Source organism: Pithys albifrons, chromosome 19, assembly GCF_047495875.1.
Source record: "Pithys albifrons albifrons isolate INPA30051 chromosome 19, PitAlb_v1, whole genome shotgun sequence".
Lineage (NCBI taxonomy): Eukaryota > Metazoa > Chordata > Aves > Passeriformes > Thamnophilidae > Pithys > Pithys albifrons.
The window spans coordinates 10,815,421-10,936,211 of NC_092476.1; the positions used below are offsets into that span (position 1 = coordinate 10,815,421).

At 50.2% G+C, this 120,791-nt stretch overlaps 1 protein-coding gene and 1 pseudogene across 5 annotated transcripts; one reads left to right on the forward strand and one right to left on the reverse strand.

Moving 5' to 3' along the window:
• The first annotated feature begins 2,443 nt into the window (after positions 1–2,443).
• MYH10 (myosin heavy chain 10) lies at positions 2,444–119,766 on the forward strand. Of its 5 annotated transcripts, none has more exons than XM_071573893.1 (43): positions 2,444–2,501; positions 5,755–6,131; positions 23,602–23,758; positions 45,339–45,366; positions 57,929–58,031; positions 64,086–64,115; positions 68,714–68,806; positions 73,726–73,789; positions 76,103–76,201; positions 77,146–77,289; positions 78,898–78,993; positions 83,425–83,543; positions 84,112–84,264; positions 84,639–84,812; positions 87,483–87,656; positions 89,757–89,871; positions 90,884–90,946; positions 93,258–93,451; positions 95,985–96,106; positions 96,415–96,484; positions 96,585–96,745; positions 97,330–97,438; positions 97,520–97,651; positions 98,359–98,565; positions 99,531–99,668; positions 100,140–100,263; positions 102,508–102,679; positions 104,413–104,625; positions 104,730–104,874; positions 105,870–106,076; positions 107,065–107,169; positions 108,253–108,405; positions 108,704–108,952; positions 109,469–109,681; positions 110,644–110,856; positions 111,806–111,967; positions 112,534–112,662; positions 113,870–113,958; positions 114,473–114,596; positions 114,678–114,886; positions 115,877–115,985; positions 116,245–116,417; positions 117,948–119,766. In XM_071573893.1, the coding sequence occupies exons 2-43, from the start codon at positions 5,787–5,789 to the stop codon at positions 118,090–118,092; spliced, it is 6,024 nt and encodes a 2,007-aa protein (XP_071429994.1). In that variant the 5' UTR covers positions 2,444–2,501; positions 5,755–5,786; the 3' UTR covers positions 118,093–119,766. The 5 variants fall into 5 exon arrangements, with proteins under 5 accessions (XP_071429994.1, XP_071429997.1, XP_071429996.1 ...); XM_071573894.1 differs by lacking the exon at positions 2,444–2,501 and adding an exon at positions 2,873–2,985; XM_071573896.1 differs by lacking the exon at positions 90,884–90,946.
• Positions 95,001–95,921, reverse strand: LOC139680806 (beta-1,3-galactosyltransferase 2-like; annotated as a pseudogene).
• Positions 119,767–120,791: the final 1,025 nt, after the last annotated feature.

Here is a 120,791-nt window from a genome sequence, read left to right on the forward strand (position 1 = left end):
TGGCCGTGGCACTGAGTGCCATGATCTGGTAAAGGGACTGGAGTTGGCCCAAGGGTTGGACTTGATGATCTCAGAGGTTTTTTCCAACCCAATCCATTCTATGGTTCTATGCACCACACTGGGTGTGTGTATGTAGGTGACCCACGTGGTGCTGCCCTGGCTCTGCCACTCAGGGCAGCGGCCACAGGAGTGGCACAGCCCTTGCACAGCCAAGCAGGGCAGGAACCAGTTCAGCCTTTGGGCTTTCATCTGCCTGCGAGTCAACACCCTGATTTTTCGGAGAAACAGGATGTGCGAGACCTCCCACTGAAATGGTAATTAAGAGGGAGCCTTCCACAGAAACACCAGTGCCAGGAGCTGCTCCTGAGCTGATCTGTGTGCAGGATGAGCAGAGCTGACCCAGCGAATCCCAGCTCGGTGCCAGGAGCCTGATTCCCCAAGACTTCTCTTATTGCCCCATTTGGAACCGAGCAACTGATGCTAATTAATACTGGCATGGCAGGTGATGCTTTGAACCACTTCTGTGTGTGCAAGCTGACCATAGGAAGCACAGGGAAAACGGGAGACATCCTTATCCCTGCCCCCAGCCTTTTCTTCCCGCTCCTGGTTTGCCCCATGGCAGGTTTGATGCTCCCTCCTGCCCCTTCCCTCTGCTCCTCGATCACAAGGATCTGACACAACCTCCTTCCACCAGCCCAGCTCTGATTCCTGAGCCATTCCAGTGCGGTTGGTCCGGGTGGGAAAGGCAGTGCCCGCAGCTCCGGGACGGGAGCCCCGAGCTCTCTGGGGGTGCGGGACAGGCTGTAACTCCTTCCCGGCAGGTGGAACGCACCACGTGCGGTCCCTGGGAAGCTCAGCCCGGCAGGGAACACGGGGAAGGCTCTGCAAGAAGCAGCGAAGGCCATGGCGGTGTCCCAGCTCTGCATCCCAACCCCGCGGCCGCAGCAGCTCCTGCTCCGGGAGCCCCCGAGGGGTCACCCCCAAACCCCACCCGGCACCAGAGCCCAGCGAGCCCGCCGGAGGGGCAGCAGCGGCCCTTCTGCGGTGCTGCAGCCCCGAGCCTGCCCCCGGGACGGCTCAGGATCAGGGCTCCAACCCCCTCGGGTGGTGTTTGGGGTGGGGAAGAACCGGGGCTGGGCCGGGCCCCCGCGCGTGTCCGACCGTGCGGGAGCGACCTGGGAGCGGTGCCCGAGGGATGGGGCAGGGCGGGAGCGGCCGGTGTGGCAGTGCTGGTGTGCCCGTGTGGTTGTGCCCGTGTGGCAGTGTCGGGGTGGCTGTGCCAGTGTGGCTGTGCCGGTGTGCCCGTGTGGGTGTGCCCGTGTGCCCGTGTGGGTGTGCCAGTATGTCTGTGTGGTCGTGCCGTTGTGGCAATGCCGGTGTGCCCGTGTGGCAGTGCCGGTGTGGCTGTGCCAGTGTGGCTGTGCCGGTGTGCCCGTGTGGTTGTGCCCGTGTGGCAGTGCCGGGGTGGCTGTGCCAGTGTGGCTGTCCCGGTGTGGCTGTGCCGGTGTGCCCGTGTGGCAGTGCCGGTGTGGCTGTGCCTGTGTAGCAGTGCCGGCAGTGCCATTGTGCCCGTGTGGCAATGTCGGTGTGCCCATTCCGGCTGTGCCGCTGTGCCGGTTCGGCAGTGCCGCTGTGCCGCTGTGGCAGTGCCGATGTGCCGGGTTGGCAGTGCCGATGTGCCGGTTCGGCAGTGCCGGTGTGTCGGTTCGGCAGTGCCGCTGTGCCGCTGTGGCAGTGCCGGTGTGCCGGTGTGGCAGTGCCGGTGTCCCGCTGTGGCAGTGCCGCTGTGCCGGTTCGGCAGTGCCGCTGTGCCGGTGTGGCAGTGCCGATGTGCCGGTGTGGCAGTGCCGGTGTGGCAGTGCCGATGTGCCGGTGTGGCAGTGCCGGTGTGCCGGTGTGGCAGTGCCGGTGTCCCGCTGTGGCAGTGCCGCTGTGCCGGTGTGGCAGTGCCGGTGTCCCGCTGTGGCAGTGCCGCTGTGCCGGTTCGGCAGTGCCGATGTCCCGCTGTGGTTCCCGTGCCCGCTCAGCCCCGCGGGGGCGCGCACGTGGGTGGGGGGTGTGTTGTGTGCCGGGGGCGCGCCCTCCCCGCGCGCCGCAGCGCCGTGCACGCGCCCCCCTCCCTCGCGCCGGCCGTGCTGCAGCGGGGGGCGGGGCCCGGCGCCTGACGGGCGTGCCGATCGTCCAATCAGCGCGGCGCTGCGGGTGACGACAGCCAATGGGAAGGCGCGGGGGCGGGGCGCGGCGCGGGGGCGGGCACGGCGCGCGGCGTGCGCGCGTTGCTATGGCGGTGGCCGCGGAGCGGCCGCGCCGGCAGCCAATGGGAGCGCGGCGCGCGGCGGACGGGCGGGCCCGTGGGCCAATGGGCGCGCGGCGCGCGGGGGCGGGGGCGGGGCCGGCGGGGGGCGCGGGTCCCGAGCGGCGCTAAAGGCGCGCGCGGGGCGGGGCGGGGCGGGTCGCGCGCGCAGCCGGAGCGCGGGGCCGGCGCGGCTCACTCGGCTCAGGTGAGGGGAGCGCGGCGGGGCCGGGCGCGGGGACCGGGCCGGGGGGATCGGCCGGGCCTCCGCCCGCCGCACGGGGGGGGGCCGGCCCCGCACACAAAGACCCCCTTGTTCGCCGGGCCGTCCTCCCGGCCGTGCCGGCCCCGGCGCTGAGGGGAGGGGGCCGCGCGGCCATTTTCTGCCGGCCCCGCGGGGCTGCGGCCGCTGCGGGCCGGGATGGGCCGGGCCGGGTCGAGCTGAGCTCGCGGCCGCCTCTTTGTCCTTCTGGCCCGGCCGCGGCGCTCCTCGGGCCCGGCCGGCCCTGCCCTGCCCCGGGGCTGCCCCGCCGCGCCCCCCGCCCCGCTTTGTTCGCGGCGTGTCGGGGGCTCGGGGGATGTTTCTGCCTTTATTCGCACGTCGGTGTCGGAGCGCTGGATTCCTGCATGGGAAATGCGCTCATTTGGGTGCTGCATTTGAATGCCATTGTTAGCGGAGCAGCCTGGGCAGGGTGAGCGCGGCTCGCTCTGCTGCAGAGGGGCTTCGGTGGGGTCTCGGGGGGCTGGAGCGGCAGAGGCAGAACGGCCCCGGAGCTGCCCCGATGTTCGGGTGTGTTCCCAGGGGCTGGTGCGGAGCCAGTTCCACCATTCACACCCCACTGGTATATGCAGTTATATGTGAGCGCATTCATTTCACTCCTCAGCCTTTAATTCCGCTGGGGAACGGTAATGATTAATTTTGTCGTGTGAGCTTTATTTGACCTTCAGGTTTCGCTGCCTCTCGCTGTGTAAAAACGGAGCCTGAGCTTATGTTCGGTGCCTTTGGCTGTGTCGCACCTGCCCTGGCACGGAGGGCTGTGGCACACGAGGGTGGCACTGGTGTGCCAGGGCTTTGTTGGAACTGGGGCTGGGCTCTGGCACAGTCGCCTTTCTCCTTTGGGGCTGGGGGCTCTCTTGTTGGATCCGTGGGGTTTCTGAGCCAGATGCAGCATTCCCTGACTAATATCTTCGTTTTCGTGGTGGAGGAGTCCAGCTATCACTTAAAAGTGCCCCCTCAGCGATTCCCTCTTTCTTCATGGAAATTTTCTCTCGGGCTCTTCTGAAATACTTTCAATGTTGAGTCATCACCTCTTGATTTGAATGAAGCTGTCTGTGGTAACCAGGCTGCTCCTCACACCTCACGGGGGCTGGGTGGCTTCCTGCTTGCTTGACATCAAAGTTGGACAATGCAATGAATCTCTAACGTAGATGAAAACGCAATTAGTGAGTTTAATTAAATGGTCTCCCAAGGAAGGGTTGCAAAACTTCCATCAGGGTGCGTGCCATAGTAGGAGAGGTGGCAAATGCAGGTTGGGAAAGCTCCCTGGCTTTCTTCCCAGGCTGACCTGTGGGTTACCTGCTGGAAAAGGCTCCCATGGCTAATGTAACATTCTTCAGAAGAGCTGTGTGTGACAAACCAAGATATTTAGTGTGTTACCAACCAAGATGTTTAATAGCCTGAGTGTGAGGGGTCAGGCTTGACCTTTCTGCTCCTCAGGGAGTTCCAGATGGACCCTCCATCTCCAGGAATTGTGGCTGCAGAGCCCACGGACTGTGTAGGGGCCTCTCTTGGACAGAGGCTGGAGGTAAAATGAGTGTGCAGGGGCTCTTGTCAGTCAGCAGTTTTTCTTTCCCCTTCAAATTACCCGTGGAGCTGTTGGAAAATCCAGCATCAGCCCTTGCAGTGTCTTGAGCCTCGAGGTAAACTTGAGATCTGGAGACATTTTTTTGGCATATGGTGATGTCAGCGCTCAGGACTGAGAACAGGAGCAGGCTGGAGAAATGCAGAGTCTCATGTTTTTCAGGAAGAATATGACCAAGGTTCAGTTGCTTAATGTCTTGCAGAACCTCCAAGTGTCCCAAGTTCTTGTCTGTAGTTGAGAATCCACATTTTAAAGCACGTTCTCACTGCCTTCTGATTTCTGCAGCCAGCCATGCACTGAGCAGAAATATGGGTTGTGTCTGTCTCTGTGTGTTTCATTTTCACTGTTTCATTGCAGCTGAATTTACTAACAAAATTCTGCTTAGTTTGCTCTTGTTGCTTATCTAAGCCCAGGACACAGGGGTGTGTTTTTCCTGCTTTAAGCTCTCACATGTGCTGCTGGTGCACAGTTAGAACCAGTTCTCACTGGGTTTGGATGATACTTGACAGGTCATTTAACTGTTGTCTGGCAGTTGGTTTGTGCAGAGGCCTCTGTGTGAACAGGGGCTCTCAGCTGTGCAGCAGCTTCTCCAGGCTGTGATGCTGCTCCTTCCAGAGAAGATCCAGCTCCTGGTGATGGATCCTTTCACTGCTGTGCCACAGCTCTGTTTGTGTGTCAGAGCGTGGTTGTAACGTGCTCTTTGCCTTGGAGATCAGAAAAAACTTCTTTGCAGAGAGAGTGCTCAGGCATTGGAATGGGCTGCCCAGAGAGGGGGTGGATTCCCCATCCCTGGAGGTTTTTCAGCTGAGCTTGGCCGTGGCACTGAGTGTCATGATCTGGTAAAGGGACTGGAGTTGGCCCAAGGGTTGGACTTGATGATCTCGGAGATCTTTTCCAACCCAATCCCTTCTGTGAGTCTCTGGATGTGGCACTGAGTGAGAATCCATGTCTTGATCCAACCCCACTGTGATCACCAGCCCAGGGCCCTCTGTGCCCTGTCCAGCCTGGCCTTGGACATTCCCAGGGCTGGGGCAGCCACAGCTTCTCTGGGCACCTGTGCCAGGCCCTGCCCACCCTCCCAGCCAGGAATTCCTTCCCAATATCCCATCTGTCCCTGCCCTCTGGCAGCGGGAAGCCATTCCCTGTGTCCTGTCCCTCCATCCCTTGTCCCTCTCCAGCTCTCCTGGAGCCCCTTTGGGCACTGGAAGGGACTCTGAGATCTCTGGCTCTAAACCCAGCCTAGAACATCCTCCAACTCCATGGAATCACAGGATTCCAGAATGGTTTGGGATGGAGGGAAACTTAAGGATCCCACTCCCTGCCATGGGCAGGGACGCCTGGGCTGGTGATCACAGTAGGGTTGGATCAAGGGTTGGACTTGATGATCTCGGAGGGCTTTTCCAACCCAATCCATTCTGTGAGTCTCTGGATGTGGCACTGAGTGAGAATCCATGTCTTGATCCAACCCTACTGTGATCACCAGCCCAGGGCACTGAGTGCCCTGGGCTGGTGATCACAGTGGGGTTGGATCAAGGGTTGGACTTGATGATCTCGGTGGTCTTTTCCAACCCAACTGATTGTGTGATTCTGTGATTCCAGGTGACTGAGAGAGGACACCTTCGCTTCCCACCATGGCACAGAGGCTGGGGCAGGAGGATCCTGAGAGGTACCTGTTTGTGGACAGGGCTGTGATCTACAACCCTGCCACCCAGGCTGACTGGACTGCCAAGAAGCTGGTGTGGATCCCCTCGGAGCGACACGGCTTCGAGGCCGCCAGCATCAAGGAGGAGAAGGGGGATGAGGTGCTGGTGGAACTGGCAGAGAATGGCAAGAAAGCACTAGTCAATAAAGATGATGTTCAGAAGATGAACCCTCCCAAGTTCTCTAAAGTGGAAGACATGGCAGAGTTAACCTGTTTAAATGAAGCCTCTGTATTGCATAATTTAAAGGATCGTTATTACTCTGGGCTCATCTACGTAAGTACTAATTATTAGAGTCATTCTGGGCACTAATTCACCTGAACTTCCCTGGTTCCCATCCCTTTACTGTGTGAAACAGAGGGAGTGGGTCATACCTGTGACTTGGACAGCCTAAACACTCGTGTCCCTGCCACTGACATTAGTCCAAAGCCTTTTTCTGTGGTGTGTATGTCAAGAACTCTGTCACAAAATCAATGATATAAATCTGTGAGTGTCTTTTAGCAGCAGAATGTGAAATGGCAGCTCCAGGGGCTCCACTTGTGCCTCTCCTTGGGGCACTTGTGTCCTGTGCTGAGGTGCCCCAGTGAGCAGTGGCAGGTTTGAGCTGAGGGAGGTGACAAACCCTCCCTTTGCTGCATTGCTGCCTTTAATGCTTGTGTGAATGAGCACACACAGTGTTTTAACTTGCTGCATATTAAAAATGGCAATAACAGGCTCTTCTGTTATTTAAAAGCTGAAGTTGGAGAGTGCTGGGAGTGCAAAATGTCTTTTTGGAACTGAATATCAGCATAGTGGCCAGGAAAGAATGTGTTCTAGTGCTTAAAATAAACCAATTAGATAAAGCTGTTTTTTTTCCAGTGGTTTTGAAGCACTAATTGAACATCTGGCTTATCAGCATCTTGCCCTGGAGTTGGGAATCAGAGCAGTGCTGGTGCTGTCTGACCCTGCTCCTCCCTTGGACTCTGTCCCAGCCCTTTCCTGTGCAGTTCAGAGCAGCCCCTGATCTCTTGGCAAACCAATGGCACAGTGACTTGTTGGGGCAGAGAGTCATGAAGGGCTACAAGGGGACTTTCTGTCCTAAAACAGGCTGGACCATCTGCTAAATGCTTGGTTCCCTTTGAAAACACTTGTCTGAAGCTTAAATCCATTTTATTTACTGCTGCTGGTTGGCTCATTTTCCCCTCCATCTAGGTATTAATGGATGTATTACTTAATTTTTTGCTTGGTGATATTTAGACTTACTAAAAATTATATGCAACTTCAAAATTTTTTTTTATATTTGTGTTTCTTTGTCAGCTTCCTCTGTGGGTTTTTGGTTTTTACCCTTCCAAGGCCTTACACCAAAGTGTTTACAGCAGAGCTCTGTGAAAAATGCTTCTGGAATGATTCCTGCATTAGGAAACTAATTGGATAATGAGTAGGGACTGGATTGAAAACTAAAAGTAAACAAGGTTGATAGGTCAAAAGTTTTCAGTCTGTGTATCAATCCAATGATGGCTGTTAGGAAATTCATTACAACCATTATAACCCTATTTCATTGGGAGGGTTAAAAGCTGAGGGCCTTAAATGTCACAGCAGCTCCAGTCCAAGGGTGGCACAGTGGGCACAGCCAGCAATGCCTCTGCAGGCTGGGTGAGACCTGTCCCTGTGGGCACAGGGCACCCAGGGCTGTGTCACTGGGGACCTCCCTCTGGGGGGGACTGGCTGGTCATACATGTGGAGTTTGTGATTTGCCTTCTCTCTCTTCCCCCACCACTTCCCAAAAGGTGCTCTCTGGTTCATTCTTTCACTGTTGAGGCAGAATCTAAAACTTGGTTCCTTGGCCTTGTGGTGCTGCTGCCACCACACAGGAGGGTCAGTGCCTCCCTGCCCTCCAGCTGGCAGGAGTTGGTTGGGGTTGGGAAGCCCGTGGGTCTCTGGCCTTCCCTGGAAGCCTGGATTGCAGGGCCATTGCTGGGGGATGCTGCTGGTACCAGGAATAAGGGTCAGTGCAGCTGCAGCAGTGGCTGCTTGGCTGAAATTGAAACTGCTTGTTTTTTGGAGGTGGGGCAAAGAGCAGTGATGAGAAGTGTTGGAGTAAGGGCTGAACGCTGCAAAGATCACAGGCCATAGAGAAACTGCATCAAGAACTTGAGCTAGTGGGGCCTTTGGTGCAGCTCTGGCAGAGATCTCTGTCAGGGTTCCCTGAACTCCACGACTGTGGCACAGCCCAGAGCCATTGCCTGCAGTTCCTGGTGTGAGGGAAAGAGCCAAGGTTAACTGAGCTGAAGTAACTTCTGCTGCTCACGACACGCGTTGGTTAAAGGTATGTTTTGATTTCCACAGAGTACTCCTGTAATAACCAACCTGAAATCCTGTCTTTTGGTGCTGCCCTCAAGCAGGTGAGGTGGAGGTGCTGAATCTGCTGTGGTGTCCTTGGATCTGACAATAGGCAGGATGCAGTGTTGCCTTTCTAGGAAGTGGAAGATGAAAGAGTGTCAACTGCAGTGGACACGTTTCCTTTCAATCCCTAGAAGGGAAACAGCCAGCTGAGGGCTCTGGGCAGTGGCTCCAGTCATCTGTGTGTGATGTGCCTGTCCAGGCTGACCAAAGCTGGCTGCTGACCTGGGCTCTGATGCCCATTTCCCCAGGAGGTTCATGTGACATCCAAGTGGGGATGGCCAGGAGCTTCTGGAACTTCTGCCATCTCAGTGCCTGCCAAGTGATGTGATCTGGGGCTCTGAGTGGCCTCATTACTGTGCTGTGGGAGAATCTGGAGAATCAAAGGCTTGTAAAGCCAGTGCTTGGTCCTGTCTTCCTGTGCTCTGTTCCTGGCAGCACAGAGGGTGGAAATGTGGCAGGACTTGTACAGGGACTGCTGGGAAGGATGGTTGGATGTAAACTATAGTGATCCCAGTTTTGCTTTGGAGATGAAATCACTGAATTTCTTGCTCCACTTTTAATACCACCTATTCCATTTCTTGCCACGAGGTTTATTTTGAATGAAAAATCTTTCCCAGAGAAGCTCTACTACCTTTGCAGCAAATCCTTTTGTGTATATATATTTGCTCTCTATATATTTTCACCCCTGAAAATGGGTAAATCTGTCACTGTGTCTGAGTGCACTTGGACTTTTCTCCTTAGGCTGTGACTAAACATGGTACTGCAGAGCCTTGGAGCCCTTGAGATCTCTGCTCATGTTTGAGGCTTAGTTTCCATCAAGCCCAAGTGCTGGTTGTGTGCAGGTGCAGCCACCTCCAGCAGGTGTTTCATTTATTTTCTCCTCACCTTGGCTGAGAGTGTTCCCTCTTCCTTGTGTTTCAGAGTTGAACTCTTCCAAATCTTGAGCTTTTCTAGGGGCATCAGCATTTCTTTTGTATCATATGAGTTACTAATGCTCTAAGTTGGTCTCATGTCTTGCTGCAGTGGCAGTTTCTCATGTATTCTGCTAACAGTAAATGCTTGTTAGTTGTAGATTCTTCAGCCTCATATAAAGCTGGACTATTCTTCCTGCTCTGATTTGGAGTGGCCAACTTTAATCCTGTGTTGGGGATGTCCTTTGGCTGTAGATGAGGAACTGGGGGTGGTTCATTGGAAGGGCACCCAGGAGGAATACCCAGAGGCTTAGGAGGCCCTTTGAAGGTTTGGAATAAACATGACTTTGCTCAGACTGGTTTTGTGGTAGTTCTTGAATATACCATGATGAACTGAGTTGCAGATGACCTTTCTGGGGATGTTGCTCTGAGAGAGGAGTCTGGCTCTAGTCAGAGGTTTTGGGTCAGCAAGGTCTGTAGCCTGAGCAGGGAAACATCTTTATTTTTACAAGATCTGTGTGCAAAATGCCTCCACTGTGGAGGCTTCTGGGTATCAGCCCTAGACTTTGGTTTCTGCTTGAGTCATGTTAGCAAAATATGATTTCATGGCTGGGGAATAATCTTTGAATCAGACCGTGAAGTGGAGGAATGAAATCCAGTGGAAGGAGTGGATGTTAAGGGTTCCTCAGCCTTGATGCTGCTAAATGTTCAACATCACACTTGACCTAATGCTTGGTCACAAGATTACTGCTCCAATGATTCTCCCTGTCACTGCTTCAGCAGGTTCGGGGGTTTCCTGCACCAGCTTCCAAGCTCTGCATGGTGCAGTGTGGCATTTGAACGTGGGCCCTCCCTGATGGTGTTTCCAGCTGCTGTGCTGTGAGGGGAGGGCAGGGCAGGGCAGCGGGGCTGGGGGGGGCTCGGTGGGGCTGGGGGGGGGAGGGGGGCTCGGTGGGACTGTGGTGGGGGGCTCGGTCAGCTGGGCTGTGGGTCAGGGGGCTGTTTGGGGGGGGGGGTCGGCAGGGGCTGTGGGTCAGGGGACTGTTTGGGGGGGGGGTCGGCGGGGGCTGTGGGTCAGGGGACTGTTTGGGGGGGGGTCGGCAGAGGCTGTGGGTCAGGGGACTGTTTGGGGGGGCCGGCGGGGCTGCGGGTCAGGGGGCCTGTGGGTCGGGGACTGTTTGGGGGGGGGGTCGGCGGGGGCTGCGGGTCAGGGGGCTGGGGGGGGGGGTCGGCGGGGCTGCGGGTCAGGGGGCTGTTTGGGGGGGGGGGGGTCGGCGGGGGCTGTGGGTCAGGGGGCTGTGGGGGGGCCGGCAGGGCTGCGGGTCAGGGGGCCTGTGGGTCGGGGGCTGTTTGGGGGGGGGGGTCGGCGGGGGCTGTGGGTCAGGGGGCTGCGGGTCAGGGGGCTGTTTGGGGGGGGGTCGGCGGGGGCTGTGGGTCAGGGGGCTGTTTGGGGGGGGGCTGGCGGGGCTGTGGGTCAGGGGGCTGTGGGTCAGGGGGCTGTTTGGGGGGGGTCGGTGGGGGCTGCGGGTCAGGGGGCTGTGTGGGGGGGGGGGTCGGTGGGGGCTGCGGGTCAGGGGGCTGTGTGGGGGGGGGGGTCGGCGGGGGCTGTGGGTCAGGGGGCTGCGGGTCAGGGGGCTGTGTGGGGGGGGGAGGTCGGTGGGGGCTGTGGGTCAGGGGGCTGTTTGGGGGGGGTCGGCGGGGGCTGCGGGTCAGGGGGCTGTGTGGGGGGGGGGGGGTGTCGGCGGGGCTGCGGGTCAGGGGGCTGTTTGGGGGGGGTCGGTGGGGGCTGTGGGTCAGGGGGCTGTGGGGCCCAGCTGGAGAGGTGGCTTTGGGCTGTCTCAGCCTCAGCTGCAGTCCTGGAGAAGGGAGGGGCTTCAGCTGTGTCTGTGGTGCTGGTGGGCAGGGGTGCAGAGGGGCAGGGGAGATGGTGATCACACTGCCAGGTGCAGCATCTGCCCTTCTGGCACTGGAGGAGAGAGATCCTTGGGTGCTTTGGGGAGCTACAAATGAAGTGTGAGAGCTGCAGAGGAGTTCTTGCTTTGGGAAGAGGCGTTTTCTCCACCCCGATGCCTCTGCACTTCACTATTAACAATGTATTTATTAGCTCAGTCTGTTCAGAGGGCTCATGTAGAGGCATGTCAGTGATGTTCAAAATGAGGTTTCTGCTCAAAGTTTACTACTTCATTTGACTCGTGGCTGATCTGAAGGAAAGAACAGTGCATAATATTTTTAAGAAGTATTTGAGTAGTTTTTTACCATTATGCCTGTGGAGACTGTCTGGTTGGTGTGCACCTTCAGAGTCCTTTTCTTTCACTTCAGAGCAAGATGATTCTTTGTCCTTTTGAACTCTCAGTGTAAACTTTGACATTGCTTTTTGCAGCTCTAGAAGAGCTATAGCCTAAGTGGTTCCTAACCACTCTAAAGATGCTTCAGTGCTTTATTAGGCAGCATTTTGAGGGAAAAGTTTCATAGTATTTTGAGTTTTTAAGTCCTAAGACACTAGACTGGTTTGGTTTCAAAGGGACCTTTAAGCCTCATCTCATTCCAACCCCTGCCATGCTCAGGGACCTTCCTCTGGCCCAGGTGCCTCAGAGGCCCCATCCAACCTGGCTGGTAAAAAAGTCCATGAAAAGCATTTCCTTTAATCAAAATACAGGTAGTTTCATGGACCAGGAATGTAAATACCTCATTTCTACTGAGATGAAGAGCAGCTTGTTCCTTGCATTGCAGCCCTGTCTGGGCTGGGAATGAGTGAGCTGATGACTGTTAATACACAAAACTCAGGGCTGGGGGACACTTTTCCCAACAATTTAAAGCTCTACTTGTGGTCAGCACCTCTTTTGATGGCAAGAAAGACCCTTCCATTTCACTTTTAAAGCAGATTTTAAGTTTCAGAGAGTAACCTTGTTAAGAGGATCTTGTTAACAGCAGTATTTTGGCAAGCCCAGGTGGGTGCTGTGGCACAGCCTGGCAGGAGGGACCCTGTGCAGTTGGACACAGGGACTGATTTGCCAGAACAGTCCAAGATCCAAGTGCAGGTGGGTGCATTTTAGTGGTGTGGGTGGTGAGTGCAGGTGGATACCTGAGAAGTTGTGGGAAGTGGAGTGTTCCCCACTCACTGGCTCTGTCAGCATTTGAGTGTCTTTTCTGGTTGAAAGATGATCAGGCAGAACCAGAAGTCTGTCTGGTGCAGTCAGAAGTTCCCACTCCTGTAGCCAGTGCAGCAGGGTGGGATGAAGGAATTGCTCCCTCAAATATGGAGTGAATTCAGTAAAAATGAAGGTATCCAAAATCCAGGGGGCTTTATAAAAACTTATTTTAAAAACTGTTGCTGTTGCCACATCTGTGGTAGGCCCAGCTTTCCTGGAGGAGGTCCCTTGCCCACAGTTGATGGTGTGGCCTTCTGATACCTCCATAAATCACTGCAACTGCTGCTCAAACTGCTTCCTGACCCCATTCAGTCAGAAGGATTAAAATGAGTAGAATTTCTCAAACGTTTGACTTGTGGTAACCTGTGTCAGTCTCCACGTGGCCTCTGGCACGTGTGAGGGGTGTGGGGGAGCCCCTGGCCTGAGTCCTGGGGCTCAGGGACAGAGTTGCAGGTGGGGACATGGCCCTGAGATGTGTGGCTGTGGGGGAAGTCCAGTTCGAGCTGACTGGGTTTGCTGGTCCTTGAGGAAGGGTTAAAGCTGGTGAAGCACCTTGAGGAAAGGGTTAAATTCATCTCCAGAGTCCTCCAAACTCCAGTGAGCTGTGCACTATCCTTCCTGCCCACTCCTCCACCTTTTTTTTTTCCTGAAAACCTTTAGGAAGAGGATTGGAGGCTGTTTCTGTGAGGCTGAGAGCTCCTGGAACCCTCCTGCTGGTTCCTGCTCTCCTTGCAGGTGACTGCTGGTTTCCTTTCTCCCAGGAAAGAGCAAAACCTGCTCACCATTGTGCAAGTGAAAGCACTTCAGCAGGTTTTCTTCTGAAAATTGCAAGTGTTGCCTCTATAATTGGCCTGCACCCCTTGTTTAATTTATTAATGTGCTTTCCATTTTATTGGAACAGAAGAGGGGAAGAAAAGGGAGCTGTGCTTCAGTCCCCCCTGCAGAGCCTGCTGTGGGTGGGAGCTCTGGTGACTCTGCACCTGAGGAGCTGTCTGTGAGCTGTTCCTTCTGCTGAGCTGCTGCCTCCTGTCAGGCCAGAGTCTAACCTAGACCAATCTGTGGTGCTGTATAAGCTTCTGTGTTCTAATTGCTTTAGTTTTCCTGCTGGTCCAGTTGGGAATGTTTCACATTACTGAGTGTCAAGGATTGGTGGTAAAAGAAACCTGCAAGAAGTGGAGTTTGTTGCTCGATTGCATCTTTTCCTTGACACAAACCAGTCAGTGGGTGTCACACCCAGTACAGGGCAGAAGAAGTGCTGGGGTTCACACTGGAGGTGTTGCTTTGACACAAGAATTTGTTTTTGTATTGACTCTAATCTTTGGAAGACTCATAAATGTGTTTAAAATGAGGGAGCTCTGAGCAGGGTTTTACTTTGTTAGAAGTGTCTGAGGGACTGAAGGGAAATCAGTCAATTCCCTCCTTGCACTGAGGCAAGCAGAGTATGAGAAAGTGCATGTTCCTGTCAAGTATTCTGTTTCTGTAAAACCAAGTGGCTTTACAGCCTGAGAAGGAGCAGCAGGTTGGATTTTGGGCTCCTGTTGAAGTGCCATGGAATGCTTTGTGCTGCAGGACAGGCTGTGCCTGCCCCAGAACTGCTGGTGGCCTGTTGTAGAGGTGTCTGTGGGGCAGTCAGGCTTCAACATGCAGGAGCCTTGGGCTGGGATATTAATACTCCTCTGGCCCGGGTGCAGCCTCAGATCATGTTCTGGCTCTGAGCAGTTGCTGTGGCTGAGGCAGCTCTGTGAGAGTGAGTGGCTGTGACCCTGAGTCTGCCTGAGAGCTGGAGAGCTCAGGGTGTAACTGCACTGCTGGCCCAGTCTGGGGGTTTCTCTCTTTAAATCACAGAATGGATTGGGTTGGAAAAGACCTCTGAGATCATCAAGTCCAACCCTTGGGCCAACTCCAGTCCCTTTACCAGATCATGGCACTCAGTGCCATGGCCAAGCTCAGCTGAAAAACCTCCAGGGATGGGGAATCCACCCCCTCTCTGGGCAGCCCATTCCAATCCCTGAGCACTCTCTCTGCAAAGAAGTTTTTTCTGCTCTCCAACTTCAGTTTGCCCTGGCAGAGCTTGAGCCCATCGTGCCCCCTTGTCCTATTGCTGAGTGCCTGGGAGAAGAGACCAACCCCCACCTGGCCAGAACTTCCCTTCAGGGAGTTCCAGACAGTGCTGAGAGTAAATGCTTCTCCTGAAGGCTGCAGATGTGAAACCACAGCACTGGTGAGCCTGCTGAGCTCCAGGTACAGAGAATATCCACAGACAGGTCACATACAGCATGGGCTGAGCTCTTTCACTGATATTTGGTGTATGTGCTGTGCTCTTTCCCTCTCCCATCCTGTTCCTCAGTTGCCCTGAGTGACAGTGACTCTTGTCCTGCAGCCTCTCTGCCCTGAGGTTCCCAGGGCTCTGCAGGGAGTTCCTTCCCCCTGATTCTGCCTTTGTGGGTACCAACAGAACTTATTGATTTTATTGCAGTTTGGGGGTTTTTGATTTTAGTCCCTCACCTTCCTCCTCTCTGAGACTGAAGAGCTGCCTGCCCTTCTTTAGTGTTGAATTTAAGATTGGATAACTTTAGAGAGAGAAGAGGTACTACCTGAGGAATCCATGTCCAGCTCAGAGAACTGAGTAGGCCTTGGAATGTGAAAGGGGGGTCTGTAACTTTAGGAGGGAAAACCAAGCAAGAAAATGGTACAATAAGGCCATTTACCAACCTGGAGAATGTGCTCTACTCCATCAGTTATGGGATGCCACCTAAAACATGTATTGCTTGCTAGGTCTGCATTTCAGGTGATAGTGAGAGATGTGTAGATGTTCACTTACCTCAGCTTAATTATTTATATAGTAATAGAGTAAATCTGTCACTTTTTATATTTGAAGAACTGGAGATAAATGTTGAGCCTGCATGCTCAGGTGATGCAAATTGATTGTTACAAATTCCAGAACTTTCTAACGTGCTCTGAAGTGGTGCTTTAAAGGCCTTTTGATGTTGTGGCAGGAGAAACCAACCTAACAGTCAAAACAGCATGTTCCTGGATACAAGAACTGCACAGCTGAGCTGTTAATCCAAGGAGTTGTCCCAGGCTTTTGACCCTTAACACCTCCAGCTGTGTCTGCAGAGGGAAGGTGGGATATGGTTTTAAGGGAAGACAGGCCATGAAAGCCCACACTGCAGATCCAGAGCCTGAACTCCCACGTGCTTTCACCTTGGAATATCACACTGTTTGCCAGCCCTTCACTCAGTCTGCCTCAGGCTGTGGGAATAGAATGGAGCTTTCCAACAGGCCAGTGCCAGGAACCTGAACTCTGCAGTCTGGGACAGCTTAGCAAACCCCAAATTACTCAGTGATAAACTGCTGGATAAAAGCTGTAAGCATCTGGAAACCTTCAAACTGCACGCTGTGTGTCCTGAAGGAGAGGTTGGGTAGCAAACCTCTGTCAGTGCACTCCTGTGCTGTGTGTCTGGAGCCCTGCCTGGAGTGTGCATTCCCAGAATCCCAGAATGTTCTGGGCTGGAAGGGACCCACAAGGGTCATTGAGTCCAGTTCCTACAGGATGGCCCATGAGGGGATCAAACCCACCCCCCTGGTGTTACCAGCACTGTGCTCTCCCCACCTGAGCTGATCTCAGGTTATCCCAGCCTGTCCTGCTGCTGTGGGTTGATCCTGAGTGCAGCCAGTTCCTGGCTCAGGCAGAGAGGTGTGTGTCAGGGACCCAGCTTGTTTGCAGCTGGGCCTGTGAGCTCCAGGGGGATCAGCATCTGAACCTGCCTGCCCGTTCTTAATATACATACACACCTCTGGCAGCTGAGGTGAGTGAGGTCTGTTCTCATCCAGACTGGGCAGTGTGTCAGGGCTGATCCCTGCTCTGATTCCCACTGGGCAGCTCCATCAGAGTCCACATGCTGCAGGACAGAGAGGGAGCACAGGGCATCACTGTCCCTGCTGTGGGTCTGGGCATCACTGCCCCTGCTGTGGGTCTGAGAGCTCTGGGCATCCCTAAGAGAGGGAGCACAGGGCATCACTGCCCCTTCTGTTGGTCTGGGCATCCCTAAGAGAGGGAGCACAGGGCATCACTGCCCCTGCTGTGGGTCTGGGCATCCCTACGAGAGAGGGAGCACAGGGCATCACTGCCCCTTCTGTGGGTCTCCAAGCTCTGGGCATCCCTAAGAGAGAGGGAGCACAGGGCATCACTGCCCCTTCTGTGGGTCTGGGCATCCCTGAGAGAGGGAGCACAGGGCATCACTGCCCCTTCTGTGGGTCTGGGCATCCCTAACAGAGGAAGCACAGGGCATCACTGCCCCTGCTGTGGGTCTGGGCATTCCTGAGAGAGGGAGCACAGGGCATCACTGCCCCTTCTGTGGGTCTGGGCATCCCTAACAGAGGAAGCACAGGGCATCACTGCCCCTGCTGTGGGTCTGGGCATCCCTAAGAGAGAGGGAGCACAGGGCATCACTGCCCCTGCTGTGGGTCTGAGAGCTCTGGGCATCCCTGACAGAGGGAGCACAGGGCATCACTGCCCCTTCTGTGGGTCTCCAAGCTCTGGGCATCCCAAAGAGAGAGGGAGCACAGGGCATCACTGCCCCTGCTGTGGGTCTCCAAGCTCTGGGCATCCCTAAGAGAGAGGGAGCACAGGGCATCACTGCCCCTGCTGTGGGTCTGGGCATCCCTACGAGAAAGGGAGCACAGGGCATCACTGCCCCTTCTGTGGGTCTGGGCATCCCTACGAGAAAGGGAGCACAGGGCATCACTGCCCCTGCTGTGGGTCTGAGAGCTCTGGGCATCCTTAAGAGAGAGGGAGCACAGGGGATCACTGCCCCTTTTGTGGGTCTGGGCATCTCTAACAGAGGAAGCACAGGGCATCACTGCCCCTGCTGTGGGTCTGGGCATCTCTAACAGAGGGAGCACAGGGCATCACTGCCCCTGCTGTGGGTCTGGGCATCCCAAAGAGAGAGGGAGCACAGGGCATCACTGCCCGTGCTGTGGGTCTGGGCATCCCTAAGAGAGGAAGCACAGGGCATCACTGCCCCTTCTGTGGGTCTGGGCATCCCTAAGAGAGGGAGCACAGGGCATCACTGCCCCTTCTGTGGGTCTGGGCATCCCTAAGAGAGGGAGCACAGGGCATCACTGCCCCTTCTGTGGGTCTGGGCATCCCTAAGAGAGGGAGCACAGGGCATCACTGCCCCTTCTGTGGGTCTGGGCATCCCTAAGAGAGGGAGCACAGGGCATCACTGCCCCTTCTGCGGGTCTGGGCATCCCTGAGAGAGGAAGCACAGGGCATCACTGCCCCTGCTGTGGGTCTGGGCATCTCTAACAGAGGAAGCACAGGGCATCACTGCCCCTTCTGTGGGTCTAGGCATCCCTAAGAGAGGGAGCACAGGGCATCACTGCCCCTTCTGTGGGTCTAGGCATCCCTAAGAGAGGAAGCACAGGGCATCACTGCCCCTTCTGTGGGTCTGGGCATCCCTGACAGAGGGAGCACAGGGCATCACTGCCCCTTCTGTGGGTCTGGGCATCCCTAAGAGAGAGGAAGCACAGGGCATCACTGCCCCTTCTGTGGGTCTGGGCATCCCTAAGAGAGGGAGCACAGGGCATCACTGCCCCTTCTGTGGGTCTGGGCATCCCTAAGAGAGGGAGCACAGGGCATCACTGCCCCTGCTGTGGGTCTGGGCATCCCTAAGAGAGGGAGCACAGGGCATCACTGCCCCTGCTGTGGGTCTGGGCATCTCTAACAGAGGAAGCACAGGGCATCACTGCCCCTTCTGTGGGTCTAGGCATCCCTAAGAGAGGGAGCACAGGGCATCACTGCCCCTTCTGTGGGTCTAGGCATCCCTAAGAGAGGAAGCACAGGGCATCACTGCCCCTTCTGTGGGTCTGGGCATCCCTGACAGAGGGAGCACAGGGCATCACTGCCCCTTCTGTGGGTCTGGGCATCCCTAAGAGAGAGGAAGCACAGGGCATCACTGCCCCTTCTGTGGGTCTGGGCATCCCTGAGAGAGGGAGCACAGGGCATCACTGCCCCTTCTGTGGGTCTGGGCATCACTGCCCCTGCTGTGGGTCTGGGCATCCCTAAGAGAGGGAGCACAGGGCATCACTGCCTCTGCTGTGGGTCTGAGAGCTCTGGGCATCCCTAAGAGAGGGAGCACAGGGCATCACTGCCCCTGCTGTGGGTCTGGGCATCTCTAACAGAGGAAGCACAGGGCATCACTGCCCCTTCTGTGGGTCTGGGCATCTCTAACAGAGGAAGCACAGGGCATCACTGCCCCTTCTGTGGGTCTGGGCATCCCTAACAGAGGAAGCACAGGGCATCACTGCCCCTTCTGTGGGTCTGGGCATCTCTAACAGAGGAAGCACAGGGCATCACTGCCCCTTCTGTGGGTCTGGGCATCCCGAAGAGAGAGGAAGCACAGGGCATCACTGCCCCTTCTGTGGGTCTGGGCATCCCTGAGAGAGGGAGCACAGGGCATCACTGCCCCTTCTGTGGGTCTGGGCATCCCGAAGAGAGAGGAAGCACAGGGCATCACTGCCCCTTCTGTGGGTCTGGGCATCCCTGAGAGAGGGAGCACAGGGCATCACTGCCCCTTCTGTGGGTCTAGGCATCTCTAACAGAGGGAGCACAGGGCATCACTGCCCCTGCTGTGGGTCTGGGCATCCCTAAGAGAGGGAGCACAGGGCATCACTGCCCCTTCTGCGGGTCTCCAAGCTCTGGGCATCCCTAACAGTTATGTGGTTGCATTTGTCAAGGCAGATATTCTTGGCAGTTCTTCTGCTCACCAAGAAGCTTTCTGAGGGATGTAAAACATTCTCAGGATAGTTTTTATGTGTTCAATTTGCATGCAAAAAGCCCTTGCTTATAACCTTAGGTACAGGGATCAACTTGGACTGTGAGACTTGCAGTTATAAAATAGCTTTATAAGATTTTGGTACCATTTCCCTCCCTCTCAGTGAAATTTGGCTCAATAAAACCATCCCTTCAGTGTTTCTGTGCCTACCAAGCCATGAACAGCCCACCAGTGTGTTCATACATTGCTGTCTGCAGTAGATGATGGCCAGGAAATTCAGGAGCTGTGTGGGAAAGCTCAGTTCCACCTTCCTCTGAATAAACTGGGGCTGTGCAGTGTTGTTGTGTTTTGGAGAAAGTGGGATCTTTGAATTCTGCAGGGAAACAGTGGGAGAGTGAACTGGGTGCCAAGTGTGGGGGAAATGGAGGTGCTGGAGGTGAAGGTGCTGCATGTGAAGGGCTGTGTCGTGGCACAGGCTGAATGGTCTGGGATAAAAGCCTGTCCTTTAAGCTTTAGTTTCAAATAAATCAACCCCAGCACTGGTGAAATGTAGACTTTTGTGCTTCATAAAGTCTAATTTGGCCTTTTTCAATATAGAGACTCTTAATTTAACCCTTTTCATTTGCCCAGAGTGTTTGCTGGTCTTTAGTTTGGCCAAATTATATTGGCATTGTTGGGCTTTGCTTTTTCTGGTCATTGCAGGTTCACAAATCCATCCAATTCCTGCTCCAGGAATGAATCTGGAAAGGGTCCCAGGTTAGGGTGTCATCAGTAGAGGTCTGAAGGACTGTTAAGTTTATTTTTATAAATAATTAATTCTTGGTGTAGCTAAATAGTAACATTTACTCCATGTCTGTGCTGAGGAAATAACGAACCACAAAGCAATTGATGGAGAATAGAGAGGGATTATCTCAGCAATAGGACAAGGGGGCACGATGGGCTCAAGCTCTGCCAGGGGAAATTGAAGTTGGAGAGCAGAAAATCTTCTTTGCAGAGAGAGTGCTCAGGGATTGGAATGGGCTGCCCAGAGAGGGGGTGGATTCCCCAGCCCTGGAGGTTTTTCAGCTGAGCTTGGCCGTGGCACTGAGTGCCATGATCTGGTAAAGGGACTGGAGTTGGCCCAAGGGTTGGACTTGATGATCTCAGAGGTCTTTTCCAACCCAATCCATTCTATGATTCAAACAGCTGTTCTTTTTAATTACTTTCCAGAGCAGGTTTTTCATATCTGGGGAAGGGCATTGATTTTGGGTGTAAAACAGCAGCTTTCTGTTGGCCAAAACAACAGGGAAAAGTTTTGGATGAATTTCCAGAGATGTTGCTCTGGAAAGAGTGACTGTAATATAGCTGGTTTGTTCAACACCACCCTTTCAGTTAACCAGTCACTGGTTTGGGGGGTCCCTGTCCTCTGGAGGGTGAGGAACAGCAGCCCACGGAGGGCAATTGGAAGTCTGTGAAGCTGGGTGGGTGAAAACCAGAGCAGGGCTCAGCAGTACTGCTGGATGCAGAGGGACCCGGGGGGGGTCTGCTGGATGCAGAGGGACCCGGGGGGGGTCTGCTGGATGCAGAGGGACCCCGGGGGGGTCTGCTGGATGCAGAGGGACCCGGGGGGGGGTGGATCTGGTGGATGCCGAGGGACCCCGGGGGGGTCTGCTGGATGCAGAGGGACCCCGGGGGGGGGGGTGTGTCTGGTGGATGCCGAGGGACCCCGGGGCGGGGGGGGGGGGTCTGGTGGATGCCGAGGGACCGCGGGGGGGGGGGGGGGGAAGTCTGGTGGATGCCGAGGGACCCCGGGGGGCGGGGGGGGGCTGCCGGATGCAGAGGGACCCCGGGGCGGGGGGCTGCCGGATCCAGAGTCATCCCGGGGGGCTGCTGGATGCACAGGGATCCCAGGGGGGGCTGCTCTGCCCCCCCCCGGGGACCTCGGAGGGCAGAGGGCTGCTGGCTCCAGCACGTGTTGCTGCCTTTGCAGTGGCCAGGGGAGTGCTGGGACAGGTCTGAAGGGCACTCTGGGTGTGGGACTCCTTTCCCTGAGCCACATCTCCCTGCAGTGGCAGGAACCAAGTGTCCCATGGGCTGTGGCTGCCCTGGAGGAGCACAGTGGGGGTGCAGCTCTGACATTCTGGGCTGGGCTCAGGGAACATGTGCCTTGCTCCTCGTTATCCTGATTTGAAGACTAGGCTGGAAACCAGGTCTGTGGTAGTTCTGGTGCTGGTAGGTGTGTGTGGGTGGGCCCAGCTGGCTGGGAATGGAGGGCCAATGCCCCTCAGGTGATGGGCTCCTTGGCTGGCTGTGCCACGCTGTAAAATAACTGTCCTGCCTTCCCTCTCCCCTCCAGTATCACCAGTGACCAGGAATGGATTTGGGCAGGGATCTGGTTATTAAAAAACAATTCCTTTTGAAATTTGTCTCAGTTACTGCAAGGACACTGATGGTGGCAGGAGGGACAGGAACCTGTGGCTGGAAGGGAGGTTGGGAAGGAACTGCCCACTTGCCAACAGACCCGTGTCATGCTGAGTTAATGACTGATAAGTTGTTCTTTATGCTTGGATCAGTTGACATGATAGCATCTGTTTCCTTTCTCTTGAGAAATAAATACTTTATTTATATGGTAAGGCCCAGCAGTGCTTATCATGCAGCAGATCTGAGCAAAGCAGAGGGAGTATTTTCCTGTAAGGACATAAGATGTCCCTGTGTCAGGACACCTGGCCTAAGCCCAAGTTCTTTATTCTTTGCTGATGGTGCTCCTGGCTCAGTTCAGAGATCACCTCTGTCTGTCTTTCCAGAATCTCTTGTAGATGTAGAAAGAACAAGGGGCCACCTTTTCCTCTGAGTAAAATCTTTTATACTTAAAAAAAAATAGAGGCAGATTGGACTTTCAGCTACTGTAATGATACAAATGTAGCAGAAATACTTTTTAAAATTTGACTAATGCTGCAAGAATTGAGTTACCTCTCAGAGCTGTTAATGCTGTCTGGTCCCTCTCTCTCCCCTCCGCTCCCTCCCTCTCTCCCCTCCGCTCCCTCCCTCTCTCCCCTCCGCTCCCTCCCTCTCTCCCCTCCGCTCCCTCCCTCTCTCCCCTCCCCTCCCTCCCTCTCTCCCCTCCGCTCCCTCCCTCTCTCCCCTCCCCTCCCTCCCTCTCTCCCCTCCCCTCCCTCTCTCTCTCCCCTCCGCTCCCTCCCTCCCTCCCTCCCTCCCTCTCTCCCCTCCGCTCCCTCCCTCCCTCCCTCTCTCCCCTCCGCTCCCTCCCTCCCTCCCTCTCTCCCCTCCGCTCCCTCGCTCCCTCCCTCCGCTCCCTCCCTCCCTCCCTCTCTCCCCTCCGCTCTGCTCCCCTCCCCCTGCAAAGGTAAGCAAGGTGTGTTTCCTGACATTTAGAGAGATACTTCCTATTTCTCTCAAATGTGGCCTCTTGCCCACGATGGGAATTTCATCAGTGATCAAAAAGAACACGCTGTCAAAGCACGTGATGAGATACCAGTGAATGGGGGGATTTTGCTTTAAGAGCTCTCAGTTTTGGTGGCAGCTGGAAAGGCAGAGCCATCCAGATGCCTTGGATTAGGGGAACACCCCGGGTGAGCTCTGGGGTGTGCAGGGTGTCTGTCTGGGAGCTCAGCCTTTGATCCCGAGCCAGACCCTGCTCGTGTGTCCCTCCCACAGACCAGTGTCAGTGCCTGCCTCGGGACTTGTGCTGCCATGGATATTTCTGTGATAACCTCCTTATAAATAGCCTGTGTGGAGCAGAGCTGGAGCTGGTCTGGAGGAGTCTGGGGCAGTTGGATCACAGGGAAATGTGGCCCTGTGGGCATGGCTTCACTGTGGGCTCCTTTCTGTAGCACTTGAGCATGTTTTGGTTCAGGAAATGCCTCAGTGAGAGTCAGGGACATCAGCAGTGGGGTCTGTGCTGGGTTCCTGGGTGTTCTGGTGGTCCTGGTCCCCTCTGTGGAGTGTCAGAGCCACAAGCAGGGTGTGGAATGTCTGCAGTGCCAGCTGCCAGGCTGTCCCTCAGCTGGGCTGGGAGGGATTGAGCTCCCTGTGGGATTGAGGAGGGCTGATGAGCAGCAAAGATGTAACAGATCTGAGAAAATAACAGCATAGCAGAATTAGTGGTGATCTGAAATAGGCTTTTCCCTTACCCAGATTATTTACTAGAGCAATGGAGATTATCAGTTCCTTCAGAAATGAAAATACCTTGGAATGCACATTTTACTGAAGGAGCTGAACATCAAAAGGTGTCCATAAAACCTGTAACTTGATTTAAATGTCTGTGGGAAAGAGATCAGATGCTCCTCTTCAAATTTACCTATGCTTATTATCTTTAAATTACTTTTTATGGAGGCAATTAAAGAGCCTTTTGAGAGAAGTAGAAGCCAATCATTTGAATATATATCATGCACTTCGAGTTGCTCCACAGAAAGGACTTCAATTTTGTTTTAAGGCAAATATTACAGAACCCGTGAAAAAAGCTTTGTGTCCTTTATGACTCTATTTCAATACTGTTTACTAACAGGAATGTTTGTTTGTTTTCCAGACCTATTCAGGGCTGTTCTGTGTAGTTATAAACCCTTACAAGAACCTCCCGATTTACTCGGAGAACATTATTGAGATGTACCGAGGGAAGAAGCGCCACGAGATGCCCCCACACATCTATGCCATCTCCGAGTCTGCCTACAGGTGCATGCTGCAAGGTAAGGGCCAGCTAATTGGTGCTCCACACCTAATTGGCAACCCTTTAATGTGCCTGCACCCCCGAGGTTCCTTCCCAGCTCCACAGTAATTTCTATCACAATCAGAATCCCCTGGTGCTTAAAGGGAACTGTGTTTGTGTGACTCGCTGGGGCACAGAAACAAAGTGACCCTGACGGGGCCAGGGGGTGCTCTGCAAGTTGTAGCAGAAACAGTTTGACCTTTAAAAAAGGCAGGGTAAGATTCATGTCAGAAGGGGTTAGTGCAGTGGCTTTGGATGAAGGGAGATTGAAAAAGTGTGATTGAAAAGGGGAAGCTGTAAAAGTGTTGGTGTTTGGGCAGCTGACAAGTAATCTGGAGTGACAATGGAACAATAATGTGTTTGAGTTCAAAAAGAGGTCAAAGAAATGCTTAACCTTGAAGGAGTTTTTTTCCTCCAAACCTTGAAGAAGTGTTTTTTCTCCAAACTGAGGCATGTCATGTCTGTTGTAGAATATAGAGTGAGTTTATGGAGGCTCATGCCTTGAATTTTGGCTTGAAGGCTGTGCTGGACAAATAGAACTGAAATTGAGACACTACAAATTTGTTGAACTTGCAAAGTTTTTGTCTTTTACAAGCAGCTCATACCATTCAGTGTTGGTTCTGGGTACAGATGTGGGAACACCAGCAGGTTTTATCCAGAAAAGTGTGTGTAAAGAGACAGCTCTGAACAGCTCGCTGTGTTTTCTGCTGTAGGTGTAGATGGACTGGAAGGAGGGTGAAAGCTGTTTGACCTGACTCATATAAACTGAGAAAAAGCTCTTTCTGCTACCAAGTGAACAATTTGAATGTTATTTTTTTTTATAAAGACAGTTTGTATCTTTAAATAAGTCACATAAGTCTTTGTTTCTTTAGTTGTGACTTTGGGGCTGCTTAATAATAAGCCCCAGTTTGCTGAGTGCCATTTCACCCAGGAGAGCTGTGCCACCACAGTGGGATGATGCAGGGACAGCAAATTAGGGCCACCAAGGCTTGTCCTGCTTCCCAGTGGGTATCTGGGGCTCTGGTTTTAGCTGTGTTTGTGAAAGAGCAGCTCTGACCTCTTGACCAGAACAGCTCCACCAGCTCATGTCAGAGGACCCCAATAACAGCTCTGTGTGCAAGAACAGAGCAATCCTAAAGATTATTTTAAGGAGTTTATTGTACCAGTCTCAAGTGGCTTGTGCATAAGGGCCTCCCTCTCTGAAAGCACAGGCTCTTGAAGTTGTCTCAGGAGCATTTGAGAACATTTGAGGCAAATGTCCTCTAACATAGTAAGTCAATGTCAGTGGTTCCCACACTCAGGTGCTCTATATCTGCTCATACTGGGCTGGTACTGATTTGTATCCCTGCAGATCTTGCTACATGGACAAATGTTACTATTTTTAGCAGATGCAATTAAAACAAATTGCCATGATGTTATGTGTTTGGTTACAGTCCTCTTTCCTTTCCTTACTGAGGTATGGAGGTTTATATTTTGTGTCAAATCTTTGTGCTTGCTTTCTTTTGGATATTGATAGGCTGAAGTCTTTTCCTTGGAAAGCATGAAGGCATAGATTGGAATAGGAATGGATGAAACCATGCAGTGGGATCCATTCATTAGGGAATAACTTGGTTAAGGTATTTCTGGTGCCCTTCACCTGTATGGAGAAGCATTTGTAGAAGCCAGTGATCTTCCCACTGCTGTTTTGTCTCCACAGTTGCATTGCAAGGATAAGTAAATGCTGTGGAAGAGGCATCAGTGATGGGCCATGGGGAGGGTTTGTGTCAGGAGGGGTGGGTGGAGAGCCCTGGGCTGGTCTCCCTGTGCTTCCAGAGCCTCTGGATGGACCCCAGAGGGAACTGAGTTTAAATCCCATCTAAATGAAGCTTGCAATGATACAACTAAGGTTTTCAAGCCATTAGAGCACCAAATAATGCTGGTCTTCACAGTAGCAGGTCATTACTTTGTCCCCCTTCTTTTCTGGGCATCAGTGGCCACCCAGTGTCAGTTCAGTGTGCCCAGGGTTTGGTGAGCACAGAGAGGTTTTCCCTGCCAGCCAGGTAATTAAGACAAAGTTCAAAATGTCTGTAGCCTTCTAACTGTGCCTCATGCTTTACCAGGCATTCAGTCTTTAAAGGAACAGAAAAGGTGTATCAGAAACTTGTGGCTGGTAGAAATAGGTCTGTGTACTGAGAAGGAGCTGGATTGGTCAAAATGCTCCAGCTTGAGACATCAGAGGTCTCTGCAGGCAATTTGTTTGCAGTGTAACCCCTGACCAAGATGCTTTTGCTGATAAGTTACTGACACACACTTGTAAAACTGTTGTTGTACAGCTCCTGCCTGTGTGTGTGCCCACAGCTGCTCTGGGACAGAGGGGATGGTGAAGAGAGGGCTGGGGGATGAGTTTTCCAGTGTTAGTGCAAGCCATGCCATTGCTGATACAGGGTATTCATGAGTGACTTCTGTGTCTCCAGTATTTGACATCTCAAGTTTAATTATTAGGATTCAAACCTAGAGCTGAAACCATAGGAATGTAATTCCTTTGGATAATATGACCTTACCCTTATAGGGATCTTGGCCACTAATTTAGATTAATGGAAGTGGTTGGCTGGATCTTCTTCCTGGCCTGTTCAGTGGTATTTTGTTCAGAATAATCATGTTTACTTTCCTTGTAGCTAATCACAAACTACTCATTTTCTGGGTGTTTGCAGTGTTTGAGGATCCCTGGACCTGAGCTGTGACTCAGAGCAACCTGATTTCTTAAAACACAGTTTGTCTGGGCTGAGAACTGGGCACAGTGAGGGTAATTTTACTCAGTGTCTTGGTGATTTTATGGCTTTAATTCAGAGCATGGATGGCCACAGCTCATCTTTGTGTCTGCTCATCTGAGGTTTCATGTGTTTAATGCAGTATTTGTGTTTAAACTCGAAAACTGAGATTTCTGTTTGTATTATAAAAGAAAAAGATTTTTTTAGTGAGAAGAAACAACTATCTCAGTAGTTATTTCTTGTCTTAGACGTGGCTGGAAACACTTCATTTTGTTAACTGGGGGTATAAATGGATTCCTGCACTTCTCCTGCTCCCTGTAGGAAAAGCCTGTATGGAAACTTTGTGAGCTGCCACCAGAGAATCATAGAATGGATTGGGTTGGAAAAAACCTCTGAGATCATCAAGTCCAACCCTTGATCCAACCCAACTGTGCCTGGGCTGGTGATCACAGTAGGGTTGGATCAAGACATGGTGGATTCTCCCTCAGTGCCCTGGGCTGGTGATCACAGTAGGGTTGGATCAAGACATGGTGGATTCTCCCTCAGTGCCACATCCATAGAAACACAGAATCACAGAATCGACTGGGTGGGAAAAGACCTCCGAGATCATCAAGTCCAACCCTTGGTCCAACTCCAGTCCCTTTACCAGATCATGGCACTCAGTGCCACGGCCCAGCTCAGTTGAAAAACCTCCAGGGATGGGGAATCCACCCCCTCTCTGGGCAGCCCATTCCAATCCCTGAGCACTCTCTCTGCAAAGAATCATATAATCATAGAATCAGTTGGGTTGGAAAAGATCTCCGAAATCAGCAAGTCCAACCCTTGATCCAACCCCACTGTGATCACCAGCCCAGGGCACAGAGTGCCCTGGGCTGGTGATCACAGTGGGTTTGGATCAAGACATGGTGGATTCTCACTCAGTGCCACATCCATAGAATTACAGAATTGTTTGGGTTGGAAAAGCCCTCCGAGATCACCAAGTCCAACCCTTGGTCCAACTCCTGTCCCTTTACCAGATCATGGCACTCAGTGCCACGGCCAAGCTCAGTTTCAAAACCTCCAGGGATGGGGAATCCACCCCCTCTCTGGGCAGCCCGTTCCAATGCCTGAGCACTCTCTCTGCAAAGAAGTTTTTTCTGATCTCCAATTTCCCCACCATTGAACTCTGCTCTGCTCTTGGCTCCTCAGAGAGTTTCCTGCCTGGGGGCACCTCTGGCCCCTCACTCTGCCCTCTGGGAAGGGAACAGTGGGCTGGGAATCTGGTTCAGTGCTTGTCAAACACGGAGGGCAAAGGGGCTGAGCTCTGAAACAGAGAGTGTGTCCAACAAGCCCAGTTTGTCATGGTGGAGAGGGACTGGTGTTCCCCAGGGATGGGAGGAGTCAGTGAAAGCTGCCACAGGAGAGGGAGCAGCAGGATTGTCTCAGTGCTGCAGAGGAGCAGGTTGGTGCTGGGCAGCTGGGATGCACCAGGGATTGGAGGGGAGCTTTGCAAGGGAAAGCAAAACTCTTTGATTGCTTGATCTCAGTGCTGCCTTTTCTGCAAGACTTGCATAAAGGATTGAGTTTAACATGGTCTTCTTTCAAACAAGCAAGACTCAGGCAGCATTCTAGTTCTGCCAGTCAGGAATTCTCTCCAGGAAAAGACTCATTCCCCAGCGCTGTGACTGCAGCAGATAATGATGTGCAGTTCAGCTCCACAGCCTGGATTTCCCCTCTCCTTCCCCATGGCATTACTCTTCAAAGGGCTGTGGTGGGAGGGTGTTGCTCCCCAGCTGGTTTAGTGCATTTCTCCTGTGCTTTCCCCTCCTTGCCCTGAGGAGATGTTGAAGCAGTGGGTGCCCATGTCCCGTGATCCTGGAGGGATCCCAGGCAGGAATCCTTGGGCACAGCAGAGGGTGGGGCTGCCCTTGGCTCCACAGGACAGAGCTGGGCTGAGTCTGTCACAGCTCCTGCACAGCTCCCATGGCCACAGGAATTGGTGTCCGAATCCCTGGACCTTAATTCTGTTTGGTAGAACAGTTTGCAAGACTTGCTGGTGTTCTTTGGTCCTGCTAAAAGTTATGGGCAGTAAGAATTTGTAATGGATTGGGATTTTTTTTAGGAAAGTGGATTCTATAGATCTGATAGGTCATAGAATTATAGAATCATAGAATGGATTGGGTTGGAAAAGACCTCCGAGATCAGCAAGTCCAACCCTTGATCCAACCCCACTGTGATCACCAGCCCAGGGCACTGAGTGCCCTGGGCTGGTGATCACAGTAGGGTTGGATCAAGACATGGTGGATCAAGACATGGTGGATTCTCACTCAGTGCCACATCCACAGAATCATAGAATGGATTGGGTTGGAAAAGACCTCCCAGATCGCCAAGTCCAACCCTTGGGCCAACTCCAGTCCCTTTACCAGATCATGGCACTCAGTGCCATGGCCAAGCTCACCTGAAAAACCTCCAGGGATGGGGAATCCACCCCCTCTCTGGGCAGCCCATTCCAATGCCTGAGCACTCTTTCTGCAAAGAATTTGTTTCTGCTCTCCAACTTCAATTTCCCCTGGCAGAGCTTGAGCCCATCGTGCCCCCTTGTCCTATTGCTGAGTGCCTGGGAGAAGAGACCAACCCCCACCTGGCCAGAACTTCCCTTCAGGTATTTTCCTATCAAGGGAGACTTGATTGTGGAAAAGCAGCACTACTAAATATTTTTCTAGTGCTTTTTTCCCATACTTGACTTTCACTTTCCCCTCTTTCCTTCCAATTTCCCACTGTATTTTTAGAGGAGTGACTTTGTTTCATTAAAGCCTCTTTGTTCATTGATGTAGAAATGCTTTAGAAAAATATTAAGGAAAACTTGTTGGCTTTTTGTTGCTTAACACCCAGCTTGCCTGGCAATATTACTCTTGTATCATTATGCTCAGTCTCTCCTTTTTATCCTGTTTCCCTGAGGACATCTTGATGAGCCCCAAATTAGCACTGATATTTTGGGACTGCCTTTAATCCTGTTGCAGAGAAGGTTTATCGGAAACAGCGTCACACTTGAACACTTGGGGTTGGAGGAGCCAGAACTGCCTACAGTGCAACACTCCTGAAAAACATCCCATTGGTCTAGATTTGTAGTTAATCTTGATTCAAGTCCTCCCATGGGGACATATCCACCCCCAGGTGTGGAAAATAAGAATTGAAACTAAAATATCACAACTCTTTTCTTTAAGGGTCTATTAAATCTTTAAGTGGAAGAGGAAAATATTGATCTGAGATTAAAAAGCCTGAGAGAGATGGCTGATGTTCTCTATGTGAGGAATATATGGAACCTGATATATGTGCCATTAATATTCTTGGTATTTTCATTACATCTTGACTTACCAAGGGAGTCCCCAAGGCCTTTTTGCAAAGTGCAGGAGGACAATCTCAGCAGAACTGGCTGCTTGGGAAATGTCATGGGAAGGATTTATAGGTCTCTTTATTGCTGCACTCTGAGTTCTGGGTTTTCAGTGGTGTGGAGTATAAACACTGAGGCAGCAGCAGCTTTAGTGTCAGGATTGGCTCCTGTACAGCAGGAGTGGAGCACAGAGTGTCTTGGAGGCTGAGCACGGGGAAAGAGGTTCTTGAGGCAAGAACTGAAGCAGAAAATACTGAAATCCATCGTGCTGAAACAGTCTTCTGCCTCGTTATGTTTGAGTTTGATACCAAATGAGAAATACTTTTGCAATATTCCATCTCCTTCCCCTGCTCTTGTCTTCTCTCTTGACCTCAAACCCGTGTGCTGCAGGGCCTGGAGTGGATGAAATGACTGCACCTTGCTTGGCCATCGTGAGTGGCACCAGCAGCAAGTCCTTAGTGGGCAGACTCCACTAACTTAGTTTCTAGAACTAGGTTATGGTACTCTACAAAGTCTCTTTTGTTATTGTTGGAAAGGTTTAGTGCTGAGTTAGTGTCTGACACAGGGACTGACCTTTGCCCTTCTCTGTGCCCAACTGGATCTGTTTGCTGGTGTTCAGCCTCGGGCTGGTGCTTAATTAGGCAGGAGGATATTACAGTGAGCAACTCTTTTCTTAAGGCTCAGTTGCTTGGAAGTGTTACTTGGAGTGGTTGACATAATTTGTTTTTTGTGTAACTTGAGTAACTTTCTTATATTTAAAAATGAGGCAGGAGTGACAATTACAGAAGGAATTTGGTTCCCTCAGTGCCTTGGCTGTTCCCTCCCCACCTCTGAAGTTCTGCAGCACAGGAGCCAGTTCCATGGGGTTCTTTGCTTCATATTCTGGGCATCTGGGGATGACTTTAATTTTATAACTTGCTATGCAAGCTGGGCTCATAATTGGATTGTGACTGTGCCTACAGACAGGAATTCAAGTCTAAGAGCATCCAACTTGGGAAACCATTCATGAGATGAATCATGTTGTGCCATTACTCAGCCAGCACCTGCTTCTGCACCGAAGCTTTAGTTGAAATTAAACTCCTTTTATTTCTAGGCAGTTGTGAAATGGATAATTTGCTTCTGCTTGGCCTAAGCCTTCAGATGACATGCACAGGCAATGATGTCTTGATGTAACAAACCCTTAAATGTGTTCTAATCTTGCCAGCACGTTGTGCTGCGACAGCCCTGCTGGTGCTGCGTGTTCTGCACGGGGGCTGCTCTTTGTCTCTGCTGCCTGCATTCCTCTGGGGAGCTGAACTAAGTGTGGCTGGGCCAGAACTGCTGCTGCCAGCACTTGCAGGAGCTCCTTTTCCCTCCCCTTTCCTCTTGACTTACATTTCTTTGTTATGTTCAGGCAGGGAAGCAGCAGCAGCAGAGCAGTGTTTGTCCCTCAGCGATGGAGTGGATTGGTGAGAGGCTGCTCCGTGTCTTTGGCCCCAGATCACCCCCCCACAGCACTGCCAGTTCACACCTCGGGACATCTCCTGCTTCCTTTCACCTGCCCAGACCTGATACCCTCAGGGGTTTGGCTGCTTGGAGACCCCTGACAGACTCTGTGTGCCTCCCCCAGCTGTGAGGTGTTAGAATCATAGAATGGAATCACAGAATGGATGGGGTTGGAAAAGACCTCCCAGATCATCAAGTCCAACCCTTGGGCCAACTCCAGTCCCTTTACCAGATCATGGCACTCAGTGCCACGGCCAAGTTCAGCTGAAAAACCTCCAGGGATGGGGAATCCACCCCCTCTCTGGGCAGCCCATTCCAATCCCTGAGCACTCTCTCTGCAAAGGATTTCTTTCTGATCTCCAACTTGAATTTCCCCTGGCAGAGCTTGAGCCCATCGTGCCCCCTTGTCCTATTGCTGAGTGCCTGGGAGAAGAGACCAACCCCCACCTGGCCAGAACTTCCCTTCAGGCAGTTCCAGACAGTGCTGAGGTCACCTCTGAGCCTCCTCTTCTCCAGGCTGAACACCCCCAGCTCCCTCAGCCTCTCCCCACAGCACTTGTGCTCCAGTCCCTTCTCCAGCCTCGTTGCTCTTCTCTGGTGATTGTGCACCTTGAGTCCTGTTTCGTAGCTCATGGTGAATAAAAGCTTGTGGCTTTCTGGTTACTCTGGGACATTAATACTCTTCTTGTTCTAGGGCTTTTTCAGAGTGATGGTAAAGCCATCAGATGGTGTATAGCAGAAAACCCAGAAAAAGCAGAAAAAGTGTGATTATTTATTTTCGTGTCTGCTGTGAAGTTGCTCAGTGAAGTTCCTGAGCTGGGAATGTTCCTTTGGGGAAAAGGTCAGGGAATCACTCCCAGACTGAAGGATTAGGAAATAGAAAAATGATGGTGCAAGCTGCAAGAACCCAATTCCTGATGTCAGAGGTGGACTGTGCTGTAGGGAAACACCTGGCACAAAAGTTTTGGCCCCAGAGCAGCCTGCTGAGTTACTGGGTGCCATCTCTGAGGGTCCTGCTCAGGTCTGGGAGTCTGGAGACCAGGATATTCATCATCAGCTTTCTGAAAGTAATTTGGCAACAATCCTGACCAGAGGCTCTAAAGTAACTGCAATGTGAGGAAAGGCCAAAAGCTGGTTAAAGATTGGCCCATCTTGTTCATTGTTTCTGCTCTTGGTGGTTTGGCAGTTCCTGCTGGACCCCCTGGAACCTGCACTCCTCTGCTTGTGCTTCCTGGGCATCAAGGCCTTGCTTGGGACAGAGGAGGTTGTGAGGGGACCATTGGCTCACACTGTTACCAGAGGTAGCAAAAATGAGAGTCTGATGGGAAGAAGTGTGGCTGAGAGTTCCTCACAGGGTGTGGGGCTCTGTGTGTGCTCCACACACACCCCTGAGCACTGGTGGGTACTGGGGGGATCTCTGTGGTGCTGGTGGAGCTGTTCCTGCCTGAGTGGGGGCTGTAGGGATGAACCAGACCTGTGGAATTGGAAATGCAACCATTAGCTATGGTACAAAATATTATGTTCTTTCTAATTTTATAATGTATAGACTTACAATATATGCCAAGCACAGGAACAGGCTGGGTGGGAACAGATTGAGAGCAGCCCTGGTGAGGACTCAGAGGTTGTCAAGAAGCTCCTCATGTGTGCTGGATCCCAGAGCCCCCTGTGCCCTGGGCTGGTCCCACAGTGTGGGCAGCAGGACAGGGAGGAATCTGCCCCTCAGGTGAGACCCCACCTACAGAGCTGCCCCAGCCCTGGGGGCAGCACAGGAAGGACATGGAGCTGCTGGAGAGAGGCCAGAGGGGGCACCAGGATGGGCAGAGGGTCAGAGAGAGCTGTGGTTGTTCATCCTGGAGAAGAGAAGGCTCTGGGGAGACCCTGAAGCCCCTTCCAGTGCCTAAAGGGGCTCCAGGAGAGCTGGAGAGGGACTGGGGACAAGGGATGGAGGGACAGGACAAGGGGGAATGGCTTCTCATTGCCAGAGGGCAGGGTTAGGTGGGATATTGGGGTGAAATCCTTCCCTGGGAGGGTGGGCAGGCCCTGGCACAGGTTGCCCAGAGAAGCTGTGGCTGCCCCATCCCTGGGAGTGTCCCAGGCCAGGTTGGACAGGGCTTGGAGCAACCTGGGCTGGTGGGAGGTGTCCCTGCCCATGGCAGGGTTGGAATCTCTTAAAGCCTTTTCCAACCCAAGCCATTCTATGAGTTTCTTTTTCTTTATCTACACTTTGTACAGCCCAGCCCTGCCCTGCTTTGGGTACAGAGGAAATGGGACAGGACATGTTGGAAAAACAACTGAAATGAATAAAACTGAATTCAGTAAGGAAATGATAATCCAGGTCAGATGTAACTGGAGTCTGAATGTGAAGTGGCCCAGGGAGAGGGACTGGTGAGCCTCCCCCACCACATCTCTTCCTGTGCAAGAACAGAGAGTCATTCCTTGAAATTTGCAAATGACATGTTCAAAACAACAAAAAGAAGCATTTTTAGCAGCATCACTGAAGTGTGATAGTCTGTGCCTCAGGATGTAGTGGGGGCTGAAAGCCTGTGTGAGGAGTACAGAAATACATGAAGTCTGAGGTTAATGGATGGGGAAATTGCAGGAGAATTTGTTGGCTGCCATCAGAGTCTTGTGGGGGATCATCCTCACCTGCTGGTTTTGTTCCTTGCTGTTGGGCTGAGGTTCTGATTCCAGGTGTATGTGGCTTGTCTTGCCCTGTAAGTTTGGTTTGTAACCTGTGTATGGAAGTGCAGGTTGGGTGGTCGTGGCTGTGAGTTCTGACTCTGGAGGGGTGGGAAGGGTCCCTGTGTCCCTGTCTGTGCACAGAGGGACAGCAGGAGCTCAGGAATCCACTGCAATGGGCTTTTTGGAGCCTGCTGACACTTGGAAACTGCAGCACAGTTCCTGATTTATTATGTGTGCATGGAGCTTAATTAGTCTTTATTGGGTGCTTCCTTCAGTGGTATTTCTGAAGTGTTCAACAGGCCAAGGAGAGGCAACTGGTGAAATGTCATCATATCTCTTTTTAAAGCAAAAGCTGATTCTGGGGGTACTCAGAATCTCAAAAGAAATGGATTTAGAAGATGAGATAAAGTTTTTCTTCACAAAGCCATGGGCAGCATTGCCTTTAGTACAGGAATGAATTCACACTTGTTACCAGGTCAAAAATTCCTACAATGATTATCCTCTTTCCTGTAGCCTTGTTTTTCACATACTTTTGAAAAGAGAGACTAAGGCTGGAAAAAGGTGCTGAAAATAGGTGGGGAAAGTTGTAGCTGGTGGGAAGGTGCTGCTCCTGCTTCAGTGGGGAGATATTGCCCCCCTTGGTGCAAACACACTTGGTTATTGCTGGAAACAGCATGAAAACAGCAATCAAAGCTGTGTTGTACCCAGGGAGGGTTTCAGGGGGGGATTGCCTCAGTCTGCAGCACATCTGCTGTGAAACTGCTGCATGGACTGGAGGAGCTCATGTGTGTGTCTGGCTCTGTGCTCAAGGCAGAGAGAATGTTTGAAGGATTTCCCCCTGTGAATAACACAAGGATCGTGGTTAGGGGAGTGGCAAAGGGGAGAGGAAAATGCTGGGGTGTGTGCATGGAAGTAAGAGCTCTGTGGACCTTAAAGAAAAGGTCAACAAAGGAAAGGAGTCTGAATGTACCTGGGACTCTTGCTTAAAAGCTGCTGGATGAATTTACATTAAGCAATTGTGCTGAAATAGAGTTTATTGAGAGCTCTGGTGATTCAGGCACAGAGGGTGGGAGTGTGGTGATTGTCCTCTGGCTGTTCAACTTTAAAAACTGCTCAGAATCCGACCTAAAGGAATTCTGTGCTTAAAATAGAAGAAAGTAGCTTTAACTTGGGTCTTTGGAGGGGAGGATTTTAGTGTTTGAACTGTCTCACTTGGGGTATCCCTTCTCACCTGAATTGTAGGCAAATATTCAGCTTGAGCATGACGTGGGTTGTGCTGTAAGTTCTTTACTCATGTTGTGGCCTCAGCAGTTTGACAGGCAAAGTGGTGGAAGCTCATGAGCTTCTGAAATGTCTGCTGAGACTGTGACAGTTTCTTTGGCAGGTTCTCTTGAGAAGGTGTTCAGTGTTTGGAAAAAGGAGTAGCTTGACCCCAGTGCTGAAGGAGCAGAGGTGTAAGGAGTGTGTGCAGCCAATCTGTGACTGAAAATGTTTTCACATAACCATATTTGTCAAAAGGTTTGCTGTGAGACTGGGAAAATACCCCTCAGAAAAATGTTTAGCCATTCTCAGCCTGGGTGGTGTGTTGGAGTTGCTGGTGGTGATGTGGGAGGGGATCCAAGTCCTGTCCTGTGTGTGCCTGAACAAAAAGCAAAACCACTGCCCTGTTGTGTCCAAGTCAAAAGCCTGGCTGTGTTCTGCTGTTGTCATTCTTGCTGTCTTCCAAACTTGTGAAATTCAGGCACAATCAAACACTTGGGAAAGAGGCCACTGGAGAGAAAGTAAGTTTGGTTAAGTGGTTTGTGCTTGTTTATTTGGTTGGGAAGGAGAAGAGCAAAAGTTAAATGAATGGGCTTAAATGGCAGATCTTACAGTTAAAGGGCCTCCTTGAATCATTGTTTCAGTGACAGGGTAATCTTTGTCTAAACAAAATTGTACTACAGGGGAAGTAGAACAACTTGAGCAGGATTGATGGAGAATGGAAACCACTGCTGTGCTGGGTGCTCTGCAGTCCAAACAAACCTTCTCCAACCTGTGCCTTGCCAACTGCTGCTAATCTTGGGTTAGTGCTAAGCAGAATGGAAATAGGAGCTGAAATGTAAGCACAGGGTAGATGTAGGAGCTGCTCCCTTCTCCTGGGAGAGCACCTTGGGAGCCCCAAATCCAGAGGCAGGGAGCTGTCTGTGTCCTTGCAAGCTCAGTGGGCACGAGGGATGGGCCCTGCAGCTCTGGCTGCAGCAGTGAGGGATGTGCTGCCTTCTGGGTGTCACTGCCCCTCAGCTGGGCTGCTGAACCCTCGGGTGAGAGCCAGGCCTTGGCCTGGGCAGGGAGCAGTGCCAGGGCTGTGCCAGGGCCGGGGGCACCGGGAGCGCTCCCACCGCCCTGGGGCTGTCCCTCTGCAAGGGTTGGTGTTGGGGCATCTCTGCTGCCCACGGGGCCGTGTGGGGATGGTGCAGTTTCCTCTGATCCTTCTCCAGACTGGAGCTGACCCGTGTGCTCTGCTCACCTCCTCAGCCACAGCAGTCACTCAGTGCTAAAAGCTGGATAAATAAACCTCTACCTGTTTGAATTTGTTAGGGAAGCAACATAGTACCTGTTAACTGCTCATAGAATGGATTGGGCTGGAAAAGACCTCCGAGATCATCAAGTCCAACCCTTGGGCCAACTCCAGTCCCTTTACCAGATCATGGCACTCAGTGCCACGGCCAAGCTCAGCTGAAAAACCTCCAGGGATGGGGAATCCACCCCCTCTCTGGGCAGCCCATTCCAATGCCTGAGCACTCTCTCTGCAAAGAATTTTTTTCTGCTCTCCAACTTCAATTTCCCCTGGCAGAGCTTGAGCCCATCGTGCCCCCTTGTCCTATTGCTGAGTGCCTGGGAGAAGAGACCAACCCCCACCTGGCCAGAACTTCCCTTCAGGCAGTTCCAGACAGTGCTGAGGTCACCTCTGAGCCTCCTCTTCTCCTTCTTGCTGTTCACAAGTGTGGCAGCTCTGCTGTAATTCCTAAGTTAGACTTACTAGAGCTTCTCTTAATGGTAGTTGATAAAGGCAGTGAAAGATTGATAGTGAAAACTAAACCATGTTTAAGCTTCTTTAAATTTAATGAAGATTAAAAAGCAAAATTCCAGTTGCCTCTGGTACATGAGGGAGAAGCTGCCCCCAGTTCCACTGGGTGGGCAGGACACAGCCCTGTTTGCTTTGTCCCTTTGTGCTGACTCAGCCCTGGCTGCCACTGCTGGGAACGTCATTGGCTTTCCTTTCCTTCAGGAATTCGGGGAATTTCAAGCTAAATGTTGCAAAGCCTCACTCATGATTTCTGAAATAGCCTCAGTTCATAGCCTGGCTGATCCCTCCTGCACTGGTGGTGCTGGGGCTGTGCTGGGTGAGTGAACACTGAGTGTGGTCACCTCGTCTGCTGCAGACACGCAAGAATTGCTCGTGTTCGGTGCTGTGGGTCACCAGAACAAGCCCCAGGGTGAGCCATGGCTGGGGTTGCAGTGACCTCTGCTATGCTTCACTGCTAATTATTAACTGGATGTCCTGAGCCAGTGAGCAAAGCTGAGCCTGGCTGTGATTTACCTCACATCTTCCACAGCCCGAGAGAGAACCACTCTTTTTCTTAGGAAAAAAACCCCAAAACCTTTTGTTATTTTAACTTCACAGACAGCAGGGACATGCACAGCATGTTGGCCCATCCCACAGCAAAGAGGTGCTCCTCTGGCCCTTCACTGCAGGCTTGGAGACCTCTTGGAGTAATTAGACAAAGTAAAGAAAGAGGCTGGCGTGCAATCCTGGTTTGTTGAACGTGGCTTGGGGCAGCTCAGCCTGACAGTTCCCAGGCTGGTTTCTGGGCAGAGGAAATGCAGCAGACACTGGCTGTGTCTGTCCTGGATCATTCCATGTGGGAAATACCAGGTGAACAGACAGAGCTGGGAATTGGTGATTGATTTAAAGCAGCACTCTTGGCTTTGGCTTTGAAGTGGATGGTGTTGGGCTGGAGGGAGAGGGTTGATGTAATTCCCCATGGAGTGGTGTCTGAGCCAGCTCTGGGGGCTCTCAGTGTTCTGTGGGAAAAGTGTCTGAGCACTGATGAAGCAAAGCTAATAAATATTATTATTCCAAACCTTAAACCCACTGGATGCTCAGGAGGAGTGGACTGCACCTGAATTGGATCTTATTCTGGTGTAAATTAGTGTCACATCTTTTAGGGCAAAGAAGGAGAATTTCTGCAAGTTTGTTGCTTGACAGTTTCAAAGAAATGAGACTTGGATGTAAAACCCAACCAAGATACGAATCAACTGTAGGTGACAAGGCAAGAAGGAAAAGATAAATGCAAGTTTGAAGGTGCACCAAGAGGGATGGATTCCCCTGAAGTGTCCTTGATCATTTCTGACCTCCAGATGTTCCTTCCAACGTTTGGAAGGATAGTGCACTGATCCTGCTCACCTTTCCTGAAGGTTTTTCTTGTTTCTGTGCCTTTGGTCATCTGAGACCTCCCGAGGAGAAGAGTAACCTGACAGTGATACTGTCCAGCTCCTTTGGGTGTGTCACATCAGACACCTTGGGCTTGTGTAGCTTCAGCTGCTTTAAATAGTCAGTCCTGGCTTGAGGAAACTTAGATGTTAAAACTTGAATGTCAACCTTCTATCGTTAGCAAATGCCCTGCTTTGTGCAGAGTCCCCTGGAGGGTTTGGAGGGTTCCTGTTGGCCAAACACTCCCTGTGTTCCTGCAAACTGCCCTGGCTGGGGAGTGACTGAGGGAGCCGAGCACAGACATCATTGCACAAGTGCAGGTGGAGGTGACATGTAGGACAAACAGGAATTGCAGGAATCTCCTGGTGCCCAGAAGTGTGTCAGGGAATATTTGGTGTGGTGGGTCCCAGCAAACAAACTTGTGCCTGTCACTCTTCCCGTTGGCCCTTGTTAGGGATGTTTATCACAAGTCACTTCACACGGCTAAGTGTTTGATGATAGTTTATGGAGTAACTAAGCAACATTGTAGAGACAACACAAACTAGAAGGCAGTGCTTCATCCCTGTAACCCGAGCTCTTCCCCTGCTTATCAGTCCAGTAGGAAGAGAGGGTGGAAGGAAAAATGTGACTGGGAGCTTGGAGTTGAAGGCTGGCAGGTTGTCAGGGCTCCTGTGTGCTCCTCATGACTTGGAGCATTTGTGACCCAGTCCTGTGAGAGCCCTGGCAGCAGCAAAATCTGTGCTGGGAGAAGTCTGGGGGGAAGGTCTCTCTCCCTCAGGCAGTGACCTGTTTTCACAGAACTTGTCAGGAATTCAGTTTTTGAATGTCCTTGACCAGGCTGATATCTGAGCCTGTTCACCTGCAGCAGAGGGCACATGGACAGCAGCTCTTGGAGCTGCAGCCACAACAAACAAGGCTGTCCACCAGGGAACAGGGATTTTCCTGGGCTGTGCTCTGTGCCACCTGAGTGGGAAATATTATCTGCAAATAAACAAGGACCCTCCGTTCCCCCTGCATGGAGCCTCTTTAGGAAGAACAGTTTTCCTATTTGAGAAAGATCAAAGGACTTGCCTCCTCCAGCCCCCAAAAGAGCAGGAACTTTTGTGGTGTTTGCTCCAGAAATGGGGCTGGCATTTGATCACTGCTCTGGAGAGGGAGAGGAAAGCTGTGCCAAAATGAAAGATCCACAAGAATCCTGTGCTTGGGTTTGGGAAGGACAACCCTTGATATGCCTGCAAACAGGACCATTTTGCTGCTGGCTGGATGTGTGGTAGCCCATTGCTTTTTGTAGGCAGGCAGGTTAGAACTCTCACACATCATCTCCACTGCTTTGCTAGATTTAACATTTTACTTTGGCACAAATATTTCATGTTCTTACCTTAAATAATGGAGTTACGAGACAGTGTTTGTATGACAGTTCCTGTTTGATAAGAATTGTAATCAGAGATCAATTAAAGGTGAAAGGTAATGCCCTGGGGAGTTGTTTTCATAGATCCACAGGTCAGTGGTAAGTCAAAAAATGCCTTTTTGGTTGGGCACTTCCCTGTATGGGATAGCTCCAATGTCCTCTCTTTGTTCTGAGTCCTGAGCAGAGCAGGATGAAGTTGTGCCTTGAAGAAAAGCTGCTTTTAAAATACTCTGTTTTTTTTGGTAGACAAACTCCGTGGCTTTGACCTGTAACTTTTCAGAACATCCTGCTTGAACCAATTGCCCAACAAATGTTTAATGTACATCTGGAACTTTCCCCAGAATTAACAGGGGTTTGCCAGGTCAGGTCTGTTGGGGGGAACAATCCATCCCTAGTGTGGTGAGAGAAAGGATGTGGAGTCAGAGGGTTTGTGTTCTGACAGTTCAAACTTCATGCATTCTGTTATAACATCAGGATCTATTACTGATTTTGAAATATGAAAACATGACAGTCCTTTTGTAGCCAAGCAACAGGTTTGTTTGGGGAGCTGCCCACGGCTGTGCCCTGGGCATGTTCCTCTGGGGAGGAGAGAGCAGAGCAGGGGAAAAGGAGTGTCAGAGCTGTGACTCTTCTGCTCTTGTGTCCTGGGCATTCTCCTCAGCCTCTCCTCAGCGTGTTGGGGCCCTGCAGTGGGCTGGGTGGGGTTTGATGGCACTGCTGCTGCTCCATCAGTGCCTTGGGCTCCACAGCACCAGGTGATCCTCCCCTGGGGACATCCTGCCCTTGGGGGGAGGTGAGAGGAGCAGGAGAGCAAGAGGGGAGAGAAAGAGCTCAGTGCCTGAGGCTTCCAGATCAAGCTGTACATAAATATATTGCAAGGTACAGGGTGGGCTGATCTGATGGTTAGTCTGATTCTGGATGGTGTATTTTGATAGGGTTAGTTTTCTGCTATGGTCACTCACTGGTTGGGTCTCTGTAGGTGGGGGAGCTCTGGCCTGAAGCAGTGCCAGGGTGTGTTATTGCCTTGGTGCTTCCAGAGTCTTCCATTCCAAAGGACATGCTGGGCTAAGAAAACTTATTTCATCAGCAGAAAATCAGATTTTGGTTTTATTCATAGACTGCATATCTAACTTTGCTTTTCTCATGTAAACCTTCTCTGTGCATTTTGATGTTGTTATTTTCAGGGTGGTTTGAAGACTTTGGACTATGTTTAAACCCAAGCTGCAGAGGTGAAAAGTGGTAGGTCCTGGTGGGACTTTCCTGTTGGTTTAAAACCAAAGGGGTGTCTCAGGTTGTAGCTTGAACTAAGAGCTTGGTCCTGATACTCCATCCCCTGCCTGTCCTCATGCTTGTATTCATCTGGTTGGGTTGAATTGACTTACAGTGGCTTTGGTTAGTGGGCTGAGTTGTTTACCCTGAGATCAGCCAAGCACTGGGCTCTGCTCAGGGCAGTTTGGTGCTTTCTCCTCAGCCCAGATACCAAATCATGGGCCCAGCTCCTTCACAGGAGCCTTGAGTGAGGAGACCAGCTTGGAAATGAGGACTGCACACACATGGTGTTATCTGGGGGAGGAGAAAATGAAGAGAAACCAACCACAAATAACCCTTCCATGTTAGTCATTTTGTCAGTGTTCTTCAGAGGGGGTCTGGGGGATCAGCTCTTTGTTGGCACAAAAACTTCTGGTTGACACAAAAACTTCTGGCTTTTGGCAGCACATTGAGCATCATCCTGAGCCTTCCTGCTGCACTTCTTGTTATTGTGAGCTCAGGGCTGGATGCTGGAAATGATCAGGAGCCAAAACTTGAGCCTTACTGTTGTCTGACCTCCACTTCCATAGTTGTGACGTTCAGAGTCCAGATGGACACAGAGTGGATTTGGAGTGATATACTTGAGTTCAGATAATTCACTTTATAAGGTCTGTGTCTATTCAGGCTCCTGGACAGAGAAAATAAAAAAGCTTGGCTGCCCTTGCTGGGGCTTCTGGCAATGACAAATACACACAACTATCTGGACTTGCAGACTTTCTCTGGGGCTAATTACGTAAGAAAATTCATTGGCATGGTATGCAGTGTGTGGTAAATGGGCAGGTAAAACACGATACAAAGCACTGACAAACACACATTGTCTTCAACTAAACTACTTTAAACTTCAAGGCAAGTGTTACCTTTGTTCTTAAGTGTTTCAGAAGTGCTAAACTGAAGAGCTGTAGCTTGGAGGACACTTTCTTGATGAAATGGCCTGGCTACAGTGACAAAATTGGACTGATATTGTCCCTGGGGGAGTAAGAAAGGTGAAAATCAAGTTGCCACTTTGAAAAAATGCCTCAATAAATACTAAAGCTGGGAAATATTAACTTTCAACTCTACTTACTCATGGTATGAACTTGGCATCCCTTCAGCAGTTCCTTCTGAAAGAACAAATGATTTGTACTGTCCTGTGTCACCTTTGTTTCTGCTGGCACAGGGAGTGGGGTGTGAGCTCCTGAGTCAGTGCTGGTGCCCTGGGAGCAGGGCAGGGGCACAGCTGAGCCTGCTCTGGGGGTGCAGGGCATCCAGAGCAGCTCTGGGCTGGCCTCCTGCTGGGACCAAGGGGTTATTTTCGATAGCCCTTGCAAGACCAGCTGCTGGGTATCAAACCCAGAAGAACATAAACTCTCTAGAGTGTTTCCTCAGCACTTCTCTTCTCATACCCCCACTGCTTTTGCCTGCCCTCAGCTTCCATTTCTGGCAGTCCCAGAGACTTCCTCTTTTTGTGTTTCTGTATGTGCAGCTGTAGAGAATGGTCTGGGAGCATCCCTGCAGTCTTGTCAGGAGGATCAAGTCTTTGAATCTTTTCTTTCCCACTTTAATAACCTAAGCTCATTCCTCCTTCAGTTTGTTACTATAGGTAGGATTTTTGGAGCTCACATCTGCCCTCAGGACACAGTCCCAGGGCTGCAGGACCCACCCTGTGCTCCTGTGCAGTTTGTCTGCACAAAGGCAAGGGGATCACCAGTAGTTCTTGCCAGTTTGGAATAAGGGGTTCAAAGTACAACTCTTGGCATGTTTTTAATATTTTTGGTCAGAAGGCACATCCACATTCCATCATAGTTGGTGTTATTGCAGCCCCAAACTTGCCAGGGGGGCTGTCCACAAGCCTCTGGTCCAGCCTGTGGTGCCTCTGCAGGAGCCTCTGCCTGCTCTGAAAGACTTGCCCTTCATGTCCTTCAAACTTCCTATTCTATTTCTATGGTTGGACTTGACCTTGGTGCTTCTTCCCAACCTAAATGAGCCTATTATTCAATTCATAAACTGAATAAAATACCAGTATTTTACTGAGACCAGGTCTTTTCTGCTTTTTAAAAAGCATTGTGTCTGTCTGAACACAGCCCTTTGATCTGAGGTGTGTTGGGGCTGCTGGTGAAAAAGGGACCTTGGGTCTGTCTCTGCCACCAGCAGAGTTTTCTGTGTGGTCTGTGGGAGCAGACTCAGCTCAACACAAATCAGACCAAACCCAGTTTGTTTGTGCTGCTGGGGGTGCCCCACGCCTGCCCAGGGAGTGATGGGCTTGTGATTGGTGGGAGACTATTTCTCTATTTATTTATTTATTCCTATGTATATATTTACATCCAGTGAAGTAGAGAGGCAAGTCCCCCTGTGCTGGCACTGCTGAGGCACCTCCAGCCCTGGGGCAGTTCTGGGCCCTCAGACAGGAGACACTGAGGGGCTGGAGAGTGTCCAGGGCAGGGAATGGAGCTGGGAAGGGGCTGGAGCAGCAGGAGGGGCTGAGGGAGCTGGGGGGGCTCAGCCTGGAGAAAAGGAGGCTCAGGGGGCACCTTCTGGCTCTGCAATCCCTGCCAGGAGAGGGGAGCCAGGACAGGGGGTCGGACTCTGCTCCAGGGCACAGGGACAGGAGGAGAGGGCACGGCCTCAGGCTGGGCCAGGGCAGGTGCAGGGGGCACAGCAGCAGGAATTTCTGCATGGAAAGGGTGGGCAGGCACTGGCAGGGGCTGCCCAATGGAGGTTTGGAGTGTCCAGCCCTGGAGGTGCACAAGGCAGGACTGGTCGTGGCACTCAGAGCTCTGGGCTGGGGGACAAGGTGGGCATCGGGCACAGGGTGGGCTCCATGGGCTGGGAGGGCTTTGCCAAGGTGGACATTGGGCAGAGGGTGGGCTCCATGGGCTGGGAGGGCTTTGCCAGGGTGGGCTCCATGGGCTGGGAGGGCTTTGCCAAGGTGGACATCAGGCACAGGGTGGGCTCCATGGGCTGGGAGGGCTTTGCCAGGGTGGGCATTGGGCACAGGGTGGGCTCTGATCCTGGAGGGCTTTTCCAACCTCAGGGATTCTGGGATTCTTTATATTTTTCACTTGCTACCTTGCTGAAGTTGAAATTCAGCTTCAGTACCAATAGTGACCCCCTGAGCTCTGCTCATCACAGCAGGAGGGTCACTGGTTTCGTACAGTCTGGGAGACTGGTGGGGAGTGTGTGTAGTCCTGAGCTTTGCTCTTGAGCAAAATGAAGCTTGGTTTTATTTATTATAATGTAATCTATTACAAATTACCAGTCAGAACAGAAAGTGTGTTTGCAGTTCTGAGCTTGCAGGAGACAGTTATTTTCTCTTGGAGCTGGTGAGAAACAGCTGAGGTGTAAAAGCAAGATCTTTGTGCTGCAGGTTTATGGAAAAGATGTTGAACTCACTGAAAACCTGGCTCAAACAGGGCAGAAAACACCTTTAAGTGCCATGTTGTAACTTCTCATACAGAGTGTGAGGTGCTGCAGCAGATCCTGAGAAGGTGTTGTGGTTCTGAAGGCCCCTTTGCAGGGTGTGATGCCCTCCAGGAGCCCTCAGAGGGCACAGCAGTGGGAGTGCAGAAGTGCTGAGGCACTGCAGCACTGGACTCTGTGCAGGCTTTCCCTGCATGTCCCTTGGACAAGGCTTTCATGAATAACCTAAATTGTGGAGGCACTTCAGGCCTGCATGTTAATGGAAAATGGAAAACAAAAAGCTGTAGAGGGAAGCACTTGTTTGCTGGGGATGTTGGTGCTCTTTCCAAGTGTCTGCTTGTCAGTGTTGTGTCCTTGTTTCTCTTCTTGCTCAAGTTTTTAAATTCTTTGTGCATACAGAATAAGAAATGTTAGGCCAGCTTTATCTGAAAACACAGTTAAAAAGATTGCCATGGATTATTACTAAATTTAACCAAAATTTTAATTTTATTATCTGAAATGGCAGGACTTTCAGGAATGTTTGAGCTGTTGTTTTGAGGGGTGTGTGTGTGAGAACTGGTTAAAATTGGGTTAGAGTGTCCTTAGAATTTGTTAAACTGGAGAGGTGGATTTAAAACAATATTAATTTAAAAGAAACTGGCAGGACAGTGTAAACAGAAAGCTCTAACTGTGTTTGTTCTTGTTTTGCAGACCGTGAGGACCAATCGATTCTCTGCACGTGAGTGGCAACTTCTCCTTTGGGCACTTTGGGGCTCTGTGGTGAGAGGGGTCTGTGATCCAGCTGTGGTGGTCAAAGCTGGGGCTTTAGCCTTGGCAGGCAGAGGGGAATGATTAAAGATGTGCCATTAAGTGATATTTAATAAGGGGGTATAGTCTTTTAATCCTGTAACTCACATTATTGAAAGCTTTCTAGGCACCTCTGGAATGCTGTAACTGCTCAAGGGGAATGAGGGAGAGGATCCCAAGTGGGGCTGGAGGCCAACAGCCCTCCTTGGGTCTGCTGCAAACAGGGCATCTCTGAAGGAGCTGACACTGAGGTTCCCTCCTACCTGCACTTGCCCCATCCTGCCCCAAAGATCTCACTCCAGTTTAGATTTCCTTGGGATCTGGGAATGCAGTGGTTGGGAAGCCAGAACACAGGCACACTCTTGGCTGACCTGTCCCTGGAGTGCTGCTGGGAGGGCTGGGCCAGCCTCCTTCCCTGTCCCCAGGAGTGTCCCTGAGCCTCCTGTGCAGGTGCTGGGGGTCAGCCAGTGGGATAACCTGGTTCAGGGGTGAGGCTGGGCCAGAACCACAGAGTGCTGCTTGTCATCAGTGAGTTCCCTGGGCCAGCACCCTGTGTGGGCCTGGAGCAGGAGGGGACTGTCCCTGTTGGGAGCACCCTGGGGGTCAGGGGGGGCTCCTGTGCTGTGAAACCACAGCTTGGCCTGTTCTCAAACTGCCTGCAGTGACCAGGCCAGGGTACAACATCACTGAGGGGAGAGGGCAGGAGTTGTGCCTCATTAGTTAATGAGAGTTCCCTCTGCAGAAATTGAGGGGCCAATGGCACCATGTGCTGAAGTCAGTAATGGGGGGTTTATTTAGCAGGAGAGAGAGAAAGCAATGGGAAAGAGGGTGGGAGAGAGGTCAAGCAGAAGATCATCACCACCCATGGATCCACCAGCAGCATCCCACTGGTCCTTCTTCGCCCTGGGTGTGGTGATGGGGGTCCTGGGTTGTTCCTCTGGAGGTACCACCTTTATCCAGTCCAAGTTCTGGGTATCCAAGAGGTGGTCACACATGTTCCCATGACTTGAGGTGCCATGTGGATTAGCAGTTGTTTTCTTTCCCACAGTTTGCCACAGTGGGATTTTTGTCTGGATGCTTTAACTGGGATGTACTAACCAGACCTCACCTCAGTTAGGGCTGGAATTAGCACCTTCCCATTGCAAATCCCTCTCTTCTGTGCTTGTCTCAAGTTCCCACTGTGGTGCTGATCTTATGACAATTCCTTCTGTGGCTTTGACAGTGTTTTGAGACAGGCAAGTGCATTCTTGAAGTCCTTCAGCAGGTGCAATGCCCTGTGTGCCTCTGCCTGGGGTGTGTGGGCCCCTGCCCTGCTGTGTGCCAGGGCATGGGATGGGAGCTGCTTCCTGAGGTCTCCCAATGGTGACACCAATTGCTGGAAGGTGTCCTGGGCTCAGCTTCCTTCTTCACATGAAGGGATTCAAGTCTCCATCTGCTTCTTCCTACAGAAGTGCCTGAACTATCAGAGTCTATTCAAGACTGAAGGTGGGTGCTTTCAGGCCAGGCTTTTCTGAGCTGTGGATACTCTGAATACAAGATTCTGAGGGCCTAAGGACACAGAAGCAAACACAGTTCTGTAGAGATAAAAGTTAAGATAGAAGTTGATCCAGTTAGCACAGGCCTGTCTAGGTCTGTGGTTCCTGTTTTCCTGTGATGACCATTTCATGTGCAATGCCCAAGACAGCCTGAAAGCAGGGATGGATCCAGGGGGAGCAGAAGTGCTTTGTTCCAGTGTGTTTGTGGCTGCTGTGACAGGATGTGCTTGCCCCAGGTGAATTGTTTTGAAGGAGCTTCATGCTTTGTGTCCGTGCATGACCCTTACACTCCTTTGCATGGTCAGCTGAGCCCACAGAGGTTGCAGTGACAGTGCTGCAGCATTTCCAAACATCTCATCTGATCCCTTGCACCCTGGAAAGCCTCTGAGCAATCCTGCCTTCATTTTTGTCATTGCTTCACCTCTCAGGTTACCGTGAGCTTTTGACCCTTCTGTGCTGAACAGACAAGTGAGTCTGTTTTTATCTGGTACTGCACAGTCCAGCATGGAGTCTGTGGGTCTGTGCTGGGCTTTGCAGAGAAGCCTGAGCTCAGATGGGGAGGGCTGGGGAGTAATGGACACTCATCCTGACAGCCAGACCTCAGGAGAAGGTGGCCATACCCAGCATGGAGGTCTGGAGCTGCTGGGGGCTGCTCAGAGAGGGATCTCTTGAGGACATCTCTTCTGTTGGACATGGGAATTGCTTGGTGACAAATCTACTACTCCATGTAAAATTCCAGAATCTGGAGCTAAGAAGCACTAAGAAGTTCCAACACTGGTTTGGGTGTTGAAACTATTAGTCCCATGACTTGGGACAAGTTTCACCACCTTTAACTCAGTGTCTTGGTTGTACCACTGTCAAAGACTCCACAGAACAGGAGTGTGGCAGAGCCTTCCTAAATCTGAGTGTCTGAGCACAGATTGCAGGCTCTGTTGGCTGTCCTGCACCTTCACCTTGTGTTTCTTGCTGAAGGACTTGCACAGCAGCATAAATTAGAAGAAGGTTAAAGAGACCAATGTCACTGGACGTGGTTCACAAGGAAATGTGGATTTCCCCTGTAGTGGGGACATGTCTGGCCTCACAACCATAAAGGGTAAGACATTTTATCTGCAAACTGGATGTGCAGGGCTAAAGAACATCCAGTCTGGGTCTTACCTGCTCAGACTATGAAGACACATGAGGTGATGGATTGTAGGATCCAAGGTGTTTCTGCTGTGTTGCACACCAGAATTCCACCACAGCCCAGGAGACCTTGCTCACACTGTCTAAGGAGCAGCACCAGTTACATGGTCACTATAAAAAAGGGCAGGAGAGGTTGCCAGGTTAGTAAACACTTTCCTCTTAAAACAGCTTTCTCTTAGAGTCCTTTTCAGCTCTGTGTCCAAGAGAAGAGCCATCAAACCCTCTTGTACTCCTGTAGTAGTTTTGGCTTGAGCCTGCATGAGCCTTTGGAACAAGCAAAGCCAGGGCCTGCTGTGGCACTGCCCCAGGCACTGCTCCCTGTGTGGCAGCCTGGAATGAGGGCTCATGTTTTGGCCAGGAATTCCATCTCTGTGTTTTGACCTTGTGTCCAGGACTCCACTGCTTTGCTGATCCTGGTGAAGAGGTGACCTGTGTTTGCCTTCATGCCACTGGTTGGACGGGTCTGAGACTGAGGCAGCAGTAAATAAGGTGCAAGGAGTGTGTCTTAACCACACCAGAGGTGGTTTCAGAAACTCCTTTGGCAGTTCATAAAAGGCTGGAGACATCTTCTCATCCCAAACTTGCTGTCTCAGGACCCGGATCACCTGATTGACCCTGATCTTAGGTAGAGCTGGAAGTCCTTGGAGTACTTTTTAATTTCTCCAGCAGGAGTGGTTCAAGCTGTTGGGAAAGAAAACACCCTTTGTCTTCTGCACTTGGGTGAGTGGACAGTTGTGGTGTGCCTGCCATTTCCCTGTCTCCACCTGCCTTGACCTCAACTGTCTGGAGAGGAGTCTCTCCCACTCCTTGAAGGTCCATCTGGGTAGCACCTTCACTTCTCCTGCCTCCAGTCAATGAAGTTTCCTGGGATTTTGCCCTCCATGGCCTTTAGAGGAGGGGCCAGATCAGTTCTGCAGTGAGAGCAAGTGAATGACACCTCACCAGGTCCCTGATCAGCCCCTTTCCTTCCTGACTGCCAGAAGTGCTCCCCTCAGGGGTGTCCTTGGTGTAGGATTGGGGCTGTCAGGCCTTTGGGTTTGCTTTCAGTTCTTCCTCCTCAGAGACCATCTCTGCCTGTTCTCCAGGTGCCTTCCTTTGGTTCCAGCTTAGGGAATGTCTGATCCATTTGTACTTCCCTTGGAAAACCTTTAAACACTCTTGTCTTCCATGTTGTTGCCTCAGCTGCAAGATGACTGTTGACTTTTGGTCCTGCTGAACTCAATAGACAACTGAATCCTGATTTATATCTGGTATCTGTGACATTTTTTTATCCTAGGCATGAAAGTGTGCAACTAAATCTGGGGTTGAGCCATTTTTGTTGTCTTCAGCTATGGAGATCTTTAGGAAATAAGAGCCTGTTTCCCCCCAAAGCCCTCCAGTTCTCTTCCTGCAGTCATTGTTCTAGTAAATATTGGCTGTGAGAAGGAGGTGAGGGCAGGTGGATGGTCCTGAGGAATACAATTTGCTCAGAGTTATCTTGATTTCTTTCTCTCTGAGAGCTGTGCTGAAGAGCAGCCTGTGTTTCCCTGAGGTGCTGCACATACAGGGTTCTCTCAGTGCATCCCAGCCTTGCTGGGGGCTCCTCCAAGCATGTCCCTCATCACATCCCATGGCTTTGAAGGCTGTGGGATTACCTGGAGCTGTCCTGTCTCTCTGAGCAGAAAAGAGTGTGCTGTCTTCCTCTCTTTGTCCTTCTGTTCTCTTCCCTTCCACTCCACCCCTTTTAGGGACCCAAGTATGGACAACTGTGCTGTTGCAGACACTTTCTGCAGGGCTGCACTCAGTTAGTGGCATGGTCTCTGTTGTTGAACCCCCTCCCCATCTGTTTGTCTAAGTTGGTGAGTACTTAAGGCCAGGGATGAAGTTTGTAGGGGAAACTTCTAGTTGAAGTGACTTACTATAGAGAGGCTTCTTTCAGAGTGAACCCAAAGTCTTTCCCCATATCCAGAAGGACTTTACTACTCCATGGCATCCCCTTGATTTCCTCAGGTCACAGTGATGGGATTTCTTATGTGCCTTTTGGCATTTCACCAGCTGGAAAACCCAAATATGTGCAGAGGCAGCTCCTGAATCCACTGGACAATCCATGGGTGAAGCCAGATTATTGCCTGGCTAATGATGAGATGGGAGGGGCTGAAGGAACAGTAATGGTGAGAATTTCTCTTCAGCTTTGAAGTTGGGTGGTTTAATCTTGGCCTGCTAACCACTAACAGATGGTTGGAAAGGTTCTGGAACCCTCTTCTGCTTTGTAGTTCAGCTCATCAAGCTTTTCCATGGAAAGCCAGTGGGCAGCCCTCAAACCCAGCACTTTTCTGGGAGTTGGACTTAACCTGCTCCTTCCCATCCCTCCCCCTTGACTGGAGTGCAAATGAGTTTATTTTGGGTCTTGTGTTTGTAGATTATTAGTTTGCTGAAAAGAAAGGAAAATAGATGGAGTTTTAGCAGCTTCATGTTCCTGATAGATTATAAGTAATACATGTATATTTTATATATAACATATATGATAGATATAGAGATATAGAGATATAGAGATATAGAGATGTAGAGATAGAGATGTAGAGATAGAGATGTAGAGATAGAGATGTAGATATAGATATATAGATATCTAAGTGGTTTTCAGGCTGTGGTAGCCCAGCATCCATGAGTGCTGTGCTACTGAAGGTGGTGCCAACACTCCAGTGTGCCCATGTCTTCCTGCACATTTTCCCACTTCTGTGAGATATGAAATTGTGACATTTCAGGGCTTTGTTTTCTTGGAGAAGCTGCAGCTGCTGATGTTCTGCTCAGTGTTGGTGTTTCTCTCTGTTACTGCTGCCTGTTGGTGCTCACTGACCTGCCAGGCTGCTGGAGAGTGATGACCAAGATGAAGAAATTGGTGTTGTGGTAACTGAGAATCTGAGAAGCACTGAAACCTCCCCTGGCTCCGGGCAGCTCTTGGGCAGTCAGTGTGAAAATGTGCTGCACTGCACTTCTTACAGTCCGTGTGTTCTGCAGTGACCACAGACTTGTGGTGTTCTCAGAGCTGGGCTTGATAAATAGGCATTTAGCAGATGCCTGCAGGGTTATCTAATCTGAGCTGGCTTCTGTGGGAGTGGAGGGCTGTGCAGGGAATAGAGGCTGCTTATTACAGCACAACAGCAGCAAATACCAAGCATTTTTGTATCCAACCTCTGGCTGGAGTCCAGCTCCTCACATTCCCTGGGCAAGTGGTGTTGAGCTGATGGGAAGCATCAGGAGAGAAAGGAAGCAGCTCTGGAGCAGCCCTGTGAATAATAAAGGCAATTAATGACTCCTCCAAACTGCCAGTTATACCTCTTGCAGAAAATAAGCCAGGTGATTAAAACATCCTTGTAATTACAGGTCTTGCCCTGTAAATCTCTGTTAATTTGTAACTGGCAGATGATCTGCCCAGTTGTGTCTGAGAATAAGTGTCTCTTCTGTTCTTTGCAACTGCTGTTGTGAGAGGGACAAAAGCCCATTGTTGGGGCTCTTACATATGCGGTTACTTTCTCCTCCAGACGATTTAAGTGCATATTTCCATGGTTTGGGGCCTTGGGTGAGAGGCTGCTCCGAAGGGAATGAGGCACTGGAGCTGTGGGTGGCAAGGTGGGTTCCTCTCCTGGGAATTCTGCACTGAGATCTCTGCAGGAGCCAAGGGAGTGGTGCCACTTGTTCACAGCAGCATCTCCTGCTCCCCCGTGGGCTTCTCATCCCAGGGCTTGTTGGTAGAACTGGATGGAGCTCCTCAGGCCAGGGAGAGGGTTTGGGGGACCCAGGGACCAGCATGTAGAATCTGGGTTCTTTGGGTTAGTGTGTCAGTGATTTGAATCCCAAGGTGATCTGCAGGTGGCACTGACTGCACCTGGCCATGCTCAGACACTGCCTGTGCTCATCTTCCCAAGCACTGTAACTGCAGCAGCTGTGCACAGGCAGCAGGTAAAGGAAAACCTGCCTTGGAATGTCAGAGTTTCTTTGGAATTGCCTGGCTTTGTGTCCTCCTGTGTTGTGTCACTCCAGCACTACCCCATGGGCACCCCTGGCATTGATGGCTCTCTGGGTGGGGTGGGAGGAGCCCAGTCTGTGCAGTGGCACTTGAGGGAGCAGCTCTAGACTCGTCTGATTTCCCCGAAATCCATGAAGTCCTTTGCCAGGTGGTGGCACTGCCTGTGGTGCTCTCACTGCCACAGGGGGTATAAATGCTTCAAACCTGCCTGATAATGAGACAAGCAACTCTTTCACCACTGTTTTCCCTTAAACCCAGTTTCCTCTTAGAACAAATCTTTCCCAAATAGGTGCTGTCTCTGGCACAATTATGGGTGGTTTGTGTGGGCAGAGTGCACAGTTCCCTGGGAATTGGCAGACCAGCTCCTGGGCCCAGAGAAGAGCAACGAGGCTGGAGAAGGGACTGGAGCACAAGTGCTGTGGGGAGAGGCTGAGGGAGCTGGGGGTGTTCAGCCTGGAGAAGAGGAGGCTCAGAGGTGACCTCAGCACTGTCTGGAACTGCCTGAAGGGAAGTTCTGGCCAGGTGGGGGTTGGTCTCTTCTCCCAGGCACTCAGCAATAGGACAAGGGGGCACGATGGGCTCAAGCTCTGCCAGGGGAAATTGAAGTTGGAGATGGGAAAAAACTTGTTTGCAGAGAGAGTGCTCAGGCATTGGAATGGGCTGCCCAGAGAGGGGATGGATTCACCATCCCTGGAGGTTTTTGAGCTGAGCTTGGCCGTGGCACTGAGTGCCATGATCTGGTAAAGGGAGTGGAGTTGGCCCAAGGGTTGGACTTGATGATCTGGGAGGTCTTTTCCAACCCAATCGATTCCATGGATGTGGCACTGAGTGAGAATCCACCACGTCTTGATCCAGCCCCACTGTGATCACCAGCCCAGGGCACAGAGTGCCCTGGGCTGGTGATCACAGTGGGGTTGGATCAAGGGTTGGACTTGATGATCTCTGAGGTCTTTTCCAACCCAATCCATTCTATGATTCTGTGATTCCTGCTTCCTGTGTGTGTGTTTGCATCTGGGAGTCCTCTCCCCCTGCATTGTGCCTGTTTTCCAGAGCAGGATCCATTCCCTGGTGGAAGTGTCTTTTGTGCAAGATTTGGGCTCAAGCTGCTCAGGGAAAAAGCTGCACTGGATGAGTCAGTCACCAGTTTTTGGTAACCAAATTGGAGCTGGGCTGAATTTGCCTGAAGGTTTGGCTTTGCTGAAAGTGCCACTCCAGCTTTACATGCAATGAATTTAAAACCATGTTCAAGTGCTCATGCTGGCTAAGCTTTTCCTAAATTAAATGTGCTTCAAAGCAGCAGCTTTGCTGCTCCAGGGAAAAACATGAGATACTGCAGGAATTCACCAGGACTGCTGGACTCCCTTTGACCTGTGCCTGTTCCCAAGGCAGAGATCCCTCAGTTAATTGAAGGAATAACCTTTTTCCTCCAACTGGAGGCTATGGCTGAGGAGGGTTTGTTCCTTGGGAGAGCTGTTTGGCACAACCCGTGGCTGGAGCTCAGTCTTTTAATTCAGTCACATTTTTGATTCTCCAAGTAGTGGGGCTGAGGCTGAAGTGAAGAGGTGAAATTGTGACCCTCTGAAGTCATTAGAGCTGCCACTGCCTGAGCTCTCAGCCTGGGGCTTTAGTTGTTTAATTTATGCTAACATGTTGAGTTGTATTAAACAAGGTTTCAAAAATAAGTTAAGTTTTAGCTTTGTGGTACCCTCCCCATTCCATAAATATTGTACATGGTGTTACTGAGAGTTTACCTTTTTTGGGCAGGTTGGTAGAGGTAGAAGTTTTAAATTTATTTTTATAATCCATGTGTTTGCACTCCTGGGAAAGAAGCAAAGTATGCAGATGTCATTATTCCTTTAAATGCAAAGGACTTTATCCTAAATCTTCTAATTCTTTCATAGGATGTGGCAGCAGAGCTGTCTGACACTGTGCTGCAGGAAATATTTGGCATATTTGTAAGCTCCAGGGAGCAGAACTGTGGTGATAACATCCCTGTGTGCTGCTTTTGAATAAGAACCTACTTAAGGACTTTCTCTAAAATACCCACTCTGAGATTTCAAGGCTTTTCAGCAAAAGGAACATATTGCAAAGTTCTGCCCTTGTGCAGCTTTCTTGGTGTGTCCACAGGAGCCTCTTCCAAACCCTTTTCCCAAAGCCAAACCTGGGCTGTGTTTATTGTCCCAACTTTTCCTCACTGCACGTGTCAGAACAGATTTTCCTCCTGTAAAATTTAATAAACTTTTTTGCTTGTAATTGGACACAAAAGATCGTTGCTCTGGTTTTAAAGGCACAGCTAATAAAGTGTTCCCAAGCTCTGCTGACAATAAGAACAAATTGTATTGTGTTAAAATGTAAATGGATATTTTGCTGTGCTTCTTTTCTTACTTCTCTTACCTGCTGGAATAGTTTTAGCATTAACATATTTTAATGCACATCTAGAAACAGGCAAAGCTGCTTTTACTATTGCTTGTGGTCATGAATTATGCTAATGGGACACTGCAGGAAAGGGGAAATGAGAAATAAAGTCTTGAGAAGCCAGAGCTGGTGGTTTGGGGGATTATTCTCTGCTTGTCAGTGTTCACATTTGTGTTGTTTGTGGAGTCTGGGCTGGGCAGAAATGGGATTTTTCATTAGGAGTCAAAGGGTGTTGCTCTACTTGTAGAGGTCCCAAAGTACACCCAGTTTCTGTGTTGCACATTGATGGTATCTTGGCAAAAAGGAAACCCAGTTATCCATTAGCAAACTCTGAGTAATCTCCTTTCCAACCAGCTTTTCAGGTAGGACCTTCCAAGTTTTTCCAGGCACTGAGCAAAGCCAGCCCAGCTGAGAAGGTTCAAGGGAACTGCCCTCTCTGTCTCTGGAAAGCTTTGAGTAACTGAGGGCAGTGACAACTTTCACATTCTGTGCTGTTTTTCAAGGATAGTGAGGGGAAGTGGAACCAAAGTGGGTTTAGGTTGGTGTAGCAGCCTCTGAGGGACAGATGCCACCAGGAGGGTGGTGACCCCTTGGATAACCCTCATCTTGGAGGCCACAGTCGAGCTCCTGAGGCTGTGCCATGTCCCACAGCTCCTCTGCAGAGTCATCTTCTCCAGTGTTTCCAGGCAGAAGATTTTCCCACCAAACCTGGGGCTGCTGCTGTTCTTCAGCTCCAACAAAGGCTGTTTGACTTGTGAGGAATTGAGTGAACTCTGTGAGTGAAGGAGCTGCTCCAGCCCCTGATGGAGAAATGCCCATCCTGCTGCCCCTGGGGCCGTTCTCCTGTGGGGTTTCCATGGTTTGAGTGTTGGAAGGTGAGAATCACAGAATCATAGAATGGATTGGGTTGGAAAAGACCTCCAAGATCACCAAGTCCAACCCTTGATCCAACCCTACTGTGATCACCAGCCCAGGGCACAGAGTGCCCTGGGCTGGTGATCACAGTGGGGTTGGATCAAGACGTGGTGGATTCTCCCTCAGTGCCACATCCATTGAATCACAGAATGGATTGGGTTGGAAAAGACCTCCAAGATCACCAAGTCCAACCCTTGGGCCAACTCCAGTCCCTTTACCAGATCATGGCACTCAGTGCCACGGCCAAGCTCAGTTTCAAAACCTCCAGGGATGGGGAATCCACCCCCTCTCTGGGCAGCCCATTCCAATCCCTGAGCACTCTCTCTGCAAAGAAGTTTTTTCTCATCTCCAACTTCAATTTCCCCTGGCAGAGCTTGAGCCCATCGTGCCCCCTTGTCCTATTGCTGAGTGCCTGGGAGAAGAGACCAACCCCCACCTGGCCAGAACTTCCCTTCAGGCAGTTCCAGACAGTGCTGAGGTCACCTCTGAGCCTCCTCTTGGAGTGGGAGTGTTTGAGTGCAATCTCTGTGAAAATCTGGGGTGGTAAAAATGTGCTTTCTGTAAAGGCAGAGCTAAAACTCCAAGTGCTGTGTCGTCTCCCTTTGGCAGCTGTTGAGTGCAGTGTGAGGATGTTGTCAAGCTCTCACCTGAGCAAGAGGTGCAGCTCTGGAGGTGCTAAATCCCTGAGCAAATGCAGATTAGCTCCAAAGGCAGAGTGTACAGCATGGTGGAGGGAGGTATTTGTGAGGCCTGCAGGAGAATGTGCTCACATTGCCCTGGTAAATGAAGATTTCCATTGTAAGCAGCTTAGTGGAGAAATCCCCAAGCACAGAGAATGTGTGCTTGTCATCCTCACAAAGGGCTTGGCCTCCAGAGTGCTCATTCCTGCAGCACTCCTGGATGACAGCAGTGCTTTCCATGCAAATCCCCAGGATGAGATCCCTTCCAGCTCCCACACCTCAGTCCCTGTGTCCCTGGAAATGGCACCTTCCCCCCATTCTGTGTCCCTGGAAATGGATTTTCCCCCTGTGCTGTGTCCCTGGAAATGGCACCTTCCCTCTGTGCTGTGTCCCTGGAAATGGCACCTTCCCCCTGTGCTGTGTCCCTGGAAATGGATCTGCCCCCCGTTCTGTGTCCCTGGAAATGGATTTTCCCCCCATTCTGTGTCCCTGGAAATGGCACCTTCCCCCTGTGCTGTGTCCCTGGAAATGGATCCCCCCCTGTGCTGTGTCCCTGGAAATGGCACCTTCCCCCTGTGCTGTGTCCCTGGAAATGGCACCTTCCCCCCGTTCTGTGTCCCTGGAAATGGATTTTCCCCCTGTGCTGTGTCCCTGGAAATGGATCTCCCCCCCATTCTGTGTCCCTGGAAATGGATCTCCCCCCGTTCTGTGTCCCTGGAAATGGATTTTCCCCCCATTCTGTGTCCCTGGAAATGGATCCCCCCCTGTGCTGTGTCCCTGGAAATGGGTCTCCCCCCTGTGCTGTGTCCCTGGAAATGGATTTTCCCCCTGTGCTGTGTCCCTGGAAATGGATTTTCCCCCCATTCTGTGTCCCTGGAAATGGATCTCCCCCCGTTCTGTGTCCCTGGAAATGGATTTTCCCCCCGTTCTGTGTCCCTGGAAATGGATCTCCCCCCGTGCTGTGCCTGAGTCCCTCTGGGCTGGGCTTTGTCTGAAGCCCAGACCTGGGTTAGTTAAAAAACCAAACCCCAAACTGTCATTTTTAGGGCTGTAATAACATCATTTGGGGTTGCAGGGATGTGAACGTGGGCACATTTCCTGCCTGGAATATCTCATGGAAACCTCACAATGAATTCTCTCTAAACACACTCTGCTTTCAGTCCACCTCTGGCTTAACAGTGAGATGTTCATTTGCTGTCTGTGTTATCTGTGAGCTGATGAATTAATTAGTGAACTCAGGTAGCACTCTGGCCTTAAATATACTTTTAACCTTGTCAAGAGTCCAAGTGGGAAGAATCTGCTTGTCCAAAGTATGTTTTTAGTGCACTGTGAAACTGCTCCTGAAAGCTCAGAGTGTTGGGAATTCTCACAACCAAACCCTGGGATATAAACTAATAAAATGTGTTAAGTATAAATGTGAGTGTATATCATGATGTAGAACTAGAAACATCTCTACACCCTGAAAAGTTGTGCCTGCAGTGATCAAGGGGCCAAGTGTTTCATGTTATTTGGGGTGGCAAAGGAGTTCAGGCATAACCAAAAGCTCTTAATCAAACTGATGTCACCCTGTCTCACCATCTGCAGAGACCTTTGGGCTGGAGAAAGTGTTTGGAACAAACCCCTTGCACTTGCTGCAGCATCACTTGGGCTGGGGAGGGAAGGGCTGGGCAGGCCATGGATGGAGGGGCTGAGCCTGCTGTAAACAAAGGGCTGAGGAATTGCTGAGGAGAAGGGTTTGGGTGAAGTGTCTGAAATGTTTTGCAGGGGTGAATCTGGTGCTGGGAAGACTGAGAACACTAAGAAGGTCATCCAATACCTTGCTCATGTTGCTTCCTCCCATAAAGGAAGAAAGGACCATAATATTCCTGTAAGTTGGGATATTTTCTCTCTTGTTCATTGCTCCTTTTGAAAACTGCTGTCTTTGCATTAAAAAACATGACTTTTTATGATAAGCTGTAATATAATCCATGTAATTCTGTCTCTACCATTATTTTCTCTTTAGCAGTGGCTGAAATGAGCAGTTACATTAAAATTTCCAGTGCATGTCAACTGTTTAATTTATGCTGTGGAATTAGAGGCTTTATGCAAATGGTAACAGAGCTTTCTGATGTAGTAAACCCCAGTTTTCCAAGAATTCAATTAAACTGGGACAATTCTTAGTGAATTTAGTTCCCACTGGGTGCAGGTTTTGGTACTACATTTATGAACAAGCTTTTTGTTCTTTGAAAAATTAACTTGGAAATGGGAAAAATTATGAAGTTTAAAAACTGCTCTATTTCTTTTTTTGTATCTAGAAATCAGCATCCAATAAACCCCTCAATTTTATTTCACTACAAGCAAGAGAATACACTTTCATGTCAGAGAATATTGGGGTTTTTGGTGACTTGGAATAAAATCTGCTTTATATAGGCCTTTCTTCAGATTTCCTGCCAGGCCTCAACATTTGCACTGAAGTTTTAGTAATTCTTTGCTTTATAAAAATATTACTGTGTTTGAATATCTGTTGTTGTGAGGAGTTGGATGTCTTTGCAGTGAAGTATCAGTTCAGCTTTGCTGCCAGCACACACCTGGATGGAATCCATGCTGGTTTTCCAGTGCCAATCCCGGTGCTGTGGGGGCTGGAACCTTCCATCTCCACAGACCTGGAGAACCTCAGGAAAGACCTCCAAGATCAAGTCTGACCTGTGGCCAATCCCACCATTCCCACTGAAACATCCCCTGATTTCTGGAACACCTGCAGGGCTGGTGACTCCAGCCCCTCCCTGGGCAGCCCCTTCCAATGTTTAACCAGTGAGGAAGTTTTTCCCAACATCCAACCTGAACCTCCTCTGGCACAACTCGAGGCCATTTCCCAACTTGTGGTTGCACCAACTTTGTAACTTCTGGTGCACGGCACTTGCTGTTGAGACATTCTGGGATGTGTGAGGACCCAGAGCTCCTGCAAGAACAGGAGATGACTTGAGAAGGGTGTGGAAGGATTTGAAGTGGGAGAGAAGGGAAGGTTGGAGGTAGATCTGGAGAAATCCCAGGAAGTGTGTGGGGAAACTTGAATCTTTAATCAAGAGCAAGTGATGTCAGGCTGTGCACTGATGCTTGCTCAAACTGGTGCTGGTTTATCACACAGAAAAGATCAAAATTATTCTTCCTGAGTGTTTCCTGAGCACTCTGAGTGTGCTGCAGATGGGGGGGTGGCACTGTCAGGTGTTGGGACAAATCTGGGACATCACCCATCAGAACTGGATTTCTGGGCAGCATTTGATTCAGGAATATCCTTGGCTTTTCCACTGCACAGCCTTGGACAAACACAGTATTTTGTTCAATTTCTGTAGAAGCAAAATTGTCAACAGGGGTTTGGAGAGAAGGGAATTGTGCAGAGTTTGTACCAAGTCCTTTCAAAGATATATTGACAGCTTGGAATACCTCAGGCTGAAAGACAGTCCTGGAAGCCTCTTGTCCAGACACCTTTTAAACTGGGCCTCCCTTGAAAGTGAGATTACATTGCCCAAGCCCTTGTAAAACTGAGTTTAGCTCATCTAAACCTTGAGGGATGGAGATTGCACAACTGCTCTGGGAGCTTCACCACTTGAGGCCCTGTTGGTACCCCAGGTGTGTTTGGATGAGCCCTTTGTGCCAGCACCTCTCCAAAGTACCCCCTCAGAGACCTCCCATCATAACAATTCCTGTGGCCACTCACTGGGGGTGGAGGCCCAAACTGGGGGTCATAACAAGCCCATCTGACTTCACATGTGGTGATTTTCCTCCCTGGTTTGTGTGGCTGCAGAGATGGCACTGAAGTGAAAGCAGAGAAACAAGAGGAAAGCTGGGATGGAAAATACCAGTGAAGGGCAGGATGAGTTGTCCTTTTCAAGGCAGTGTTGGCTGATTCCATTTAAACTTCTGCTTAAACTGCAGCTTAATTTTCTACTGAGCAGTGGGTCAAAGGGGATGGTTGTGGTCATCTCAAAAGGGTTTTGAAGATGTGTTTTTAATCAGCTGCTTCATGAACCACTGGTGACTGATGAAGACTGGAGAAGGTGTAAAACACAGTTTAGGCACACAAAAAACACAGGGTGGTGTCCTGAATAAAGGGCTGATACTTGGATTGTGCTCTTCACTCAGTGCAGTACCACAGTGAGCACTGAATTAAGTGTGTTATATATCCATGAAAAACGCAGAGTATTTCTGTAATCAGAGCAGTTATGAAAATAAGAGTGAGTCTCCCTTGTTCTGTGACAATTAATTCCTATTTATATATTGCCAGCAAAGGCTGTGTGACCTGCCCAGCTGACACTGGAAGGTTAGGAGGTGTCAGAAGGGGGCGTTGGAGGTGCAGCCCTAATTTGTCCCTCTTTGCACATTGCTTAGAAAGCTGTAGGGCCTGGTGGTGACCCCAGTCCCCACCTGTACCACTGTGCTTTGTCCTGTGCACAGGAAGGTGCTAAACAGGCTGTTAAATTAATCCATGGCTGGCAGTCTGTGTCAGATAATTATCAGGGACATGCATATTTCTGAGACTGTTTGAATGCCACTTTGATTGGGTTTTTTAATGCACCAACTTGTATGCTCAGTCTGGGGTTAGCTTTGATTTCCCTGTCAGAGTAACAACCAAAGGCAGCCCCAGTTTGACACCTCAGAGGGCTCTGAAGTGCTGCCATGTCACGGGTGCCACCAGGGACACGAGGGGGGGATGCTCAGCCTCTGTGAGGAGCATCGTGTGGGAGCTCTGCCCACCCCTGGGCAGCTCCACTGCCTGTTCATGGGGCTTTTCCTGCCCAGCAGCACTTGTGTTCCCAGCTGGAAAGGCCCTGCACAGCCCTTGGAATGTCACCCTGGACAGGTCCTGGGGGGAGTCAAGCCAATAACACGTGGTAGCCACAGAGGGTGGAATGTCAGTGCTGGACAGCCTGAAAACTCAGGATTCCTGATGTGTGAGTGTTTGGATCTGCAGCCCCAGTGTCTCATTTCCTGCCTAATCCCGAGATGTTGTCCTGGCACTGTGCTGGGAAGTGTGGGCAGTGCTGGTGGGGCTGGGGATGGAGAGCAGAAACTGCAGTAGCTGTGGGATTGGCAGAGCTGCTGAGGCTGCAGGAGTCCCACAAACTGGGGAATAGAGGCTGGGCTTCCTAGAGCTGAGCAGGGAAGTGCTTGGCAGGGAGTTCTAAACAGGAGCCTTCCTGAAGGTGGGGTGAAAGTAAACTTGAATTCTTGGTTGAGAGGCAGAACTGACAAAGGACCTTCCTGGTGTGTGGCAAGGGACAGAAGAGGGAAGTGACCTGTTGGAAATACCAAACCTTTAGCTTCACATCCAACAAACTGGAGTTCTAAGGAATTTGGGGGTTGATGTGATGTGACCTTAAAACACCCCTTGACGACAACAGTAAAGCTGAATTGTTGTCAGTAAAGCTGAACAATTGTTAACATGCCCCACTTGGACCAGCTCTTGTAAAGCTCAGGCATCCCAGAGCATCTGCTGGGCTGCTCTGCTGCCCCTCAGGCACACACAGGAGCCCCCCACCTTCACTGCCAAGGGCTCTCTGTAGGCTCAGGAGAGGGGATATGGGAATGGAAGGAGAGCAAGAGAACAAGGCCAGGGGATTGGTGAGCACAGCGAGGAGGGGAATGTGTCTGGAGAGGGGTTTGGACAGATTGGGCACAGGGAGAAGGGAGGAGAGAGCCTTCTCCACTGCTTATCTCTGTGGCTTATCACTCCCCTGTAGGAGAGGCAGGAATGAGAGAAAAGAGGAATAAAAGTGAGTTATTGCTTGTGAGAGTGTCACATAATACGGCCAAGAGCTGAGTCTGAGTTCACACTCTTGAGCTCTGCTTTAGTTTACAAACTTTGTGGGTCTGCATTAGGGGGCAAGTCAGTGCAAAATATAAAAGTTATAATATTAATATATTAATAAAACAATTACACACGTTTTCCAAAAGAAGTGCTGCTTGTCCCTCACTGCCCAGGGACTGCCATGCCCTTGCATGTTGTACAGGCCTTGTGAGTTTGGGGGATGCCCTTTGCTGCACTCGTGGGCTGTGCCTGTACCTGGGCCCAACTCATGGTCAAATACAGGAAAACAACAGAAGTTTTCACTTGTGGGAGGATGTGGAGTTGTTAATTTATATCAATAACTTCATTCATGTCCCACTGGTGTGTGCACTTGCATCACCCTGGTTGGGTGTGCCCCTGGTTTGGATGAACAGAACAAGACTTCAGTTCCATTCACAGAATCACAGAGTGCTTTGGGGTGGAAGAGACAATAAAGTCCATCCAGTGCCACCCCCTGCCCTGGGCAGGGACACCTTCCACTGCCCCAGGGTGCTCCAAGCCCTGTCCAACCTGGCCTGGGACACTCCCAGGGATGGGGCAGCCACAGCTTCTCTGGGCACCTGTGCCAGGGCCTGCCCACCCTCCCAGGGAAGGATTTCTCCCCAGTATCCCATCTATCCCTGCCCTCTGGCAGTGGGAAGCCACACCCCATGTCCTGTCCCTCCATCCCTTGTGCCAGTTCCCCTTTCAGCTCTCCTGGAGCCCCTTTAGGCAGTGGAAGGAGCTCTGAGCTCCCATAATGCTCCCACCCCAAACTGCCTCTGTTTTCACTAAAATGCAGCTTTCACATTGCTGCTATTTTAAACTTCAGAACTAATTACTGGTACTTTAATGATTCTGTTCAGTGGCTACATTTGCCTTGGTAGCTGAACTGCTAAATTGTTTAATTTGTTTTATTAATTTCTGAAGAAACAGAACCAGTTTGGAAGGACAGGATCACAGGTAGGGCTCACTCAGGCTGAAGCTCCTCTTAGTGAGGGTTTCCCAGGGGGTTTCACTGCCCTGATTTAACCCCAGAGCAGTTAAATCCGTGTCTGACTGTGCTCAGCTCTGCTTCTAGAGGACAAAGATGGGCAGCTCCTCCTCTCTGAAGACAAGCAACCAAAATCCCTCCACATTCCTGGGGTGTCCTTTTCCATGAGGACAGGAGTGGTAGTTCCACACTGAAATCCCAAACCTCCTGAGTGTTCCTGGCAGGAATGGGGCACCTTGGAGGATTCTCTTTGCTTACCTGAACAACCCAAGCCTTTGCCAGCTGCTTTTCAGACCTCTGTCAGAATCCCTTATTCTGCACTAAAGCAGAGCTGGTTGTATAAAATAAGAGTCATAAACAGAGGAAGTGAGTCTGGCTTGGTATGAAAATTTCTAGTTGTATCTGTGTTTCCACAATATTCATCCCTGGGCTCTCAGATATGAAGCTCAAGATTATTAAACTTGCAGTCTGAGCCAAGTGAATAATAATGGAATTAAAAATTTCTGCAGAAACTGTGCACATTTGAATTTTGAGAAATGTTATTCTTTTACTTTATTGCATTCATGTTCCCTTTGCCCTTCTCCCCAAATGTGAAGGTCTTACAGTTTCTTAAAGTTGTGCTGCTGCTTGTGTGGATGTTTGTTCCTGAAAGAAACAAACAAAGCTTTTGTGTCGACTGTGGGTTTGCATTTCTTAAATCCTTGTAGCACAGTGCAAAAACAACCCCAGACTCCTCAAGTGCTGCTTTGCTCTCCCACCCCTGTGATTGCTGCAGGGTGATGTTCATCCCTTCCATGCCAACACCTCCAAGTGCCCAAGGTTGGTGAGGAAGTCTTAGTGTTGAGCTTGATTTTTGTGCTGTTGTTCGGCACGACTGGAAAGCAGAGCCCGAGGAATGGAGCAGAACTGCTGCCCTTTTCTGTGCTGCTCCAGGGCCATCCTGGGCTTTATCTGCAGTTATTATCCCTTTGCACAGACAGGCTGCAGCGTTTTGTGAATAACTCCTTTGGAACGTGTGTGTGAAGTGGGTGTGCAGTTAAAGTGACCCTCTGACAGTGCTAATGTGGCATTGACTGCAGCTGGAATTCCTTGCTAACTATCCTTTGTTTGTTTGCAACGAACAGCCCGAATCACCCAAACCCGTGAAACACCAGGCAAGTGGTTTTTTTAATGCTTTTAACTTATGGAGGCGACTGATGTGTATTCTTCTCTTTGTATTTCTGCTGTGGGAAGCCTTGCAGAGGTGTACAGGGAATTTTGTAAGCATTTAACTGGCTTTGTGAGCAGCTTGGGAGTTTCTCAGCGTTTCAGGCACTTGTCACACTTCAAAGTGGTGTTCCCTGTCCTGAAGTGAGAGGGCCCCCCTCTCCAGAATACTGTGCTGGGTAATGTGCTGCTGAGAAAGGGCAGAACACTTTTTAAATATTAAACAAAGTGCTTAAATAAGAGATGGATTAATGGCAGCTACAAAATCCTTTTGATTGACATACTGTTTTGTCTAATATTTTTATAGCTTTGCCAATAACCTGGTAAAGACTTTGATCTCAGGTGCCAAAGGCTTGACATAACCAAAGGTCTTCTGGAATCAAGTGTTTTCCCTGATTTTGGGGGCCAGGTGGTGGGAGCAGTGTGGGATGTGCTCAGCGTTGCTGCCTGAATTCCTGTTTGCTCGTTTGGGCCTCAGCTGCTCTTACTGCCCAGGTCACTGGAGCCTCTGTGCAGGTCATTGTGCCTGTCCCCTCTGTCCCTGGGGCAGCAGCAGCTCAGGTCTATCCCACCTCCCTGGGGACAGTGTTAGTGCTCCCAGTGCTCTGGAATCTACCTGGGAAGGGGCTCAAAGAGGAGGGTTAGGTGAGAGTTGAGGGCAAGACTGTGGAAAGAGAGAAGCAGTTGGTGCCATGTGTTATGCAGGGTAAACGCTGCCCTCTGCCCCGAGCTGGTAAGTGATGCCTTTGTGCTGGGCACGAGCTTTTAAATAAAGCAGGAGCTTTGGCAGGGTGTGAGCAAGGCTGGGAAACTGAAGAAGCTGCCTGAGTTAGTTTAGCTGGTTGTGTTCTTCCCTTCCATTCCTCTGAGAGCTGCCCAGTGCAAGGTCATCCGTAGGAAGGGAATTAGGAACCTTCAAGAGAGGTCTGGTACATGTGGAAGCCAAAAGGCAGCCCTGGACAGCTGTGATGCCTCTGGTGGTGTGTGTTAAACCTCTGTAACCCAATCATGTGTCTGAGCCCACGGTCTCACTTTCAGAAGTCACAGACAATGTTTAACTTAATCTTCCCTCCTTGCAAACATCAGTCAAGACTAAAGGGTTTTTACTGAAATAGTTCTCAGTTCCAAAATAGATGGAGTGGTTTTTAGCTTAACCCTCCTTTTGCTTGAAGTGTTGGGGTTGACGTGAACCATTTGTTGGCAAACATTTTTACTGTTGATGTTGCATAAACTGTGGAGTCATTAACATCTCTGTTTGGATGTCATTCTCACTCCAGAGTGGATCCCTGTTGTCTGTGAGTAGCTCGAGGCCTCCTGCCTGGCCCAGGAGGGTGGCACAGCACAGGGGGCACGGGGTGCTGGTTTTTCTGAAACTGAGACAACAGCCTGTCCCTGCCTTCCTGTTCCCCTGCATGAACTGCTGCATGAGCTGCCCTGCCCACAGTGCTCCACTCTGCTTTTTCCAAGGGCTGGGGAGGGGAGAGGCCCAGAGGGCAAACTGTGACACTCTTTCCAAAGCTCTGAATGCTTCTACAAGATGTTTTGGTTTAAAGGTAAAGCAGCAGGAGAAACAAACCCAACACAAAAGAGATTCTAAGTCAGAGTTACAATTTAATAACAATATCACAATAAATGCAATGGCACAAAGAGAAATTGGGTTTAACCCCCAACCCATCAGTCTAACCCAGCCCCCTGGGGCACAAACACAGGGGGGCTTGGTGGCCCCTGTGCTGAGCCCCACGTGGTTCCTCCGAGTCCAAAGGAAAAGGAGGTGAAAAACCTGTTGGTGCAGATGATGGCACAGTCTGGTGGAGAGTGGGGGGCTCCTCCTGGCCAGGGTCTGATCCTCCTCTGGATCCAATGAGTGGTTCCCCCAGTCCCCAAAGCCCAAGATTGTCTCCCCTGAGGTTTGGGTGGGAGCCCCCAGTGCCTCCCCCAGGGCAGGGAGTTCCACACTGGGGGATCTGACTCTGGCAGTCAGGGGGGATTTTGGAATGGTTGCTGGCCCATGGGCAGAGCTGAGCCCTCAGGTGGGTGTGGAGGTGCCAAGGAGTCCCTGCAGGGCAGTTCTCCCAGCTCCTCTGCCAGGCTTCTTTCCCAGCCAGCTCCCAGCCTGAGGGCTCAGCTGTGCCCTGGGCAGCTGCTGCCAATGGGCCATTGGGAACAGTTGCTGGGCAATGGCCCAGAGGGTTTGGAATGCACAGCTTTGGACACACCCACACAGGGAGAAACTGGGCCCACCTGCTGAACTGGGACAGAAGAGAATTGGTTTGTGCTGTAAAACTGTCCAGCTGGACAGGACAAGTGCCAGACCAGAAGATTTTTGCACAGTGTGAGGTTTGCTCTCCTCGGGGGTGGCTGTGCCCAGTCGGTGTGTGCAGCACCAAGACTCATTCCCATGGTTTGCACCTACACCTGAGGGTCCAGCTGAGTGGTCCCTCAAGCCCTCATTGTAAAAATGAGCTATGAAGACCCTTCTGCCTTCCCTTGGAGAATCTGAATAAGTCCTGCAGCAGTTGCTGTGCACAGCCCAGTCCAGGCCTGGGGTGCCTGCTGGACACAGAGACATCCATGGAGGAGTCGGAGTGGAGTCAGTTCACATTTTGCATCCAGAAAGAACACTTTATTCAGTCTGCTTTGTCTTTGTACATCCTTGTAGGCAAGTGTTTTAAAAGGCTTTACTCTCAAAATTCAGATGCAGAGGAACCTTGTGTTTTCAAGCCATATTTTGTTATTAATATAGCACATATTTTTGAACAACTGCAAGAACAAGAATTTTACATCTACTGGCCAATTTCTCTTTAAAAAACCCCTGGGCTACAAGAGATGTTTATCAATACCAAGCTGGCTTCCTTCCAGTATGGACAGGCTTGAATTGACCAACTCAGGGTCCTGCAGTGCCCTGACACAGTGCCAGCCCCACACCAACCTCCCACTTGCCACAAATAAACCACTTTCCTTGTCCCAAAAGATGATCCAAATATTCCTCCAGGATAGCTGGAGTTTGCCTTGTCAGAAGTGACAGCCCTGCTGCCTTTACTGCCCACCCTGGGGTTTGTCCCAAGCTGTGCTCAGCAGGGTCAGGAGCTTCTCCCTTCTGCCCTGGGCTGGGAGGGCTGGTGGGAACATCCCCATTCCTGAGGTGCTTCCCTGGGATACTTGGAGAGCATCAACTGCAGGCAGCACACAGTGGGTGTCACAGGGATCCAGTTCTCCAGCTGGGGATTTCTGGGTGAATTTAAAAGTGCTCCTGAGAGCTGTAACTTGGCAGGGCTGACACTGCCCAGGTACTGCAGCCTCAGCAGTGTTTAGTGTGCTCACATTCATTCCCTCCTCACTTCCTTCACAATTCAGAGGATTTGTGGTCCCAGAGGGAATAGATGTGGAAGCAGGCAAGTTTGGAGCAGATAGCTCCAGGTCACATTAACGAAGGAGCAGCTATTAATATCCAGTGTGGCTTGAAATACATTTCAATATACAAATAAAAGCCTCTTTTAGGTGTTAACTAGTGAATTTTCAGAATTCCTTTCTAAGAATTGACCTCATGTGGAAACCTGAAGAGACTTAACGTTTCCTGTTCTTTGATGCTCAGTCTGGAGCCTTTTTTCATCAAGGCTATAAATAATTGGAAAAAGCAGGTTTATGAACACACATGTCAGATTTGAGACTACATTCCAGACAGCTTCACTTTCTTTTTTTGCCTTTTTTTTTAAACCATCCTTCAGAGCAGGAAGACAGTATATTTTCCTGTGTGCATTTGTGCCTCCTGGGCTCTTGGAAGCAGCACAGACTTTTTTTGTTCCCAGTCCTCCTCATGGACAGCAATTGTCAAAGCTGTTGTGCAATTTCCTTAAGATAAGTACTCTGATTTCTAAATCCATTGGCTTGAACTTACAGAAACATTTAAAAACTGAATTAACCTTACTGAGCAATGTTGGTTGGGTTGAGCAATTGGGAAATGATGTTTGTATTTGGTGTTGCTCAGCTCTGGCCTTGTGCTCAGGTGTGGCCAGGTCAGATGTTGCAATGATAAGAATTTCAGTCTGGTTGGCTGAAGGGGAGCATTTCACTGACTTGAAAGTGGATATTTGTGAGTTTAAAAACTGGTGTTCCAAAGTAGCTGTATTGTCAAGTCACTAACCATGAAGTTTAAGAATAACTTGGCACTAAAATCTTAAGCCAGTTAATTTAGTTTCTCCTCTCAAGCACTCAAGGTCTGTGCCTAATTTCATCAGCCCTGAATGGGAATTTTCTTTTCCATCTTCACCAACTGTCACCATCCATCGAGTCCTGTTTGGTCCCTGCTCTGTTTCTGTGTCTGTTTTAATAAACAAACCCAAGCCACAAACCCACCCCAGAACCCCAACCATGTCCAGCCCTGGATGGAGGACTCGGCGGTGCAGGAGTGAGGGGGAGATGAACCCACTCCCTTGTGCCGGTGCTGGCAGTGCCACAGCAGGGGAAGGAAGGGTGGCAGGAGGAGGCAGAGCTCAGGAGCCCTCAGTGCAGGTGTTTACAGCTGCTCTTTCTGTCTGTGTGGTTTCAGGGGGAGCTGGAGCGGCAGCTGCTGCAGGCCAACCCCATCCTGGAGTCCTTCGGCAACGCCAAGACCGTGAAGAACGACAACTCCTCCCGCTTTGTGAGTGACTCCTTTTCTCTCTACAGTCTGGAACTGTGTGGACTGGTTTAAAGGCAAAGCAGCAGGAGAAATGAACCCAACACAAAAGAGATTACAAGTCAGAGTTACAGTTTAATAACAATATCACGATAAGTGCAATGGCACAAAGAGAAATTGGGTTTAACCCCCAACCCCAGCAGTGTAACCCAGCCCCCTGGGGCACAAACACAGGGGGGTTTGGTGGCCCCTGTGCTGAGCCCCACGTGGTTCCCCCGAGTCCAAAGGAAAAGGAGGTGACAAACCTGTTGGTGCAGATGATGGCACAGTCTGGTGGAGAGTGGTGGGCTCCTCCTGTCCAGGTTCTGCTCCTCCTCTGGATCCAATGAGTGGTTCCCCAAGTCCCCAAAGGCCAAGATTGTCTCCCCTGAGGTTTGGGTGGGAGCCCCCAGTGCCTCCCCCAGGGCAGGGAGTTCCACACTGGGGGATCTGACTCTGGCAGTCAGGGGGGATTTTGGAATGGTTGCTGGCCCATGGGCAGAGCTGAGCCCTCAGGTGGGTGTGGAGGTGCCAAGGAGTCCCTGCAGGGCAGTTCTCCCAGCTCCTCTGCCAGGCTTCTTTCCCAGCCAGCTCCCAGCCTGAGGGCTCAGCTGTGCCCTGGGCAGCTGCTGCCAATGGGCCATTGGGAAGAGTTGCTGGGCAATGGCCCAGAGGGTTTGGAATGCCCAGCTTTGGGCACACCCACACAGGGAGAAACTGGGCCCACCTGCTGAACTGGGACAATGTGTATTATGGAGAAGTTGCCACTTTAGGAATTCATCTGAGTGGCATCCAGAGCTTTTTCTCTCTTCCTCCATGAACAGGTTCTCCCGAGTGCCTGTGTGGGGTGTTGGGCTCTGAAGGAACATCCTCCCTCACTGACTCTTGCAAACTTTATTTTATCCAGTTTCCAACTTCAGCCACCATAATCTGACAAATCCAGCTGTGCTGTGGAGCTGAGCTGTGGCCTGTGTGCACAAATTGCTGCTGAATTGCTCCAAAAGTAGGAAGTGCTGTGGCATCAGCAGTGGAATTTGGCACAATCTGTAGCCTTCTTGTCAACAGCTGGGACTTTATCAATTGGTTGGTTCAGAGAGAACATCCCGAATTTCTTAGAAAAGCACAGAACTGACATACAAAACCTGTCTAAATTTACTGTCTGAGAGATTTACTGCAGGGGAAAATCCGGTGTGACCCATTCCAGGTGTCAGGCACTGCTGTGGCTGGTTGATGTTTTTGTTGGGTCAATGCCTTCTGCTCACAGAGGGTTTTGGTGGCTGATAAGCACTTCTGATGGGTTCCATTGTTTTAAAAATCATGGTGAATAAATAGCTTTTTACCACTTCTTAGGACTTCCTGTCCTTTGAAGGAATTAAAAGCCATCCCCCATTTCAGGGGGATGATGTTTTCAGTACGACTTCAAAACTGCATAGGAGGTATTAAATCTTTTTTTCTGGCTTAAAAGAACACTAAAATTTCGAGACCAAATGAAAGATTTCTGGTCTGCCTTTGACATTTCAACAGTTGCTTGGATTTACAATGCATGGACTCAACTCCAGTGATAAGGAGTCTGGAAAACTCTGTGACTAAGTCCCTTGGCCTTTCCAGTGGGAAGGGAGAGCAGAGTGGTGTGGAAATTCAGCTTTGGTAATTTTATAGTCAGGTTATTTGCAGTATTGCTTGATGCTTGTGGAAGTTGGGTATAGATTTATAATATCAACAGGTTTCTGCACAGTAATTCTACCTTCTTACCCCTCTTGAATGCCTCAAAGACTGTGCTGATTCACTGAGGATCCTTCTTTCCTAAAAGATGTGAGCATCTGGTTTGTATCATTTCGAGGGCTGCATTGCCATCATGGACATAATCACTGTGATGGCTCCAGCTCTGTTTTTGTAAAGGAGCCACTATAATGCATTCCAGATGGTCTCATCTCATGCAGAAAAAATAATCTTTAACAGCCATTTTAAAACCTGACTTAAAAAATCTCTCTCCTCCCACAGAGTGAGAAGTGCTGTTGTTCAGCCCCACAGACTTCGTTGTGCAGCACGAGCTGCCAGCCTGGCCCTGCTCCCTGGGAGCACCAGGAGGGTTGAAGTGAGGCTGCTGTCCAGGGAATTGCAGTTTTCCCCCTTTTTTCCTCTACCAAGTGTTCTCTTGTGTTTCAGGAAATGGTTTGCCTTGGATAGGGCAGTGGGCCTGGTGCATTCCCGTGGCAGAACCAAATGCTTCCTTCTGGTGTGGGTGTCCCAAAGCCCTGCCCTCAGTGCTGTGGTGGTGGCACCAGAACACCCTCAGAATCACAGAATCACAGAATCAGCTGGGTTGGAAGAGACCTCTGAGATCATCCAGTCCAACCCTTGCCCAACCCCACTGTGGTCACCAGATCATGGCAGTGAGTGCCATGTCCAGTCTCCTCCGTGAGCCCCCTGCAGCCTCTGAGGGATAAATCAGAGCCCACAGCAAGCCTGGCCAGGGCCAGCCAAAAGGGTGTATTAATATTGTGCTTTTAAAGATGAACTGGATAAGTGACTCTCTAGCACAGAGTTCAGTGCTGCCTGAAGTGGGAAGCAGAGGGAGTGTGTGGGACCCTCTCCTGGGTCACCTCCTTTAAGGACTGACCTCCTCTCAATTATTTTTGCTCGTGGATCTGGTAACTGAACAGCAGAAATTAGGGAACTTTTAAGGGTGAAACAGAGTAAAGTGGTCCCAAATTGTATCAGAAAAGGCCATTTACTGGATCTTACGTAATTTATTTGGTTTGTTTTCACATGAGACAGGACAAATTCAAGCCAAGAGTGGTACCAGCTCTGGGTGAAAAGTTGTCCATGCATTGCTGACACGTTGACATGTGCATTGTGTATCTGGTCTCCTGCCTGAATTTCAGTAAAATGTCATTTCATTCTTTCTGCCAGTTAAAAATAGAACTTTCTGGAATAGCTACTGAGCAAAAGGTGTAAATGCTGCAGTGCCAGGCTGAGCTGAGAGTGTTCTGTATCTTCATGCTCAGAGCCTGAGTTCAGTGCTGGGAACAGCCCTTGTTCCTTGGCACTGTGGTTTTAGTGCCAAACTGGAGCAGCAGGGAGCCACCACTGGAGCTCATTTAAAATGGCCCACCAGTTTTCCTGGAACTCAGAGACACCACTTTGGGCTGAAGCTGTTCCACCACAGCCCTGAGCAGTGGCTTTGCTCTGAGACTGTCAGGGTGAGGTGGTGGGGAGGTTCTGCCTTTCTCTGGATTCACTGACGGGATTGGGGGCAGAAAGTTGAGTTTGTACCCATAAATCTTGAGCCGAAGGGGCTTTATTAGGGGGTTCTGATAAGGAGCTGCAGTAGCACAAATCATTGCAGGCTGGAGAAGGGACTGGAGCACAAGTGCTGTGGGGAGAGGCTGAGGGAGCTGGGGGTGTTCAGCCTGGAGAAGAGGAGGCTCAGAGGTGACCTCAGCACTGTCTGGAACTGCCTGAAGGGAAGTTCTGGCCAGGTGGGGGTTGGTCTCTTCTCCCAGGCACTCAGCAATAGGACAAGGGGGCACGATGGGCTCAAGCTCTGCCAGGGGAAATTGAAGTTGGAGAGCAGAAAAAACTTCTTTGCAGAGAGAGTGCTCAGGCATTGGAATGGGCTGCCCAGAGAGGGGGTGGATTCCCCATCCCTGGAGGTTTTTGAGCTGAGCTTGGCCGTGGCACTGAGTGCCATGATCTGGTAAAGGGACTGGAGTTGGACCAAGGGTTGGACTTGATGATCTGGGAGGTCTTTTCCAACCCAGTCAGTTCTATTCTATGATTCTGTGATTAGGTCAGTCTGGAAACATGTCCCCAAAATAACACAGTGACCTGGTCAGGCAGTTCCTGTCACACAGGGACCCTCCAGGCTTTGGAGTGGAACATTGATCAGCACATCAGGAATGGATCTGCCAGCCAGGAATTCCCTGGAACCTGCTGATAGCACCAGTGAGGCTGGAGATGAGGGAGGGTTTGGATCCAGGCTGTAAAAGCCCTTTCCAAGGGGCTCCATGGAAGTTGTCAGGAGATGCCTTTGTGCAGATACCATCAGAAGTGGTGAGGCAGGTGTTGGCAAACATCCACAGAGCTTCCTGATCTCCAGACCTGTTTGTGGGTGGATAGAGGATGTGGAAGGTGCATGCAATGAAAATGGAGAACCCAGTGGAGTCACTGGGAATTCCCACTGGTTTTTCACATGTTTGCAGCCAGAGCAGTGCTGAGCAGCTTCATGAGCACAGACTTGAAATGCAGTGATGAAAGTGCTCCAGCTCTAAACCTGTTGTCCTGTTGGGTTTGTTTGTAGCCAAGTGACAAACCAGGTGGGGCAACTGATGTGACATAAAACTGGTATCACATATCCCCTGGCAACCACTTGCTTTCCAAGAGCTGCTCTGTGTGTGGGAAGTGGCTCTTTATTTGAGAGGGAGGTGTAGGAAATAGATGTATTTCTTAGTCCTTTCTTTACCAACTGCTGGAGCAGAGAGGCCACAGAGAGAGCAGCCAGAGATGGGATGGAAGGGGAGATGGGCTGGGCTGGGCAGCACCTGAGGTTTGGGGTGCTACAGCTGGAGCACCTTCAGCCACCAAAGAGTTTGCTGTGGAAATGTGCACATGGAGAATCCCAGATTGCTTCCAGCCCCAGTGTGGGGAATTGAGCCTCACCATCAGAGAAGTTTCTCCTAAATCAGGATTACAAATCCATGTGGACTGTGAGGTCCTTAATCCTTGGAGGGTGTTGGTGTGCAGTGTATTGTGCCCCACTGAAAAGGTAGCTGAGCACATGGAAGGGAGAGATTCCATTTGAACTTGGGAAATGCTTCATCCATGAGTGCAGTTGGATTATGTTTTATTGTTTAACTAAAAAAAAAAACCATAATAATGAAAAAACTCTTTTTTCTTCGCAGGGCAAATTCATCAGGATTAACTTTGATGTTACTGGTTACATTGTTGGGGCCAACATCGAGACGTGTATCCTCCTTCATGCCACATCCCTGCCAGTGCAAGTTCCCTGCTTTGTTTTGCTTTTAACCCTAGAATTCATGGAATGCAGTCAAGGTTGCCACACGTGGACATTCCTTTGACAACATCCATCTCTGCCTTTGTTTCAAAATAGGATCGAATGTCACCAGTTCAGCGGCTCAGAAATCCTGTGCTCCCAAACTCAGCACTCTGAGACCTGCTGGATTTTCAGGCTGGCCTTAAAAACAGGGTGTGCTAAAAAGGGAAACCATGTAAAATATGCTTGCTGTGTGAACATTTCTGAAAATACCCCAACCCCTTCCTAATTTTCAGTCCTCAGGGATGTAAGGAGAGCCACCATTAAAACCTCTACCTTGGACTTCAGGAGAGCAGATTTTGGCCTATTCAAAGAACTGATTCAGAGCATACCCTGGGAAACAACCCTTAAAGGCAAGGGGGTCCAGGAGGGATGGACATGTTTTAAGAGGGAGATTTTGAGTGCACAGCAACAGGCTGTCCCAGTGTGCCCAAAGGCCAGCCAGAGGGGAAGACAGCCAGCTTGGTTAAATAGGGAGATTCTGCAAGAAATCAGGGATAAAAAGAAAGTTTACAGACTATGGAAAAAAGGATGGCTACTTACGAAGAATTTAAGATAGAGCTGGGTCGTGCAGGAAAAAAATTAGGGAAAGAAAAGTGGAATTTGAAGTAAATTTGGCTGTTTCAGTAAGGGATAACAAAAAGTCCTTTTATAAATACATTAATAACAAAAGGAGGGGCAAGGAAAACCTCCATTCCCTGTTGGACTTGGAGGGAAATATAGTTAAGGAAGATGAGGAGAAGGCTGAGGTACTAAACACCTACTTTGCCTCAGTTTTCACCAGTAAGACAGGTGGCCCTCAAGACAACTGGCCTCTGGAGCTGGTGGACAGGGAGAGGGAGCTGAATACCCCTCCTGTATTCCAGGAGGAAATAGCGACCGACTTACTGAGCCAGCTGGATCCTAACAAGTCTATGGGACCAGACGGGATCCATCCCAGGGGGATGAAGGAGCTGGCAGAAGAGCTTGCCAAACCACTGCCCATCATCTTCCAACAGTCCTGGCTCTCTGGGGAGGTCCCAGATGATTGGAGGTTGGCCAATGTCACCCCAATCCACAAAAAGGGCTGCAAGCAGGACCCTGGAAACTCCAGGCCTGTCAGCCTGACCTCCATGCCTGAGAGAACAGCATTGGGGTGGTCATCAAATGATGCAATTGGAGGCCTTGGTAAACAATAGTAAGTGGGTATTGATCACAGACAATGCTGCAGTGAGGCTTTTGTTCTGTTGCTCTGTTTTAAACTGCTTGATCTGAAGGGCATTGAATGTTTGGAACTGTCACAAAGGATAATTTCCCAATAAGGCTGGGAAAGGTCTATAGTTATTCAAAATATGCTTCAGTGATAAATGTTTTTCTTCATTCACCACAGCACAGGAATGAAGGCAGCTTTTAGGAAAGTCCAGATGGATTGTTTTGCTCAGAGCTTTGTGAAAATAGAAGGATTGAACTCTTAGGGAATTTTTTCTTCATCATAAGAACTCATCCTTACCAGTAACCTGTGTCATTTCAAATGCCTGTCCTGCATTTGCTTTGGAAGTGGAATATCTAGAAATAAAAGCATTGAAGAACAGTGCAGCTCACAGCAGCTGATTGGACCCTGCCTGGTGCAGAAGTTGCAGTTGGGAGCTGTGGGAAAAAGGCAATGCTTGGGAGAAACAACACACACACTTCAGATCATAAAGTGCTTCTGAGCTCAGCAGCTGCTGGGGGTTTGGTAGGAGAAGTTTAGACAGGAACTTAATAGAAGGAGGGTGGCAGCTCCTGCTCTCACCAAAACTGTGGCTGACCCATTCCAGGCAGCTGTGGCTGCACAGGGCAGGGAAATGCAGGGAACATCCAGGGGATGGGAGTGCACAAATCCGTGAGTTTGCTGAGATCAAAAGTGGGTTTCTGCCAGTCTGAACTGGAAATCTCTTACTTAGTCACTGAAGATTCATATTGGGCATAGTCTGGTCATGGAATGGTTTGAGTTGGAAGGGACCTGAAAGCCCATCCAGTCCCACCCCCTGCTGTGGGCAGGGACACCTCCCACCAGCTCAGGTTGCTCCAAGCCCCGTCCAACCTGGCCTTGGACACTCCAGGGAAGGGACAGCCAGAGCTTCTCTGGGCATTACTAACAACATTCTGTCCTATGGCAATTCCATAGCCTGCTTGTGAACCTTTGCTTGCACTGGACCTTTGTAAGCCAATATTGTAGATGATCCTTGACTGCAGGAACAATGCAGACCTGCTGGAGAAGTCCCGCGCTGTTCGCCAGGCCAAGGACGAGCGGACCTTCCACATCTTCTACCAGCTGCTGGCTGGGGCAGGAGAGCACCTCAAATGTAAGCTGGGAATGCCTTTCTTTGTACCCCTGGTGCTTGTGTGCTGTGTTTGTTACTCCAGTGACTCCTCTTTGGGTGGTCCTGGTCACCAATGGGTTTTAACCCAAGAAGGAAAAGCCAGGTGGCTTTGTTTGGGAATAACTCCTGTGCTTGATCAGATGTGCTGGGAAGCCACTCTTGCATTTCAAGCAAATGTCTCCTCCATGCCAAAGCCCATTTTGGGCATTCTCTGTCTGGGAATCCATGGGTAGAAGCTGCAGTGTTCCCAGGGGATAACCACCAACCCTGGGCAGCAGTGGCAGCTGTGTCTGCTCTGGGCTCTGCCTTCAGCCTGGGCAGAAAGCAGCCATTTAACCAAAACATGAAACTGTGGCTTTTTTCAGTCATTGTAGTGCTGTGGTGGTGATCTTGACTCTATTTGGGGCTTTTTATCCCCCCTTTAGTAACTGAGAATTTCTGTTAAGTTGTAATAAGGGAGACTAATGAAGATACAGACTTGAGACAATCAACCCTCTCTTTGCTCTCCTGTGTTAGATAAGCTGGTGTTTGGTACCCTTGATGTGCTGAGCATCAATCCCTGGCTCCATTGCTGCCTGGGGCTGGTACCTTTCAGTAGAGATGCTCCTTTTAGGGCCCTGCAGATGGGGATTGGGGTTATGGTAGATTAGTGGGGATTTGAGGTTGTGTTCAGTCTGTTGGGTGAAGTTCTGGGTGCAGAGATACGTTAAGAAGCTCGTGTGAGTTGCTACAGAGTCTGTGGGTTGCCTTCAGCTTGGAGGACACACTGGTATTTTTGGGCTTTCAGGAACTGCTGTAATGGCCTGTGGCCACAGCTGAGGAACTGATTTCCTAAAGCAGAGTTTAGGCATTTAGAACAGAGCGTGGGTGGGTGTGAACAGCATCTCTTCAGCTTATTTCTCTGTGTCTTCCTTCCCCCAATACAGCTGACTTGCTGCTCGAAGGATTTAACAATTACAGATTCTTATCTAATGGCTACATCCCCATTCCTGGGCAACAGGACAAGGATAACTTCCAGGAGACAATGGAAGCCATGCACATCATGGGCTTCTCACACGATGAGATCCTGTGTAAGTTATTGAGCCCTTTGCACTGTCAGAGCGTGCCTGTCTCTCTCTCTCTGTCTCTGTCTCTCTCTCTCTCTCACACAGACACACACAGACACACTCACACACAAAGAGACACACACACAGACACAGACACACTCACACTCACACACACACACACAGACACACACACAGAGACACACACACAGACACACAGACACAGACACACACACACACACAGACACACACACACACACACACACACTCACACAGACACACACACAGACACACACACAGACACACACACACACAGACACACACACAGACACACACACACACACACACACACACAGACACACACACACACACAGACACACACACACACACACACACACTCACACAGACACACACACACAGACACACAGAGACACACACACAGACACACAGACACACACACACACACACACACACACACACAGACACACAGAGACACACACACAGACACACAGACACACAGACACACAGACACAGACACACACACACAGACACACACACACACAAACACACACACAAACACACACACACAGACACACACACACAGACACACACACACACAAACACACACACACAGACACACACACACAGACACACACACACACAGACACACACACACAGACACACACACAGACACACAGACACACACACACACAGACACAGACACACACACACATTCACACACAGACACACACACACACTCTCGCACAGACACACACACACAGACACACACATTCACACACAGACACAGACACACACACACACAGACACACACACACAGACACACACTCACACACACACACTCACACACACACACAGAGACACAGACACACACTCACAAACACTCTCACACACACACACACACACAGACACAGACACACACACACACAGACACACACACACACAGACACACACACACACAGACACACACACACACACAAACACACACACACACACAAACACACACACACACAGACACACAGACACACACTCACTCACACACACACAAACACACACACACACAGACACACACACACACACTCACTCACACACACACACACTCACACACACAGACACACACACACACATTCACACACAGACACACACACACACTCTCGCACAGACACACACACACAGACACACACATTCACACACAGACACAGACACACACACACACAGACACACACACACAGACACACACTCACACACACACACTCACACACACACACAGAGACACAGACACACACTCACAAACACTCTCACACACACACACACACACAGACACAGACACACACACACACAGACACACACACTCACACTCACACACTCACTCCTGCTAATTTGATGTCACCAAATTTAATGTTGCTTCAGTGTCTTGACAGCCTGAAGGAAATATTTGCTCACCTTTAGCTGGAATTGGATCAAAGCCATTTGCCCAAAAAGCACAGTACAAACTGTATTTCCTTTCTGAAATCCTACTTTGAATTTGGAAGGAAAGTGACACAAGTAACAGAAGGAAAGTTTGTTAAGCTAATCCCTCTTCCACTAAACTGATGCACGTGTCTTTTGTTATCACAGCAATGCTGAAAGTGGTGTCCTCAGTGCTGCAGTTTGGGAATATTTCCTTTAAGAAGGAGAGAAACACGGATCAGGCCTCTATGCCAGAGAACACTGGTGAGTTGGTCAGGGCTGTGTGGCTTCCTCTGACTTGTGCTGGAGTTTTCTCCCTGCCATTTGTCCAGTGCATATCTTGAAAAACACAGAGCAGTCTGCTGAGCATCCCTGAGAGTGCTCTGTGCCAGAATGGGGCCAGGACTGGGGGGAGAGGAGCCAACAGGCAGTTGTTGAACTCTCCTCTTCCATTCTCATCGTGCAGACAAATCTAAGTGTCCATCAAGGGAATTGGTGCTGTTTGCATGGCTGTTAAGCTTTGAACAAGGATTTCAGTTGTAGGCTTGTTTATTGCTCTCTGCAAAGATTTAAGCTCTAGGAAGAAGTCCATGCTTAAATCAGTTTGTTTTCCTTGGGTTTTGACAGCAGTTTTGTTGCCAATGATAAGAGCCCTGGAGCCAAGCACAACTTCCACAGTGCAGTGGCAGGACACAGGAATGTGTGTTTGGAACAAGCTGATTCTGGAGAGGCTGAGCCCGAGTTTATCAGTTAGTGCCTCAGTGCCATCAGCATTTCAGGAGTATATTTCTCCACAACAAAAAATGGTGCACATCTGAGGTTTTTATTTAGTACCTCAGTGCCAGCCTTTTAAGTCATCTCATGGAAAATCATCTTGGAGAACTTGGGAAGCATCATTTACAGGAGCTGCTGCACAGATTCTTGTCTGTGTCTCCCTGTGTGATTGTCCCACATGGCTGTGCATGGAGATCCCCTGCAGTGTCCCACATTGCTGTCCCTCCTGAGGGCAGTGACCTCCTGCCCAGGTGTGGGGTGAAGGTCAGTAGTTACTGACTTGGCATTTGGAGTTTTGCAGTGAGGAAGAAAGGTTGGGTGAGGGATTAGTTTTTTGGGCTTTTTCTGCTGGTTTAGAGACCTCAGGTGAGTTATTTCCATGTAAAAGGTGTGATGTAGGAAGATAGAGGTGCTTCTTGCTTCATGACTAGCTTGGCTTTAGAATCACAGAATCACAGACTGTTCTGACTTGGAAGAGACCCACAAGGATCATGGAGTCCAACTCTTAAGTCAATGGCCCACACAAGGGATTGAACCCATGACCTTGGCATTATTACAACCAAGTTTTAACCAGCTGAGCTCATCTCAGAGTCTGGTTGTATTGCCATTGGGTTTGGGACATAAATTCTGAATTATAATACTGGCTATAGATATATTGATGCTAGTGGATGTTTATAGTACTGGATACAAGATGCTGAATTATAGAGCAAAGATGGGGACAGTTCAGGTCATAGTGACAGCCTGTTTCTGTCCTCCTGTATTTAAAAACTGGGCTGTGTGGTCTATGTTGTTGCATCTTACTGAAGACACTGAGTGTAAGGATCTCTCCCTTGCTGGCACCTGTGCTGTCACATCTCACTGTAAGGGATTTCCTCTGGAGAAATCAGTGTCCTGATGGGCATTTATCTCATTTGGAGGCCATGTCTGGTGTAGGTCAGGTTGGTGTCTCCACAGATGGGAAGGAATTTGTGTGGGCAGTGGAGAAGTGAGCCAACTCAAAGAATATGGAAAGCACACTCTGCCCTATAGATCATAAATGTAGGTAAACAAATAATGGTTTCAAGGACAGATACAAGAGATGGCAAGAAAGAAACAGAGCCTTTGTGGATTAAGAGGGAGTAGCTGTGCTTTACTAAGCATTTCATGCTCCCCAGATTTGGAGAAACCTTTCTGCTGAGAGGGCACAAGTTCATAAGCAGTCTCATAAAGCTCCTGTTCACCTGTGATAGGAGCTTTTCAGTATCTGGGCTTTAGGGTAACTCAGAGAGTTGTACCAAAACCCCAACAGCAGTAAAAGGAGTCAGAACAGTCAGGGCTCTTTCCAGTCACACCTTTCAGAGGGTCTCAGTTACAAACAAGGTGTCCCTGCCCATGGCAGGAGTTGGAACTGGCTGAGCTTTAAGATCTCTTCAGACCCAAACCATCCTAAGATGAATTTTTTTCAAGTTCAAGGTGAATCAAGCTGAAATAGTGACCCAGTCCTGCCCTTGGAGGTGGTGGAGCTTGGACTTGCCAGTGGGTTAGTTCTGCAGAGGAGCCTCAGAAGGGCCTCCCTCAGGGGCTCAGCACATGGGAGTTTTAGTGCTACATCTGCTGGTTTGTTGTTATTATTCTTACCCAAGCTACAGTTTATTACAGACTGGAAAGGTTGGGACAATAAATTCCATGCCACTGGTTCATGAAAGGAGCTGAGTGTAGTTTTTGAGCACTTCAGAGGGGTAAAACCCTCCTTCCTGAAAGTGCCATATCCCTTCTACAGTGTCCATTGTGCCACTGTACCAGGCTGGTGCTCATGGATGCTGAATATTTTCTATTCTTGGTTTGGTTTTGAGGTTTTTCACTCACTACCTGACCCCTGAGGCTGTAAGTTTTATCTGCAGTGCTGGTTTATATTTTTATCCCCAAAGCACAGAAATGGTCCTGTATGTAGCTAAAGGGAGAGGAGGGCTCCATTTGTGACACTCCCTAATGTCACTGATTGTGTGTCAGCTCATGAATCCTTCTCATGAGTGTATGGCCAGTGAGAGAATCTCAACATTCAGAGCAAGGAATGGTGGTTTTAATACTAAAGGAAAAACAGTAATGCAGCAGAAGCTCTAATACATTGGTCTGAAAATCTGTTTTCCAGGGTACAAGTAGGGTGTTTTTCCATTCTGGCAGTAAAACAAGCTGTGAGATTACACAGATAAGGGGCCAAGGCCTCACTGGGTAGTGTGGAGAGCTTCCTGCTGAAGGGCAACACTTCCCCAGCCCTAAAAATACCTTTGGCGTCACATTCATTTTTAGAAGTCTGGAATCACAGCCCTCCAAGCCCTGGGACGTGTGTTTGGAAAAAGAGGTTGATGCAACAGGAATCTGGAGGGATGGCGTGGGCACTGCACTGTTTAAATAATGCCATGGCAGCAGGAGAGTTCTTGCTGTTAGAGGAAGGGCACTGCTGCTGGTGGTGTTACTGTGTGTTAAACACTCAGAACCACAGAGTGGGCTGGGTTGGGAGGACCTTAAAGCTCCTCTCATCCCACCCCTGCCCCGGGCAGGGACACCTTCCACTGTCCCAGGGTGCTCCAAGCCCTGTCCAACCTGGCCTTGGACACTGCCAGGGATGGGGCATCCTCAGCCTCTCTGGACAATATTACAAACCCATGTTTTCAGTAGTTGAAGTGACATATTTTGGTGTCACACTGGACACTGAACTGAACCATTTTTTGGCTCCCTTCATTGATGGCTTCGATGTGTGATGTCCTCATGCTGTGCCTCTTCCTGGGGGTGAGAAAATGGGTGTTCCCTTGTAAAGTAACTAAAGGAGAACTTGTACATGAGCTGTGGGCTGTTACATGTCCTGCAATTCCATGAAATCCAGTGTTTCCTGTGCTCCTCCAAGGAAATGCAGCTGAGTTCCTCTGGAGAGCTCCATCACCCTGGGGCAGGGGCTGTCCCGGGCACACACAGAATCATAGAATGGATTGGGTTGGAAAAGACCTCCGAGATCATCAAGTCCAACCCTTGGTCCAACTCCAGTCCCTTTACCAGATCATGGCACTCAGTGCCACGGCCAAGCTCAGTTGAAAAACCTCCAGGGATGGGGAATCCACCCCCTCTCTGGGCAGCCCATTCCAATGCCTGAGCACTCTCTATGCAAAGAAGTTTTTTCTCATCTCCAACTTCAATTTCCCCTGGCAGAGCTTGAGCCCATCGTGCCCCCTTGTCCTATTGCTGAGTGCCTGGGAGAAGAGACCAACCCCCAGCTGGCCAGAACTTCCCTTCAGGCAGTTCCAGACAGTGCTGAGGTCACCTCTGAGCCTCCTCTTCTCCAGGCTGAACACCCCCAGCTCCCTCAGCCTCTCCCCACAGCACTTGTGCTCCAGTCCCTTCTCCAGCCTCGTTGCTCTTCTCTTCTCAGTTGGGTTGGAAAACACCTCTGAGATCATCAACCCTTGATCCAACCCCACTGTGATCACCAGCCCAGGGCACTCAGTGCCCTGGGCTGGTGATCACAGTAGGGTTGGATCAAGACATGTTGGATTCTCTGTCCCTGGAGGTGTTTCAGAGGACACTCAGTGCCACATCCAGTCCCTTCTCCAGCCTCGTTGCTCTTCTCTGGCCCCGCTCCAGCCCCTCAATCTCTTGCCTCAACTGAGGGGCCCAGAACTGAACACAACACTCAAGGTGTGGCCTCCCCAAGGCAGAGTCCAGGGGAAGGGTCACTGCCCTGGGCCTGCTGGCCACGCTAGTTTGGATCCAGGCCAGGATCCCCTTGGCCTTCTTGGCCACCTGGGCACACTGGTGGCTCCTGTTGAGCTTCCTGTCAATGAGTACCCCACGTGCTGTCCCACACTGGCTCTGTCAGCAGCAGCTTCACCAGCTCTCTGGCTGCAGGGGAGGTTTCAGTGCTCCCTTTCACGTGTCTCTTTTGCTCTCCAGTTGCACAGAAACTGTGCCACCTGCTGGGCATGAACGTCATGGAGTTCACCCGGGCCATCCTGACTCCACGCATCAAAGTGGGCAGGGACTACGTGCAGAAAGCCCAGACCAAAGAGCAGGTAAGTTCTGATGCCTTAAAGATGAAGTGAAACTGTGCCTCATCCTGATTTGCACCTGACAGATAAAACTGGGATAAAATGGGTCAAGAAAATTGGGATGAAGTGTGTAAAGAAAACTGGGATGAAGTGTGTAAAGAAAATTGGGATGAAGTGTGTAAAGAAAACTGGGATGAAATGTGTAAAGAAAACCGGGATGAAGTTGTAAAGAAAACTGGGATGAAGCGAGTGCTGCCACTGACTGTTTAAGCTTTGCTGTGTTTATGGGATATTCTTATATGGTAAAAATCAGTGGTAGAATAGAGGAAATCTTTCCATTTCCTTGACCTTCTCCTGGTTTCATCCTTTGTATCACTGTTGTGACATTATCAAATACTCAGAGACCTCTTGTTTTTATGGAACAGTTTAAGAAGAAATGTTTCTTAACATTAATCAAACTACTTACTCTTTCTACTGCTTGTTTTCATTCCTCCCTGGTATGAGCTCCCTCCAACCTCTCCTTTTCCTTAGTTCCTGGTGATAACATCCAGTCTGTCCCAGGGTGGATAAGTGTCCCTGTCTGGCTTTGCAGGCAGACTTTGCAGTGGAGGCTCTGGCAAAGGCCACCTACGAGCGGCTCTTCCGCTGGCTCGTGCACCGCATCAACAAAGCCCTGGACAGGACCAAGCGGCAGGGGGCGTCCTTCATTGGCATCCTGGACATTGCTGGCTTTGAGATCTTTGAGGTACTTGGGAATTCTGACAGTCAGGTTTGTCTTTTCCCTGGTGATGTGTGCTCAGGACCATTGCAGAGCCACTGAATGTTCCCAGCGTGTTTGGAGCTGCAAATGCTTTGACAGCCCAACGTTGCAGTGCCAAAAAGTCATACTTTAGTCTAAATCCTTCCTTTATATGTGGTGGTTGTTCCTACTCTGCATTAGTTTAATTGCATGTAGCAGGGAACATGAGAGGTTTCTATAATTGTTTTCCAATTTTCTTTCCGTTACATTCGAGCTTTGCAGAGTTTTGGAGAATTTCCTTATAAAGTCAAATTTTTGACTTCCAGATATGTGATATCTTGTCACTGACTCATTCTTGCATACTGATGTTATTCTTGTAGTTGAACTCCTTTGAGCAGCTCTGCATCAACTACACCAACGAGAAGCTGCAGCAGTTATTCAACCACACCATGTTTATCCTGGAGCAAGAGGAATACCAGCGGGAGGGCATCGAGTGGAATTTCATTGATTTTGGCCTGGATCTGCAGCCTTGCATTGACCTGATTGAAAGACCTGTAAGTTTGCCCATGAGCAGTGAGGTTGGACTGCTGAGTGTGCCTTTGCTGCCTGCAAATGAGACACTTCTTGTGGAGCTGTCACTGAAAGGGAATTAACTGGAGTGCTCAAGTCCAAAGTCTAAAATACTGTGTGTTATTAGTGAAAGGATTTATCCTGAGGGGATTTTGCCCTCTGTTAGTGTAAAACACTGAGCCTAAGGTATGAAGCTGCTATTTTTATCCTTTATTTTCTTCATTTTAATGAAGCCATTAATGCTGTCACTGTCACTAAACTGTGCCATTGTGGTGCAGGAGCTTTGGGGCTCAGGGGGAAACCTTTCTAAGACTTATAGTAAACTTTCTTCATTTGAAATCAATGACAAAATTCCTGAAACTTCTTTTAGAGTAGAGTTGTCCTCCATAAATCTGCCTTGCAAATAGAAAAACAGTATCTTAAAAATGGTTTTAGTCACTTTGCTTTAAACACACTCCCCTGGCTGCCCAATTTGTGGAGTTGGAAGAGGCCCTCAAAGAGCAGGAGGGACAGAGGGAGAGAACAAAGATTGTTACCCCAGGAAGTTTATTTTCTTTGCCCCTCTCAACCTGGGACCTTTGAAATTCCACCTGAGGCACTGCAGTTCCTCCCCCTGCCTTTCTCTGTGAGCTCTGGAATACAGGTGAGCTGCCAGTGGTGCTGTTCACCCTCAGCAGCTGAAAAGCCCATGAGCTGCATCCTTGTTTTGATTTAGGAAAAGGGAACTCTTGTTTCAGTTATCAAAGGAGAAAGTTCTGCCCTTGGAAGGTAAAGTCTCCTCCTAAAAGCCTTCAGTGGGCAGGTGTGGGTGCCTTCAGTGTGCACATGTTTGTGTGAACATCCTCAAATGCATCAGGTTATGTCTTAGTTCAAAAGCAAATGTCAGGACCCTCCCAGTTGTTCTGGAATTGTGACACCAGGGATGGAGAAACATCTCCCTTCAAATGGGTGGACTTTGCTTTGCCCAGAAACTTTTTAAGGAGAAATCCTTGCAGCCCTTTTTGCCCATGGCTCTCCTGTGTCCATCAGTCTGTCTTCCCTGAGGAAAGTCATCCTGGCAAACCATTCTACAGCTGTAAAATACACTCTTTGGTTGTTCCCTACTTCCCTCTAAGGACATGCAAACTTTCAGGTGGAGTGCTCAAATTCCATGGGGAAGGCACAGTACAAAGCAGTGCTGCTTCCCAAGCCACACCTGCTGAATCTGGGATGCTGCTGGATGACCCCCAGGGCTTGGAATGGGAAGGCTCAGTGGCTCCCTGGGAGCATACAGGGCCTGGGAGGGATCCCTGGTGGAGCTGAGCTCACATCAGAGCAGGACATTGCCCTGGAAATATGGATGAGCTGCTGTGCCTGGCACAGAAATGTTTGGAAGGTGCCTCTGGAGCTCACCTGCTCCAGGCCCAGCTCAGAGCTCTGCTCAGCACTGGCTCAGGTCCTGGCTGCTCCACAGGCACTGGAGTGCATTGGTTTGAACCAGGAATAACATCCTTCTTAACCTGCACTCAGATCCTTCCTAACCTGCACTCACATCCTTCCCAACCTGCACTCACATCCTTCCTCAGCTGCACTCACATCCTTCTTAACCTGCACTCAGATCCTTCCTAACCTGCACTCAGATCCTTCCTAACCTGCACTCACATCCTTAACCTGCACTCAGATCCTTCTTAACCTGCACTCACATCCTTCCTCACCTGCACTCACATCCTTAACCTGCACTCACATCCTTAACCTGCACTCACATCCTTAACCTGCACTCACATCCTTCCTAACCTGCACTCACATCCTTAACCTGCACTCACATCCTTAACCTGCACTCACATCCTTCTTAACCTGCACTCAGATCCTTCCTCACCTGCACTCACATCCTTCCCAACCTGCACTCACATCCTTCCTCACCTGCACTCACATCCTTCCCAACCTGCACTCACATCCTTCCTCACCTGCACTCACATCCTTCCTCACCTGCACTCACATCCTTCCTCACCTGCACTCACATCCTTCCTCACCTGCACTCACATCCTTCCTCACCTGCACTCACATCCTTCCCAACCTGCACTCACATCCTTCCTCACCTGCACTCACATCCTTCCTCACCTGCACTCACATCCTTCCTCACCTGCACTCACATCCTTCCTAACCTGCACTCACATCCTTCCTCACCTGCACTCACATCCTTCCTCACCTGCACTCACATCCTTCCCAACCTGCACTCCCACCCTTCCTAACCTGCACTCACATCCTTAACCTGCTCTCACATCCTTCCTAACCTGCACTCAGATCCTTCCTCACCTGCACTCACATCCTTCTTAACCTGCACTCACATCCTTAACCTGCTCTCACATCCTTCCCAACCTGCTCTCACATCCTTCCTAACCTGCTCTCACATCCTTCCTAACCTGCACTCACATCCTTCCTAACCTGCACTCACATCCTTAACCTGCACTCACATCTTTCTTAACCTGCTCTCACATCCTTCCTCACCTGCACTCACACCCTTCCTCACCTGCACTCCCACAGCTTGTTTTAACTGAAATCAAACCTGATCTGTTCAGAGTACCTTTATTGTACATTCAGTGGTGTGTTGTAAATATTAAACTTTCATTTATATGTATATGAAAAATACTGACAGCTGCACCCCCCCTGCATTTCAGGCCAACCCTCCTGGTGTGTTGGCACTGCTGGATGAGGAGTGCTGGTTCCCCAAAGCCACTGACAAGACCTTTGTGGAAAAGCTGGTCCAAGAGCAAGGAACTCATTCCAAGTTCCAAAAGCCAAGACAACTAAAGGACAAAGCAGATTTCTGCATCATTCACTATGCAGGGAAGGTAAGGGTTAAGTGTTAAATTCTTGGTGAGAAATGCTGGTTTGGTTACATACACATACATATATTATCAGTATAACTACCAAATTTAGAAATACTTTGGCCTTGTTTAATTTTCTTGAGCATATTCAGGTGAGCATTTATTGAACTTGTGTTATCAAATGGACAGAACTGAAAAATAGGAATTATTTTGGTTTCCTTGAACTTTGTTGCCAGGTTTCACAGGTGGAGTTTTTTCCAGGACTTTGTTGGAAGGAATCTCTTGCATATCTGTGTTGTGAAGCTGATACAGCAGTGCTTGAAGTAGGGCTGGGTCAGTGCCATCTTCACATTTATCTCAGTTCTCATAACACTTTCTGTACAGAGTTAAGCTGAGACTTTCTGATTTTTCCTGTTGGCTCAGCCTTAGTGTTCACTGCAGGGACAGAGCTGAGGTGCAGCTCCAGGAAATAATGCAATTCTTAGACTTTGTGGATACTTCAGGATAACCAGGACTATTTTACAGGGCTCTGCTTGTAATAATTTTCATAAATGGTTAAAACTTACTCCTAGTTTTTGACTTGATACAAGAATCAGGTTGTGTGAACAATTAAAACTCAGCTTTAATGTTCACTTTAACTTGCACTGGCTTGTTATCCTTGTTGAGGTCAGTGGTGCCAACGAGGTAATTGTGGCAAAAAATGAAATAAATTACACATTTTGCTTTATCAATGCTTTAAAAATTACTTAGAAACGATGCAGTCATCACTGGTACAGCAGTGAAGAGATTGCCTTTAAATAATGAAAAAAAGAGGAAACCAACTTAGGGTGTGGCTGGCAGGAAATAATTCCTCAAGGAATGGTTGGTTTCTGCCAAACTGAGTGGGAATTTCTGGAATACTGGCATTCCTGGAATACTGGCATTCCTGGAATACTGGCATTTCTGGAATACTGGCATTCCTGGAATACTGGCATTCCAGAGCTTCCTCTGACAGAAGGCACTTTGCACTTCCTGCTCAGAATGTGTATCCCTTCAAAAGTGGAGGAATCTGTGAAATAATCTTTCCTGCAGGGAGTACTGAGATAATCATCTGCTTTGGTTTGGGATGTGGAAACAGTTAAATGTGGCTTTCTTTCCACAGCCTTTATCCAAAATTAAAAAACTTTTGGTTTGGTTGAAGCAAGGCCTTGTTAATCTGTAGAGGTTTTGCTGGAATTAGGGAATTTTAGGGCTCTCTTGGGTTGGAATGAAACCCATGTTGGTATCGCTGAGTTTTCAGCTTAATTGGAAACCACAAGTTTGGTTCTTTCAAGGTAAGAGCTTTGTTTTCTTTATAGGACAAAGTGTTTAAATTTAACTACTGTAGGGAAATTAAAAAAATCTATGCTGCAGCACATCCTTTATTTACTCTCTAATAATTTAGGTCAGTAAAATCAGAGTTGGTTTCATATTTCCACAGTCACCCTCACAACACTGGGCTGCCAATGGACACCCAGCTGTTGGCAAGCAGAAAGTTTTGCTGGAACTTTAAGAAAACTCCCATTTAGTCTTTCAAAGGAACACCAACTTTCTGTGGTGCTTTGGGCTGTGCTGAGGAGTCACAGCAAGCAGGGCTGGACTCTGATCCTGGGGATCTTTGCCAGCCTTGCTGATCCTGTGATTCTGAGCACAGAGAGCAGGAGGAGAACACCACTGTGGTGTTGCTGAAAGCTCCTCTTGGTGCTGGTGACCACAGACCTGCAGCTGGTTGTCCATTCTGAGCACAGAGAGCAGAACACCACTGTGGTGTTGCTGAAAGCTCCTCCTGGTGCTGGTGACCACAGACCTGCAGCTGGTTGTCCATTCTGAGCACAGAGAGCAGAACACCACTGTGGTGTTGCTGAAAGCTCCTCTTGGTGCTGGTGACCACAGACCTGCAGCTGGTTGTCCATTCTGAGCACAGAGAGCAGAACACCACTGTGGTGTTGCTGAAAGCTCCTCCTAGTGCTGGTGACCACAGACCTGCAGCTGGTTGTCCATTCTGAGCACAGAGAGCAGGAGGAGAACACCACTGTGGTGTTGCTGAAAGCTCCTCCTGGTGCTGGTGACCACAGACCTGCAGCTGGTTGTCCATGTGCCCTGCAGGTGGACTACAAGGCAGATGAGTGGCTGATGAAGAACATGGACCCCCTGAATGACAACGTGGCCACGCTGCTGCACCAGTCCTCAGACAAGTTCGTGGCTGAGCTCTGGAAGGATGGTAAGACCTGCTGATCTCCCCTTGCTGGAGGAGTTGGGGGCTTGTGCCTGTCCCTCCTCCCCCTCCACCCCTCACTGTAAACCTCTACAGGGTTTTCTCTCTTACTCAGAGCCACAAGTACAAAAGGAAGCTGGGTTGCACCTCTGGTCCCTTGCACATGTACCATTTCTGAGTAGCTGCTTCTCATGGTCATTATTTGAACTGATATTCACTTATTTGTTACTCTGTGTGGAATTTCATGTAGGATCCTGTGTAAAACTCTTAGTTGGGACTTGTAGCAGTGGAGTCCTGAATGTGAACAGCTGTGGTGGTTCTTGCTGTTAATAAAACTTGTCCCATGTGAGCACCAGCATGTGCAGGGTTGGTTGTACCCTGAAATCCACACCTAAAATAACTCATCAACAGCCATAGCAGTGCTGAGATACAACATTTTAAAATCACAGGCAGTGTGTCCCTGCTTTAACTCTGCACTGCTGCTCAGCCAGTTTGCCTGCACATCACCTCAAAGTATTTTTCTATACCTTGACCAAAATACTCCAAGAAGCAGAAATAGCCAAATAAATACTTAGCAGGGACTTCCCTATTCTAGTTTTAGCATCACAGTATATTAATTAGAGTATGTTTACAGGTCACAGTATATAAATCCTGTAGTTTGCTGTTCGAGGAGGAAATGAAGCTTGTGATGAAGATGATGCTGTAGGTTAATGCTGAGTTTCCCTCTTACTTGGTTCAGTCACAGAGAACAGCTTTAATCATGATATAAAGAACTTTTTAGCTGGGCATCTGCTCCTTTCCTGTTGAGAACACACACAGAAGAAAAGGTGTTTTAGTCCAAATATTCAAAACCTGCTGTCACAGATAATTGAAATGTGCATGGAATGTGTTGTGGCCTGATTGCTTTTGTAGCACAGTTAAGTCTGTTTGCAACTGATGAACCTGTTGTTTTTACTAACTGAAGTGTCTTGTGTATCTGCTCTTCTGTCTTTCTGTTTCTGCTGTTTCTCTGCCTTAGAGATTCAGAATATTCAGAGAGCCTGTTTCTATGACAATATTACTGGTCTTCATGAGCCACCAGGTGAATGGATGTAAACCAGTAGGCCTCCTAAAGGCAGGGCTGTTGTACCTCCAGGACAATCCATTGTTGCTCGTAGGCTTGCATGAACTTCTCATTTCATGCTGGACTTAGGTGACCCCCAGGCCAGCTCCCGTTCAGCTGCTGCTGCACACACACATGACATCTCAGTTATGCATTGCAGATGGAAAGGTTTGTGCTTCCTAGTTCCATGATGAGATGTAGAATTGCTTCTTAAGTGACAATTCTGGTAGCTCCAAGCATTTGAGAGAATGCATAAGCTTTGTAACACTTATCAAGCTTCTTTCTGCAGTCCAACATTGACAAACCTCTGGAATGTTCTAGAACGTGGCTGTGTTCTTTTGGGAGGAGAGCTGAAGAATGTGTTGAAGTATCAGAATGAGTGCTGCAGTTGTAGTGGGGGTAGTAAGTGAAATAAACTTCTTCCAGACTTGTTGGAATTGTTCTTTTATTTGAAAACCTCTTAATTTAATTTGAACATTCCCCGTTGTACAAGCAGCACGTGTTTTGTGAGGTGTTGAGAAATCAACAATCCACTTGCTTGGAATGTCTTTGAATACATTCAAATGTTTTATCCAACCTCCTCATCCTGCTTGTATTGCTCTCCCCAAGTGTAGAAATACATGGATGTGAAGGTTGTGCCTTCAGACTTGCAGCCTTTACTTGGGTTTGTCTTCCACTGCTCCTGATACATCCTGTCCTGAGGGAGCTCATGGTGTTCCCAAATAATTCCTGGGAGATGGTGGTGCAGTGATGCAGCTCAGTGACTGCCCTTACCTTTACTAGCCCTGTTGGAAATATGAATCCCCCTGTTCAGGCTGGAGCCCAGAGGGCAAAGAGAACTGCCCAAGGACCAGCTGTGTTTGCTGCATTCCCAAAGGCCAGGGGGGCTCCAGGGGGGCCTGGTGGGGGCAGCTTTCCAACCAGCTGGGATGTTCATCCCCCAGGAGGCTGATCCCAGATAATCTCTGCCCATGTTTGCTTTAGAACTGATTCTGCTTCCAAGTAAATATTTGGGAGATCATTTATGAACACTTTGCCACCTGCTTATTTTTCTGACTTTAATGAACTGTAGATTGTTGTGTTCAGGCCCATGTGGAGGAGCTGAGCTCTGCTCTGCACTGCAGGCCAGACCTACAGCTGGTTATTCAAACTTGCTGCCTTGTGGTTTTCTGCTTTTAATTTACTTTTTTTGTTTTAATAGACTCCTGAAAACCAGTTGAGTACGAGAAGGAAATAAAAAAGTGTCACTTATTTGTCAGATCCAAAACTAACTCTGGTAGCAAAGCATAACCCCCTCTGCTTTGGTTTAAATAATAAAATAACTTCAGAAAATCTCAGCTGGAGCCTACAAATAGTTGCTTATTTTTGGCTGGCAAACCTGGATTTCTCAGGGAACCCACTTATTTTGGGTGTTTGCTCAGTATTAAGAAGCACCAGCTGTAATTAAGTCACCTGTTTTATTTTTTTAGGAAGCTGTTTACATAATTCTTGACATGCACATGGAATCACCTTCATGTTTTTGGCCTTAAGGTTTTAATATTGGCAGTCAGATTTCTAATTTGTGCTTCTGAAGATGAAACCCTAGAGATCCTTACCCCAAATGCTCAAAAAATCAAAGAAAAATCTTTATTGTGATGCTTTATGGCAGCTGTGAAGTGCTTTGGTGGGGAGTTTTCCTGGTTTGAAGTTTGTCTTCCTGGTTTGAAGTTTGTCTTTTGGCCAGGGAGGTCTTTGCAGTTGTGTTAAAAGTGGAAGGAATTCTTCAAGACAGCAGCCAAGCAGAAGTCTGGCAGATCCTTTTTCCCCTCATCACTGAAATAACACTATTTCCAATCCTGTAAATTTTTATGCAAACATGTTTGAATGAACCTCAGATTTAATCTGTATAATTGTCATAAGTGACTCTTCACTCTAAGCAAACACACACAAATGTGTCATTCTAATTGTTCAGCCCACAAATATTTTGCATTGCAACAATCCTAATAATTGCCAATTTCCAGGCAGCTTTTTTTTCCCCCCTATGAAGCTTGACTTAAAATAAAGAAAATCACTTTCCTGGTCATGTAGAACTGCAAGTAAAGAGCTGGATATTTCAGTCTGTACCTCCTAAAGCTACACTCTCCTGCTGGATAAGTCTGTGGCTTTTGGTCCCCGGCTTGTGCACAGTGTCCCTGTCCCTGCCTTGCCCCCGACGGCGCCGCTGCCATTGCCCCGCCCAGCTTGTGCCACCCCTGCCCCTCCCCGTGCCCCCCAGGGCACAGCCACTCACCCTGTGCCCTGTCCCTTGCAGTGGATCGCATCGTGGGGCTGGACCAGGTCACTGGCATCACCGAGACGGCCTTTGGCTCTGCCTACAAGACCAAGAAGGGCATGTTCCGCACCGTGGGGCAGCTCTACAAGGAGTCGCTCACCAAGCTCATGGCCACGCTGCGCAACACCAACCCCAACTTCGTGCGCTGCATCATCCCCAACCACGAGAAGAGGGTATGCCCTGCCCTGCCCAGCCCAGCCCTGCCCCTGGCCTTGCCCTGCCCTGCCCTGCCCCGCCCAGCCCAGCCCCGCCCAGCCCTGCCCCGCCCTGCCCTGCCCCATGCCACCCAGCCCTGCCCAGCCCAGCCCTGCCCCTGGCCTTGCCCTGCCCTGCCCTGCCCCGCCCAGCCCTGCCCTGCCCCGCCCTGCCCTGCCCCATGCCACCCTGCCCTGCCCCGCCCTGCCCTCCCCCGCCCTGCCCTGCCCCACGCCACCCTGCCCAGCCCCGCCCAGCCCTGCCTTGCCCCGCCCTGCCCAGCCCTGCCCCTTGCCCTGCCCAGCCCCGCCCAGCCCTGCCCTGCCCTGCCCCGCCCTGCCCTGCCCCATGCCACCCTGCCCAGCCCCGCCCAGCCCTGCCCTGCCCAGCCCCGCCCTGCCCTGCCCCACGCCACCCTGCCCCGCCCTGCCCAGCCCTGCCCTGCCCTGCCCAGCCCCGCCCTGCCCTGCCCCATGCCACCCTGCCCAGCCCCGCCCAGCCCTGCCCTGCCCAGCCCCGCCCTGCCCTGCCCCATGTCACCCTGCCCAGCCCCGCCCAGCCCTGCCCTGCCCAGCCCCGCCCTGCCCTGCCCCATGCCACCCTGCCCAGCCCCGCCCAGCCCTGCCCTGCCCTGCCCCGCCCTGCCCTGCCCCATGCCACCCTGCCCAGCCCCGCCCAGCCCTGCCCCGCCCTGCCCCGCCCTTGCCCTGCCCAGCCCCAGCCCAGCCCTGCCCTGCCCAGCCCAGCCCAGCCCTGCCCCGCCCTGCCCTTCCCAGCCCTGCACTGCCCCGCCGTGCCCTGCCCTGCCCAGCCCTGCCCTGCCCTGCCCTGCCCTGCCCCGCCCTGCCCTGCCCCACCCAACCCTGTCCCACCTCGCCCCGCCCTGCCCTGCCCCGCCCAGCCCACCCTGCCCCGCCCAGCCCAGCCCACCCCGCCCTGCCCAGCCCCGCCCAGCCCAGCCCTGCCCAGCCCGGCCCTACCCGGCCCTGCCCCTGGGCACTGCTGCACTGCTGGCTCCCACACTCATCAATCTGCTCCCACTGTTCCTCCATCCCCTCCTTTGGAGCTCTGGCTTTGCAGAGTAGCCTGGAAAGCAGAGGGCTGAGTTTGTCTGGGAGGTGTAAAAGCCCCAGCCTTGAGGGTTTTACTTAGAATCGATTGGGTTGGAAAAGACCTCTGAGATCATCAAGTCCAACCTTTGGGCCAACTCCAGTCCCTTTACCAGATCATGGCACTCAGTGCCACGGCCAAGCTCAGCTGAAAAACCTCCAGGGATGGGGAATCCACCCCCTCTCTGGGCAGCCCATTCCAATCCCTGAGCACTCTCTCTGCAAAGAATTTCTTTCTGCTCTCCAACTTCAATTTCCCCTGGCAGAGCTTGAGCCCATCGTGCCCCCTTGTCCTATTGCTGAGTGCCTGGGAGAAGAGTATAGTTTTACTTGTATAGTTCCAAAGGGGTTTTGCTTGTATAATTTTACTTCAAAATATACAAGGCCTTGAGTTGGTCTGAGCCTGTAATTAACATAATTAACACACTGTCTCCCAGTTGGTAATTGGGTGGCTCAGTTTACAGCTGGAGGAAGAAACCTGCCAGTGATTGAAGACAGAGTCGTTGGGTGGAGGTACAGGGTCAATCCACAGCTTGGCAAGACAGATTTCCATGTTTACATCCTCTAAATGTAAATGTCTAATGCTTAAGGAGACTGAAAAAAGATTTTTTTCTGCTAAATCTCCACAAAAAAAACATATCACAGAGTCACAGAATGTGCTGAGTTGAAAGGGACCCCCAGGGATTGCTCAGTCCAACCCTCAGCCCTGCACAGGCCCATCCCCAAGAGTCACCCCCTGTGCCCCAGAGCATCATCCAAACCCTCCTGCAGCTCTGGCAGCCTTGGGGCTGTGCCCACTGCCCTGGGGAGCCTGCTCAGTGCCCACCACCCTCTGGGGGAAGAGCCTTTCCCTGAGATCCCACCAGTTCCAGAGCAGAATACAGGATATCAGTCACTTGGGTACAAGTCAGGTGGCACATAGGACTTGTTGCCTTGTTCCTATCAGGTCCATAAACCTCTCATTAAATAACCTGTAAAATGCTCGTGCCTTGGAGGAAGTTCTGGCTTCAGAAGTTTGTGTATTAAATTTTCAGTACTGGCAAACACATCCCTATCAGTTTTCATAACATGGAACTTGTGCACAGAAAGTTACAACCCAGTTTGTTCCCATCAGAGTTTTAATGGTTCAATTATTGTGGGTATCCAGATATTCTTGTTGAATCATGTCATGGTACTGTCAGCTTTCCTCTAGGATGGCACACAGGAATTATTCATTTCTCTTGATTCTTAACCCCAAGAAAAAAAATAGGAACAGTTTCAGTGTCAGGTGTTTGTTACCCCAAATCTGTCACGTGGCTTGTCCAGCCTCCACCTGGCCTGGCTGTGCAGCTCTGAGCATGTTGGGAGGTAATTCTTCACTAAATTAAAAGACTGAAAATGATGTTTGTTTTGTTCTGTCCAGGCTGGAAAACTGGATCCACATCTGGTTCTAGATCAGCTTCGGTGCAACGGGGTTTTGGAAGGAATCAGGATCTGTCGACAGGGATTTCCCAACAGGATAGTGTTCCAGGAGTTCAGACAGAGGTAACAGCAGGAACAGTCTTCTCATTTCTTGGGAGCTAAAGCTTCTTGTTAAATAACTGAACTCACCCCAAGCCAACTCAGAGGAAATCAAACCCCATGGGTGAGGTTTTGAACTGGAAGCAGTTGAACACTGCAAGTGTATTCTGGAGGCAGTGGGGAAGGAAACAATCTGGGATTTCTGCTGGAAAAACTTCTGGAGAAATGGCCTAACCACGCCCTTGGGCACTATGACCTTTTGCTGTAAATTTATATTGTAGGTAATACAGCTTCTTGTTGAATGTAAAGGTGCTTTTCCATTTGCCTTAAAGGTATGAGATCCTCACTCCCAACGCAATTCCCAAGGGTTTCATGGATGGGAAGCAAGCCTGTGAGCGCATGGTGAGTGTGTCTGCCTGAGCTCTGTCAGAACATTGAAAAGCTGGGAAAAAAAGCTGCCCTTTCCTTGGTGTAACAACGATGTGCTCACCTGCCCACTCAGATCAGAGCCCTGGAGCTGGACCCCAACTTGTACAGGATTGGCCAGAGCAAGATCTTCTTCCGAGCTGGTGTGTTGGCACACCTGGAGGAGGAGCGGGACCTGAAGATCACAGACATCATCATCTTCTTCCAGGCAGTGTGCAGAGGGTACCTGGCCAGGAAGTACGTGTGCTCTCGTGCTTTGCTCTTCCTTGGGGTCTCTTCAACCCCTTTGGTGGGGAGCTGGGCATCAAAACTTCCATTTCAGGAGAGCTTTCCTCCCTCTCTTTGCTGATCAGCTGTGGCTGTATCCAGGATAGCAGTGGGTTTTTACCTAATGAGAGTTCATACCTTCATTCCTGACCCTTACCAGCTTTCCTTACTTGTGTGTCACACACAGCTCTTTGCAGTGGCTGCAAAGAAAATCTCTCCTCCTGTCCCACTAGAGGTCCATGAAAGTTCTCTGGAAAGAGACACTTTTGGAAATTAAAGTATCTAATCCATCCTGATTTTGTTCTTTTAAGAAAAAGGCCTGTTAAGAGTAAGAACAAATATAATTTGTAATTGTTGTGTTGAAAATGGTGACTCCACCTCTTGCTCTGATGCTTCATAGGAGTGAAAACTCGAGTCACTGTAGTTACTGAAACATAAAAATAAGGTCATTTATGGTCTGCAAGTGTTCTAGAGTTGGGTAACCTAAAAATTAAAGGCCTGGCCACATGATCAGCTGTATTTAACACCAACTTTTTGCTCTGTCTGCCTTTCAGGGCCTTTGCAAAGAAACAGCAGCAGCTGAGTGCACTGAAAATCCTGCAGAGGAATTGTGCTGCATACCTAAAACTGAGGCACTGGCAGTGGTGGAGAGTCTTCACAAAGGTTCCTTCTGTTCTGTTCTGTTGCATTCACCCATCAACAGCTGAGTGCAGGTTCTCACTTGTTCTTCTCAAATCTTTGCAGGTGAAGCCTCTTCTTCAGGTCACTCGTCAAGAAGAAGAACTTCAAGCCAAGGATGAGGAGCTCATGAAGGTGAAAGAAAAACAGACAAAGGTGGAGGCAGAACTTGAAGAAATGGAAAGAAAACATCAACAGGTTTGTGTCTAAGATCAGCCTTTGGTATCTAGGACATGAATTACCCCATGGAGCCCTGTTGGGAGACTCTGGGGAGCAAAGCACTGAGGATCAGGAGAGCAGAGTCCTCTCACAGTCACCAGGGATATGGAACAGGGCTTGAGCAAAGCACTTGGTGTGTCCAGCACAACATCCTTGTCTCTGCACTGGAGAGACCTGGAGGTGATGGATGGACCACCCACAGGATAAAGAATGGGCTGGGTGGTAGCACTTGGAGGGCTGCAGGGAACGGGCCAATGTCCATGAGGAGCCAGAGATCAGTAGTGTCCTCAGGGACTGGGACTGGGACTGGCCAGGAGTCGTGTCCATGGCACTGCTCTGCCACTGCAGGGATGAGCAGAAGGAACAGGCCAGGAAATGGGCACTTCCCTCATCTCTTTGCTGCTGATAGAACAGGGAAGGTGGAGGAGATGCAGAGGGGTTTGCTCCTCAGACTGGAGGGACAGGCAGGGAATGTTGCTGTGACCCTCCTGCCACAGCTGGTGTTCCTGCACTGCTGCTAAAGCCTCTGCTCAAAGCCTTTGGGTTGGGGTGTTGGCCAGGGAGACAAGAATTGGAGCTGAACCTGACCTTTAATTTATTTTGCACTTGTCATGTGTATAAATCTCTCCCGAGAGACTTTGAAGTGTCATTTTTGAAGCTTTTCTACTTTTTGTGTGTCTTTGCAGCTTCTAGAAGAGAAGAACATTCTTGCAGAGCAGCTCCAGGCTGAAACAGAGCTCTTTGCAGAAGCTGAGGAGATGAGGGCTCGTTTGGCTGCCAAAAAACAAGAGCTGGAAGAAATTCTCCATGATTTGGAGTCCAGGGTTGAGGAAGAGGAGGAAAGAAACCAAATATTGCAGAATGAGAAAAAGAAAATGCAGGGCCACATTCAGGTATGGGCCACTGGAACTGGAAGGGGATGCAAACAGGGCAGTTAAGGATGGAGAAGCTCCCTCAGCACCTCTGCAGCACTGAGGAATTTGCTTCTCATGGAGTAAAGGAATTCTCTTCTCTTCTCTCCCTGTGGTCAGTGTGAGGAGCTTCGTGGGGTCTCTAGACATGTGAGGGTGAGGAAGGAAAGAGAAGTCAGGATGCTCTGTTGGTATTTAAAGGAGAAATTCCTTAGGGCTTTAAAGGTGGCAGGTGAGGGGGAGGGTCCAGGAATGGCCACACTGACCAGCTGGTGCCTCTTGTGTGAGAAATCACAGAATCACAGACTAGTCTGAGTTGGAAGGACCCACAAGGATTATCCAGTCCAACTCTTAAGTCAATGGCCCACACAGGGGATTGAACCCATGACCTTGGCATTATTACAGCCAAGTTTTAACCAAATGTTCCTTTTTGACTGAAATCCAGTGAATGGCTTGAGCAATATTCCTCCTTTCACTTCTACAAATCTTAAGACAATGTAATCTCCTCCAGGTTTGTTGGTTGAGTGTTTTTTTTTGAAAACCAGATTATTTAGAGGCTGCCTTTTCAATAATGGGGTCCCTGAGAAAGGCAGCACCTGAGAACTTACCTGGCTCTCAAAATAATTGTCATTAATTACAATTTTTTTATTTTAGAATTGGAATTAGGAAGGTGAAAGACTACTGAAGTGAGTGTGTGTTTCCTAGAGAGCACATTTCAGCCAAAGCTGAAATACAGAGCAGAAAAAACTCCATGTGTATCACATGGCCCTTAATTTCATTCCCAGATCATTGATGCTGTAAATGAATCCCACAAACCAAACGTGGGTTTAATGCATGGTAGGGCAAGTGGCTTTTCAAAATAACTCATCTTTGTCACTAAGTTAAAAAAATAAGTGTTACCAAGTGGGTAAGCTGCAAAATGCACAGATGCAGCTCTTTCCTCCCAGGACCTGGAGGAGCAGCTTGATGAGGAGGAGGGAGCTCGACAGAAGCTGCAGCTTGAAAAAGTGACAGCTGAGGCCAAGATCAAGAAGATGGAGGAAGAGATCCTACTGCTGGAGGACCAAAATTCCAAATTTTTGAAGGTGAGACCAGTGTGCATGGTGGAGATACTGCACCAAGGCAGGTGACAGCTCTCAGCTTGAGCCTCCTGTAAAATGCACCTGAGGACTCAGGGGATTTGAGACACTGACAGTTCCTTTGAACTGACATTCCAAAGGGAAGGATTTGTCAGGCACTCTTTCCAGTTTCATGCAAATCTAAGAGCTGGAAACTGTTTGTTATACCTTCTGTTGTTCCTTGCAAACAGGTTTCCAAATGCTGTCCCAACACCAAGCCTCCCATGTGAGAGATTCCAAGTCTCTCTCGGAAAACAAATGTTTGTGTTTCTAACACTTCCAGTTAATCCTTAATATTGATCTCCACCTGCAATGAAATCTGTACTCTCTGTGCTGTAAGAGACCTCTCTGGATTGTGTACCTGCAGTTCTTTGCAGTGCTCAGGGGCTCCTCAGGTTGTGTTTTACAAGCTGTTCTTCCTCCTATTCTCCCAACCAGGAGAAGAAGCTGATGGAGGATCGAATTGCTGAATGTTCTTCTCAGCTGGCTGAAGAAGAAGAGAAGGCCAAGAACTTGGCCAAACTCAAGAACAAGCAGGAGATGATGATCACTGACTTGGAAGGTTGGTTCATGAACAGCCTGGCCACCATTCCAGGCAGGAATGGATCCCTTGGGATGGTGTTTGCAGGGTCTGCTGCACTGGGAAGTGGAGCCTTATATGAAGATAATTAACAGCTGTCATTGTGAGCTAATTCTTGAAGGAAATTGAGGTTGCATTTGGCTGCTCAGTCTTTCTCTTGTTGAACTTGTCAGGTTTTCATTTCTGAGAATTCAGGTTATTTAAGGCCATTAAAATTCCTGCCCCCATTGGTGCCCAGGCAGAACATCCTGGCCCTTGGGAGTGGCTCCACTTTCCTGGCCAGCATCAGAGCAGTGAGTTTATCCAGGAAAGGCAGCAGGATTCATTGGGCTTCCCAGATTTATTTTTATTGAATAAGCAAATCTCAATTGTTTTGCTTTTCTTGATGCTTTATCTGCATTAGACTTACATATGTTATTTATTTTTTCTTGCTTTATTTTTATTGAGCACCCTGGGCTGGTGGAAGGTGTCCCTGCCCATGGCAGGAGGTTGGAACAAGATGAGCTTTAAGGTCCTTTCCAACCCAAACCATTCCAGGATTCAATCTAAAATAGTTCCTTTTCTTTAGACATTTATTTCTGATTGGTTTGCCTCTGTTGTCACAGGCTAAACCTGTCCCATATGTAACCTTTTCTTCATTTTATGTTTGTTTTTTTTTAAATTACTAATTGTTGTAAATGGATATTTTGCAACATTAATGAGCTGCCAAGTCAAAGTTGCAAAATATAAGGCAAAGTTGCTCTCTGTGCCCTAATTTGGAAATAGTTTTTGCACTTTGTGTGTTATGGCCTGTCTTGCTACATATTTTAAAGCTGATGTGCTTATGGAAGGAAATCAAAGCCTTATCAGCATAGGGAAGTATTGAACTAATAGGGGGAGTCAGTGATTGATGGTCCTTGTCTTGAACAGTTGCATTCAGAGACCTTAGGATGGGTCTAAGTAAACTGCTCACTGGAAAATAATGCTTGAGTAGCTTAAACCAGGACTAGGGACTTGACAGATGAGTTTGGTTCTGGTACCATTCCAAGACTGATGATCTTAGAAATGGAAATTCAAGCTTAAATATGAGGTATGCAATTGCTTGGCTAGTAAAGCACAGTAAAATGATATTTACACTTGGAGATGATTCAAGAAGCCATTAAGGTCTCTCTGCTGGAGTCCTGGCACTGCTAGGCACTGATATTTGGGGAACAAAGTTAATGCAGTTTGCTAGGAACTTTCTAAATTACAAAATTGGGTCTTGGGACAGTGCTCTAAGTGTCACTGGGCAGGAACATCATGTGAAAACCGAGGGAAAAGTGCTCTTCTTCTGGAATGAGAAACTGTTTAGAGAAGAACAGTGTTACTTTAGGTTATCTGGAAAATCCCAAACAGCCCTGGGTGGCTGGAACAGCTGATTCTTGACATGTGGAAGATCCTGATCCAGTAGAGGCTTAGGAAGGATGAGGAAGAAATCTCTGCACACAAACAAGTGTAATACCTGCAGTTGGTGCCAGTGCACAGGTGTTAATGCCCTGCTGAACAAAGCCTTCCTGGGACCTAAATCTGTTACATCCCTGGGCATTGGGTCACTGGGAGCAATTCAGGCAGGAATTGTGTTCACCAGACCCCAGGCAGGTCAGCTACAAGTGTTGGGCTGCTGTGGCACTTGGGTTTGCACAAGGAATTCCTTAGGGCAGGAATTCCTTGGCTCCACAAGGAGAGGACTGGGAGGAAGCTCCCAGGGCTGCAGAGTCCTGCCAGCTATCCCTGGGATGTGAGTTAGTGGCACAGACTCTTGCACAAACAGTTTATGCAGGTTTGCTCTGAGCATTACTGTTTTCCAGTAGAGCTTTTGGAGTCTGACCTGGCCCTTCCAAAGCCATGCAAGACATCATTTTTTCCCAATCCATAGTTCACCTTCACTTTTGAATGCTGATGTGTTATTATCTGCCCTGACAGCTCAAGCTGCTCTGGTAGATCCCACTCCTTATTTCCTGCTAAGATGAGGTTGTGTCTCTGTTCCTGTATCTCAGATTTTTTCTCCAGGCACAGACTCTTCCCTGCCTTTCTGCCCAAGCCATTCAGTTTTCCTTTGCTGTTTCATTTTTCTCAGCCTGCACAAAGAATTGAGACAGCATAAATTAAACATCCCACCCTTCCTGCCACCCCAGGGTCCTGCCCCCAAACCTTCTGAGGTGACAAGAGGCAAAAATTGCATGTGAAGGTAACTCTTTGCTTCCTCAGAGCGCTTAAAAAAGGAGGAGAAGACTCGCCAAGAGCTGGAAAAAGCTAAAAGAAAACTTGATGGGGAAACAACAGACCTGCAGGACCAAATAGCTGAGCTGCAAGCCCAGATTGAGGAGCTGAAGATCCAGCTGGCAAAGAAGGAGGAGGAGCTGCAGGCTGCTCTGGCCAGGTGGGAGAAATCTGCTTGGGAACAGGGTTTGCTTTGGCTGCCTTTGGAGCTGGAATGCTGAACAGAAACCAGTTCCTATTGGAGCTGGAGCATCTCTGGGCCCTGTGCTGTGTGGGCATGGCACAGTGAAGGAGCTTGGTGTTCTCTCAGCATCCTTGGCCCACAAAGCAAAAAGGAAAATGAGAGAAGTTTTACCAGGGTAAAATAGTGTCTGGGAGCTTTTCAGTCTCCCAGAGTTCAGCCTCAGGAGGGAAAAATACATAGTTCTTAGTGGGTCTTTTTGTGCTTGGCAGTGCCTGGCAGGACAGGCTTTGTCTGTGTTTGTGGGGAGTTCTGCAGTCACATGTTATGATATCAGCTAAACATCTGGTTTTTCAAGGAAGCAATTTTGTGGGAAGAGAAAATTGTACAGATGGAACATTTTAGGGTCAGTGTTGAGATCTACAAAATTGAAGTACTGGAATGTAAACCAAGGCTTGATCATTGTGATAGTGCACCTGCAGGACTGTGCTGTGAGGGTTCTGAGAATAGCACTGGGGGTTTAGCTGTGATATTTACCCCTGGAAGGGTCCAAGGCCAGGCTGGACAGGGCTTGCAGCAACCTGGGATAGTGGAAGGTGTCCCTGCCCATGGCATGGGATGAAATGAGATGATCTTTAAGGTCCCTCACAACCCAAACCATTCTGTGATGTTTAGAAGGTCTGTTTTATTCCTTTGGAAAAGTGAAGATCTCATTTATGTAGATAATGTAAAGAGACTGTTCTGAGAGTAGATGCAGCACTCCAGGCTGGGCACAGAGTGGCTGGAGAGCAGCCAGGCAGAGGGACCTGGGGGGACTGAGGGACAGGAAGCTCAAGAGGAGCCACCAGTGTGCCCAGGTGGCCAAGAAGGCCAATGGGATCCTGGCCTGGATCCAAACTAGCGTGGCCAGCAGGCCCAGGGCAGTGACCCTTCCCCTGGACTCTGCCTTGGGGAGGCCACACCTTGAGTGTTTGTTCAGTTCTGGGCCCCTCAGTTGAGGAAAGAGATTGAGGGGCTGGAGCGGGGCCAGAGAAGAGCAACGAGGCTGGAGAAGGGACTGGATGTGGCACTGAGTGTCCTCTTAAACACCTCCAGGGACAGAGAATCCACCATGTCTTGATCCAACCCCACTGTGATCACCAGCCCAGGGCACTCTGTGCCCTGGGCTGGTGATCACAGTGGGGTTGGATCAAGGGTTGATGATCTCAGAGGTGTTTTCCAACCCAACTGAGAAGAGCAACGAGGCTGGAGAAGGGACTGGAGCACAAGTGCTGTGGGGAGAGGCTGAGGGAGCTGGGGGTGTTTAGCCTGGAGAAGAGGAGGCTCAGAGGTGACCTCAGCACTGTCTGGAACTGCCTGAAGGGAAGTTCTGGCCAGGTGGGGGTTGGTCTCTTCTCCCAGGCACTCAGCAATAGGACAAGGGGGCACGATGGGCTCAAGCTCTGCCAGGGGAAATTGAAGTTGGAGAGCAGAAAGAAATTCTTTGCAGAGAGAGTGCTCAGGGATTGGAATGGGCTGCCCAGAGAGGGGGTGGATTCCCCATCCCTGGAGGTTTTTGAGCTGAGCTTGGCCGTGGCACTGAGTGCCATGATCTGGTAAAGGGACTGGAGTTGGCCCAAGGGTTGGACTTGATGCTCTTGGAGGTCTTTTCCAACCCAATCCATTCTATGATTCTATGAAGTATCATCACTTGCTGTGTCTGTGTTTACCAGAGGTGATGACGAGGCAGTTCAGAAGAACAATGCCCTGAAGGTGATAAGGGAGTTGCAGGCTCAGATTGCAGAGCTGCAGGAGGACCTGGAGTCTGAGAAGGCCTCACGCAACAAGGCAGAGAAGCAGAAGAGAGACTTAAGTGAGGAGCTGGAGGCTTTAAAAACTGAGCTGGAGGATACTTTGGATACCACTGCAGCACAGCAGGAGCTGAGGTAGGAGCACATGGCTCTGCAAGGAGGCACCACTGCAGTTCACCTTGAATTTGCAAAAGGCTGAAATGTTGATTTTTTGATAACCCTTCGTGTGCTTCCTCCAGGACAAAACGTGAGCAGGAGGTGGCTGAGCTGAAGAAAGCAATTGAAGAGGAAACCAAAAACCATGAAGCCCAGATCCAGGAAATCAGGCAGAGGCATGCAACTGCCCTGGAAGAGCTCTCTGAGCAACTGGAACAGGCCAAAAGGGTGAGAAGAAAGGGTATTTTCTGCTTCGGGACTTTCTATAAGCACCAGAGATGGTGTGGTGCCTTCCATGGCCCTGCAGAGCTGAGCTGTCTTCTAAACATGCATAGAATTGTAACTGGATGAGATTTATCAGGCTGGTGTGACAATATTGCAGCTCTCAGACAGCCTTGGATCAAATGGCTCCCACACAGGTAGCTTGAGTGCCTTGCTCAGAAGTACAATTATTCCAATTCTACCAAAAAAGAAGTGTCTGGTTCATGAAATTGTAGTTTGGGTCATTCACAAATGTATGTGGACAGTTCATAGCCTGTACTAATATTTTTTTATGTTGAAATACTTCACAAGCTTCCTTGCTATTTTAAACTATTTGCCACTAGCTTTGTTCACCTCAAGATCTCCTGCATGTCTTTTCCTCCTTATTCATTAAATACTCTCAATGAGAGCATGAAAAACTGGAAAAATACCTTGTAGTCTGAAACCAAGGTCCTGTGATGAGATGGTGTCAGTTCTGGTGCTACAGTAAAAATGAAACATCCCTTAAGCCAATTGCCACTTTTTAAAAAGGTTTTTGACAAATGTCAGTGCAGTGCTGAGAAGTGCTTTGTTCTGCACTTGCAGCCTGCTCTGCCTACTCAAATCAGGGCAGCTTTGGTTCACGTCTTGCCTTTTATTCCTGTGAGATGAGCCATGCTGAGCTGGTAATGGGCACATTCCTTGCTCCTCACAGTGCTGAACAACGGTGCTGTTACAGCTCTGACATCCCAGCTCTGTCCCTGCTCTGTACCTGTGCTGTCTGAGAGCAGCACAACCTGCATTAACTCATCCTTGCCTGACATCCCCACAGTGTTTCATGGCAGCATTTTAAGCACTCCCTGCTTTACAACTTGCTGAGCACTTCATTTATCTTTGAACTTGCAAACCTGATTGGCAGATTAATTTTTAGCAGGAAATACTCACCTGTTACAAAAGTATTGAATTTCTTTTGTCTTTCTTAGTTCAAAGCAAACCTTGAGAAAAACAAGCAAGGCCTGGAGTCTGACAACAAGGAGCTGGCCTGTGAGGTGAAGGTGCTGCAGCAGGTGAAGGCAGAGTCTGAACACAAGAGGAAGAAACTCGATGCTCAGGTGCAGGAGCTGACGGCGAAGGTCACCGAGGGCGAGAGGCTCAGGGTGGAGCTGGCAGAGAAGGCCAACAAGCTGCAGGTAAAGGGGGTCCTGAGCTGCTGCACAGCAGGCAAGAGCTGACAGCTCTAAGCATGACAGTAGCTGCTGTGGGAGGTGACCCGAGTCATGGGCTCCAGGGGCCTTACAGTGGTGATGGGCCTTGGATGGAGAGAGCTGGACAGCCACAATGCCAGTCCTGAACTGCCTGGGCTGTGGGACACTCACAGTGGCCTCTGGGTTTGTGGCTTCCCTCCTGCAGAGCAGACCCTGTAGCAATCCTGCCCAGTCCATCTGCTGACAGCTGACCTGCTGGTGTTTTGCTTGTGGAATGGAGTAGATTGGGCTGAGCTTTTCCATGGGTAGGAGCAAAAATGTAATAATAGATGGTGGCCACGGGTTTGCTGTTGTGCTTCAGAGTTGGGAGCTTGGCAGGTACAGATGGCAAGGACAGGCTCAGTTCCCTGGGAAATGCAGAAAACAGGCAAAATGCAGCCATGGCTGATTTTAAACCACACAGTGTGTACCTCAGGTAAATCCAGCCAAAGTACTTCAGAAAGGGAATGGCCCAGTTCCCTTTGGAGGAACCTTTCAGGCTCTCACTGTGTGGCAAAGCAGCACAGCCCAGAATAGTAAGAGCTGGCACCTGGCAGTAACCTTTCCTCTTGAGTGATGCTTTAAACCAGCTGCCACCCTGATAATCCCTGGATTAATGACTTCATAAAATATGTGATCCTAGAATTAAAACCAGCATTGAGGTATGAATGCAGGTATCAGAACATGCTGTGCTAAGTAGCAGAGCTTAATAAGGTAGGTCTTGTTTTGTTGTACCTCTTCAGTTCAGGACTGACGTTCACCTTGAAGTTTCTTGCAAAACTTCAACATTTTTAGCTCCTTGTGTCTCTTTTTTGGGAGCTGTTGTTGTCTTGCCATACCTGGAATTTGGTGAGCTTTGTGTTGTTGCAGCTCCCAGTGGGGTGTGGGCTTGGAGTCAGTGCACACTGTCACCTTCACACTTGTTGCCTTGCAGAATGAGCTGGATAATGTCTCCAGTCTCCTGGAGGAAGCAGAGAAGAAAGGCATTAAGTTTGCCAAGGATGCTGCCAGTTTGGAGTCCCAGCTTCAGGACACTCAGGTGAGTGCTCAGCAAAGCTGGAACCTGCCCTGGGCCTTTGCTCCTCAGGGAAGGGCAAACAGAAAACACATTTTCATTCATGGCTTGGACAGTCCCTTGGGTAGAAGCTGTGATTCCTGTCAAGTCCAGTGAAATAGGATGATGGCTCAGCTGCTTGTGGGTCCAGTTTGTCATTACCTGGACTTCAGTGCCTGAGAGCTGCTGGCCTTTCCATTTCTCCTTCATGTTTCAATCTCTGTAGGAGACAAGAATAAAATGTAAATAAACCTCTTTCCAAGTAGAATGTTAGTGCCAATAATATCCTTGGGGAATATGGAAGACAGGAGGAGCAACACCCTGTCTTATACAAGGGAGAAGTTCTTACTGTTTAAGTTCAAGCTGTCAGGTTTTGGTTCTGAATATAAAAAACTCAGCTTTTTGCAGGTATTCATCACTTCTGTATACTCTATTTTCCCTGTATAAAAATGACCACTTAACTACAGCACTCCCTGAATGCTGTTAATCACAACTGGAGAGGTTTGTGAGCAGCAGGATGGGGAAGAGGGAATGGGATGGGGGTTACACCTTCCATAAGTTTCTGCCCTGACAGAAGTTTCCACTGCCACATTACAGCTGCCTTTACACTGACCTTTATATTTAAACAATGCAGAAAAACTTGGAAACTTGCTGCCACTGGAGGATTTATTGCTATATATTCTTCCCAGGTGGTCTAAAATAGCTGCTCTATATGCTGGTCTGAAAGAAGAAAAATAAATTTCAAAGGTGACTTCTGTGCTGATCTCCTTTTAAAGAAATATTAGTTTATAGAACAGACCCTGGCATGGATTTTAGTTTATAGAACAGCAAGGATTCCCTGATCAAAAATATGCTTTATAAAGGTTTCGGTGTGTCCAGAAGGAATGATCAGTGTCTTTTGGAATACCCAAATTAGAGATGTCTTCATAAGCATGTCCTTGTACCAAGATCTGTGAGCAAACTAATGCAGTGTGAAGCTCTCCATGGGCAGCCCTGGAGGCTCCAGGTGCCAGTTCTGGGCACAGAGTCCCCTGAGCAGGCTGAGCTCTGCCTGTGCCTGTGTTACAGGAGCTGCTCCAGGAGGAAACCCGCCAGAAGCTCAACCTCAGCAGCAGGATAAGGCAGCTGGAAGAGGAGAAGAACAACCTGCAAGAGCAGCAGGAAGAGGAAGAGGAGGCCAGAAAGAACCTGGAGAAGCAGATGCTGGCCTTGCAGTCCCAGGTGAGCTGCTGGAAGTGACAGGAGTTGAGTGGAGCCTGCACAGCCCAGGGGAGATGAACTGGGGTCCTGCAGGAAACACGTCGTGTAACTCACTCATGTGCCAGACCAGATCTGGGAATAAAGTTTCCTGTGGTCTTTCTCCATTGCAAAGACAAGTACAATGACATGGCTTTGCCCTGCTCCCAGTTTTTGTGTTCCTTTAATAACAGCTGTTCCTGGTCTTGCCCTTTGGACCTGATGCCTTTCTCTCCCTTTTGTGATGCACTGAGGGGCATTACTTTGTTTTATTAAATTTCAGTTGGCTGATGCCAAGAAAAAGGTAGATGATGACTTGGGAACCATTGAAGGCTTGGAGGAAAACAAGAAGAAGTTGTTGAAGGACGTGGAGTCCTTGAGCCAGCGCCTGGAGGAGAAGGCACTGGCTTATGACAAGCTGGAGAAGACCAAGAATCGCCTGCAGCAGGAGCTGGATGACCTGATGGTGGATCTGGATCACCAGCGCCAGATTGTCTCTAACCTGGAGAAGAAGCAGAAGAAGTTTGATCAGGTACTCCAGCTCCCACCATCCTGCTGCTTCCCATGGTTTCTCAGTGGCATCTTGTTTTTATTGTGATTGCATGAACGAAGTGACTGCTGTGGTTGTTGATAAATCTTCTGTGAGCAGTTGGCCTTTGTTAAGAGTAACTTGTCACTTCCAGTTTCAGTGACCACCTTTGAGGCTTGTTGGGCCAAGTAATAAGCTCTTCCTGTACAGAAAGGAAATTGCATTGGAACAAAGCCTTAAGAGTATTATTATAATCCCTTAAGGTAGACTAAGATAGGATCTGAAGACTGAAAGGTGGAAATAATATGAAACTTACTTAGTCTTGATTAGTAACTTGCTTTCCTCATCTCATCCCAGTGTAGTTGTAGCTGTTTTCTTACATAGATCAAGACTGAGACTAGACAGTTTCTGCAGGCCAGTTAAACTTGGAGCATTCACTACTCCTTGAGTGAAACACCTGAGGCAGGAAGGACCTGATTGCAGAGCTTCAGAGATGGATTAATTGTTTCTTCTGTTCAGATGCTGGCAGAAGAAAAGAACATTTCTGCCAGATATGCAGAGGAGAGAGACCGTGCTGAGGCAGAGGCCAGGGAGAAGGAAACCAAGGCCCTGTCTCTGGCCAGGGCCCTGGAGGAAGCCCTGGAAGCCAAGGAAGAGTTTGAGAGGCAGAACAAGCAGCTGAGAGCAGATATGGAAGATCTAATGAGCTCCAAAGATGATGTGGGCAAAAATGTAAGTATGTTTGCACTCCCTGTTCTGTCATAAACATGTTTCCACCCTGTTTTGTTACAAACTGCACACTAGGAGTCACAAGGGAAAACTTCCTGTCTGGGGAAGTGGATATGGCACAGGAATGGTAATTCTGAAGGTGACTTATGACCCAAAATGGTGGAGGAATTAATGCTCAGAGGAAGGGGTGAGCCTCACTAACATCAGGCCTCTTCAAAGGTTATGTTCTCACCCTGTGCCTGGAGGATTCCAGATGTTACCATTGGATGAGTGGAGGTGGGACTGTGGTCAGTGTTGCTGCTGCCACAGGAGGGGGAGCAGCCACTTTCTCACTGTCATTATGATGGGTGTATTTTTTCTTATGTAAATGAGGGATAATGAGGATTTCTGTTACCTTTGGTCAAGCCGAGCTCCAGGATGTGGTTGAACCAAAGGCAGAACAGAACTGTGACCCTTCCCTGTCCTCCCTCCCTCGGCTGAGGCAGCAGCAGAGCCCACCTGACCTGGGCTGATGGCCTTTGCTCCCCTCAGCCCATCACTGGCTCCTCCCAGAACCAGATTTGCACTCCTGACAGGCTGTTACCGTGGGGAAGGGGTGAGTCTGCCCTGGGACAGCACTGGCTGTGGGTGCAGCCTGGCTCAGCCAGGGGCACGATGGGCAGGGGGCTCAGGGGGCTCCTGCTCCACCAGCCTCACCAGTTCTGCACAGCCAGCCTGGCCACTGCCCACGGGCTGGTGGCACCTGCACTGGGGTCAAGGGCTTGCCTGGCTTTCTTGTCTTCACTGTGGCACATGGGTGTTCCTTGGGCTCTCTGGTGCAGACCCAGAGATGCTGTTGTGCCTGTCAGAGTCATTGCCCAGCCCAGAGCATCACAAATACACTGCACTGAGCTCTTACAGTGGCTGTGAGAAATTGCTGCTCTGGGTACCTGAGGGAGAAGGTCTGACCAATGTTTCTGGCTTAGGTCCATGAGCTGGAGAAGTCAAAGAGAACTTTGGAGCAACAGGTGGAAGAGATGAGGACTCAGCTTGAGGAACTGGAAGATGAACTGCAGGCCACAGAGGATGCCAAGCTCCGTTTGGAGGTGAACATGCAAGCCATGAAAGCCCAGTTTGACAGAGACCTGCAGGCCAGAGATGAACAGAATGAAGAGAAAAAGAGGATGCTGGTGAAACAAGTAAGTCTGTTTTGCTGTGCTTCATGGATAGAAGGAGGGTCTTGTGCCAAAGCTCTGTGCCTTCTGTGCTACCTGAAAAACAGAAGCCTTTGCATGAAGATTCCATCCTTTAGAAATTCCAAGCCTGGATTTTACAAACCATAGACTAGTCCTTGCTGAGGATTGGCCCCTGTTGCTGTCAGGCTGCTCTGGAGGCCTCCAAACCCACTCCCCAGGCAGGCAGAGCTTTGGCTGTTGCTGCCTGGTTGTATTTCAAGGACAGGAGAGTCTTATTTGTACATTCAAGCCAGTCCTCTGATGTTCAGATTTCTCACAAAAGACCAAAAATACCCATTTACTGAGCTAAAAACCCTGGCCTGGAGAGCTTTTGAAGTTCATTGCAGTGCAGAGTTGCTGTTACCTTGCACTGGACAAGAGCTCCTGACCCTGCACAGGGAGACAGATTGGCTTCAGAACAAAGTATATTCTTTCATTTTGGTAACCTGTGGCATTTCTGGCTGAGTTTTATTGTTGTGTAGGTTTGGCTCAGTCCATGTTCACTTGCTGTTCACACACATTTTGTTTTGGGGAAAGTTGTTGCCAGTGGCAGAGCTGTTCAAAAGGAATGGTTTAATAGTTTCCTTGAGAAAATGAGGTGATTCTACTTTTTATTTTCCATCAGAATGAGTGGCACCTGCCCTGGAGCCATCCCTGGTGGTGGGTGGGTGTGCTGGGCCAGGGACTGGAGTGGAGGTGCCTCAGATGCTGTTAATGCCTTTGGTGTTCCTTTGGGTCACTGCAGAGCTCCCTGCACCAGCCTGGACACTTGGCTGTGCCATCTGCAGTGCCTTCCATGGCCCTGTCCCACTGGGGGTGGGACCCCCTGCTCTGCCCAGGCCTTTGGAGCCTCCAGCCACAGGTTTGGGGTCCCTGAGCCTTTGCTGCCTCCATCCCTCCCTCCCTCCCTCAGGTGCGGGAGCTGGAGGCGGAGCTGGAGGACGAGCGGAAGCAGCGGGCACTGGCTGTGGCTGCCAAGAAGAAGATGGAGATGGACCTGAAGGACCTGGAAGGGCAGATTGAAGCTGCAAACAAGGCTCGGGATGAAGCCATCAAACAGCTGCGGAAGCTCCAGGTGGGCACAGCTGGTCAGGGAGCTGCTTCCTGTCCGTTCTGCACCTCTGGAGCTGGAAGGCAAAAGGACAATCAGACCCCACTGACATGTCAAAGGGTGTCTGGCCTGGGCTTATCCCCTGCTCAAAACTCCTCTCATCCTTTTATAGTCACAGAATGGTTTGGGTTGGAATAGACCTTAAAAATTATCTTGCTCCACATCCCTGGAAGTGTCCAGGCCAGGTTGGACAGGGCTTGGAGCAACCTGGGTTGGTGGGAGGTGTCCCTGACAAGGCAGGGGGTGGGACTGGCTGAACTTTCAGGGCCCTTCCAGGCCAGGCCACTGTAAGATTCCACTCCATGATTCTGTAAAATGAGGGGAAGTCTTAGAATGTGGTATTTCCAACAAGGAATTGAGGGATGGAAAGATGAGAGAATAAAGTTTTCCTGTGAACATGAGAACTGGAATGAAGCCACTTTGGGAGGCAAGTCTTACCCCTTGAAGGCAGAAGTGCTTCAGAGGTACTCACAGGTGCTGTGAGTGTCCTGGTGCAGCATGGCTTTGCCTTCCCCTGCTCCCCACTGCAGGCTCAGATGAAGGACTACCAGCGGGAGCTGGAAGAGGCTCGTGCATCCAGGGATGAGATCTTTGCCCAGTCCAAAGAGAGTGAGAAGAAGCTCAAAGGTCTGGAAGCAGAAATCCTCCAGCTGCAAGAGGTGAGACTGAAATCCAGGAGATTTGTTTCCTTGCTGGATCAGAGTAGGAAAAGTAAAAATCCATCTAGTGAGTTGAACAGAGAAATGGGCCAGGAGAACTCTCTTGGTCCCCTTGCTGCAAGTCATCAGTGAAGTCCTTACAGCTTTGTAGGAGTCACTTTGGGAGACTGGACTGAATTTCTCAGTTTGGGTGGCAGGAAAACTTTCCTATTGTTTAAACACTTTTGAGGCTTCTCTACAATTTGCGAGGTGGTTTGAGAGTTTCTGAAAGATGCAGTGTACAGTGTCAGGACTAAAATTGGTTATTTGAAATCAAAATGTATAGTTGGAATTATATAAACCCCTAAAAGTCTGTCTAGTACCTGCATGGACCATTGGAGTGTGTGGAGCTTTGCCCTCTGCCCTCACAGCTCCTCATCCTTGTCTTTCACAGCCTTATTTATCTCCTCTCCCTGTTGGCAATTTCTGCAAGAGCTCCAGGTCTTGCCACACCTCCCTGATCTCCCGTTTCCCTCCCTGGTCTGCCACAAGGTCAGGCACTGACAGAGCTGCCTTGTGCCTCTCTTGTCTGACTCAGCTGCAGACCAAACCTGAAGCAGGTGCCCAGATTCACTGCACCTCCACGGGAGTCTCTGAGATAACCCACCACTGACTGGAGCTTCTCCAGGAGGACTTTGTGGGCTTCAGGCAATCAGTCAGGCATTTAATTGTCCTCCTTAGCAAATGCTTGGGTGTTTCTGCCACTTGATACAAATTTATGATGCGAGGGTCAGTGCTGTTTATACTCTTGTGTTTAAACATTTTGGTTTTTATGCTCCCCTTGTCCCCATGCTGTGCTCTGTAAGGACCTAAACCATTTGTTAATTCAGAGCCCACTTTACACTTAAATGTGTCTATCAGAGCATGTGGCAGGATGGTTTCTCCTGCTGCTGAGGGCTTGAATATTACTGATCTTCACAGTTTTTTTTCCTCTGCTTTGTGTGGGGAATATTTCAGGGATGGGGAGAAGTAACTCCACTGCAGTCAGGAGCTTGTAATGCTGAGCTGCTGTGTCCTGACTCCCACAGCTGTTGCTTCTGCTTATCCACTGAAAGCCCTCAGGCATATCCCACTTCACAGCATCCCCTGGAAGTTATTAGAAGGCTGAATGGTTTGCAGAAGTTTTGAGATTCCTGGGATGTGATGGATGTTTTCCTACCCCTTGCAGGAGTTTGCTGCGTCCGAGAGGGCTCGTCGCCACGCGGAGCAGGAGCGGGACGAGCTGGCGGATGAGATTGCCAACAGTGCTTCAGGAAAGTGAGTCTGAGCAGCTGGGGAGCTGCAGGCACAGCAGCCCTGCACTGCCAGGCTGCCCAGGGACCCTCCATGGCACAGGCACTCACACTGCTGCCAACTTGTGGTGTTTCAAGTGTCAGAAATGAGGGGAACCCTCACAGCAGCCTCCACCCTCCTCAGGAGGGACAGCACTGCCCTCTGTGACCAGGGACAGCACCCAAGGAATGGCTGGAGCTGTGTCAGGGGGTTTGGGATGGATTTCAGGGAAAGGTTCTTCCCCCAGAGGGTGGTGGGCACTGAGCAGGCTCCCCAGGGCAGTGGGCACAGCCCCAAGGCTGCCAGAGCTGCAGGAGGGTTTGGATGATGCTCTGGGGCACAGGGGGTGACTCTTGGGGATGGGCCTGTGCAGGGCTGAGGGTTGGACTTGGTGATCCTGGTGGGTCCCCCCAGCTCAGATTCCATGATAGTGTGGCTCTCAGTGACCTGCAGCAGCCCTGGTGGCTCTGAGCACACCCTGACCCAGGTCCCTGTGCAGGTCAGCACTGCTGGATGAGAAGCGCCGGCTGGAGGCCAGGATTGCCCAGCTGGAGGAGGAGCTGGAGGAGGAGCAGAGCAACATGGAGCTGCTCAACGAGCGCTTCCGCAAGACCACGCTGCAGGTGGCCCTGGGGGCAGTGTGGCTGGGGGGCAGGGCAGGGCAGGGCAGGCCCTGGTGCTGAGCTCCCTCTGCTCTGCCCAAGGTGGACACGCTCAACTCGGAGCTGGCCGGGGAGCGCAGCGCGGCGCAGAAGAGCGAGAACGCCCGGCAGCAGCTGGAGAGGCACAACAAGGAGCTCAAGGCCAAGCTGCAGGAGCTGGAGGGCTCTGTGAAGTCCAAGTTCAAGGCTACAATTTCCACTCTAGAAGCCAAGATTGCACAGCTCGAAGAGCAGCTGGAGCAGGAAGCCAAGTAAGGGACAAACTGGTTGCCTGTGCGAGTTGAATGTGTGAAGCTGCCATGCCTGAGCTTCCTGTGGGGCTGAGGTGGGAACTCAGAGCACAGGCTCGTGGTCAGAGACTGCTGGTCCGAGGACACACCTTAGCAAGGCAGCTGTAAAGTAACTGGGCTTGGAAGTGTCCAAATCCATTTGCTTCCTGACAGCTGAATGAACTCTGGAACACGTTGACTGATGTCCCCGGAGCCACGAGGTGCTGCAGAAATTTCTTGAGACAAGATGAAATGTCCCTTCCAGACCCCTGGTCTCTTGGGTAGAGGAATAGCTTGGGTGGACAGTTTGGGCTGAGAGGAATCCTGTGCTCTCCAGAAGTGTTTCTGAAGGGAATTATCCATCTGTCCTTGCAATTCTGGTTCTCAAAATTTATTTTTTTAGCTGGTTCCTCCCCAAATCTGCAGGTGGGGGTTGTCCTATCACCACCTGTGTTCTTCCTGTGCCCTGGGCTCTGCAGCAGGACCATGTCACTGGTTAGCAAGAGCTTTAAAGCTGCTCTGTCCAATCTCCTTGTGAAGGCACCTCTTCCCAGCCTGCCCCACACTCACATCCCCCCAGGGCTAAGGCTTTGTGCCCTGAGAGCTGCAGGAGCAATGGGCACACAAATTGAAAGAGGGGAAGTTCAGGTGAGATATTAGGAAGAAACTTCTTACAGTGGGAGTGGTGAGACACTGGCACAGGCTGCCCAGGGAGGCTCTGGGTGCCCCAACACTGAGAGTACTCAAAACAGGTCTGGAGCAGCCTGGTCTAATGGAAGGTGTTCCTGCCCGTGGCAGTGGGTTTTGGGGCTAAATGGTCTGTAGGGTCCATTCCAACTCCTTAACAATCTGGAATTCTGTGACCCCAGTGTGTGTCTGGTGTCACTTACACAGCAAGAGCCTTCAGGGGGACAGGTCCTGTATTCCCAGCCTTCAAGTACTGGGACAAGTGATGGCTTTTGGTCATTCCAGGGAAAGAGCAGCTGCCAACAAGCTGGTGCGTCGCACGGAGAAGAAGCTGAAGGAGGTTTTCATGCAGGTGGAGGATGAGCGTCGCCACGCGGACCAGTACAAGGAGCAGGTGGGGGGCAAAACCTCAGGGCTCATGGAAAAGAATTGTTATGGAAATACCTGAGTGCATCTGCTGTGGTGACTAAGCCAGGAGAGGAATTCCCAGCAGCCAGCACTTCCCTGGGTGTCCTCTCTGGTGGGATGGGCTGTGACCCATCCTGGTCTGCCAGGCCCGGGAGCTCTGCGGTGTTTCCAGGAGTGCAGGCTGGTGGTGGGAGCAGGGTCCTGGGGTGTGTGGTGTGGTGCTGAGCTCTTGCCCTGTGTTCCAGATGGAGAAGGCCAACGCCAGGATGAAGCAGCTGAAGCGGCAGCTGGAGGAGGCTGAGGAGGAGGCCACGCGCGCCAACGCGTCACGGCGCAAACTGCAGCGCGAGCTGGACGACGCCACGGAGGCCAACGAGGGGCTGAGCAGGGAGGTCAGCACCCTCAAGAACAGGCTAAGGTGAGGGAGGGAGGGCACCAGGGGCTCAGCCAAGCCCTTGGGAGCCCACAGACTGCCCCTGGGGAGCACCCAGCTCCTGGTATTAGGGAATAGGTCAAACTGGAGCCTGCTGGGCACTGGGGACTGAGCCTGGTGGTGATGATAAGGAAGCTGCCACACCACAGGGATGGTCCTGACAGCATTTGAGCTCACTCCCTGAAGGGAAGTTCTGGCCAGCTGGGGGTTGGTCTCTTCTCCCAGGCACTCAGCAATAGGACAAGGGGGCACGATGGGCTCAAGCTCTGCCAGGGGAAATTGAAGTTGGAGAGCAGAAAAAACTTCTTTGCAGAGAGAGTGCTCAGGGATTGGAATGGGCTGCTCAGAGAGGGGGTGGATTCCCCATCCCTGGAGGTTTTTCAACTGAGCTTGGCCGTGGCACTGAGTGCCATGATCTGGTAAAGGGACTGGAGTTGGCCCAAGGGTTGGACTTGATGGTCTCGGAGGTCTTTTCCAACCCAATCCATTCTATGATTCTGTGATTCTTCAGTTTATGTTGGCAGGTTCCCTGGGTCTCTGTAGGTAAATGTGACAGAGGAGGTGCCTCAGCTGTGCTGTTCTAGTGGCTGGTGCTGATCCCTTCTCCCTGCCCTGCTCTGCTGGGAGTGTTGCAGCAGTCCCTGTGAGGGCAGGGCTGTGGGGCCAAGGGCTGTGTGTCCAGGGACAGAGGGGTCAGCAGGGGTGAGGCAGCAGCACACAAACCATGCCCAGAGTCACAGAGGGGTCAGCAGGGGTGAGGCAGCAGCACACAAACCATGCCCAGAGTCTCAGAGGGGTCAGCAGGGGTGAGGCAGCAGCACACAAACCATGTCCAGTCACAGAGGGGCTGAGTGGCTGGGTCAGGTTGGGGGTGCAGAGCTGAGCTGAGCAGCTGCTGGGGTTTTTTAGGGAACCCACTCTTTCCATTGCTTGGTCTGTGCTTGGTGCTCCTGCAGAGATAGCATTTTAAATTACCTAATTAAGGTGATGGTATCAACCAAGCAGGAATGCCAGGGGTGTTGGAGCACAGTGTGCTCCTTGGGCAGGGACAGGGATTTGAGACTGTGTGGAAAATTCTCCCCCTGGGTGACCCGGTGCTGCCACATCCCTGTGTGGCTGAGCAGGGAGGGCTGTCAGAGTGACCTCACTGTGACCTTTGAGTACCTGAGGGGACTCCAGGAGAGCTGGAGAGGGACTCTGGACAAGGGATGCAGTGACAGGACACAGGGAATGACTTCCCACTGCCAGAGGGCAGGTTAGATGGGATATTGGGAAGGAATTCTTCCCTGTGAGGGTGGGCAGGCCCTGGCACAGGTGCCCAGAGAAGCTGTGGCTGCCCCATCCCTGGGAGTGTCCCAGGCCAGGCTGGACAGGGCTTGGAGCACCCTGGGCTGGTGGGAGGTGTCCCTGCCCATGGATGACCTTTGAGTTCCCTTCCAACCCAGCCATTCCGGGCCGGCTCTGGCTGCGGGCAGGGCAGCCCCCTGAACGATCCGTGTGTGCTGCTCCTTGCAGGAGGGGAGGACCCATCACCTTCTCCTCGAGCCGCTCGGGGCGGCGGCAGCTGCACATCGAGGGCGCGTCGCTGGAACTGTCGGACGACGACGCCGAGAGCAAAGGCAGCGACGTGAACGACGCAGCGGCGGCCCCTGCCGAGTAGAGCCCGTGTTTGCATGCAGAGACCTGTCAGCCCCCGGAGCACAGCACTGGCCGCCCACCAATGCCTTGTGGCCCCCACTCTGCCTTAGGACCGGCGGCACGTGCTGCAAGGCTCCTCCTCATCATAGGTCAACCATGTCTTAAGGCTCTCCAGCCTCACCATACTGTACCCTGCTTGAGATATAGGTACAACTGCTTTTTTATATATAGTAACAACGGGATCGTCTCTGTTCGGTGCATCTCCTCTCCAGATAACTCATTGCAAAGCCATTTTCTAAAGCATCATGTGAAGGATGAACCTTTTTTGTATGGATCCAGAACCGTCATTCCCCAGAGCGTGGGTGGGTGCCCGGGGCAGCCCCTGCCATGGCTGGGCATCCTCGTGTCCAGCACCCTCTGGCCGGGCATGCCTTGTGTCCAGCACCCTTTGGCCGGGTATGCCTCGTGCCCAGCACCCTCTGGCTGGTCATGCCTCGTGTCCAGCACCCTCTGGCTGGTCATGCCTCGTGCCCAGCACCCTCTGGCTGGTCATGCCTCGTGTCCAGCACCCTCTGGTCGGGCATCCTCGTGCCCAGCACCCTCTGGCTGGTCATGCCTCGTGCCCAGCACCCTCTGGTCGGGCATCCTCGTGCCCAGCACCCTCTGGCCGGGCATGCCTCGTGCCCAGCACCCTCCGGGCCCTGCCTGGGCTCGGCCTCTCGGATCAGTGAAGACCAAACCGCACCTGCATCTTTCTTTTCTCCCATTGTTGTGATCCGCACACAGCCCGTGAGTGAACTGTGAACAGGCCTTGGGAAGTGTTGTTAGAGGGAAGTGTAGGGATGAGTGAGTAGTGTCCATTTTTACCCTGCAGTACCATTTGAAGTGTTCTCAGCACCTGCTCCATCTCTTGGTGTTCATGCAGTCCAGGCACAGCGAGGTGGGTCCCTGTCCCCCTGTACAGCCCTGTGAGCTCAGAGCCCCCCAGCCCCTGTAGATACCCAGGCTCCTTCAATGTGAACACCAGTGGGAATTACACACACAGCACAGGCAAAGCTAATTTATTAACGTCCGTCTGCAGGCCCTGGGGCTGAGTGGCTGCACGTGCAGGAGGCTCTGGGCCCCCTGGCAGCCCTGGGGGCTCGGGGGGAGCCAGGGCTCCTGTGCTGGGTGGATGTTGCCTGCCTATGAGTTAACATGCCAGTGGATGTGAATCCTTTTTTTTGTTGTTGTTGTTTTGTTGTTGTTTTTTTATTTTGAGCAGTATTACAGTGAGTAGTTAGCATTTTTTTGTTTAAATAGCTGAAAACTGACATTACAGAAAGTGCCTTAGACACTACAGTACTAAGACAACGTTACATATATGATTTGCCTATATAACAATGATTTAATGTATTAATTTTGACTGTGCTTCATATCATGTACCTCTCTAGTCCAAGTGGTATTATTGATATTGGTGACAATGAATCAGTGTTAATTAGGAACCTTCCTCTGCCACATGCTCAAAACCCACGGATTTCCCTTTTTGGTTCAAAGCTTTAACATCTGTCGCGAAGGTTTTGTTGTGTGTGTTTGGATATTTTTAATCAAACTGGCTGTTGACCACCAGGCATCTGACTGCAAATATCTTGTTTTCTTGTATACCCATATTTCTAGACAATGATTTTTGTAAGACAATAAATTTATTCATTCTAGATGCGGCCGCCTGCTCTGTTTACTTACTGGAAGAGCTCTCCCGAGGCTGGCATAGACCTTAATAAATGAGATCTGACTGGAAGCTGCTGCCTTTCCCTTCTTCCTGTTTTATTTGCCTGGGTTCTTTTCCTTTTATTTTGACCTAAATACAGCGTTAATGGCTCGGGCAGAGCTGAGCCTTTGCCTTTGAACACATGGGCAGTGCCCAGCTGGAGCACAAAGGCAGCTCTGAGTGACCCTGAGCAGGGTCTGGGCTCTGCTCTGAGCAGTTCTGGGGGTCTCAGGAGGCAGAACTGCCCCAGGTGTTGGGGGAGGGCAGAGCTGGGGCAGGGGAGGCCGAGGGGGCAGAGCTGCAGGTCCAGGGCAGGGTGGGACAGCTGGGGAGGGCAGGAGGGAGTTGGTTAAACACATGATGGGAACAGGGACACAGAGCAGACAGGGGGGCTGTGGGAGCCCCTGTGCTGGGCAGTGGGGGGGGCTGAGGGGCTGCTGCTCCCACTCTTCCCATGGCCCCTGTAGCTCCAGCCTGGCTGCCCTGGGAGCTTCCCAGCACGGAGCTGGGGACAGTAGCTGGTACCAGGCACAGCTCCTGGAACCCAAGTCAGGCCTGGCCCCCGTCACTTCAGGAGCCTCCTCCCCTTTGGCTGCTGCTCCTCATGCCCGGAAGGGAGCATGGAATGATGGAGGGCTTTCCCTACCTCTGGAATGACAGCCCTGTCCCTGTCCCTGTGTGAGAAGTTTATTCTGGGCTGGGGATTTCAGGAGGGGACACTGCAGTGAGGGTGACCCTGCAGCCCCCAGGCCACTGTCCCCCTGGGGGAGCTGGTCCCGGGCTGGATTCAGGATGTTCTGGAAGGAGCTGGCAGTGTGGTTGTTCCCAGGAGGAACGGGATGCGCTGCCCAAGCGTGTCCGTGCGGGGTCAGGGCCAGCCGGGACGGGGCAGGGGGTGCTGGAGCAGCTGCCCCAGGGTCGGGGCTCCAGCGCCGTGTCCTGGGAGAGCCCGGGATGGAGCCGATCCCGCAGCC

Excerpts from the sequence above, each read along its gene's own strand:
- MYH10 (XM_071573893.1), top strand. The coding sequence starts at position 5,787 with ATGGCACAGAGGCTGGGGCAGGAGGATCCTGAGAGGTACCTGTTTGTG. Across the intron at positions 97,652-98,358 it reads TGGAAAGAAAACATCAACAG|CTTCTAGAAGAGAAGAACAT; the intron begins GTTTGTGTCTAA and ends GTGTCTTTGCAG. Across the intron at positions 98,566-99,530 it reads AAATGCAGGGCCACATTCAG|GACCTGGAGGAGCAGCTTGA; the intron begins GTATGGGCCACT and ends CTTTCCTCCCAG.